General features: G+C 38.7%; 1 protein-coding gene and 1 long non-coding RNA gene across 2 annotated transcripts; one reads left to right on the top strand and one right to left on the bottom strand.

Moving 5' to 3' along the window:
* Positions 1-1,034: 1,034 nt before the first annotated feature.
* AK5 (adenylate kinase 5) lies at positions 1,035-62,114 on the top strand. The gene is made up of 7 exons (XM_055587106.1): positions 1,035-1,337; positions 6,464-6,650; positions 12,545-12,712; positions 16,806-16,975; positions 17,072-17,185; positions 54,971-55,162; positions 62,028-62,114. The coding sequence occupies exons 1-7, from the start codon at positions 1,278-1,280 to the stop codon at positions 62,112-62,114; spliced, it is 978 nt and encodes a 325-aa protein (XP_055443081.1). The 5' UTR covers positions 1,035-1,277.
* A 12,967-nt stretch (positions 62,115-75,081) lies between these two features.
* On the bottom strand, positions 75,082-79,953 carry LOC129655241 (uncharacterized). Its single transcript, XR_008715848.1, has 3 exons — positions 79,693-79,953; positions 78,545-78,607; positions 75,082-75,288 (listed from the first exon to the last, which is right to left on the bottom strand). It is a non-coding gene; the product is annotated as an uncharacterized LOC129655241 (long non-coding RNA).
* Positions 79,954-121,896: the final 41,943 nt, after the last annotated feature.

Raw genomic sequence — 121,896 nt, 5'->3', positions numbered from 1 at the left:
GGTGCACCTTGATAATGGTTTGTAACAGAAGATGCTTGACCAGTAAACGCTGTTTTATCACATCCACCCATACCCACCCCAGGGTGCTCCAATGGCCTGTGGTTCACCAACCCGCACATTCCTCCCATCAAATTAATGGTGGCGCCCATCCACCTACTAAGCATGTTTCCAACTGAAGCAATCTCCGACTCTCCACCACCACCCACTTCTCCACCTTCCTATTTCTCTCTACAGACGTAATTACTAGTTGATTACTTACTAATCCTTCCGTTATGAGAAGGCAATGGCACCCCACTCCAGTACTCTTGCCTGGAGAATCCCAGGGACGGGGGAGCCTGGTGGGCTGCCTTCTATGGGGTCGCACAGAGTCGGACACGACTGAAGTGACTTAGCAGTAGCAGTAAGGATTCGTAACACTAACAGGGAAAAACTGGAGACTAGCTGGTAAAACTTTCCTGAAAGGTAGGACTATCGTAAGGAGGATGGCGTCCACACCATCAGTTCCCTTGAACTCTTCACTCCCAACTAACTCCCTGTGAAAGATCGGTAACTTTAGAAATAAACCATAAATGCTGTGGTAATTAGGTTTCTTCCTGGGAGTTTCTTGGGCATTCAGGAGTAACTCGTGTGTGTGTGTGTGTGTGTGTGTGTGTGTGTGTGTGTGTGTAGAAGGGAAAGGGTGGCAGGTTCCTACAGACACGGACTCTGCTCCTTTGGCCACCTGATCCCAGGTGGCCGCGTGCCGGGGGCGGCGCGCAGGGAAGCACGGTGCCGGGGTGGCAGTGTGACACAGAGGGGTGTGACTGCGAGCCCCCCGCGCGCACCCGTACCCACCCTACCCCGCACCCCCCGCCCCGCAGCGTAACTGGCCGCTGCCGCCGCCGCAGACGGGGCTCGGGAGGTGCAGAGCACCGCGTGTGGAGCCGGAGAGGCGGGCGGGCTGCTGCCTGGCGTCCGCTGAACCGTCCTCCCTCCTCCGCTCTCTCCGCCTCTCCCCTGGCGGCCGCGCAGCCCGGAACCTGGGAAGCCGCGGCGCCGAGCCCGCAGCTCGGGCGCGGGGACAATCACAGAGGCGCGGGCGGCGGGAGCGCTGAGACCACAGTCCCCGCGGAGAGGCGGAGGGGAGCCCGGCCTGGGCTGGCAGGGCCGAGCGTGTGAGTGTTTGCGCGTGAAAGCCAGGGCTGCACGGTGCTCGGCACTGAAACCGCTGGCCCCGGCCCAGGTCGCCGCAGCCCCGGAGCCTCCCGTCTGCTCCCCAAGGCACGCGCGAAGCAGCCATGAACACCAACGAAGCCAAGGAGTATCTGGCCCGGAGAGAAATCCCTCAGCTTTTCGAGGTAGGTGGCTAGGTTTGGCAGAGACGGACGGGGAGATCGGGGCAGGGCATCCCCGAGGTTCTGGGTGAGGAAGCCGCGCCCCGTCCCACCTTGAAGACGAGGGGCACGCAAGTGAGGGCGCTTGCAGAAGCTTGCTAGCCTGCTTGCCCGGGGGTAGCTGCCTTTCTGGTGGATTGCCGGGTCCTTGGATGGCTCGGCTCTTGTCGGGTGGCTGGGCTCAGAAGCCCCCATCTCGAAAATCAAGTTTCAGTCTTCAAACTGGTTCTGAAAGCAGGCTGCCCCCCGCGCATCCCTCCGATGTGGACTCCCAGGGTGGGCTGCTGGCAGCGGCCGGCCGCGCACTCCGGGGGCGAGGATCAGGCCAGGTGGGTACCCTGGCGCCTAGCAACGAGCAAGGACTCTGAACCGAGGGGTCTAGAGTCTCAGGCCCTCCGCGCGCCGAGGGTCGGGACCCCCGCGTTGACTGGGAAGTGAGGATGAAAGGGGCCAGGACAAGGGATAGCTTGGAGGAGAGGGATGAAGATGCAAAAAAACAAATCCATACCCATTAAAGGCAGCGCTACCTCCCGGGTGGCAGTCACCCAACGCTGCTCTGCGCTTTCGGTGAATGAACTGCAGAGCACGTTTTCCCGTCGTCTTGAAGAGATGGTTCTTCTTCCTCACCTCCCCAGCCCATAGCTTTCGCCCGCCTTAACCAGCCCACCTAGAGAAAGCCAGTCCGAGAGGGAGTGGCGAGGCGTGCGTGACTCCTGTTGCTCTGTCTTCTTCCCACCGCAGAACAGCATCATCTGCACCAGGGCCCCCGGGGGATGGGGGACACTTTGAGAATGTGGGAGAGGAGGCTGGAGGATGAACTAGAACCTTGGTTAGTTCTAAATGACAGCCAACCTCCCGAGTTGTTTTGCTTCCTTTCCTTCTCTCTGTATTTGAATTTTAAAACATTCCTTAATCCTGTGTTTTTACTTAGGGTAAGAAAAAAAAAAAATGGAAGCAAGCCAGGTTTCATAGAGCGAGTCCTGAAACCAGGTCCCCCATTTCTGAAAGATGATAGACTATGGACTAATGTAGTAAACTAGAAGTGCATTGCTCTTTCTCCTATTTGAGCGGGGTTGTTCTGCTAAAAGGAATTTTATAACACTACTTGGAAAAATAATTTTGTCTCTGTTTTCCCAAATTGTCTTTAAATGGACCTCCATAATTACAGATCTTCCTTTTTGACTCACTTCTTAAGCCACCGATTTCAGGTCTATCTGAAAACAAGATGTCCAGGTAAATCACCCACTAAGCACAAGCCTAGTATGTGAAACTCAAGTCTAGCAAATGTGTCACTAATATTTGAAAATAATCAGGAGATGTTGCATAAGGATAGGTCTTGAGGGTTTGTAGGATTCTTGTTAAGAATTTTTCTTTGTTTCTATTTTCAAAAAGTAAACATGGAGATGAAGAGCTGTTTTGTCCATAAATACTACTACTGAAATCAGTGTCATTCCTAAAAGAGTAATTAGAATCATCTGCAGGAGGGTCACCTGATTGCAAAGTGCCACTTAAATAGTACTCCTATTTTCTTTATAAATGCGGGTACTGTTTTTCCCCTTGGTAACCGCAGAGAATTTTGATCGTTTGTGCATGAAAATCTACACTGTTTATGCAAATAAGCGATGGCAGGTGCTTTTGTTCAGGTGCTATGCTTTTCCTTGGCTTTTCTGCATATGAATGGGAGGTTACAAAATAGTACACACCCAGAACAGGAAGTCAATTTGCTTAGGTGAAATACAGAATTATAGAGTACTTAAATGCAATCCCAGGCAATGCAAAGATGGAAGGAGACTGCTGGTGACCTCCAAAAGCTCCATCCTTCCTGTAAGAAGAATCTGTGCTGTTCATAGCACAAGAGAAAAGTAAAACTTGGCAGTTCTCCATGTGATGAATGTAGATAGCAAAACCAAATGCTTTAAGTTTCCAAACTGGATTTTATCCTTCAAAATTGCAATACGGGTACCTATATAAAGTTTCTAGGTATGCAAAGTTTCAATTAAATATCTATCAAACCCAAAACATTGGACACAGTTGTAGATACTAGACACTGCTGTAGACCAAGTGAATGATTATTGAATCTGCATATTGTCAAGCAACAATCTGTATCTTACTGACATTTCAGATTTCTCTCTGACATGAGACGTCACATGAGCTAAAAGGATAAGTTCAAGTTTGGGATGTGTTTCCATTCCTAGATTAAATGTTTAAGGCAAAAATCACTTTTCCCTAATTTTGTCATGAAATCTTAACTCTAGTTAACTTTATGGTATGTATACTGATCTTGTGTCGTTGTACCTTACAGCAGAGATTTGGCAATCCATTTGAATACTGGGGAAAGTATCAAAATAGATTACTCAAGTTCTCAGAGGGTTAACTCAAATAGACTGAGTAAAACAATATCTGCTGGTTGTTTTGGATCCCTGATGGTGACTATTAGAAGAAAAGATTTAAATTATCTATGAAGGAGTGGACCTCATTCTCGCTTCTGATATCTGTACCCCTTTTGGAGTTAGATTCGGTTAGAGAGGGTGGAAACATATATTTTCCAGCAAACAATTCTTCATTGAGTATGTTCACTCATTTTAGGGCAATAAAAGGGATAAAAACTCAATGTCGGCTTAAAACTCAACATTCAAAAAATTAGGATCATGGCATCTGGTCCCAGCACTTCATGGCTGATAGATGAGGAAACAATGGAAACAGTGATTGACTTTATCTTTTTGGGCTCCAGAATCACTGCAGATAGTGACTGCAGCCATGAAATTAAAAGACACTTGCTCCTTGGAAGAAAAGCTATGACCAACCTAGATAGCATATTAAAAAGCAGAGACATTACTTTGCTGACAAAGGTCCATCTAGTCAAAGCCATGGTTTTTCCAGTAGTCATGTATGGATGTGAGAGTTAGACTGTAAAGAAAGCTGAGCGCCAAAGAATTGATGCTTTTGAACTGTGGTTTTGGAGGCGACTCTTGAGAGTTCCTTGGACTACAAGGAGATCAAACCAGTCAATCCTAAAGGAAATCATTCCTGAATATTCAATGGAAGGACTGATGCTGAAGCTGAAACTCCAACTTGGCCACCTGATGCGAAGAACTGACTCATTGGGAAAGACCCTGATACTGGGAAAGATTGAGGGCAGGAGGAGAAGGGGATAACAGAGGATAAGATGGTTGGATGGCATCACTGACTCAATGGCCATGAGTTTGAGCAAGCTCCAGGAGTTGGTGATGGACAGTGGGACCTGGCGTGTTGCAGTTCATGGGGTTGCAAAGAGTCAGACATGACTGAGCGACTGAACTAAGGGATAAAACAAAATTAAAGATCTAATCTCAGTTGGTAAAGAATCTGCCTGCAATGCAGGAGACCTGGGTTTGATCCCTGGGTTGTGAAGATCCCCTGGAGAAGGGATAGGCTACCCACTCCAGTATTCTGGCCTGGAGAATTCCATGGACTCTATAGTCCATGGGGTCGCAAAGAGTCGGATATGACTGAGTCACTTTCACTTTCACTTTCAATATTGAATGACTCAAATTGCAGTTGGATTACCTATGGGGCACAGATTTTCTAGCACTTTCTTTTTATCCCATATATGTTTTTGCAAGCTGTAGAGAGAGGAATATAGGAAATCAAAACCATTGAGTTGGAATCCTAGGCCTACAAGTTTCTAGCTGAGTAACCTAGGTCAATTCACTAACATCTCTGAACCCTGATTTCCTAGTCTATGAATGGGGATAATAATGCCACATAGGACTGAAAGTGCATTAAGTAAGCTAAAGCACGCAGATATACAGTAAGATGTAGAGTAAGTCCTGTCATGGAGTTAGCTACGTTAATGTAGGAGGAATGTGAGGAGTTAAACGCAATGTATGTGTGTGTGTGTGTGTGTGTGTGGATGTGAATGCCCAGGTTAGTTTTATCCACTCCCTCTGCAGTTGAACCCCTCAGATTGAACATTCTAACCTATATTATTTAGGGTTTCGGAGGACTAATGTACCTGGTAGAAACTGCCTACTATTTTGAGTAATTTGCACAAGAATAATTTGAAAATAAAGTGCTGTATTTAGAAAAGCTGTTAGCCTTTCAAAGAGTGTACGTTTTGTTTATTAATAACAATGATAATAATCCTCAATGCTTTCCATAAAACACTCCAAAAGAAAACATTTTTCACATCAGTTCAGCTCCCAGGAATGAGCATTTCCAAATTTGTAGCACTTATAGAAATTAATACTTGTGACATATCAGACACCAGGCTTTCTTCTGTTATTTCAATTACATATTGAAATATATACATTGTAGTGTATTATATAGTGAAATATACACATTGTAGTGATTTATTATATATCAAATAGATTTTTTGGAGTCAGTCTTTATGTTTTGAGTGAATTTTTTTTCTGATAAGAGAACAGTCCAGGATGTACCTGTCATGTACAAGGAAAAGTGTCAGAGGTTGGATATTGAGAAATAAATAAGACCCACACTGTATTGTTGAAGATTTTATAGGTTAGAAGAGAAGACCAAAACATAAACTGATGGTTTTAGTATGAATGACAGATAAGAGTTTTTTCTGGGTACAATGAACACCAAAGAAGGGGTCTGCAAGCCAACCCGAGGGCTCAGTGGGGACTTACTGATGATTATGATGGTGATTAAAACCATCAACATTTATTATTTACTATGTTCCAGGTGTTTCAATCCATAAATCACCCTCTGCAACTGAGGCTTGGAGACTTTAAGGATGGGTAGGAATGAAATCAATCATGACTGGCGCATTTTTACACACTGTACTTAATCTCATATTGATAGAGTTCTTCCATTTTAAACAATGCAGTTGGCCTTAATTGTTTTTGTTTTTGTTTTTTGGCCTTAGTTGTTTAAAGAACAGAGAATGCTGAGCTGAAAACTAACTGGTCAAGAATTTAAGGGGTTGTTTTAATTACTCAATAAAAGCATAATTTCAACTCGAATTGTTTATTTAAAAAAAATGCAAAGAATCTAAACAACCCAGAATTTAAAGATGGGATATACACTATTTTGACAGAGGTGGTTTAAAAACATATTTTATGTGGACGTATTTTGTTGTTATATTTCAGAGCCTTTTGAATGGACTGATGTGTTCAAAGCCTGAAGACCCAGTAGAGTACTTGGAAAGTTGTTTACAGAAAGTAAAGGAATTAGGAGGATGTGACAAGGTGAAATGGGATACATTTGTAAGCCAGGAGAAGAAGACTTTACCTCCACTCAATGGAGGACAGTCACGGAGATCCTTCCTAAGAAATGGTAATGTATATGTAGAATAATAGTTTATATTTATAGCAATATTCTTTAAAACATAACATATAAACTGTAGGCAGTGATTTAATTTAATAGGTTTTCAAATGCCTGAAAGGATATTTGGTCCTGAAACGTGACTAATCTCTCTCTGCTACTAATTCTAATCTCCTCTATGATAAGACAAACACAATTACATACTGTTGTCCAGTACTTCACTAAAAGCTTAATGAAATTTTTTACTGACTTCATTATTTTGTAAAATGAATTACATTAGCAAACTGAATTTTTCTTAAAAATGCAAAAAGACTTTTCTAAATAAATGAGTAGATGACAGACAAAATTGATAGTTATTAATAACTATAACATTTTTATTAGCTAAGAAGAGATTTAACTTGTTGCTGTGTTTCCAAATTCATTTTAATGTATCTGCATAAATGCATATAAAGTTTATACTAGTTAACTCAAGAAGGATTTATTTAGCAGCTGCTGAATGCAAAGCATGAGATTAGGCATTTGGGTGCTATGAAAGAAATGGGATGCATAAACTTGTTTAACAATTTTAGGAATAATTTGGTTCTAAGAACTGGAGTTCACGAGAGGAGATTCATGGTATTCTAGCTTTCCAAAATTTGTGTTTATCAAAATTAGTTCAACATCAGCCAAGCAGCCTTTTAGGCTCCAGATAAAATTGAGAAATACAATAGTATTTGCAAAGTGGAATCAGTTCCAATCAGAAGAAGCCAATTAATTCTTTTTCAGTGTCCAAAATCATTCTATTTTCAAAATTTAAACCATTCTTAAAAATTGTACCTAGAAAAGTTTTAATTATGCAGACAGAATTTGAAACAGAGACAATTCTATTTACAATAAATACAAGAGGAAATACATTTTAGTTTGTTTTATCTTACCATTGGGGCTTCCCTGGTGGCTTAGTGGTAAAGAACCCACCTGCCAATGCAGGAGACACGGGTTCAATCCCTGAGCTGAAAAGATCCCCTGGAGAAGGAAATGGCAACCCACTCCAGTATTCTTGCCTGGAAAATTCCATGGACAGGAGAGCCTGGTGGGCTACAGTCCATAGGGCTGCAAAAAGTCAGACACAATTTAACGACTAAACAACAGCAACATCTTACCTTGACACCCTTAAATTTTATTTGAACATAGGGAGGAGTTATAGTGTATTAATTTTTAAGAAACACAAGCAAGGAGAAAAAGCAGAAATGCTATTTTCTCAGAAATATCTCCAGAGAGGAGAAGACTTCTCTGTCCATGCAGGAGCTCCTCTAGGTCATTTAGGCTTCCGTATTCAAAAGAGCACCTGTAGGCAGTTATCACGGTGGCAGACCACTTAGGAAATTACTGCTTAAAGGAACACAATGATATTTCTGTGAGTTTGAAGGGTTCATACACCTTCCCTAAAGGGCTAATTTCCTTCCCAGAATGTCATAATATATTTGTATCTGGCTCAATGTTAAATACATGCCCTCTGCCCTTGTTAAATCGAGTGACAAATATGGGGAACTTCTTTTTAAACCTTTAAGCACTACAAACCTTAAGTATTACTGGATTTAGTCTAAGATATGTTTATGCTTTCAAATATAAGTTTAAGAGGATGTGACATTCACCTATTGAAAAGCTGCTCTCAGACTGGTTGTATAAACTACTATTTTGTAACAAAATGAAATCTGAATGCTTCTATTTTATACTATTAATTGTCTTCATTATATATAGAAGCCAGACAGGCCAAGTATGTAATAGACAATGGTGGGGACTATGGTGAAACTGGAGAACAAGACTAGAGGAAACAGTCATTGTCTAAAGGCAGTCAAGCACAAATACTGGGAAAACGTCCAGATGAACAAAGCATATCTATGGGGCTGAACTGGACTCACTGATGACCATTTTGGAACTCTTGATTAGCAGAATGAGCTACAATAGGAATGGAAAATGTAGGTTTAACTTTCATTAAAATGGAAATTGCTTGTTAATTTTAGACTCTCCATACCTACTGACACTTTACCAGAATTCCCACTTAGAAATCTTTTACTTAATCATCAAATAAAAGCTTTCACATACTATGGTAACTAGAATATTGTATCACACTGTCTGATATCTGGAACATAGCCTAAAATGCAGAAAATAGTTTCTAAACTGATGAACCCTGTAATAATAAAATTTTATTTTATGAAATGCTATACAAGTTTGTGCTTTTTAGGTTTTTAACTGTGATTTATAGAATACATTGTTTAAATCAACAGTATTGCTAACTTCCCTGTAACTTAAAGCGTTGTTATTATTTCTAGAAATAAAAAGTGACTTGTGCATTTTTGCTGAAATATTAACAGAGCTATGCTAATATATAATTATCATGAAAAATTATTCTGTGAAATAAAACATTTAAATAATTTTTAAGCAACTTACTTTTCTAAGTAAAAATATAAAACAAGGATAAATTATTAGCTGACGGTTCTTTAAAATGTTGTACTATAAATGTGAGATGAGCATCCATTTTTTTGCAGTGTATGTACAACTGAACAAATGATTACTCATAAATTAAGAGTTTTAATCCCATAGCTCCAAATGTCTATATAACTTTTCTTTTGGAATATCTCATTGTCATCTTTACTGAACATGTCAAAAACTAAACAAATCATATTTGCTTCAAAACGACCCTCCTTTTTTTATTACCTTGGAGTCAGTCAATGAGTCAGTTGAGCTATAAAATAACCATGTATTGAGTACTGCTATGTGTCAGACACACTTTTAAGACTGAGGTTGTGTAGCCTCCAAGAAAGAACAAACAAGGCACATGCCCCCACGGAACTTACAGTGTAGGATGAAGCCAGGCATTAAATACGTAATTAGAAGCACAGTGAATGCTATAGGAAATACCATATGCTGATATTAACAAGGCAGATGGATCCATCCTCGGCTAGATTCAAGGTAGGCTTCCTAGAAGAACTGATATGCTAATATAAGAGACAGAAAGCTGAGTAGGTGTCAGATAGAAAAGGATGGAGGAGATTGAGAGTGTACTAGGGAATAGAGAACAGAAATACCTGACATGGGAGAGGCCAGGATAAAGACAGGAAGGAGAGAAGCCCAGTATTTCTGGAACATTCAAGAGAGGGCAGGAAGATACAGTATGAAATGCAGTGCATTCCCTATCTTTTAGGCTTTTCACCTGGCAGTTGTTTTTGACAGTCACCTTCATGATCTCCCATGTGTGCGTGCACGCTAAGTCACTTCAGTCATGTCCAAACTGTGCAACCCTTTGGACTGTAGCCCATCAGCTCCTCTGTCCGTGGGATTCTCCAGGCAAGAATATTAGAGTGAACTGCCATACCCTCCTTCAGGAGAGTATGGCAGAAGATGTCCTCCAGGAGATCTTCCCGACCCAGGGACTGAACTCATGTCTCCTGCATTGGCAGACAGGTTCTTTACCACTAGCACCATCTGGGAAGCCCATATCCTAATCCAAATCATGTCCTTCATATCCAGCCACTCATTTCCATATCCCCTATTTCCCCTCTTACCTAAGCCCTCACTTCTCTTGTGTGAATCACTTTAACAGCCTTCTAGCTGTACTCTTTCTGCTCCTAGTTTTTCCCTACTCAAATCCATTCTAACCACCACCAGATTTATCTTCCTGGAAAATATATTTCATTATGTCATTCCTCTACACCCAAAAAAGCCTCCACTGGGTTTCTACCAGATTGAAGCTGAAACCTTTACCCTGGTGATTAAAGTCCTCCACATTGTGACCACACACTACCTACCCATCTTCTGGCTTTTCTCCATGTGTGTGCTAAGTCGCTGCTATCATGGAACTTTTTCTAATGGGAGAGGACAAACAACGAATGAATTAGAAGCCTCTCAAATGGTGAAGTGGTATGTGCTGTGCAGAGCATTATTATAAGGGGTGATGTCCTTGAAACTAACCGAGTGGCTGCCCCAGATTAAAATGTCAGTAAAGTCCTCTTATAAGAGGTGACATTTAAACTGAAATGTGAGTGACAAGAAGCAGTTAGCCATGGGCTCAGTAAGGAAAGAGTATTTCAAGCAATGGACTTTGGGCCAAGTGTGAAAGCAAGCAACCAGTAGAGGTCTATTGCAGTAGTCTGGGTAAATGATGGTAGTTTGGGGAAGAGTTGTGGTAATGGAGACACAGAAAAAAAAAAACTGTGCATTTCAGATATGTTTTAGAGGTAAGTCTATGGGAACAGATGTGAAGAGTGAGGGAAGAAAATAGTCAAGGATAATGCTTAAAGTGGTGCCCTGTGTTGGATGAAGCAATTCAGTTTCAAGGCAGAACAGGATAATATTGTTAGTGCCTTTACTAACATAGCCCTTCCCAGAATTTTCTAAAGAATACCCACTGCCATCTGTAGACAGTCTCACTCTTCTTGTAAATAAAGTGAGTCCCATGAGTTAGTAGTCAATGACCTCATTTATTGTATGAACAGAAAATGAAAAGTTCTGCCTTATCAGCATCCCCTGGAGGGATGTGAGCATTATGCCATGCTAAAATTCAGTAATACCCTTAACCAGATTTCTCATGGAAGGCCAGGTGACCTTCCGTCTCCTTTGTGCTGTTGCCTTTGGGGTAGTTACAGCTTCTCTTTGTCTCCTTGAATACCAAACCATGATGAAGAAGGAAGGATCTATGAATCAAATATCAATAGCTGGTTGAGGCCATCTGCCTGATTTGGGCTTGCCACCTCTGTCCTCTGGTCTATTTGAATATGTCATTTGTATTTCCGACTCTTGAGTCTTGTATTTTATTTCTCCCAAATGAGAAATCCTTACTACATTTCATCACCTGTTCTAGTCTTTCGAGGTTCAAGTCCTGCCTCCTTTGCAAGTTCTTTTATACCACTCCAGCCCAGATGGATCTACTCATTGAACTCCTATGGTGTTTACCATAGAGATATTCATTTTAGCACTTAACAAACCTGGTATACATACTGCTACCAAATATAAGCATATAAGCTCTATATTGTAAGCTCTGTGAAGACAGGATTACATCTTATTTTATTCTTCTACTGAACCATCCTCAACACACTAACATGTCTAACAATAAAGAGCAAATATTTGTCGCTATTGTAGATGTAAATTTAAATCTTCATAGTCACATTTTTAAATCAAAGAGATTAAAGATAATAAATATTGGGAAAGTAAAGTTAATTGACAATGAAAGATGTTCCAAATGTAGAAAACGTTTGCTGCTCTCTGCCTTGTAACAATACTTTAAGTTTTTGTGCATTATGCCACCAAGCTATTCTGCGGAATGGTATCATAGTACCTGAATCATAGTGACTGCATATCTATATTTATGGATAAATGAAACTTACTATATGTTAGCATTACCTCCATGGGCAGCTGCATATGGTTGTGAAAGTTGTGAAGGTATGCAGTACACTGCTCTAGGGAGCATCATTTTATTTTTTTATTTTTTATTTTTTTTAGGGAGCACCATTTTAGGAGAACAGGATATACATGAACTACCAAGCAAGACTAGGTGAACTTAAGTTTCCTCTAGGGCCAAAGTTGGCAGCCTATGAACCCAGGGCCAAGTCTGGCTTACTGCTTGTTTTTTATAAACAAAATTTAATTGGAACACAAGCACATCCATTTGTTTACTTATTATCTAAGACTGTTTTCCTAACTGTTAATAATTGTAATATGAAACTCTATGTCCCTCAAAGCCCCAAGTGGAGACTATCTGACCCTTTAAGGAAAAGTTTGCTGACCACTTAAGGGGACAGGAATCTACTCTCAGTTGAAAACAATCAGAATCATTTAATTTTAAAATTTCTTCAAGTAATTGGTGAAGTGCATAAAATGTTTTATTGTGCTTTTTTTTTTTTCCGTTTCAAAGTTATCTTACTCTTTTGCAGTAATGCCTGAAAATTCAAACTTTCCTTATCGGCGGTATGATCGGCTCCCTCCAATCCATCAATTCTCCATAGAAAGTGACACGGACCTTTCTGAGACTGCAGAGCTGATTGAGGAGTATGAGGTCTTTGATCCTACTAGACCTCGACCAAAAATCATTCTTGTCATAGGTATGAGGCAGAAAGCAAAATTCTCATTCTATTGCTCTTTGTTCATATGTTTATGTTTCAAAAATTATGTCAACAATGCACCATATTTGCAAATACTTAGTTGGATAATCGGAGAAGGCAATGGCACCCCAATCCAGTACTCTTGCCTGGAGAATCCCATGGATGGAGGAGCCTGGTAGGCTGCAGTCCATGGGGCTGCTAAGAGTCGGACACGACTGAGTGACTTCACTTTCACTTTTCACTTTCATGCATTGGAGAAGGAAATGGCAACCCACTCCAGTGTTCTTGCCTGGAGAATCCCAGGGAAACAAAAACAGTAGACATATTTTTAGCATCATTTTCAATAAAATATATTGTTATATTTAATGCCTATTGCACTTTTATAGAATCTCATTACAATGTTGTAGAAATTCTTGGTCATTGAAAATAAGTGACCTCTTCAAGATTTATTGTCTTGTGGTTTTTATCTGCTTAATTTTTAACGTAGGTAACTGCATCCATTAGAAGTGTTCTAAACATGATGTGGTTTTTTTCCCTTTAACTCAACAAACTGAATTTTTACTGACCATTAACTTTTAAGCAAAAAATAAATAATAATAATATGTAGGTAAAGATTCATATAAATGAATCTTCCTTATGACATACTGGCACCTACAATAAAATCTAAGTTTGATATTATTAGACAAGCAAATCTAATAGAATAATGTTTTACACAGCAAGTAACATCTGAGTATTAATGAATATAACAAGGATAATAGTTAATTTTTTAAATTGCCACTGTGAATTTTATGTTGAATATGAAAATATCAGTCTGATGCCATTTCACAAGGAATAGATATTGAAAATATCATAAGTAATTTTACAACATGCATTTTTGGCCACCCTTGCAATTCTAGCTTCCTCAAAAGCTGTAGAATTATGAGAGACCTGTGAACATGAAACATTTGTAATCATTGTCTCACTTTCCAATTTGACTCAGCTTTTGCAAAGATGATCAAAAGCAAAAATCTAGTGTGCAATATTCAAAGCTATTCTAGCCAGTAATTGTTAGCCAAAAGCCACATGTATACAGCCCCCAAGCAAAGAAATACTGTTCCCAGAAGATGTAATGATGATGGCAACTGGGAAAAAACATGCCAATAAACGTAAGAAAAATAATTCAAGTTACCAGACTGGCAGGAGGGACATTTGTACATTTATAAGTGTACTGAAAATAAAGTTGTAAATATATTTAGCCCTGGATTGTTATAATAATTGTAGAATGAGAGCACAGAAATCAATTTTCTAAAATGTCAAAATATTCTCATGGTTTATGGCAGCCACTAACTATTATGCCATAAATCTCTATCTATTCTTGAAACTGGAATTTTTGTGTATGTGCTTAAAATTTTGGAGTTCTTACCTAGAAGACAAGGAAATGCTTTATTAAAAAATAAAGCCAGAGGTAAAGAATTGTTGGAAATTATTTCATCATTTTATAATGAGATACTCTCTCAGTTTTGTTTTTCTTATTGTTAGTATAGTATTGGCGATTATTATCAAGATAAACAAATGAAAGCTTGATTGTTCATGAAAAGGGTGTAATACGAGCTGCTGTTGTAAAAATAGCACATGTATATGAATTTTTTGTACACTGTGAGTTTTATATGAAAATGATTAAAATATTTCCGTAAACTAAGATCTGTGGAGAAGATACAAATGCTCAAATCCCATCCACTTCACAGTTCTTTTTTACTAAATAAAATCAACTAGTTTCCCAAGGGTGCAATTTTGGTTTTGGACTTACACAATGTGTTGTAACATTTTATGTGTTATAAGAATGAAACAGAACCAGTGAGTGGAAATAACTCTTAGAGGACTGAGATAGGAGAAGAAAAGAATTGAACCTTAGGTTGTCTGAGAAAATTGGGACAATTTTATGACTTTTGAGGAATTATAAAATAATTGTACCTGAACCTTACAAATTTTTATTAGTTCCATCCTGACAAAGAGTGGGGGACAGATACCCACATCTAAATAAGCAAAATTTCCCTTCTGGCAATACAAAAAAAATTTTTTAAAGCTAGCCTTCTTGGCACAGATGTTAATGAATCTCTCTTATGTTAGCATAATTGTTAAATCTAAGAATAAGATGGATCCTAATATTTATAAGTAGTGGAATTAAATAAATATAGCAAATTAAACTTACTCTGGTTTCAGGGAGAAGAAAATAAGATTAATTTGTTATGATGCTTCAGTAATCAAATTCATCCAATATATTAATGCTATTCTCTGTCAATTATGTTAATCATATTTTTTGTTGTCTACTGTTGCCTCTATTAGTTGACAAAAAGCTATTTTTTTTGAAGGTGCTGTAACTTTCTTAGCGTGTTTGAATTTTTTTTAATTCAGTGAAATTTGTGGTGTCTTAATTTGATGACTTATGAGATTAGAAGATTAAGAAAAGTGTGAAAGTGTAGTTTATGAAAGATAACTTTCATTCTTCAGGGATCAAATTAGCTTGACTTTGTTGACAGCGTTGGTCATGTATTCATTTTTCTTCAAGCCAGTCCCATGGTTTGCCCATGATTTAATAGGCCAAAAGCAGCTATTAATATTTGAGACCAAAACTTGCTTTTCATTTGGCAGTAATGAATTTAATATAGTATTAACAGTAGTTTAATGGTAAGTCTCATAGGATTGTATTTAGAGCTTCTTAGCAAGAGAATGTCAAAAATGTCAATAAATTTCTATGTTTAATGAGGCAATGAAAAGACAAAAGCCAGTTTTATGAGGCTCTCAATCCCAAAAAGGATCTCAGTATACTAGCTGATCTTAGACTTCTGGGTATCAAACATTTTTTAAAGAAAATAAGCCCTGGCCAACCAAGTTGACTCACTCAGAACTCTCCTACAAAATCCAAAACAAAGTGAAACAAACACCTTTTTTTAATGTTTTTTTTTTTGCTTATATTATTTGCAACAAGAATTTTTTTTAATGTACTAAATAATGATATGTAGAATGATTTCTACCCCCCAAAAAAATTGGTAAATGGAATTAGTAAAGAGACCATCAACTCACTTTTCTATTGAATTTTTATTTTCAATATGGTTTAACAAATTGTAATCATATTTCAGTGAATATTACCAAAAATATTTCATTGCATATTTTAAAAATATTCTGTGTACACTCAATAATTTATGATTAAGTATTTGAAAATATTTTATTTGTATAATTGCCAACAAATAACAAATCAGAGTGGGATGATTGTTATGTGCATTATTTTGAAATTTACCCAGACTTTAGATTCCAATTAATCTAGGTTGTCTAAAAATATAAATCAACTAAGATAATATAATATTTGGAAATAAAATTTGAGGCGTATATTTTATAATTATTTAGGTGCTTATGTTTTAAAAAAATAAATGGCAGTTCCTGATTATTGGTATTGATCTGTGTTGCAAAATATTATTTCATGCTAATGTGTCACAAAATCAAAATTATCATGAGTTCTATGAAATTGTTCTACCTTAAAGATCTCTTCCATTCACTCTTCATATTTATTGCATCAAATTTCTTTTGAATTTAAAGGTGACAAGGCAAAGAGATGCTTGGACAGTTCAAAGAAAAATTTAAAGAAGCCATGTCAATATTGCTGTGCTTTTGGTTAAAACTAATTTTTACATTTCACAAAACTGCACTTGAACTCTATTGTTGTGTAATACATTTCTGTCATTTTGATCATTGTCTTTTGTATCTCACAGAATTTTTTTTTATTACAGAGGATAAAAGTATTAGAGCTTACACAGAAAACAATAGAAGTGGTTTCAGCTGCATTATTCAACTTTTAAAATTACTTGTTTACTAAAATTGGTGAAGGAAAAAAGGTCTCTTTTACTTAATAAGTTGATCATGACAATTCTACCCTTTCCTTAACAAAATCCACGCTTTCTCTGCATTCAGAGGTGGCTCTGAGAATGTCACAAACAAGTAGAATAGTTTCCACACTGGTTGCTGGTCTAGATTCTTCATCTCAAGATGAAGACAATAGCTATATAAAAGGGGATTTCTTATTGTATCGGAAGGTCACAGTTTTGCTTATTTTAAATGACAGGTGGTCCAGGAAGTGGAAAGGGTACTCAGAGTTTGAAAATCGCAGAACGTTATGGATTTCAGTACATTTCAGTAGGAGAATTATTAAGGAAGAAGATCCACAGTACCAGCAGCAATAGGAAATGGAGTCTTATTGCCAAAATAATTACAACTGGAGAACTGGCCCCACAGGTACTCTTATAATTTGCTTCTGTCCTGCCAAGATTCTTCTACTTGTTGTCAGTGTAAGTTTAACTGTGGTTTTTCATCTTTTTTCTTAAAAAAAAGGAAACAACAATTACAGAGATAAAACAAAAATTGATGCAAATGCCTGATGAAGTGGGCATTGTTATCGATGGATTTCCAAGAGACGTCGCTCAGGCTCTATCTTTTGAGGACCAAGTAAGACTGTCTCCTTATATTTTAAATGACATTTTTTTTTTTGCTTAAATCTTTGATATTAAAAATATATACATTTCTTGAAAGACTTGCTGTTATTTGGAATGAATTTGGCCTGCAAATGAACAAGTACATACATTTGGGTTGGCAAAAGGTCATTTCTTTGGCACAAGTGCTTAAAAACTGAAGACAGGCTCTGCCAAAAAGAAAAGATAACTAATAATAGAATTCATGATTTTTTATTTAAACATGAAAATCTCTCTAGCCTTATTTCAAAATACTTTCCATAAGATTGTATTTTTAATCTTTAATTGTTTAAAACAAGCCTTGTTCAGGGATTTCTCTGGTGGTCCAGTGGCTAAGACTCCACATTCCCAATGCAGGCGGACTGGTTTCCATCTCTGGTCAGGGAACTGGATCCCATATGCTGTAACTAAGTAGATCCTGCATGCAGCAACCAAGATCAAGGATCCCACGTGCTGCAACTAAGACCTGGTGTGGCCAAATAAGTTAATTAATTTATTTTTTTTAAAGCAAGCCAATTTTAGTATATGTGCTGCCGAAGCGAGCCATGATCAGTACTGCCCAGGGATGTAAAATATCACCCTACCTATAACAAGGTATGGTTTATAGTTCAGTTTTCCAAAACTTACTTAAATTTGAGCAGACTATGCCTGCTCAATATTCAACAACCTATTTTAAAGGGAAATAAATCAATTAAAATATTTTGTTTCCTTATATATTTAACTATTTAATTTTGAAAAGCTAGTGTGACTAATTTTTCATTCAAAAATTTTAATTACAAAGATAACAAATATTAGGGCTTCCCTCGTGGCTTAGATGGTAAAGAATGCATTGCAGGAGACCTGGGTTTGATCCCTGGGTCAAGAAGACCCCCTGGAGAAGGGAATGACTACCCAGTCCAGTATTTTTGCCTGGAGAATTCCATGGACAGTAGTTCCTGGTGGGCTACAATCCATGGGGGTCTCAAAGAGTCAGACACAACTGACTAACACTCACACACAGCAAATTTTAAGTCTTGGTGTAAAAAGCGAATTTCCATTAATACTCTTCTTCTATTCCACTGTCTGTCCTCTCCTGAGAAATAGAAGTAGCATTAAGCTTATTATGTATCCTTCCAAGCCATTTTCTATACATTGCACTTTTACACACCCAGGCATTGATATGTGTCCATGCTCATACACAAATGCAGTTTTAATTTTCATAGCTATTTCCCAACTGTCCTCCAAAAAGACTTTTCCAAGTTATAGTCCCATTGATGTTGAATAACAGTATATTTCCCCAGACCCTTTCCAACCAGATATAATTTATATTTAAAAATTTTGCCACCCTGATAAGTAAAAACAGTATTTTATTTTTATATTTATATTTCTTTAGTTATTACTGAGGTTAAGTATATTTTCAGATACTTATTGACCATGTGTATTTCTTCCTTATGTGAATACCTGCTTTCCTTTGCCTATTTTTCTACAAAGTTGTTTATCTTTTGCTTATTTGGAGAAGCTTTTAATATATGACAGATATTATATCAAAGAGGACTGAGTGAAATAAGTTGTCAATTTGTGTCTCATATAAAAGAAGTCTGGAGTTAGTTTCAAGGGCAGAAGATTGCTTCGTGAAAGCAATCTTCTGAATATTGAATACGTGTGTGTGTGTGTGTGTGTGTGCTCAGTCAATCAGTCTGACTCTTTGTGACTCCATGGACTGTAGCCCACCATGCCCCTCTGTCCATGGGATTTTCCAGGCAAGAATACTGGAGTGGGTTGCCATTCCTTTCTCCAGGGCATCTTCCCAACCTGTGTCTCCTGCATCTCCTGCATTGGCAGGTGGAATCTTTACCACTGAGCTCCCTGGGAAGCCCACCTTTGAATACTCACATTAACTGTTTTGGGGATGTGTATTGTGCTGGAATATTTTTCTCTCCTGATCATATTTCTCCCTCCAGAATCTCTGATGCTTAGTGAGCTTAAGGGTTTAGTTCTAATTGCTCTGGCTTTGAAGAGAGAAAAGCTTAAAGAAAAAATCAAACTTTTGCTGTTGCTATTGCTACCAAATGATATTGCTGTTGAAAACAGGGACCTCATCAGCCATTCCATTGATTCATGGTTATGGTGGAAGCATGATAGCCAAGTAGGCAGGAGTTCACACCCAAACCTGGTCCACTTTACATGTTGAATAAAATGCACTTGGCAAGTACAAGCAGAAAACTACATGATTTGCTTTGTCTATTGCCTTTCAAATATGCTATGTGTCTCTCACTTCTTCCCTGGATCCTATACAGGATCCTAAACAGGCAGATCCTATAGTTTTCCTGCTCACTTTAAAATACTAACAGATAGTTTCATTTTCAGGTATTAAAAAACCCTGTCCACAATTATATCTCAATAAAGCCAGAAAAAAATTTTAATTAAAAAAAAAAGCTCAGCCCAATGTAAATCAAATCTTCAGCTTCTCATTCAGTTTGACATATGTCTACTATCCCCAGCTTGGGCCTAGTTCAGGCACAGAAACCTAAAGTGATGTGGCAGAATCCTGAAATTCTTCCTAGTGTTGCTTGCAGCAGGGCAGGTGGTGGGGAAGGGGCAGAAATGCGTGACTCTCCAGCTGCTATGTCTTCTATAGCCTGGGCATGAGCGATGACCATTCACAACAGTGGGTGAAAAGTCACAGTATCGGTTTGGGGCACGTGTTGCCAAGTTCCATAATATGGTCTGATATCTGTAGAATAAGCAGTGCATTTACTGTTCTCAACCACATTTCTGAAGCTAGAAAAGTCCAATGTAACACTTTCTTAGGTTGGCACTGTACCAGGTTCTTGCCCCTTGCTGGCAGTCCAGTGGTGCCTGAGGTTGCTGCTGCTGTTGCCGACCTGCAGTTCAGAGAGACGGAGGCAAAACTGCAGTGTTTAGGTAGAGCAAATGTTAGAGTCAGCCCTTATCACTCCACACTCTATGTAGGCTTAATCTCCTGGGGTGTTTTTTTTCTGGTACCATTTCTGACACCAAATGTGTGGCGAGTTTGCACACCAATTCTCCAATCCTCTGACACCAACTAGATGTCCAAGAATTGAATTCAACTCTGACATTAAATACCCAGAGTCAATGCAGACCCTACAGTTAAGGCTCAGTCCCACATGACTGCCCCTCACTTCAGACATCATTCAAAAGTCTGAGGGGCACCTATATTCTGTCCACCCAGCTGTAAATTTGGAGATTTCTACAACATCCTCTTCAAGTTTGGTAATTCACTGGACTGACACAGAAATAAAGGAGAATGCTTTACTTACATTGACCAGTTTATTACAAAGAATACAACTCAGGAAGAGCCGATGCATAAGGCGATGCATGGGGTTGGCGGTGGAGACCTAGCTGTGGGTGCACGACCCTTCCAGCACATGCATGTGTTCCCCAAACATCATTGCTGGAGAGTTTTTATAAGCCAGTCTCAAATCCCTTCCTGTTCCTAGAGACTGGGGAGTGGGGCTGAAAGTTCCACCTTCTCGTCTCATGTTAGGTCTTTCTGCCAACCAGCCAGCATCCTAATGCTATCTAGGGCCCCGCCCTGAGTCACCTCATTAGCCTAGTCTCAAGTGTAGTCAGAAGGTGCTAATTATGAACAACAAAAGACACTGCTGTTACTCAGGAAATTCCAAGTGTTTTAGAAACTCTGGGCTGGGAGTCAGAGACAAACACTAAATATATATTTTAATTTTATCATACTCCTCAAAGTTTATTTTTAACTAGCTTTTTTTTTTATTTTACTGCACATGTGAGCATGAATAAACACACATGCAAGTAGTTTCCCCCAAGACTTCCTCACAAGTCCAGAGCATAAGAAGAGATGGATTTCTGACATCACCTATATATACTAGTGATGGTAAGACCATTGTAACAAAAAGACCTAACACTGAAGTGATCAAAGAACTGTATTTTTTTTTTCTTATAGAGAATAATGTCAATGAAAACAGTCCAGACTGGCAGAATAGCTTTTCTCCCTGGGATCATTTAGTTTTGCTCCAAGTTGTTATTCTGCCACCTCCTAGGACATGTCATCATTGGTATGGTCAAAGCAGGGTTGCCATCACATATGGGTTCTAGCTGGCATGTAAGGAGAAGGGAACGTGAAGGTCTGAAGAGCCAGATTTGGGAAGCGATATCCATCACTTCTGTTCACATGATGTTGTTGAGAACTTAGGTGTATTGTAATTGCAAGGTCAGTACTTTCTTCAGTCAGTTCAGTCACTCAGTCATGTCCAACTCTTTGTGACTCCATGGACTGCAACACACCAGGCTTCCCTGTCCATCACCAACTCCTGGAGCTTGCTTAAACTCATGTCCATCGAGTCGGTGATGCCATCCAACCATCTCATCTTCTATCATCCCCTTCTTCTACTGCCTTCAATATTTCCCAGCATCAGACTCTTTTCCAATCAGTCAATTCTTTACATTAGGTGGTCAAAGTACTGGAGCTTCAGCATCAGTCTTTCCAATGAATATTCAGATTGATTTCCTTTATGATTGACTGGTTTGATCTCCTTGTTGTCCAAGGGAATCTCAGACAACTCTCTGTTGCCTTCTCCAATACCACGGTTCAAAAGCATCAATTCTTTGGCACTCAATTTTTTTATGGTCCAACTCTCACATCCATACATGACTACTGGAAAAACCATAGCTTTGACTAGACAGACCTTTGTTGGCAAAGTATTGTCTCTGCTTTTTAATATGCTTTCTCACAGCTTTTCTTCCAAGGAGTAAGTGTCTTTTAATTTCATGGCTGCAGTCACCATATGCAGTGATTCTGGAACCCAAGAAAATAAAGTCTCTCACTGTTTACATTGTTTCCCCATCTATTTGCCATGTAAAGATGGGACCAGATGCCATGATCTTTGTTTTTTGAATGGCGAGTTTTAAACCAGCTTTTAAACTCTCCTCTTTCAAGAGGCTCTTTAGTTCTTCACTTTCTGCCATAGGGTGGTGTTATCTGCATATCTGAGGTTATTGATATTTCTCCCTGCAATCTTGATTCCAGCTTGTGGTTCATCCAGCCCAACATTTCATACGATGTATTCTGCATATAAGTTAAATAAGCCAGGTGACAGTATACAGCCAAACATACTCCTTTCCCAATTTGGAACCAGTCTGATGTTCCACGTCCAGTTCTAAGTGTTGCTTCTTGACCTGCATATAGATTTCTCAGGAGGCAGATAAAGCGATCTGATATTTCAGTCTCTTGAAGGATTTTCCACAGTTTGTCGTGACCCACACAGTCACAGGCTTTAACGTAGTCAGCGAAGCAGAAGTTGATGTTTTTCTGGAATTCTCTTGCTTTTTCTCTGATCCAACGGATGTTGTCGATTTCATCTCTGGTTCCTCTGCCTTTTTAAATCCAGCTTGAACTTCTGGAAGTTCTCAATTTAAGTACTGTTGAAGCCTAACTTGAAGAATTTTCAGCATTATTTAGCTAGCATGTGAAATGAGTTCTATGGTGCAATAGTTTTAACATTCTTTGGCATTGCCTTTCTTTGGGATTGGAATGAAAACTGATCTTTTCTAGTCCTGTAGCCACTGCTGAGTTTTCCAAATTTGCTGGCATATTGAACTCAGCACTTTCACAGCATCATCTTTTAGGATTTGAAATAGCTCAACTGGCATTCCATCACCTCCACTAGCTTTGTTCGTAGTGATGCTTTCTAAGGCCCACTTGACTTCGCATTCCAGGATGTCTGGCTGTAAGTGGGTGATCAAACCATCATGGTTATCTGGGTCATTAAGATCTTTTTTGTAGCTCTTCTGTGTATTCTTGCCACCTCTTCTTAATATCTTCTACTTCTGTTAGGTCCATATCATTTCTGCCCTTTACTGTGCCCGTCTTTGCATGAAATGTCCCCTTGGTATCTTCTATTTCTTTTTCTTTTATTGGTTTCCTCTATTTCTTTACACTGATCACTTGGGAAGGCTTTCTTATCTCTCTTTGCTGTTCTTTGGAACTCTGCATTCAGATGGATATCTCTTTCATTTTCTCCTTTACCTTTCATGTCTTTTCTTTTCTTAGCTATTTGTAAGGCCTTTACAACCATTTTGCCTTTTTGCATTCTTCTTGGGGATGATTTTGATCACTGCCTCCTGTACAATGTTATAAACCTCCATCCATAGTTCTTCAGGCACTCTATCTATCAGATCTCATCCCTTGAATCTATTTGTCATTTCCACTGTATAATCATAAGGCATTTGATTTAGGTCATACCTGAATGGTCTTGGAGAAGGAAATGGCAACCCACTGCAGTATTCTTGCCTGGAGAATCCCATGAACAGAGGAGCCTGGTGGGCTACAGTCCACGGGGTCGCAAAGAGTCAGACATGACTGAGCGACTTCACTTTCGCTTTCACTTTTTTTTTTTTTTCTATTGATCTTCTTTTTTTTTTTTTAATAATTTTATTTTATTTTTAAACTTTACATAACTGTATTAGTTTTGCCAAATATCAAAATGAATGGTCTAGTGGTTTTCCCTACTTTCTTCAATTTAAGTCTGAATTTTGCAATAAGGAGCTCATGATTTGAGCCACAGTCAGCTCCTGGTCTTGTTTTTGCTGACTGGTCATAGCAAACACCCTCTTCCAACAACACAAGAGACAGTTCTACACATGGATATAACCAGATGGTCAATACCAAAATCAGATTGATTATATTCTTTGCAGCCGAAGATGGAGAAGCTCTGTACAGTCAGTACTTTCTTAGGCTTATCTATTTCTATTTATATGTTGTGAAACACAACCGAAAACAGTGAACACACACTAACATTCTAGCTCTTTTTAGCATTTTCTTCTCTAGCTGTGGGCTCCATAAGAACATGGTCTGCCTTCGAAGTTATCACAGTAGTGACTCCAATTATTTTGCAATGGCATCACAAGGGTCATCAACTTCCAGTCTAAAATATCTGCGCCTTTACTGACCAAGAAAACCAATTATATATGTTTTAGTTTTTGATATAGTAGTGTCCTACTCATGTTACTATTTCCATATTTGCTATAATTAAAAGACACAATGGCATAATAGAACCATATTTCTCTTGTATGTGACAGCCTTTCCATGAAAGAGGGTCATCATTCATTCACAGCTTTATTCTTCACATTCATTCACAGATGCAGGTTTTTTCCAAGTTATTACTCCTCCAGCCCCTAAAGCAGTGGTTCTAGTTTTTTTGTTTGTTTGTTTTGGTTTGGTTTGGGTTGGTTAAGACCCTTTAACACTTTTAAAAATTATTAATGAATTCAAAAAGCTTTCATTTACATGGACTATATCTGTTGATATTTAGCATATGAGAAATTAAAACTGAAATCTTTAAATATTAAGTCATTTAAAAATAACAATAAATCCTCGCAGGTTAACAGAGATAACACATTTTTGTGAAAAATAATCGTATTTTCCAAAACTAAAAAAATAATAGTGATATGAGAAGCATTGCTTTCCATTTTTTAAAATCTCTTAAAATTGTAGCTTGATAAAAGAGAGCTGGGTTCTTATGTCTGCTTTTGCAGTCCCACTGCTATGATAACACACTTCCTGTAGCCACTGGGAAACTCCTGTACATTTGTTGGAGAATGAAAGTAAAAAGGCACACAGTTTCTCAGCATTAGTATGAGAATAGTTTTCACCTGTATTCTCCCCTAAAGGGGCCTCAGCAATCCCCATGGGTCTCGAGAACATGCTTTTTTAACAACTGCACTGGGACATGGTTGACAACTGTGTGGTGAAAGCTAGGTCACTAGATCACTGTCATGGTTACTTCCAGATGATTGAAAGACAGAATAGAGTGGAGAAGGTCCGTATTCAACTGCTTATGTCCCAGACCCCAAGGCAGCACACCACCACTTCTCACAGCCCATTGATGAGAACTTAGATCACATGGCTACATCCTAACTGTAAGGAAGGTTGGGACATGGAGTCACATGGTCAGTCATGGGCCTGGCTTCAGAGCTGTTATTACGGAAGCAGGGAAAACAGGTTTGAGAGACAACCAGCACTTTCCATCACAAACGACATATATTGCCCCATCTTTCCTTCCTGCTCTTCCTCCTCAGCGCACATTGCCCTCTCCCAGCTCTCAGACCTGCGGTTTGAAGCAGGAAATGGAGACTCTCCTTGTCGCCATAGTGTAGCCCAGGTTCTCCTTGCATTTTATGGTATTTCCTTCTGATTTGAGACAATTCTGCTCACCTTTGGCCTGATTGTTGGAAAGAGATAACAGACTGGAGAAGGGAAACGAATCAAGATAGGCAGGAACGGGAAATCTCAGATCTTTTCATCACCAACCAAACTCACTGCATAGCCAAGATTTCAATAGACAGTTTAGAGTCCACAGTCAGCACCAAAGCAAGGTGGTTTTTAAAGGTTATAGAATTTCATATTCCATGAGCTAGGAGTGGGGAGAAAAAAAGCTTGATTTCTATACTGAGGATTCATTAACACACAGTAAAGCTGAAACCAAGAATTCTGTGGTGCTATTATTGAAAATGAAGGTGGACCATTCACACTAAATCTATTTTTTTTTAATGACAATAATTAACAATATATTCAACTCTCTGGCTCCAGCTAATTCTCCAATTTCATGTATGTACATGCACTTGCCACACCACTCTGGACTGCTTTATGTTCTTGCGGTGACCTGCTCCTGCAATTTCCCCAGGGCTATTTCTATCATCCTATAACTTGCTGTTTTTCCTCATGCATTCTGGTTTTGAGATCTGTTTTGGTACATATAGATCAAGCTCATTCTTAGTTATAACTGTTTCATGATGTTATATTCTATAAATATTTCATATTTTAGTAGCAGAATTTCGGGTTGCTTTTATAATTACTACTGTTACCAAGAGCATTGATCAACATTCTTACAAACATTTTCCTTTACATATCTCAAAAAGATCTCTCAGGAATAGTTCTAGAAATGGGCTTTCTAGGGCAGAGGGAAGTTTGTGTGTGTGTGTGTGTGTGTGTGTGTGTGTGTGTGTGTCTTTAAATCTATATTTTAATTTTTGTTAATATATTATTAAAATTTGATTATATAAATTTTTGATTACTTCTTTCCTATTTCTTTGATCTCACCAATACTTAGTTTCAAATTTTATTTTAGGTTAGTTGATACATTAGAAATGTTTCTATATTGCTGTTTTAATTTGTATTCTCCCAACCACTAGTGAACTGGAAAATCTGAAAAACTGTATTTATTGGCCATATGCATCTCCTCTTTTTAGAATTGTCTAAACATGACTGACCTTGGTCCTTTGGATTACTTGAGCTTTTAACTAGTGATTTGGACTTTCATGACACTAATTCTTTGTTATATATCTTGATCATATTTTCCTCCACTTTTTCTGAATCATAATTTAAAAATATAGAGAATCATGTCCTATCTTTTGTCCTGTGGAAGTTTTACATTTTAATATGGTAAATTTGTTATTATTTTCCTTTTGGCTTTTGCATTTAGATCTTAAGAAAGCATTTCCCTATAGTCTCAAAAATATTCTATATTTTTCTAGCTATTTTTAGTTTTGTTTAGAAGGTCCAAGTATTTATTCTATCTGCATTAATTGTTGTATATAGTGTGAGTAGAGATAAAATTTTATTTTATGTTTTAAATGAAAATGAAAAATGTATCCAGTGTTCCAAAAATCATGTGTTGACTAGTGCATCTTTTTCTTACTGAAATGATTTCTTCCTGTATAGACTTGGGTCTGCTACATGGCTTCTCTCCTCATTTGTTTTGTCTGTTAAAGTATTGCTACATCGATATCATGATTTCAGTTGGAGCTTCCCCTGTGGCTCATATGGTAAAGAATCTGCCTGCAGCACAGGAGACCTCGGTTCAATTATAGGAACTCTAAATTATACCCTCATGCTTGAAGGACAGATCCCTCTTCTGTTCTAAGTTGGCTACACTTATCCATTTATTCTTCTTTATGGATTTTAGAATCAACTGGTCAGCCTCGTTAAAAACTGTAGAGATTTTTATTTGAATTTCAACATAGATTATATTATATAGAGACTAATGTTTGGAGAACTATTTTCTCATCTATGAACACTGCCTTATCACTCCATTCATTCAAGTCTTGTTTTACGTTCTTCAAAAAGTAAAGTTTTATAGTTTTCCATAGAAAAGTCTTATACATTTTTTTACTAGCTTTGTTCCTAATTTTGCTACTATTATGAACGTGCTACTTCTTTCCTAACCAATTCTTCTTAGTGTGCAATTGATCTTTATGGAATTAGTGTTTGCTTTTGTATGTATATCTGTCTGTCTGTCTCTCCCCACAGACAGGAGCCTACTCCGTTCTTTGTCTCATGTATGCTGTAAACTTCCTTCCATTCTTCTTCCTTTCTCACCACTGTCATCCCATGACCCCCATCTCTGCCCTGCTAAGTTAGCACATGCCTTTAGTATATCAAGTTCCATTAGATGTTTGTTGGTTGGAAAATAAATATTAGTGTTATGGAAGGTAAGGAACCTGAAGTTCAGACAAGTTAAGTAATTTGCCCAAAGCCACCAGCAAGTGAAGTCAGAGTTAAGATTCCTAGGGAGGGGATACAGATATTCAAAACCATTGGCTTTCTGTCAACTTGAGATCACAAACCGGAAGCCCTCAAGCTGAATCAAGGGCTTCAGACAATTTTTTTTAAGTGGATCAAATTCTAAAATTGGAAGATTGCATATTGAAAAGCATGCTTCTGGCTTGTCTGAAAACTTGGAGGTTTGTAGCTCCCGGTCCATATTCCTATGTCTAGGTAGCTCTGCTGGCACGAGACAATGTGGGCACTTCTCAGTTCACGGCAGTCCCCAACTCCCACTCCAGCAGGTAGCTTCCTCTGCATCACCATCCTGGCCCTTAGAAGGCACTGGTGTCTGTACCTCATAGTGCCATGATCCTCCTCATGGTCCTTCCCTCGTTTCAGTTGTGGCTGATTTTAATTGTTGTTTTGTCTCACACACACACAAGCAGACCTCACAAAGACATATAATCCCTCCATAGGCAACATATGGCTATCTGACATAGTGGGAGCCGCACTGTCAGTCTATATATTAAATATTTATGAAGCTTAATTTCTCCCACTTGTCAAATTTAAACAATCAATTTAAACTGATTATCTAATCTTTCTTTCCGCACTCCAGTTCATCATCTCGAGCCATCTTCTGGGACGCTTACATCCTGCTTGAGGAATCAGAGACTAGGGGATGAAGTATGTCTGCTTCATCAGAGATCATTAGCAGAATAACTGAAGTAATAGCTTCTTTAATGCAAATTCAAACTCTTGTTTAAAGTAGCAGTACACCATGGTTTGTTTTTAAGTGTGATGTTCATAGTTAAAGTACTGCATGCTAAGTCACTTCAGTCATGTCCAACTGTTTGTGAGACCATGAACTGCAGCCCGCCAGGCTCCTCTGTCCATGGAATTCTCCAAGCAGGTATACTGAAGTGGGTTGTCATGCCCTCCTCCAGGGGATCTTCCTGACCCAGGGATTGAACTTGCATCTCTTATGTCTCATGCATTGGCAGGTGGGTTCTTTACAACTAGCACCATCTGGGAAGCCCAGTTAAAGTGCTGATACTTAGTAAAAACAGACACTGAAGCGTTTTCACTTGGGTTGTAGTAGAGTGAGTGGTCAAGTAATGTGGAGGGGACTTTAAATCACCCTCAAGACACCCTACCTTTCACCATTGCTTGGGAATAATTATTTTAAATAAAGTGATGACACAATGTGACTGTAATTCACTGCAGACGGTGATTGCAGCCATGAAAATAAAAGATGCTTACTCCTTGGAAGGAAAGTTATGACCAACCTAGATAGCATATTAAAAAGCAGAGACAGTACTTTGCCAACAAAAGTCCATCTAGTCAAGACTATGGTTTTTCCAGTGGTCATGTATGGATGTGAGAGTTGGACTGTGAAGAAAGCTGAGCACCGAAGAATTGATGCTTTTGAACTGTGGTGTTGGAGAAGACTCTTGAGAGTCCCTTGGACTGCAAGAAGATCCAACCAGTCCATTCTAAAGGAGATCAGTCCTGGGTGTTCATTGGAAGGACTGATGCTGAAGCTAAAACTCCAATACTTTGGCCTCCTCATGTGAAGAGTTGACTCATTGGAAAAGATCCTGATGCTGGGAGGGATTGGGGACAGGAGGAGAAGAGTACAACAGAGGATGAGATGGCTGGATGGCATCACCGACTCAATGGACATGTGTTTGAGTAAACTCCGGGAGTTGGTGATGGATAGGGAGGCCTGGCATGCTGCAGTTCATGGGGTCGCAAAGAGTCGGACACGACTGAGCGACTGAACTGAACTGAACTGAACTGAACGACCCAAGATTATCTTTATAATAATGTCAGTCTTACTCATTTGCATTCCTTCAGGCTTCTTGAGTGAGAGAAAAAGAACTGCAGGAATTGTGCTTCCGGGGGTCAGTCATGGCCCGGGAGGAGACACCACTCTTGTGAATTCCATTTATCATGCACTGTGGGATAAAAGAGGGTGAGACCTGCTGGAGCAAGTACATGCGACAGTTTAAAATTTTATTCTTTTTCTAGTTGTGATTTCCTCTAGGATCTGTAATTTAGCTTCACCTTTGCCATTTAAAAGGAGTCTAAAAATAGACTTAGTTTGAGTGAGTTTGGATATATGAGAAATTCTCAACTAGATAAATATATTTTTTAAAATGCTTAGAGATAAAAGAGAATCAATCCTCAGAAGGCTGTCATCCTACTTGCATAGTGAATTGATCTGACAGACTCATAATTTGATTTGCTGTTCCTAAGGGAGACAAATCTGATTTGCTTCTAAAGGGGAGTGATTTAATTTTAATTACACAATTTTTTTCTTCCTAAGCATTAGCACTCTTATGCAAAATATTAAAGGAAATGTGGATGTTTTCCCCCTGGAACTAATGACTTGAAGCTTGCTTATAATTATTTAATAATTAGGTTTTGAAATTGAGAATATATAACTAGGTGATTATTCATTTATTTTTATTGCAATGCGCTGTGACTACAAAAGACCATGAAAGTTAAAAGGCTGGTGAGATTTTTATAATTTCCTTAAAGCCAAAAGACAATTTCCAAATTTCATACGAAGAGAAAATCTATATCATTGTTGACTTTGCTGTGTAAATTAGGTACTGTTCTGCATAACAAATCACCCAATACTTAGCGGCTTAAACCAACAACATTTATAATTTTGCATGCTTTTTATGGGTCAGGAAATCAAAAACTGCTCAGCTGGTTGCTTTTGACTCAAAATCTCTTGGGTCATTGCATTTAAATGGTGGTTGGAATTCTTTACTAATGTGTCTGATACTTGGTTTGGGAAGAGGACTCAGACAACTGGGGTCTGGAACAGATGGAGTTCCTCAAGCACCTTTTTGTATTCCATCACATGGAGGTCTCAGGGTGACTGGACTTCACAGCAGCTTGGGGTTCCAAAGGCATGTCACCCAGGAGAGCCAGAGGAAACCCTGTCACTTTTTCTAACCTGGCTTCAAAAGTCATGCCTCACATCTATCACTTATTTTTTAGAAATGAATCATTAAGTCTGGCCCATATTCAAGAAGCAGGAAATTAGAACCCACTATTTTTTTTTTTAAATGGGCTTCCCAGATGGCACAATGGTAAAGAATCCGACTGCCAATGCTGGAGACGTTGGTTCAATCCCTGGGTTGGGAAGATCCCCTAGAGAAGGAAATGGCAACCCACTCCAGTATTCTTCCCTGGTGACTCAGACGGTAAAGTGTCTGCCTACAATGCAGAAGGCTGGGGTTCAATCCCTGGGTCCGGAAGATCCTCTGGAGAAGGAAATGACAACCCACTCCAGTTCTCTTGCCTGGAAAATCCCATGGACGGAGGAGCATGGTGGGGTACAGTCCATGGGGTCACAAAGAGTTGGACAGGACTGAGCAATGTCACTCACTCACTCCAGTATTCTTGCCTGGGAAATCCCATGAACAGAAGAGCCTGGCAGGCTTCAGTCCACAGGGTCACAAAAGAATTGGATACGACTTAGCAACTAAACAACATTTTTTTTAAAAAAGAGAATGTCAAAAAATATGTGTTGGCATGTGTTGAACCACTATACCATGACAGTAAATAAATTCCTGATCATTCTTCACTTTGCTCATTCTGTCCCTTCCCTTCATTTCCTTTCTTTCTGGTCTTCTCATGCTTCGTGCTCACTTCCATCTATTGTCTTCTCTTTCCCACCTTTCTTGTCCTTATTCTCTCTGCATCTAGTCTGTCCTGTGTCCTGTGGCCAGATTGATATTTCTAAATGACCACTGTCATCATTTTCACTCTTCTGGATGAAACTCTTTAATGGCAGTTATTGTCCACAAACTTGTTTCTCCCTGTATGGTTTGTATCAGAATCAGGTATGTGCCTTGTCAAAAAAAAAAGTACATTGTTCAAGTCACTTCACAGAATTGCTGAATTAGAATTTCTCGTGGGTGGAACCCAAGAATCTGCAAATTAACAAGTTAAAAATCTTTAGCAAAGCTGATTGTTAAGCACACTAAAATGCAAATTGATTTAGTGTTTAACAGCGCACAGCAAAGGTTCTCAGCCATAGCATGTTGCCATAGTTATGGAGCAAGCTGGCTGTTGCTAATAATACTGAGGTTCTGAAATTAGAGCATACCCACAGTTATCCCAATAATGTCATCTTCACTAATCCTCACACTTGCTTTCTTGAGGGAAGAGAATTTCCTTACAATGAGAGGAATTTCACATAAGCTGTGTTCTCAATATTAGTGTCCTAAGGTTCTTGTGTCTCTATGAAATCCCTGCCCAAGGCCACGTGATCTGAGCTGAACCTGCATTGTCTTACCATCTCTGGAACACATTTTGCCCTTGTTCCCTCATTATCTGTCTTTCCCTGATAGTCATTTTTTACTGTTTGTCAAATTCCACCCTCCCTTGGACCCCTTCCCTTAGGATCCCAAGTCTTAAAGTTTCTCTCTTCTCTCATCTTATTGAGCAAAATATTCTACTGTCATATTTGTATAGAACTTATAGTACTTTAAATTAATAACTGTTAGTTCATTAGATTTCTGTGTCAGATTCCAACAGGAAAGATATAGAACATTCAAACGGGCTAAACAGAGTAGTTTTTTAATAAAGAAATATTGAAAAGGTGTGCATAGAACACAAAGAAACTACAAAGGATAGTTCAGTGTTCCATGGTTGGTCAAAGTGCATCAGTTACCATCTTGAGGCTTACAGTGTGGTATGAGGAATAAGTTCATTGAACCGCACCCCGACCCCCAAAAAAAACAGATACATGAAGCAGGCTTTGTTACAGAAATCTTGGCCTTTAGTAGAAAGGGATAGCCAGCCTTTGATGACCTCAGAGGACTAGAAATAAGGGTGTAGATATCTAGAATTTCCTCCTCTCCCTTCCTCCGGTCTCCTGCTTTTGTTGACCACAGCTCAAAACCAACCGGAAGCCACACAACAACAGAACCCATTGATTCACTCCAGAAAGTCAACCAGCCAGGGCCAGAGTTGGGGAGAGAATGGCAGAAAGTGGAGCAAGAGAGGGAGAAGGAAAAAATACTGCACAACTTCAAATTTATGGAGAGTCTTACATCTACTTTTTGTCATCCTTACAGCCCTGCAATGAACTATTGCATATAGTCATTGTTTTGTAACTATATCTTCATTTTTTTATGTCAGCACACAGTGGTTTTAGTTCCCCAGAATGCTTGATAAGGATAAGTGATAAAAGACTTTCCCAGTGTTAACATTTTGTATTTTTTGCACAGTGATTCATTCAAGCATAAACTCCTGTATTTCCTTAATTTCCAGGCCCAATTCCCTTAATCTCTTTAATAGAAAAGACCAGTTCCTTGAGAAAATGCAGATGCAGTTATAATTTGAGTCTCCTCAGTAATTACCAAAAATATAAATTCAAATTAAGCTAGCCATGATATATTTTGGAAGCCCACAATACTACTCTCAGATCCTCCCAGTTTAGCCTCACTTACTCTAAGCACATTACATTCTATGTAGAGTAAATATGTGCACATATGTGCCCCATGTTATAAGAAAATAATGTCAGAGAAGCTGAGATTCTAGGATGAACAAACAGGGTCGTTGTTTACACTACAGAAGGACTCCTACCTTTTACAGGAAGATTCAACTGGGATTTTCATTATTTGGGTAGAAACAAACATTTGGGCTTCCCTGGGGGCTCAGATGGTAAAAATCTGCCTGCAATGTGGGAGACCGGGTTTCAATCCCTGGATCAGGAAGGTCTGCTGGAGAAGGGCATGGCAACCCACTCCAGTATTCTTGCCTAGAGAATTCCATGGACAGAGGAGCCTGGCAGGCTACAGTTCATGGAGTTGCAAAGAACCAGACATGACTGAGTGACTAACACAAATATACTTTTGTTTTAAAAATGGTGGCTTTTTAAAAATAAGGCACAGATGGGTTGAACATAAAAGACAGAAAAAGGTATGCCCTGAAAATACTAAATATAAGAAAACCAGAATGACTTTACTGGTATTAGGTAAAGTAGACTCTAAGACAGAAACTATTAACAGAAATAGAGAGGAACTTCATGGTGACAGAAGGGCAATTCATAAAAAAGACAAGAAAATTATAACATGTATATATCTAATAAAAATTGTTTCAAAATATGTGAATCAAACAATTGACAGAAATAAGGAGAGAAACAGACAAATCCACATTCATAGTAATTTTAACAATCTTTTCTCCTTATTTCACATAAAAACAAGATGAAACATCAGTAGAGTCCTAGAAGATCTGAGGAACAGTAAACATAACTGGTATACAATATCCAGCAACTGCACAGTAGACTGTCTTCAAATGTAGAAAGGACCTTCATGAAGATAAACCAAACACAGGGCCATACACAGCCTTAAATTTTAAAAGCCTGAAATCTTATACGTGCATGCTCGGTCACTTGAGTCATGTCTGACTCTTTGTGACCCTGTAGGCTGCACCCACCAGGCTTCTTTGTCCATGGGATTCTCCAGGCAAGAATACTGGAGTGGGTTGCCATACCCTTCTCCAGTGAAATCGTATAGAGTATGTTCTTTGGCCACAATGGCAAGCAAATCCTTTGACAATATTCCACATTGGTTCATGGAAAAAAAAAAAACACAGCAAATTGGGAATAGAAGGGAGGAACTCTTTTAATATGGTAAGAGGCATCTATGAAAAAACCAATAGCTAATATCATACTTAATGATGAAATATTGAATACTTTCTCCCTAAAATTGGGAACTGCAGAGAAATCTACTCTTACCACTTCTATTAAACTTTGTACTGGAGGCTGTAATAATAACTAATACAAGATAAATAAAGCATAAATATAAGAAAAGAATAAGTAAATTTGTCTTTGTGTATGACATGATTATTTACAGAGAAAATCCTAAGGATTCTGCACAATGACTACTAAAACTAATAAATTTAGCAAGGTCACAGAATACAAGATCAATGTACAGATCATCTGTAGTTCTGTGCATTAGCAGCAAATTTTTATGTATTATAAAAATGGGGTGAGCCACCTTTGGCTTCTTGTTTAACTTCCCATGATGATTCCTTATTAAAAATTGACTTGGAAGAATATCTCTATACAAATACATAGTCATTGATACTAATGTGTAAAAGTGGATAAGAGAGAGAATAATACACATGTGTTTACATCAAAAAAATGGCAGTGACTAATTTTCTAATGTGGTCAGTAACACTGGATTCAGTTTTTTCTTGTGTGTGTGTGTGTATGTGTGTATCAATCATAGCCAAAAAGAAAAATCTCCCCATTCCTGCTTTAGATAATATGCTCCATGGGTACATAGGTTCATAGGAGTGCAATTTCAGAGGCTACTTTATCCTGCATATCATAAATGGTGGTCCCCACCTCTAGAGGTTGCTGAGTCATTCCATAGACAAACAAAAGTAGGCAAAATAAGCACTTTCTCAATCAACTGGCAGCGAAGGTACAGCTTTTCCTAAATGGAAATTCCTAGCATTTTTTTTAAAGCCTTTTAAAAAATCTTTGAACCATAGAACTTGGTAGCTACTGATCCCAATTAGTAAATGAGAAAATTGAGGCTCAGGGAGGTTAAGTGACTGACTGTATTTCACAGATCTAGTTAATGTGAAAACCAGAGCAACTCCTAAGCTAGAATAATCAACCCACACTCCTGTGTCCAGTGTTCTTCCCACCCAGCTCTTCTGTCTCCCTGAGCAATTAAAAAGGTCAAGCCTAGTCTCAAAGGACTGGGTTTTACTCCCCAAAAGAACCTTTTGGACTTAGATCCAAAAGGCAGTCCCAAAGATGTTTTGGTCAGTGGACAGCATATTAAAATGACTTTTTAATTTTCCAAAGGATCTATTTTGAAGGAGAAAGCACATTTAGTTTCTGTCATGTTTATTTCAAAATCATTGTTCGTCTACATAGTCGTTTCCTTATAACTGTTTTTAAAGCATATCTAAGAGTTTTATAAATAGCATATTTTCTGGTTCCTCTCTGCCGAGTAAATGTGTTTGTATTTAAGAGAATAATTTTGAATTACATATGAGGAAAGCCTCTTTTTTTTCATATCAGAAAAAACTCTGTAAAAGTACTAACCATTAAGCATTAAAGCAAGTTGTTAGAGCCAACCATTGATTCTCCTTGTCTAGAAATTTTTAGAAATTCTTTAATATTATTTTTGTATACACTGAACACTCAATAGTTACTGAATGGGTAAATGAGTAAGTGATAATAAAATGGATAATAGTTTAAAGTCTCTGGTGGACCTTTTCATATCCATGGCTTTTTGCTTCTATTAAAATTCAATAATAAGCCTTCTGAAAATTCACCCAACTATGAATTCTAATATATACTCTTCTACTATATATTATTCTAATATATAGTATTTTTTTGCATTGTGTATGTACACATATGTATAGCTCCCCTGGTGGCTCAGATGGTAAAGAATCCACCTGCAGTGCAGGAGACCTGGGTTCAATCCCTGGGTCAGGAAGATCCTCTGAAGAAGGGAATGGCTATCCACTCCAGTATTCTTGCCTGGAGAATTCCATGAACAGAGGAGCCTGGTGGGTTGCAGTCCATGAGGTTGCAAAGAGTCGGACATGACTGAGTGACTAAAAGAAAAGATGTACCCACGTGTATGTATGGGTATACATACACAGGGATGGATAGATGATAGATAAATACATAGATGGATACAAAGGAAGGAGAGAAATATTTTGAAAGAGTTTCCAGCTCAGCTTTGCTTCTTCCCAAATCGCTCATACATTTCAAAGCACTAAATGAATAATCTAAAAATATCCTGTTAAGAGTTACTATATTTCAGTGCTCTGGCTCCCTGTTAGAGCAGAAAGGCCAGGGTGAAGGCAGCTGCCGCTGTGGCCAAAAAAGACTCAAAAGTCTGGTTTCAACTCAGTGGCAGCAGAACAATTTGAAAAGACCCACTGTTACAAAGCTGCTGTCTTGAGAGCCTTGGAAAATTGCTCATTTACTAATGAAAAAGTAAGATAATGATTAGCCTGTTGAAACCATGGAGAAAAACATTAAAAATGGAAATCAACAATTTGGGGGGGAAAAAACCTGCCTTGATTTTAATTTTTAAAAAACCTTCTCTCTGCCACTATTAGCATTGAAAATCCAGTTAATTGTATGCTTGTGTGTGTGTTACACGTTATGACTGTTGAATGAGATTGAAACTAGTTTTTATGTGTAGCTTATGGAACAACCTCACTAATGTATATAAATCAATAGTGACAAAAATATTTCATCTGGTATACTATATTCAAATGGTAATGACTCCCTGGCCTATAACACTGAGAAAGAAGTTGAAGCTGAAGGCAGAGTTTGTGAACATTAGCAATGATGACCCTCTGCCCATTCCAGATAGAGAGCCTCCTGATGGCCCATATCTGTAGTGTGCAGACTAGAGATTATAACACTTTGAATTCCCATTCCCGATGTTCTAGAACACTGAATCTACCAAGCCATGTGTTAGATCTTTATAGGAAAAAACCAAAACCTTTACCCACCTCAGGGAAGTGGAATTGTTTTTAAAGGAGCAAGGTATGGACTGGGGAACCCACAGAGCCTGCTCCTGATTGTCAGAAAGACTCCTGATTTCACATGTAGTGCCGGTCATTTCCCTGGGTAATCTCTCCATGTGACCATGGCTACCAGGCCATCAACTTCTAAAATAAACCTTGAGTTCATCACATTCTGTTACATCAGAAGAATATAGAGCTGGAGGCCAGATTATGAGCAACACTATTAACACAAAATGCAACTATTATACTTCTAGTGCTTGGTAGCGTTAAACAACATCTGACTAAGTGAATGAGTGAGTGATAGAAAAAAATTTTTTTTTTTTTTTTCAAAAAAAATCAAAAAAGAATTTGATTTTATCAGCAGGGTTTCTCATGGATCCATTTTTGCTTACCAAACATAGATGCGAATATAGTAATTTTCATTGTTTCCTCCCCCCACACAATTTCTCCAAGTAAAGCAGAGCCCAGGAAATTTTCTGGGGAAAGAAGACAGCCCTTTCAGTCCTGTAGTGGTTACAACTCCAGGCCCTGTTCTTTGCCTCTGCTGTACCCTGCCCTGGCTTCCATTTTGGAACTGTATTCCAAATAGCAGAATTTTCATTGTATTGAAATAATACTTTATGTGGTTGCTCCCACATTTCATTGGGAGATCCTTGTGGGCAGGGACCATGTCTTGCCCGCTTCGCATCTCCTTCACCCAGTATGGTAGTTGGCTCATAGTAGATGCTCAGTAAATGTTGAAGTGAACATCCATAAATGTGTTTCCAAGTTGTGCTAGAACTCTGCTTATAAGATTTTTTTAAAAAAGAAATGAATGAAAGAAGAGCGATCTAGTTTAACCACTTGTAGGCACATATTTAAATAGTTAATAAACACAGGTTGAATGACTGGAAAAATGAAGACATCTTCCTTGGTGGTTCTCATACTTAGGATGTTCAAGAAAATCTTAAAAACAAGATCTTCTAAAGATACATTCTCAAATTCTGACTAGAGTCAGAGTCTTACTTAACGCCTCAGATGTTGTCTGAGGATTTGAGCTTAAGTATTTTTCATCATTATCAATATGAATGAGAAGAGTTACTCTAAGATAAGCTAAGCAGAGAGATAATCTAATATCTAAGGAATAAAGAGCAAACCCATCACAGCCCGCCCCCCACCCAATAGTCTTTTCTGAATTTCCTAGGAGGCAGCCTTTGTATTTAAGTCAATGCTGAGCAATCAACATAGATAAGTATGAAAGAATTATAATCAGCATGCATCTTCTTTTGAAGTGTTAGATTCTTTCAAGTCACACAAATCAAGATAACTTACACCTGAGAAGAAGACACCAATTTTTTTCTTTGTACTGACACCAAAGTTTAAGGGGAAAAAAAATTATTTCCACTTAAACTCCAAATGGAAATCTTCAATAAAGGCATTCTGTGGTGAATTTTTAGCCTATTCTCCACTCTGTAAGTCTGGACATGGAGTATTAATGGAAGTATCACATAATTTCTTATCTACTTTATATTCCCATATCAGTTAGCATTTAATATACTCTTGAATTTCATTTTCCCCCAGGAAATGCTTTTAAAAGATTTGAAAATGTGCTTTTTGCCTTAATTTCTAAATCACTTTTCTAATACTTCTTTTGAATGGATGCATCCATGTTTGCTCACTCATGTCCAATTCTTTGCAACCCCATGGACTGTAGCCCACCAGGATCCTCTGTCCATGGGATTGTCCAGGCAAGAATACTGGAGTGGGTTGCCATTTCCTTCTCCACAGAATCTTCCTGACCCAGGAATCAAACCTGCATCTCCTGAAATGGCCTGTGAATTGTTTACCGCTGAGCCACCTGGGAAGCCCAATGGATGCAGCATTTCTCAGAGGATAAAATCCAGTTGTTTAAAATAAGTAGGTCAGGGAGAAACTGCACTGTCGTTACTTTATAAAATAAACATATTTTCTCTCATTTGCTGCAACCAAAAATATATCCTATATTTAGCTCCAGCTATTTTTTTTTAACTGATTGCTTTGCAGTAAACCAAATAGTGATTTGGACCACATGATCTTTTAAGAGTCCTTCCCTACCTTCTTCCCATCCATTAATTTAGAATGTAGTGGACAATACAAATTGGATTTGTGCCCACATACCAATGACAGGATCTCAGAGGTAGTTATTCAAGTTGTCAGTATCATGGGTTTAAATGTTAAATGTTTGTAAAGAGGCGAGGCATAGAAAGGCACTGGTTTGTTGTTTTTTTAGTCCTAAGCCATGTCTGAACCCCATGGACTCCCCCACCAGACTCCTCTGTACATGGGATTTTCCAGGCAAGAATACTGGAGTAGGTTGCTCTTTCCTTCTCCAGGGGATCTTTCTGACTCAGGGATCAAACCCACATCTCTTATGTCTCCTGCATTGGCAGGCAGATTCTTTACCACTGAGCCACCAGGGAAGCCCAGGGATTGGTTTAGAAGTTGGCTAAGTGAGCATTAGTCAAATACTGAGATCCTCCACTTCTTCATGGTCATCTCCACGGTGACTTGCTTGGCTAGGCCTGGCAACATCATCCAATATCATCTTACAAGTGTTTGACTGCTTCTTAATAGATACTGTTTCCTGTGGTCTTATCAGTCCTGCGTCACAGGCCCTAGTGATGAAGAATGCATCAACTGACCAGTATGAACCAGGCAGGCGTAGCTCACCCCACAGGTGCAGAAACAGCTGATACACTTCTGCCTTCTCTCCACTCTCTACCATTTGCCTTCACTCCACTCTCCCCTCCAATGTCAGAAAGTTTTTATTCACGGCTGTTTGCCTAATACTGGCACTCTTATTTCCTAAATGATCATTAAAATCAAGCAGATCTATAAAGACAATATTAAGAATAACCATCATGTTTTACATTATATCTTACTTGACTGCTGTTCATAAGGGGCACCTCATGGTAGACAGTCCAGGTCCATTAGTTCTTGCAGATGATCTGCTTTCCTCCAGTCTCTCGCTATCCAACCTGCCCCCTGCACTACCTACCATTGGCATTCATTCTAAGACACAGAACAAAATGTATTACTCCCATGTTTATAAGATAAAACACCAACTGCTTAGCGTGGGAGGCAATGCCAGCCCATATAGTCTTGGTCTAACTTTCCAGAACTTCAATTTCTGGCTACTGATAGTATCTTAATAAATATTAAATGAATGAATAAACAAATGAATGAAGTAGATGCTTACATAATCAAATTAATCCTGGGAAAAAGACATCTTGGAAAACACAGCATTATAAGTTTACATTCATTTGCATATTGTCAGCCTGTTATATATTAAATAAAATCTTAAATTTTTCCTCTTCATTAAATTCACACATCTTGGCAGCTTAATGTACCCCAATTTCTTTTATAGAAATGAAGATTTGCACTGTAAAAATCAAACCACAGAAGTGTACGTTTCTTAAACTAATGACATCTTTTTGAAACCATTAATGGTATACGCTGTTCAGTAGGTATGATTTGGCCTATGCCAAATTACGAAAGAACCGAGTAACCTAGGTAGCTATTTAACTAAAGTAGTGGAAGTAATACGCATTTGGACTATAAGGAACAACCACAGGGCCATGGAAATGGATAGAATACAGATCTTCAGTGAGAAATGCCCAAACTATAAAAATAAGGTTTCACATACGACCTTTCCCCCAAAGTGAAACAAAACAATTAGTTTCTTTTGTTCTTGGACTAATCATATTGATCCATTTTGGATTTTTATTGTTGTTGCTATTTTCTTTTAAAGACCCTGCAACTTCATTGAGTTACTGTTTCTATCACTCATGTCTATAGTACACGGTCTCTTTTAATAGAAGGCAGAAGTTAAAACGTAGTTTCATTGGTCTGTCTCCAGAGTTTCTGATTCAGTACAATGGAGTGAAATTCATAAATCTGCATTTCTAACAAGTTTCCAGGGATGCCCATGAGAGAGCGGCTAATGTAACACGGCTATAGCGTTTTCTTCACATTGTTATCAGAGTTTGCTTCAGTGAAACAGATTTCATTTAATTCCTGTAATTTTGTGTAATTGTAACAGTAATGGAAGTCTGGAACAGCATTTATCTTAGGGAAAAAAAGGTTTAGGGAGAATATGTTAGCCAACATTCAGTATTATAAAAATAGCCATATGAAAGTGGCCCTCTTCTTTATTTCCATATTTTTTGAAACATTGTGCTAGTCACATTGTATTATAGTTATTGTTTCATCTCAACTACTAAACTATGAGCTCCTTAAGATCAGAGAAACTATCTTATTCCTCTTCCAAATCAAAGCCTGTACAATACTCTGTGCTGATCATTGGAAATATGAGAGATTAAAATGATATTTGGGGAACAAGAAAGCCTATCCTTAGTTTACTAGTCCTTCACTATGATCCCTAGATCAAACATGTGCAGGACAGCAACTGACAGCCAAAATTAAAAAATAAATAATTTTACTGTCAATTTAATAATTTTACTTTGTCTTTAAACCCAGTGGAGCCCAAGAGCACCATCTGAACCACAGGGAGAATTCCTTTCACCTAGGCTATCAGCAGCTCAGAGCCTAGGACCAAAGCAGGTCAGAACACCTTCTCCAACCCTGACCCCACCCACTGAGTCTCAAATTGCCACACTTTAGTCACAGAAATGTTGATCCAGAGAATGCCGTTGGAGAAGAAGAAAGGAAGTAGAACCAGGAAGCTGTAAATTGTGCCAGTGCTTAGAGCTGCCCAATGCAAGTCTCCTGGAAACTAAAGCCAGCCAATCTCACTAGCTGCACTAGAAAGAAGCAAGTTCAAAAAGAAAGATGAGCATCAGAGAGAAAGAGAAATGAATATTACTTCTCAACCTCTTGGAAATAAAAGAGAGGATTCTATGTGAGAGAAACCATGTTCCTACCTGAATGAAAAGTCTTGCTCTGGTCAACCTTAGCCACACCTTTCTCCTCAAAAGTGAAGAAATGTGGATGAGGAAGAACAGAAGAATTTTGAACTTTCTTTCCTTAGAGATTCACATTATTCTACTCTTGGTCCTTTTCTACAGTATAAACCCAATGGTCTTAATAGCCCAAGTCATGGAGTTCATAACCAAGCTGATGCAGAGCCCATGAATGTTAATTAGGAAAAGAGACTAGACTAAGAAAACAGATGACTGAACTTCATACTTGCCAGGGTCCCAGTTCATTGTTCCTATGTCTGGAATCTTCCACTTGTATACATCAAACTTAATATGGAGAGATTTCCCATCAAGAAATTAGTTGCTTCCCCTATCCTGGAAAAAAAAAATAAAAATTCTTACCTGTTTAAATTGTACCCTCTCTAAGAGGATGATGCCTGAAAGCTTCTCATCTCGTGAGCTGCAAGATTCATGCAGAATTTGGATTTTGCATTCCTCTTAGGTCTATATGCCAGCTATTCTTCATGAATTTTCTGAAAGACTACCCTTTCCTCCCCTTCTTTCTCTAGTTAATCCTTTCTTATCTTCAGATTTCAGCTCACTGTCAGTTCCTTATAGGAACCTTCCATAATCTCCATGGATCTCCCTCTCATGTCTTCTTATAGTAAGAGCTACTTACTACAGTTCCAGATTTATACTTATCTGTGCAATCCTTGATTAAAATTTGTCTCCTCCAACTGGCCATAAGCTCAGCTAGGGAAAGAACATATAATATTTTGTGCTCATTGTTAGGCCCTGCTGTGTAGAATAGAATCTAGCACATAGTAGGCACATAGGTTATGAGTATGCTGTTAGGTGAATTATCCAAATTTGCTCCAGCTGTTACATATTCTTGCAAACATTTGATATCATTGATCTTGTTAATTTTAACTGTTCTGATAGATACGTACTTCGGTTGGCATTCCCTGGATTATTAATGATATTGATACCTTTTCAATTCATTGGTCATTTGGATATCCTCTTTTGTAAAAATGCCTGATCATGTCTCTTGACCATTTTTCTATTGTTTTTGTTTTCTCTTATTGATTTGTAAGATTTTTTTCATATTTTCAAAACAAGCCCTTTGTTGATTATATGTGTTGCAAATATCTTCTTCCACTATGTAACTGACATTTCCATTCTCTAATTTCATTCTCTTTAATTTTATAAAAATAAAACTTTTAAATTTTAAAGCCATCCAATTTTAGGCCCATTTTAAGAAATCCTTATATTCCCTAAGATCTAGAAGCTATTTTCTTATATGTTACCTTCTAAAATATTTATCATTTTACTTTTCACATTTAGATCTGAAAATCCATTTGGCATTGGTCTTTGCATATTCAGTAATGTTGGGAGTCAAGAGTCATTGTTTTCCATAAGGACATCTAATTGACCAAGTACCATTTATTTAAAAGTCTGTGCTTTCCTCACTGCACATCAGAACCACCTTTGTTATAAATCATATGCCCATATATTTGGGCAACAGATCTGATTCTGAGTTCTCTCTGTTCCAGTGGTTTACTGGTCTTCCTTAAAACCAACACCACACTATCTTAATTACTGTAGATTTGTAATAAGTCACACTATCTGACAACAAGTTCTATCACTTTTTATTCTTTTTTTCAAGATTGTCTTGAAGATTGCCTTGGCTATTCTGGCTCTCTGAATTTCCAAATAAATTTCAGGGTTAATTTTTCAATTCACACAAACATACACATCCTGCTGGAATTTAGAGATTACATTAAACCTATAGATCAATTTGGGAAGAATTGACATATTTTATAATACTCTGCTTAATTTATGAATATGGCATATAGCTCAATATATTTAAATCTTTAATTTCGGGTAAGGTCTCTTTGGTATTCTTCGTTATATTCTTTTCCCCTAGATAATTAAGTGATTTTTAAAAATTATTTAACTAGTACTTTATTATTGGAAGGACTGATGCTGAGGCTGAAACTCTAATACTTTGGCCACCTCATGAGAAGAGATGACTCATTGGAAAAGACCCTGATGCTTGGAGGGATTGAGGGCAGAAGGAGAAGGGGACAACAGAGGACGAGATGGCTGGATGGCATCACTGACTCGATGCACATGAGTTTGGGTGAACTCCGGGAGCTGGTGATGGACAGGGAGGCCTGGAGTACTGCAGTTCATGGGGTCACAAAGAGTCGGACACGACTGAGTGACTGAACTGAACTGAACTGAGTTCTTTATTTTATTTTAAAATTATTTGTTCCTAGTATATAGGAATAAAATTGATTTTTGTATACTCTTCTAGGTAGAAACCATGCTGATTTGCATATTTATTCTTATGACTTTTAAATTCTTTTGGATTTTTTACAAATCCAATCATATTATTCAAATAACTATTATATTTCTTTCTTTCCAATCTTGTTGGGGGTGTTTTTCATGTCTTAATTTACTGTCTAAAATCTCCATTATAATGTTGACTAGAAATAATGATAATGGGCATCTTTGTTTCATCTCAGAGGGAAAGTGTCAGCATTTCCCAGTTAAGTATGATGCCTGCTATAAATATTATGTATTTATTCTTTTTCATACTAAGGAGGTTTTTGTAAATTCCTAGTTTAATAAAAGTATTTCTCATGAAGGAATATTAAGTTTTACCATGTGCTTTTTCATATTTATTTAAGGTAATCATATGATTCTTTTCTTATTTATTCTGTTGGTTTGGTAGATGACAGTGCTTGATTTTTTAAAAATAACCACATTTTGCATTCAGGGAATAAACTCAGGTAGGTTATGGTGTATATAATCCTTCTTGTAAATAAATAGATTCATTTGCTAATATTTCACTTAGAATTTTTACATGTGATCATGAGTGAGATTGACCAATAAATTCTGTTTCTTTCAATGTCCTTGTAAGGCTTTGGATTCAAAGACTATGCAGAACTAATAAAATGAATTGTGAAGTATTCCCTTCTTTAGTACAAGAGTTTCTGTTAGATTGATATCTGGTACAATTCACGGTGAAGCCATCTGAATTCAGAGTTTTCTTTGGTAGCATTTTGAATTATAGATTTAATATCTTCCATAAGTAAAGAGCCATTCTGATTTTCTGATTCTTGTTTGGTGTGTTTTTCTGTTTTGTTTTGTTTTGTTTTTGGTTTGGGAGAGTTGTGTTTTTCTAGAAATCAGTCCATTTCATAAATATTTTCTAATTTGCTTTCATGAAGTTTTTCTTAATATCCTCTTTTATCATCTTAATCTCTGTAGAATATTTAGGGATGCTTACTTTTTATTCTCAATATTTATTTATGCCTTTTCTTTACCTAGATTAGTTTCATCAAGTCCTAACCACTGAACCACCAGGGAATTACCTCATCATGATTTTGATTTCCAATTCCCAGATGGTTAGTGACTTTGAACACCTTTACTTATACCTGGTGGCAATTTGTATGTCCTCTAAAGAGAAATATCTGCTCAAGTTTTTTCACTTTATTTTGTAGAAAATGGATTGTTAGGCATTTTATCAATTTAAATTTTTTTAATAAATTAACTTTTATTAATTAAAAATTAAATTTTATAATTTAAATTTTTATTGAGGAATAATTGTATTAAATTACAATTATATTTGTTTCAGGTATGCACTGGATGATTCCACATTTGTATATGTTGCAAAATGATCACCACAATAAGTCTAGTTAATGTCCATCACCATTCATAGTTACAAAAATTTTTTCTCATGATGAGAACTTTCAAGATCCACTTTCCTAGTGGATATTTTCAATTTTTTTCTTTTGCTCATTTTTAAATTGGATTTGATATATTTGTATGATTTCACCACCTTTCTACAGGTTGTTTCCATGGTATTTGTTTCCATCCCTTTACTTTTAGCATTTCTGTATCTTTGTATTTAAAGTGTACTGCTGTGTTGAGCACCTCTGATGCTCTATCTTATATTCTCTCAGCCCACTTTTCACTTGGCCTTTGCTACTGTGTACCCCTGCGATGCTGCCCAGGCCAGCGATTCACCGACTTCCTGCCCTGAGACATACGCAGTGTAAAGTATGCAGGAGACAACATGGCCAGGGGATACTTTTGACCAATAGGAGACAGGACCTGATAAATAAAGTCTCCTCTCTTGTGTGCCCCTAGAAGGGCCACAAGCAGCACAGAGTCCTAGTCTCCGGTCGCAGTGACTAGCCCAACCCTGCACCTTTGCACTGCCTTGTCTCCTCTGAATTCTCCCCAGCCATCCTGCTGCTTTCCTGTCTATGGCTGCTTTGATGCTGCAAGACCACATGACCGGACTTATCTGGTGGTCCAGTGGCTAACACTCCATGCTGCCAATGGAGGGAGCCTGGGTTAGATCCCTGGTCAGGGAATTAGATCCCACACACCAAGAGTTTACACGCGGCAACTAAAATTCCTGCATGCTGCAACTAAGACCCTGCATAGCCAAATAAGTAAATAAATATTTATTAAAAAAGTCACATGACCTAAAAACCTAAAATATTTACTCTCTGGCACTTTACAAAAAAAGTTCACTGATTCCTGTTCTATCGATTTATGACATTATTAACATATTCATATTTTCATAGAAATCGGTACTTTTACCACTTTCTGAACCAAGACCTTAGAACACTTGAACTTCATTTACCTGCCTCATGACTAATCTCTATTTTTAAGTACCACAAAATACTTTTAGTATACTTTATATGGTCAATGTTCATTTAAATTCACCCCTAGGTTTACCATTTCACTACTCTTCATTTGTTCCCCTGGGCCAGCTTTCTGTCTTGGATCATTTTATTCTACCTGAAGAATTTTCTTTAATATTTCCATTAGAGTAGAATTTCTGATGCAAATTCTCTCAGTTTTTGTTTGTTTGAAAACATCTATATTTACTCTTAGTTTTTGAAAGATATTTTGACTGAATATTGAAACTTAGATGGCAGATTTTTTATTGGCCCTTTAAAGATGTCATGTCATTGCTTTCTGCCTTTTGTTGTTTCTTTGGCAAATTTAGCTCTCTCGTTGTGCCTCTGAAGGTAATCTGTCATTTCTCCTTTCTGGATGCTTTAAAGATTTATTTTTTTCTGCCTAGCCTTTCAGCAGTTTTACTATGATGTGCTTAAATCTGAGTTTTCTGTTTAGTTTTCTTCTTGGTTTTTATATTCCTTCTTGAGTCTGGGAAAATTCCATTGCTATTTTATTTTCAAACACTGCTTCTTCATTTTCTCTCTTCTTCCAAAACTTTCTAACCTTTGTCTCATATGTCTCTTTTGCTCTTTCCTGTACTTTCCTACCTCTCTCCCCGCCTTACTTCACTCTCAATATTTTCTCATGACTTTTTGGTTCACTAATTCTCTTTTCAGTGCCTAATTGGCTATTAAACGCATTTAGTATAATGAGAATTTGGGATGATTCTAAGTGCAATTGAGTCCTGTGAGGGCTGGTTCATACATACTCTGATGGTGCAGCCCTACAGGATTCCAACCAGAAGCCTAAACTGGGGGCAGCAGTAGTAGTTTCTATGGCTCCTCCATGGAAGAGCCCCATATTCCTGTTTTTGTCCCCCCAGCCCAGAAATTATCTCCATGTTCAGTCTAGTCAAGCCTCTGTGGTAGTGGTGTATAATCAATAAATGCTTAATGATTGAAAGAAATTATTTCCTTTACATTTTACTATTAGACAGAATTAAGAAAGTAATTTTAGCCCCATATTAGAAAAAACTTCCCAGTTATTAGCATCTTCCTGTAATGAAGGGGGTTGACCTCATAAGTAGTGAGGCATCATAAGAAATGCTCACAAAGAACATTCAAGTTTAAATGTTCAAGTTTAAAAATCACTTGTCAAGAAATTGTAGAGATGATTGTAGGTTTGGCATTAATTTGGGCCAGATAACCTCCAAAATTTTCCCATCTCTTAGTTTCTGTGATTCCAGTTTTTGTTCCAGCTGTGATCTTCTCTCTTGTGAGGAATTGGTTTTTTTTTTTTTTCATATTTTTCTTCTTGGTTTCTCAGTGTGATCTGAACTGTAGGGTCTCTAGGCCTTCTCACAGGTCTTCATAAAGAATAGAGCTTTTCTGTAAAGCAATTATCCTTCAATAAAAAATTAATAAAAAAAAAACCAGTCAAAGCACTGACAGTTAAAAACAAGGCTTACTAAAGTAAGGTCATTTTGCAATCTGACACAGTGAATAATACATCTTTGCTAATCAAAGGTGGCCGTAGGTTCTTTTTAACAGAGTAATTATTCAGATAAGGAACTTTGAGATAATGAATAGAGGAAGTCCAGCTGGTTTTAGAAAAGGCAGAGGAACCAGAGATCAAATTGCCAACATCCGTTGGATCATGGAAAAAGCAAAAGAGTTCCAGAAAAACATCTATTTCTGCTTCATTGACTATGCCAAAGCCTTGGACTGTGTGGATCACAATAAACTGTGGAAAATTCTGAAAGAGATGGGAATACCAGGCCACCTGATCTGCTTCTTGAGAAATTTGTATGCAGGTCAGGAAGCAACAGTTAGAACTGGACATGGAACAACAGACTGGTTCCAAATAGGAAAAGGAGTACACCAAGGCTGTATATTGTCACCCTGTTTATTTAACTTATATGCAGAGTACATCATGAGAAATGCTGGACTGGAAGAAACACAAGCTGGAATCAAGATTGCTGGGAGAAATATCAATAAACTCAGATATGCAGATGGCACTGCCCTTATGGCAGAAAGTGAAGAGGAACTCAAAAGCCTCTTGATGAAAGTGAAAGTGGAGAGTGAAAAAGTTGGCTTCAAGCTCAACATTCAGAAAACGAAGATCATGGCATCTGGTCGCATCATTTCATGGGAAATAGATGGGGAAACAGTGGAAACAGTGTCAGACTTTATTTTTCTGGGCTCCAAAATCACCGCAGATGGTGACTGCAGCCATGAAATTAAAAGACGCTTATTCCTTGGAAGGAAAGTTATGACCAACCTAGATAGCATATTGAAAAGCAGAGACATTACTTTGCCAACAAAGGTCCGTCTAGTCAAGGCTATGGTTTTTCCTGTGGTCATGTATGGATGTGAGAGTTGGACTGTGAAGAAGGCTGAGTGCCAAAGAATTGATGCTTTTGAACTGTGGTGTTGGAGAAGACTCTTGAGAGTCCCTTGGACTTCAAGGAGATCCAACCAGTCCATTCTGAAGGAGATGAGCCCTGGGATTTCTTTGGAAGGAATGATGCAGAAGCTGAAACTCCAGTACTTTGGCCACCTCATGCGAAGAGCTGACTCATTGGAAAAGACTCTGATGCTGGGAGGGATTGGGGGCAGGAGGAGAAGGGGACAACAGAGGATGAGATGGCTGGATGGCATCACTGACTCGATGGACGTGAGTCTGAGTGAACTCCGGGAGTTGGTGATGGACCGGGAGGCCTGGCGTGCTGCGATTCATGGGGTCGCAAAGAGTTGGACACGACTGAGCGACTGATCTGATCTGATCTGACATGTCTACATAATGAAAAAGAAAAAAAGCAAAGACTGATTTAGTTAATCCAATGGAAGAAATAGTATCAACAATTGGAAAGTTTTCTTCCATGTAGATAAAAGCAATATCTTGGTCTTTGTTCTCATTTATTTATTCACTCATTCATTCAATCAGTAAATACTTTTTGAGAACATATGCTAGGAAAAGGTATGGTTATGTTTTTCAACATTTCATGAGTGAATTTCGTGAAAACTTTCTAGGGCCTTCACCTCTTCTAGAAAAGAATGATGTCTGCTTCTGTTTTACATTTGGGGGAAAAAAGTAAAATACTAAATTTTTTCTTTTAAAATGGGCACCACTGAAGAAGGAGGGCCCTAATGAGTGGACATATGTAAGAATGACTAAGAATCAGATGAGCATGCTTGTGGCTGAGGGCAATGTTGAGTAGTCAGCTGGTTATCCCAGCTTCCTTGGTGGTCTTGCCTCTCCCATGTTTTCATTTTTGTGTCACTAGTTATATGTTATTGGTTTTTTTTTTTTTATGTTGTTGTTTCATACTGAGGAAAGACAGCAAGTTAATCACAGGTATAAAATTAAACAACTTTGAAGATTCATTTCAAATTTATCTATATCAGACTTGAAGTTGCATTCATTGATCAAAAATCTTAGATATAAAAAATATAAAATTCACAGGAATAATTTTTTAAATGGGCAAGATCATTATATAGAAAGCTACAAAATTCTACATTAAAAAGTACTGGGGGAAATTAAAGAAACAACACGAAGATATTCTACTCGTTTTCTGTAAACTTATGACTATTTTTTAAACTCTATTAATGTAAGTAAAGAGTCTGCCTGCAATGCAGGAGACCTGGGTTCTATTTCTGGGTTGGAAAGATTCCCTGGAGAAGGAAATGGCAAGCCACTCCAGTATTCTTGCCTGGAAAATCCCATGGATGGAGGAACCTGGCGGGCTATAGTTTGGACACAACTAAGCAACTCACACTCCACTCCAATATAAATAAATAAAATGCAGTTTTACTCAAAGTGTAAAAAAGTCTTTATAAATTTCAAAAGCCAATACTAAAAGACAAAATATAGTGATGATTACATATTTAAGTCTCTCCATAACCTCATTATGATCTGAGCAAACTCCTGGAGATAGTGAAGGACACGGAAGCCTGGCCTGCTGCAGTCCATGAGGTCTCAGAGAATCAGACAAGGCTCAATGAGTGAACAGCAGCAACAGCAATAACTTCTTTGTGTTATGTAGGGAAAAGCACATACTTTTCAGTCTGAAACAAAACATAAAGGTATTAAAATAAAGCATTTAATTTGTTATGAAAGAAGTATTATTTGCACTCAACACTGAGCTAGCAGTTGAAGCTTATTCCATATTTTAATATACACAATGACCAAACCAAGAACAATATAATATCATTTTAAGTTATTTGTCAAAAATTATCTTCTCCCTTATGTAAGTTATTCAAAGTAAATTTAAAGGATATCATATGATATGTTGGGCAAGACTGAATGTTACCAAAGATTTTATTAAATTTGTATTTTGCATTTAATATTTGATAAGATAAAAGTTTTAATTTAATATAATCTCTTTACCACATACCATAAAAAAATTACAAAGTGATTTTCTATATTGTTAACACTTCTCAAAAGCAACTTAAATGTGTTTTTGAAAACAAAATTCTGTAAAGCAATTATCCTTCAATAAAATATAAATTAATTTTTTTTAAATGGGACATACTAAACTACTGAGATAAGATAGATTTCCCCTTTATTTACAGTTGAGAAAACTGAAATTTAGAGACATTGAACCATTTGTCCAAGGACAAACAACTAATAGCAGATTCTTATGAAAACTACCACACAATTGCACTCATCTCACACTCTAGCAAAGTAATGCTTAAAATTCTCCAGGCCAAGCTTCAACTGTACGTGAAACATGAGCTTCCAGATGTTCAAGCTGGATTTAGAAAAGGCAGAGGAACCAGAGATCAAATTGCCAATATCCGTTGGATCATCAAAAAAGCAAGAGAGTTCCAGAAAAACATCTACTTCTGCTTTAATGAATACACCAAAGCCTTTGACTATGTGGATCATCACAAACTCTGGAAAATTCTGAAAGAGATGGGAATACCACACCACCTGACTTGCCTCCTGAGAAATCTGTATGCAGGTCAAGAAGCAACAGTTAGAACTGGACGTGGAACAACAGACTGGCTCCAAATAGGAAAAGGAGTATGTCAAGGCTGTATATTGTTCAAAAAACTAAGATTGTGGCATCTGGTCCCACTACTTAATGGCAAATAGATGGAGAAACAATGGAAACAGTGAGAGACTTTATTTAGGGGGCTCCAAAATCACTGCAGATAATGACTGAAGCCATGAAATTAAGACACTTGCTGCTTGGAAGAGAAGCTATGACCAACCTAGATAGCATATTAAAAATTAGAGACATTACTTTGCCAACAAAGGTCCATCTAGTCAAAGCTATAGTTTTTCCAGTAGTCATGTATGGATGTGAGAGCTGGACTATAAAGAAAGCTGAGCACCAAAGATTTGATGCTTTTAAACTTTGGTGTTGGAGGAGACTCTTGAGAGTCCCTTGGACGGCAAGGAAATCAATCCAGTGCTTCCTAAAGGAAGTCAGTCCTGAATATTCACTGGAAGGACTAATGCTGAAGCTGAAACTCCAATACTTTGGCCACCTGATGCAAAGAACCAACTCATTGGGAAAGACCCTGATGCTGGGAAAGATTAAAGGCAGAAGTAGAAGGGGACAATAGAGAACGAAATGGTTGGATGCCATCACCAACTCAATGGACATGAGTTTGAGTAAGCTCCGGGAGTTGGTGATGGACAGGGAAGTCTGGCATGCTGCAGTCCATGGGGTCGCAAAGACTCAGACACAACTGAGCGACTGAACTGAACTGATGAAATCAGGACAATCTGATTCTAAAATTCATGCTCTTAATCACTTACGCCACTGTGTGCCTGTGCTTACACAGTGGCAGTGGGAATTGGAGGAAGAGATAACATGAATCATGAAACATGAATCATGTTTCAAGACAAAAATCCACCACCCGTGGTGAGGGCTTCCTGAGACTGAAGTTTTGATAAGGGTTAGAAATTATATTCGGAGAAGGCAATGGCACCCCACTCCGGTACTCTTGCCTGGAAAATCCCCTGGACAGAGGAACCTGGTAGGCTGCAGTCCATGAGATCGCTAAGAGTCGGACACGACTGAGCAACTTCACTTTGACTTTTCACTTTCATGCATTGGAGAAGGAAATGACAACCCACTCCAGTATTCTTGCCTGGAGAATCCCAGGGACGGGGGAGCCTGGTGGGCTGCTGTCTGTGGGGTCTCACAGAGTCAGACACGACTGAAGCGACTTAGCAGGAGCAGCAGCGGAAATTATATTAAGATTTCTAGCCGAGGATTCAAAAAGATATAAGCGCCTCATTGTTTATAGCAGCATTATTTACAATTATCAAAGTATGGGAGCAACCTAAGTGTCCATCAACAGGTGAATGGATGAAGATGTGAAGATGTGGTGTGTGTGTGTGTGTGTGTGTGTGTGTGCGCGCCAAGGCGGGGGGAGGTGTATACATTTCATTGTATATACACATACACATGGAATGCTGCTTAGCCATGAAAAAGAATGAAATTTTGTCACTTGTAGCAACATGGATGGATTTGGAGCACACTGTGTTAAATAAAATAAGTCAGACAGAGAAAGCCAAGTACTGTATGATATTACTTTAAGGTGGAATCTAAAAAGTAGAACAAACTAGGGCATAAAACAAAAAGAAGCAGACTCACAGATACAGAGAACAAACTAGTGGTGACTAGAGGGTGGGGGCAATATAAGAGAAGTTATTTTAAAAAGGAGCTATCATGGAACTATATGAAATCATGTTTGTGAAATTTTGAAAACTGTATAGCACTATAGAATTTAAAGAATCTTTCATTCAAATTTTTAAAAATTTAAAAGACAAGACTTATAATTGAAAGATTCAGGAAAGTAGTGTTACTACCATAAAAATAAAAGAATAAGCACATATATAAGCAAGAAGGGAATTTCATTTAGGTAAAAAGTTGCCAGAACTGATTTGGCCTTGCTGAGTCATAAGTAGCATTAAAACTTTCAGATAGAGCCATCATATAAACATTTGATAATATAAGACATAAGTGATGTTGAAAGTCAATGCTGAAAATGTAGATTTGGAATCCATCAACAAAGGATAAGGGGTTGAAATGAGAACAGCAGAAAGGAGCTGAGAGAATGAAAACCTGGAGAGGGAAAGCAAAACAAAACATAATCTAAGCCTCAGAAACATCATTATTTGTGAGTATTGTATTTTTAAGGGAAAAAATTTGAGCAGGGGGGAAAAAACAACAAAGTAAAAAGTTAAAGGAAAGAAAAGTTAAAGGAGCACCAGAGCAACATAGAATCCTGAAAACCAAGAGATAGTAAATATGGCTAAAATTTGCTGTACACCTACCATGGATCAAGTTTGTGCTGTTTTTTTCACACAATATCTTATTTAATCTTTATAATAACTAAGGGAGGAAGTTCATATATCTCTTTTGACAGATGAAGACACAGAGGCTTAGCTAAGATAAGCCATATGCCCAGAGCTCAGCTGGTAAATCCTAGGGCAAAAACTAATTCAAGTTTCCCAGACTCCAGGATTCCTTATGTAACCAGTGGTCTCCGGAGTACACAAGGGAAACCACTGTAATGTAGGAAGAAAATGCTAATATTACCATTATCATATCTTATTCTTTAAAAATTACATTTTTGTGTGTATTTTACAACATGCATACTATATTAGGGCAGCATGAGGCTCCCCTGATAGCTCAACAGTAAAGAATCTGCCCTCAGTGCAAGAGATGCAGGAGACATGGGTTCGATCCCTGGGTAAGGAAGATCCCCTAGAGGAGGAAATGGCAACCCACTCCAGTACTCTAGCTGAGAAAATCCCATAGACAGAGCAGCCTGGCAGGCTAAAGTCTGTCAGGTCGCCAAGAGTCAGACACCACTGAATGCCTGAGCACAAGCACATGAGCACATGTGTATCATATACTCATGCATAATTAATAAATTAATAAGTATATATTTATTGGGATACATGATCAAATAATTTATTAACATGAGGATACAGTAAAAAAAAATTGGAGATCATTTCTTTAAAGCACTGTGCAAAACTGCCTCTGCCCACACTCACACTGGTTGGTATGTTGAATGCCTATCTGCTTGTTTGACCCTCTCCACAGATCTGTACTCCTGACTTGGTGGTCTTCCTGGCTTGCGCCAATCAGAGACTCAAAGAAAGATTACTGAAGCGTGCAGAGCAACAGGGGCGACCTGATGACAATCTGAAAGCTACCCAAAGGAGACTAATGAACTTCAAGCAGAACGCTGCTCCATTGGTTAAATACTTCCAGGAAAAGGGGCTCATCATGACAGTAAGTTAAATATACTTTACTTGTCCATTTCAAGAACAGTCTTTCAGATTTCTAATTATCCTATGTCCTCATTTAGAAATCCTTTTATCTTAAAAAAAATACTCTTCTTAGGTGGAGATTCAGTGGAAAAAAAATTGGTAATCTTGACCTGACTTGCCTTTATTAAGGCATAACAATAAAAATGCTTTCACTTTAATTGATTTTACAAAAAGAAAAAAAAAGATCAATTTCAACCTTGGCTAGAATTCTATGGCCTCCAAATTTTAAAGTATTTTAAAATAATCTTTTATCATTTTAAGCAATATTTGCCCAGTTTCTCAACTCTTCAGTCTTTGAAAACCTAATAAAACTGATCAACTTAAAAATAGAATTTATATGTTAAACTTAAACTGTAAGTTAAACTTTATCATTGTGCACCACATAAATAAGATTCTGATGGCCCCCTAAAAAAGCGTTTGACTTGTCATAGAGAAGTGATATTGTCTGAAAATGGAAGGCATTGGTCTTTCTGCTCCATTGATACAATGCAAATATTAATTTTTTCATAGTTTGTTTTGTGATTAATGATAATGAATGTGCCAAAGAAGGATGAAGCTGAACCACTAGTTTGTACAGTTATTAGAATACAGGGAAGTGGAGGTAAAGGCTCAGCTAAATGTATGATCCCCGCAACATCAGAGATTCAAGTATGGAATAGAGGAGACAGAGGAGCATTGGCCCGCTGAGGCGCTTTTCAAAAGACACTAAAACCAGTGCAGCTCCAGGGTTCTCCATGGAGGAAGCAGATCTGGCAGCACCCTCTCCTCAGCTCTTAGTTCTTTCTCATGGGACCAAAGATTCTTGACTGCTGGAGTTACAAGCCCCTGTGAAGAATCTGATGAAAGTGACATACTCTCAATACAATAAAATGCACATAAGGTGTTTTTCATAAACTTTAGGTAAATCTACTGAAGCTCATCCACAGAGTTTCTATGACCTAACAATTACTGTGCAAAAAAAAATCTCTTCATTAGCCTAAAATGCCCCCAGGTTGAAAGAGACAGTCATGACATTTGAATAATAATCCCTTTGCAGTCTTTTTAGCACTATAAAGAAATATTTTTTAGAATTTGCCCTTTGAGTCAAAGTTGTCATGTCAGAGAATTATAAATCTGATCTGAAAATTGTTCACAATGCCAGAGTTCATTTTATGATTTAAAAGAGATTTTGAGTGATATGAAAGAATCAAGAAAATCAGAGTGGATGTTTCTCTGGCTCTTTTGTATTGAGGTTGTTGCTTGCTTCTCCTGCAAATTACCAATGCTGATTTCTGCGCTATGTCATAAAAATAGAAATTTACCCTGTAGACCAAACCCCAACAGCAAGCTGCAGAGCCAGAGTTTTAATTGATATTTGCAAGGCTTAAAGGTATTACCGGAATGTCTCTGATTACTCCCTGCTTGTCACGTTCGTCATCACAATCAGAGGAGATTTCCCAAATGAATGCAGAGTGGGGATTGTTAATTTACTAATATTTTGCATGGAGGTGAAATGCCATTGCCTCTAATTGAGGGAGTCAATAACAATGTGTATGACAGCCTGTAACCTCCCTGCTAAACCCGGATTAGCTTTAAGATAAACGCCTCTAATTACTGGGAGAAGACTTGCATTGGAAAGTCTCCTTTTGAAAATCGGTGAACACAAACACAGGCTAAGCTCTGGGAAACATAACAGAAAATTTTACTTCGACAGAGGAGCGAGTGCTGCATCCTGATGCATGTGTCCCCCTTCAGAACCCAGATACAGTTTGCTTTTGGAATTAAAATGTACATTTCTGCTTTTAAAGATAAGTTAAATAATTTAAATGGTCATCCTGATTAATCAAATGCATATTAAGACTTTAATAAAAATCTGGGAGGTAATAGATTAAATCCAAATATTTCCTTTTCTCTATAGTTTTTCTTTCCTTTACTTCTACCTTCCCCTCCTAATTGATTCATTTATTTATTCAGTAAATATTTATTGAGAATCAGTAGGTGCCAGACTCTCTGTTAGGTGCGAGTGGTGCAAAGCTAAATAGGCAAAAGTTAAGGAACTTTATTTTATTTTCTGACATATTTCAAACTCCTAGTACTATGCCTCTCTGGTACATAGTATGTTGTCAGCAGATGAACAGAGCTTGCAAGTCTATGGGGAATCAGATATTAAACAATGAGGTTTTTAAATTATTTATCTATTTATTAATTTTTATTATTTTTGGCTGCACTGGGTCTTCATTTCTGAGCAGGCTTTTCTCTAGTTGTGGCAAGCAGGGGTTACTCTCTAGTCGTGGTGCACGCCTTTCTCATTGCGATGGCTTCTTTTGTTGTAGAGCACGGCTCCAGGTGCAAGGTCTCTATAGATGTGGCTTAGTTGTTCCGAGTTATGTGGGATCTTCCCAGACCAGGGACTGAATCTATGTTCAATCTCTGATTTTAACCACTGGACCACCAGGGTTTATTAAGTGTGATGACTGTTGCATGGGAGAATGTACAGAATGCCCTACAGAAATTCCCTGTAGTAAGTAGAGCAAACTCTCCCCATCCATGAGTAGGATTCATCAGTGATCTTGTGTGAGCTTTGTAAAAACCACAGAGGCCATGTACCTCTCAGTACAGGTGAGAAACTTTATCTTGGTGCCTCTGTTCCTTAGGGTTTTAGAGTCTGAAACCCTTCACTTGAAATCTCAGCTCCACTGCCATCTAATAAATTCATGGTGCTTCAGGACTCGGTCTCTATGTCTAACTTAGAGATGCTGTTATCTGGCACATAATATTGTAGGGGTGAAACGAGAGAATGCATGTAGCAGTGGTTCGGATGTACCATGTAACCGCATTGCCTGGTCCAGACTCCTGCTGTGTCACGGGCCGCCTGTGTGACCTCATGACCTCATGAAGGTTATTTACCTTCTCTGTGACTCAGTTGCCTGATGCATAGAATGGTTATAATCATCATTATACCCACCTCTGTAATTTTGAGAGGTAAATGGGTATCAAGTACTTAGAACAGTACCAGAAATGTTGCAAGTGAAATAGAAGTGATTGAAATTACTTTGTAATTTTCACATTTCCTCTTTTTTCTTCCTTTCACCTCTAATGCCCAATTTTCAAAACTCCAGTTACTTACTACTAACAAATCTGTGCTCTTGGAGGGTACTCCGTTACCTATTCTCCCATAGATAGATTACTGAATAGTGAAAGTGAATGTCACTCAGTCATGTCCAACTCTTTTCGACCCCATGGACAATACAGTCCATGGAACTCTCCAGGAATACTGGAATGGGTAGCCTTTCCCTTCTCCAGGGATCTTCCCAACCCTGGGATCAAATCCAGGTCTCCTGCACTGCAGGCAGATTCTTTACCAGCTGAGCCACAAGGGAAGCTCAGATAGATTACTGAAGAAATCCAAAGTGAAAAATTTAGATTTAAAACTTTTCACCGAATTCTTTTTTCTTTAAAACTGTTGTGTGCATGCTAAGTCACTTCAGTCATATCCAACTCTTTGTGACCCTATGGATTGTAGCCCGCCGGGTTCCTTTGTCCATGGGATTTTCCAGGCAAGAATACTGGAGTGGGTTGCCATGCCCTCCTCCAGGGGAGCTTCCCGACCCAAGGATCAAGCCTGTGTCTCCCGTAGCTCCTGCACTGCAGGCAGATTCTTTACCACTGAGCCACCAGGGAAGCCCAAAACTGTCTGTTAACCAGCTACAAAGTTGTCCTAGTGTTTTCTTTGACTTCTTTATCATCTGTGTAATCAAGCTGTATGATGGCTGTGTCTGAATATGGTAGTTAAATTATAACAGGTGTCAACCCATTCTTTTTTCTTTTTCACTAAAACATTAACTGTGTTGGTTGGCAGATTTGACTAAAGGACAAATCCAGCCTGACTGAGGAGAAAACCTAATCGAAATAGCCGGGAAAACAAGCTATTGCCTGAATGATATATCTTACTGACAGTTCCCATCACATGGACTGCTTCATTTTTATTCTTTTATAATACTTTTCTTATACAGTTATCTGTGCAAGTATGAATTAAACGATAGCAAATCACAGGGCTAATATGTTAGGGACTTCATAGAACCTTTTCAGACAAACGTGTGTTGTTTTTTAACTTACAATAGGTTGTATGTAGTAGCTCACCATGTCTTTTACAGGTTTTTGCTCCTAATTAAAGATTAGGGTGCTGCAAGACCCCAAAGTTTGTCAGAAGTTCTTCTTCAAAGCTGTCTCATGACATTTTGGAGCACTTAGATTGTAGCCCACCAGGTTCCTCTGTTCATGGGATTTTCCAGGCAAGAATACTGCAGCAGGTTGCCATTTCCTACTCCAGTGTATATTCCCTTCTCAGGGATCAAATCTGTGTCTTTTATGTTTTCTTCATTGGCAGGCGGGTTCTTTACTACTATGACATCTAGGAAGCCTTAATGCAGCTGGACAAAAGCTTCAATAATATGTCTGTTTAGTGATAATTTTTTATCTTAGTTTTATTTAAAAAGCTTAAAAAACTAGTTCTTGTTTTAGTCATCTTCATAAGTTAGAACCCATTTGAAAGAAATAATTTTAGTTTAAAAAGTTCAACTCTTTGGAAGCTTAATGAACTCTAAAAAATACCTAAGGTTTTGTGGGGGGGGGGTTGTTTTTTTTTTAGAAAAAGGTCTTTTAAAATGCTTGAAAATTAATAAGGTTAGATGTAGTGTTTATGTTATTGGTTTCCAAAATGCATGTATCACTGGATATTCCACTCAGCTGGAACATCATTCAACTTGTCAGAGAAACGGTTGCACACTCGTGTGCATTGACACTTGTGTGCACTGAACAAATGCTATCTAATATGGGTGACCATCAGTAAAAGTCCAAATTTACTGTTAGTCTGTTAAGTAAGCTGATGGCCATTTTTTCTTCTGGACTTTTTTATAGTAGGAAGCAAGAGAAACATAACTTAAAAGTGAGAGGTAAGCTATAGTCATAGGATATATGAAGAGGCCTACTAACTAACACTCTGATTAACTGACTGGATCTCTTCAGGCAGGAAAGGCATAGAGTGAAAGATGTTAGAAGAGGTTTATTTCTTGTTCGCCAACATCAGTTTTCCTAGGGAAGCAGACAGGGACTAATTATAAACTATCTTAGGATATAAAAGGTCACATAGGCCAATGATTCCATAATTTCAGTACTTAACAGATCAGAAAAAAATTTAATGGACTAAGATAAAGTTGGGTTTTTTTAAGACTTTAATATTTTAGGACACTTTTAGTTAGTCCCTCAGTCATGACCCCATGGACTGTAGCCAGCCACGCTCTTCTGTCCATGGAATTCTCTAATATTGGAGTGGGTTGCCATTCCCTTCTTCGGGGGATCTTCTTAACCCAGGAATTGAACCTGTATTTCTCACACTGCAGATTCTTTACCATCTGAACCACCAGGGAAGCACAAGAACCCTTTTTGGTCAACAGCAAAATTGAGAAGAGGATACAGGGACTTCGTGTATACCCCCTAAGACAACACTTGCACAGTCTCCCCAGTTATTAATATTCCTCACTAGAGTGTTGCGTTTGTTATAATTAATGAACCTACATTGATGCATCATAATCACTCAAAGCTCATATTTTACCTTAAAGTTCGCACTTGGTGTTATACATTCTATGGTATTGGACAAATGTATAGTGCCAGTGGTAACTCAGTTGGTAAAGAATCTGCCTGCAATGTAGGAGATCCCAGTTCGATTCCTGGGTCAGGAAGATCCATTGGAGAAGAGATAGGCTACCCGCTACAGTATTCTTGGGCTTCCCTAGTGGCTCAGCTGGTAAAGAATGCACCTGCAATGCGGGAGACCTGGATTCCATCCCTGGGTTGGGAAGATCCCCTGGAGAAGGGAAGTGTTACCCACTCCAGTATTCTGGCCTGGAGAATTTCATGGACTGTATGTATAGTCCGTGGGGTTGCAAAGAGTAAAACACGACTGAGTGACTTTCACTTTAATAGTGCCTTGTATCCATCATTACAATATCTTACAGAGTATTTTCACTGCCCTTAGCTATCTCTGTGCTCTGTTTATTCAACCCTCACCCATCTCCATCCTCCTAACCTGGCTCCTGGCAACCACTGATCTTTTTACTATTTCTCAAGTTTTACCTTTTCCAGAAGGTCATGAAGTTGAATATCATGTAGTATGTAGCCTTTTCAGATTGGTTTCTTTCACTTAGTAATATGCATTTTAGTTTCCTCCATGTCATGTCCAGGCTTGATAGCTCATTTCTGTTGAGCACATCCATTGTCTGAATATACCACAGTTTATCTGTTCATTCATCTGCACTTGGTTACTTCCAAATTTCAGCATTTATTAAAAAAAAAAAAAAAAGCTGCTATACGTATCCATGGGCCAGTATTTGTGTGGACATAAGTTTTCAGTTCATTTTGATAGCTACCAGGGAGCATGACTGCTGGTAAGAGTATGAGTAGTTTTGTAAGAAACCACCGAAGTGTCTCCCAAATTGGCTGCACCATTTTGCATTCTCACCTGAGAACGCTCTCTGAGACGGGAGTTCTTATTGCTCCACATCCTTACCAGCATTCCGTGTTGTCAGTGTTCCAGGTTTTGGCCATTTTACTAGGTCTGTAGTAGTATCTTGTTGTTTCAATTTGTATTTCCCAAATTGACTTTTAAAAAAATTTTTCTAAGTGAGGGCATTAGAAAGGGGGAAAAAATCTATTAATATCATTGTTTGAAAGGGAAATTTTTAGCACACAAAAATTTAGTAATGACAAAACTGATAAAGTCACTAAAATGGATCTATTTGGCTATAAGAAAAATTCTCAACATTTGTCTTATTTTTCTCATTTTGTTGTAGATTAGGGAACACTTCATCATAAACTGGCATCAGTGCTGGGGAACCCCTGGCTTCGAGAGCACATCCTTGTCAACATCACACTATTAGTGATTCAGCAGACATTGTCCCTGAACCCCCAGATAACCCTTTTGGCACTACATTTGCTTAATTTACACCATATGACTTCCTTCAAATTTTACCACTGAAACTATGTAATTCCAGTCTCACCAGGCACTCCTAGCCAGAGGCAAAATAAACAGGAATAGTACAAGTTAATTTAAACAGAACTGCTGAATAATTCGGAGAAAGCAATGGCACCCCACTCCAGTACTCTTGCCTGGAAAATCCCATGGATGGAGGAGCCTGGTGGGCTGCAGTCCATGGGGTCGCAAAGAGTTGGACACGACTGAGTGACTTCACTTTCACTTTTCACTTTCATGCATTGGAGAAGGAAATGGCAACCCACTCCAGTGTTCTTGCCTGGAGAATCCCAGGGATAGGGGAGCCTGGTGGGCTGCCATCTATGGGGTCGCACAGAGTCGGACATGACTGAAACGACTTAGCAGCAGCAGCAACAGCTGAATATTTATTAACTTCACTTTTCATAGGAATCAATGCTAACATTTAAAATACAAATACACTTATCTCTAGACTTAATGCACAGCCATTGGTTAATTATCACCATCTCCATTAGCATCACTGCACCGGGTAGTAAGAAAGAAATCCCAACAGCAAAAACTCTCAGCAGATTCAGCAACCCACCTATACATAAAAAAGGTAGTGGAAATACCCAGTACCCATTTATTCAAACAAATCCATTCTCCTAAAATTACTAGGAGGAAAATTCTGTGATTGCATCTTAATGCATGAGGTTGATAAATTTGTACTATGTAACATAGTGAAGCTATATTTCCTTTACATACCATCACTGATTGTATGTTGTCTAAACATTCATTATGTAACCAAAGCCCTCACTGATTCCTCTTTGGTGGATTTAGTAAGACAGAAAATAGTCAGGGAGAAGTTTTCAAAGGTTGATAAATAGGAAAGGCTACTGGGGTTTTCTGTAAGGTACTTGGGTAATGTTGGTGTATATGCGTACCCAGATATATGGCCCTCTGAATTGTTTTAAATTCAAAATATTTTTAAATCAAGTAGACAGTACCTTGTGGCATGAAACCTGATACTGATATACCTTCAATGTGAAGTACCCCTAAGAAACATGAGAAATATCCATTTTTGACTTGACTTAAGGGCAGCTTATAAGGAATCACTCTCTCTGGGCAACTGGCACTTATCAAACTGTACTGTGTGTAAAGCTGGCAAGACAGTGCTGTCCTAGAAAAAGTACCATGGCCTACTTTGGGAGGGTACCATCTCTGTGGGTTAGTTAGTGGGACCAGTTTAACTTACCTGTTTATGCAGATCTTTGTAACCCTGGCTTTAAAACATCCAGAACTAAATTCACTAAATGAATCTGATTACTTTCATAACTTTCGTTATTGTGGGCTCTAAAAACTAAAATACAATTATGATACCATTTCATTCTCAGATTTTTTGTATAGAAAGGAAGATTAAAGCACTGAGAGAGAGCTATTTCCCCACAAAGTAGCAAAGTAACATCCACACTTCTGGGGCAAATTATGCTGGTTCCTAAACAGCATCAAAACAAAAGGGAGAACAAGCAGATACCGTATTTATATCTAATTCTGTCGTTCTGTCTCAGTAACAAGCAAGCATCCTAACAAAACTTTTCCACACCCAAAGCTCACTCAGTATCAGACCTATTCACACGCCACTGGCAGAGAGCAAACCAATGACTCAGAGAATGCAGTTCCTTTCAAAGTGGGAAATTGATGCTGATTAAATGGTGAACCTATTGTCAGGGCCTGAAGAGAAGAGCTCTCACACCCACAAATGTGATACTCTCATGGTGATGTTTCATACAGATGTCTACAGGAAAAACGAGGAGGAACTTAAAGAAGGAACATGGCACCTGCGCCAAAGGGATACAAGATATTTTTCTGCTGATTTTATTATTACAAATACTCATGAAATAGAGTCCAAAAAGCTCTACATATGACTCTTTAATCACCTTAAGTATAAACTAGGGTTTTCACATAATAACCATGAAATAAGTAGTGGGGATAAAATCAAAATAATATTCAAGCAAATACATTTGGAAAATTCACATTAAGAAAATCCCTGTTCCAAGAACTGTTATTGACAAGTCTACCTAAGACTATTTTAGTTTAAGGCCTGGCGGCTGCCTTCTACAATGATTCGTCTTTATAATTTTTTAATTGAAATAAAGCAGATTGGTAGATAGTTGGTAGTTGAATGTCATGTCATACTAAGAGCTTCCTGGACACTATTGTTTCAGCCCTCCAGTTCCTGACAAGAAAATATATACATACACACACTTTGAGATGGTCACTTCTCTAGGAGACACTCTGTGATCAGAACAATAATTTTGACAATGGTGTCAGGGAACATTCCACACTTCCAGAATTAAGTCTTAATTTATTTCAATATGTTATACTGAGAGTTATAGGGAACATGAATAAGAAAATATTTTCGGTAAAGTTTTGGATTAAATATGTTTTGGACAAAACTGGAATTGATCAATGTTTTTAAATAGAGATAGTGCTATAGTTAAACTGAAAATGAAAGTGAAAATGTTAGTCTCTCAGTCATGTCCAACTCTTCGCAACACCATAGACTGTAGCCTGCCAGGCTCTTCTGTCCATGGAATTCTCCAGGCAAGAATACTGAAGTGGGTATCCATTCCCTTCTCCAGGAGATTTTCCTGACTCAGGGATCGAATGCATATCTCCTGCGTTGCAGGCTGATTCTTTACCATCTGAGCCACCAGGGAAGCCCCCATAGTTATATTAAGTGAACAAAAAAAAATAGAAGAGGCATTTAAGACTTGCCAGTGAGGAAAATACAAAAATATATTATAAGTAGATGGTAACTTAAAAAGTAGCAAACAACTTATAAGTATTTAATATGTGCTTGGTACTATTCAAAGTGCTTCACATGTGGTAAATCATTAATCCTCACCAATCTCCATGAGGCTGATATTACTATTATGTTTATTTTATAAATGAGAAAACTGAAGTACACCAAAATGTAGCTAGCCCAGGATCCAATAAGAGCATCAGAGCCTCAACCCAGACCCAGAGCACTGACCCCAGAGGCAGCACTTGTGATTGCAATATTGTCCCTTCATTAAAACATGACACTTATGCACTCTGGATCCTGAAGAGAAAGCCCATTACTGCTTTATCCAGGCATTTATCATTTGATAAGCACTCTGTTCAATAGTAATCTCTTCATTTATGTTTCTCAGAAAAGAATAAATCAGAAAATGTATTCTGTTGGTGCATTACACTTAGAGGTTTTTCAAAAAGTGATCTCACTAGATAACAGATGTAAAATGATTAAGATAATTCATAAAATTGATTAATCTGCACTCACATTACAAGAAGAACATTTTAGGGGCAATGGCCAATTATTGGGCCTTGTATTTTTGTTTATCGACACTATCCATCATCTTCTGACCTTGCTCAGTTCTGCAATCAAATGGAAAGCCATGGCTGAAGTTCTGCTTCAGGCAAAACTCTATCCTTATCTACTCTGAGTTTTACAATTCATCTTCCCTGTTATGACAGTCCTTTTATAGTCATCCATTCAAACAGTTTTATCCAGAGCCAGTTCCATGTCAAGGAGAAGGCAATGGCACCCCACTCCAGTACTTTTGCCTGGAAAATCCCATGGATGAAGGAGCCTGGTAGGCTGCAGTCCATGGGGTCGTGAAGAGTCGGACATGACTGAGCTAGTGAGGATTAGGAAGGGGGACAGAGGCACTGAGATCAATATAACAAAGGTCCGAAAGTGCTCAGTTAAGGAGGAAGGGGTGAGCTTTCAAGGCTCTGAGCGAGGGAACAACATAGTTAAAATTATAAGCCAGGAGCTGTGTGTAAATCATTAAATGGAGAAAGCATTTTGAAAGAATTTGACAAGGGCCTGAGCTGAGATGATGACTGGGGGTGCCACAAGGTTTTACTTCTCCACGGGGCAACCATCTGGACCTACAGCTGTCCAGACCTACTGAAAACCTGGGAGTAACCAAAACAGTGCTTGTGGAAGAATAGCACTCAAAAATCACCTGCAAGAGATGTAATATACATTTTACCAATTTAACCATTTTGATTTCCTATTTGGACATCATTCTTGGCAAAATTGAATAGAAAGGGGATGGGAAAAGGAGAGTAATGTAGTAAGGACAATGATTAGCCAAACCATTGTAAGATAATATTAAAATCCAAGCAAAGAGACAGCAGAGTCCATTGAATTACCAAGTATTCTTTCCACAAATAGTTGTTTCAAAATAACTCATTGAGTAAATAAATGAATGAATTTAGTAAAAAAAATATATATATAGATAGATAGATAGACTTGGAACACTTTATTTTCATGGCAGAGAGCACTATACATTTTACAGATGTGACCCCATGAGTCCATTAAACCACCACACTGTAGTCAGTTACCATCGAAAATAAAAGTTTGTACCTGTTAGGGATGCTTTTATTTCAAATAATAGAATAGTTGAATAGCTATGGCTTAAACAAGCAGATTTATTTGACTTGCGTAAAAATAAGTACAGAGATGGATGATCTAAGCCATGTATAGTGACTTAATGGTGTCATCGGAGGAACCATGCTCCATCTTTTCGTTCCACCCTCTTTGATGTGTTTCTTCATTGTAAGAAAATGGCTGCTGCTGCTCTAGTCATCAAATCTAGAATTCCAAATAGGACAAAGGGGTTAGGGCAAAAGCCCGGGATAATATCTAGTATCCTTCTCTAGGAAAGCAAGAGCTTCCCCAAAAATTCCCCCTCCCTCTCTCATTGACTCCCACTTTAGTCTCATTTGTCCTAACTCTTTTCCTTTGGGTCACATGATTTCACCTGTCTACAAGAGAAATGAATTATTTCACTTCTCAGCCTCTTATGTAGAGAAAAGAAAATGAATTATTTCACTTCTCAGCCTCTTATGTAGAGAAAAGCAAAGGAAAAGAGGACAAATGTTAGATGAACCAACAATAACCACTACAAAGTTGTTGTTGTTGTTTTTAATTCCATTTCTTGGTTTAAAAAGATATTGAGAAATATGTTTGCTAGGAATTCTTTCCAAAATGGGCAAAGTAGAAAGTGTCTGTGCTTAATAATAGCTACTTTTCAGTAAGTACTTCTACTATTCAGGACATTTATCCACTTGATATCTAAGTCTAATAACAGACTTTAAAGTTTAATGAAGGAAACAGGTTCAGAGAGGTTCAGGAACGCACTGGAGCTGAGGTTTTAAATAGACCTTGTCTCACAGAGTCCGTTCAGTTAATAACAAGGGATTGAGCTAAGAAAAGGGTTAGCCTCCCTCTCAAAACAGTCAGAAAAGATATTGATAAAGCCACAGGAATGGGAACCACAAGAGGTTGACTGAGAAATCTCATTCTAGGAGAAATGGAGAAGGACTACCATACTAGATCAAGCAAGTGCTGTGCCAGCCCTTTACCTCTTTTACCTCTCCTAATCTTTACCTGTTTTAATCACTCAACACCATGAGATAGGTATTTAAATTATTTAAAGTGCCTTAGATGTGCCAGGTGTTATCCCTAAATTTTAACCTCATTTCAGGTAAGGACAAGAGCCTGCTGTTCTTTATTAGATAAACTCTAAATTGTACAAGGTGCTCTGCTCTGCATCTGCCCTTGCTCTGAAGGAGCTCAGGTGGAGATGGCAGGAGAAGGGATAGATGAGTAGCCGCAATGCATCTGACCATTATGATGATGGAAGGTTGCACAGAGGGCTGCAAGGTAGAATAAATTACTTCTCCGTTCTCCATGATTACCCCTGTGGGACTGAATGAACTCACAACACCCTGAGATAATCTATGGAGGTTACTCCACGAATTCAAGGAAATAATCAGACCTTTGGAATTACTAAAAGTCCTTGTCATTACCAAGTTCAATATTGGAAATGGACATAGATGGACAGAAAAGACTGAATGAAGAGCTGAACAGCCAGGGAAGGAGTGGGGAAATAAAAGAAATTTTATATTAACCATTCTAATTTCTCGCTGATTGCCCCCTCCCTAATTTTGGAATTTAATTGCATAAAGTATAAAATAAACTTATAAGTAGACTTGTTCATCAGTTTCTTTTTGGGCAATTCTTTTGAGACTTCTAGTTAATAGGAGGTACTCAAATATTAATGAAGACACTGGTTTTTGGTCTTCTGATATTCTGTGAAAGTTGAAAGTGTTAGTCACTCAGTTGTGTCTGACTCTTTGTGGCCCTGTGGACTGTAGCCTCCCAGGCCCCTATGGTCATGAAATTCTCCAGGCAAGAATACTGGAGTGGGTAGCCATTCCCTTCTCCAGGGGATCTTCCTGACCCAGAGATCGAATACAGGTCTCCTGCACTGCAGGCAGATTCTTTACCATCTGAGCCACCAGGGATGTCCTTCAGATATTCTATATGAAGTCCTTTATATTCTATATGAAGTAGCAAAACAACCCTGAATTTAAAAGGATGTCTGTAGAAAAGAAGCCTGGGTATATGTAAGTTGTAGCCTGATCCTTTATTATTCTCTTCAGTGACCAAATTAGCAGGGACTGTAATGGCACCCCACTCCAGTACTCTTTCCTGGAAAATCCCATGGACGGAGGAGCCTCGTAGGCTGCAGGCCATGGGGTCGCTAAGAGTCGGACATGACTGAGCAACTTCACTTTCACTTTTCACTTTCATACTTTGGAGAAGGAAATGGCAACCCACCCCAGTTTTCTTGCCTGGAGAATCCCAGGGATGGGGGAGCCTCGTGGGCTTCCGTCTATGGGGTCACACAGAGTCGGACACGACTGGAGCGACTTAGCAGCAGCAGAAGCAATACAGCCAGAGCAGTACCAGATACACAGAGGGTGCTTTACAATATTTATTGAATTAATGCATTAATTTATGAGTTGTGTTGAATGAATTAGTTCTAATAAGTTTAGTGTGAACAAGACCTTGTTTAGACTTCTTCCATTTGGATTGGATTAGTAGTTTTTCAGTAGTGTTTTAAACTGAGGCTTTCAAAACTTCATGCTTTCCTCTGTGGTCTGGCCTCTAACCATCGCCAATTCACTGGTTATTTGAAAATGTCAGCAACCTTGAGAGATTTCTCAGAAAATACCAAGGAGTATTGCTTCAATTTCTACACTTGCTGTCAAACTCAGGATCAAGGAAGAGAAAAATAAACGCTGGATTTTTTTTTAAAGAGTCTTGTTTCTTCCCTGAAAATTTAGTTTGAACGTATCAAGACTGTTGTGAAATATAACTTTTTCTTCTATCCTGAAACTTCTGCTTAAAAATCTCAGTGCAGACACCACCTTCAGTTGATACATACTTGATAGTGTTTATTTTTAGTGTTTCTACCACAGCTTTAGAGTTCATATGTTCATGATAAATTCATTCCTACAGAAGTCCCAAAAGATGACATGATCCCTTACAACTGACATGATCCCTTACAACTGAATTCAGTAGGATTTTCCAACTAAACCCTCTCTGTCTCAGAAGATCTCAGCGCAGTCCTCCTGGCTGTGTTAGCAGTGTCAGATATCTGCAGCTTTCTTCTGATTGCCTTTCCATTTCATCAATTCCATCTGAATTCCTAAAACACTGAAATTTGTTATTAACAATATCAAGTAATTAATTCCCTAAAATTGCATGAATAGACAGTTCTGTCATGGCACTGCTCTACTCCATTTTCTGTGAAGTGATAGGTCTACTTTAAAATTGGAAGAGAAGAGAAAAATATAGGAAACTTCAGTTGGCTCAGATTATTGTCTCTCACTTGTAGTTGCTCACAGACTGCATTCTCTTGAGCTGGGGGCTGTTGCCCAAGCTCTTCCCTCTCCATGCAGTCCTGCTCAGCTCCGCCTCTCTGCCTTGACCTGGCTGGACTGTCACTCTTGAGATGGCTTCCTCGGGGAAACCACTCTGTCTGGGTCAGATGCCCCCATGACCTCCCCAACACCATGTTTGATCTCTATCATGACTTTTATTACACTATTTTATAATTCTACTTCTTTATGATTCTAGTATTTTTCAACTATAATTCTGTCTTTACAGTTTCACTGTCTCCTTTCTTCTTTATCTTTTTACTGTTGTCTTCAATATTTTATTTCTAGCACCTAAGTTGGAGTCCCTAAGTCCATGTATGGAAGGAGAGAAAGCAAAAACAAAGCCAGAAAATATCTTTCAGCTTGAAAACTTTTTTTCACATCTTGCAGTTAATCCTATGTTATATCTTTCAAGAATTCTGCAAGAATTCCCTGGAGGTCCTGTGGTTCAGACTCTGCTCTCACTGCCAGGGGCCTGGGTTCAACCCCTGGTCAGGGAACTAAAATCCCACGAGCCATGTGGCCAACAAAAAAAATGAAAAGATTTCTAGTCTTTATGATGCCTGAAGTATGCTTTGTTTTTCTTTTAAGTGTTAAGTCTCTTGATTCAAAATTTAGCTTTTAAATTGCACATCAGATTTTCATTTTTTGTTATTCCACACTCTAATAAGGTAAATTAGAATTCTTCAACTAATGCAAATTTCAGAAAGAATATGCAATGTATGAAGCGAAAGTCCCATGATAGAAAGTATTTTGAGTGATTTCTTTACCACTAATATCCCAAATTCCTAGAACACTATCTGGCATGCAGTAGATGCTCAATATTTACTGACTGAAGCATAGTTTTATTTATTTATTTATTTTTATTTCTTTGGCTTTTTAAAATCTATTTATTTTAATTAGAGGCTAATTACTTTACAATATTGTATTGGTTTTGCCATACATCAACATGAATCCTCCTGAAGCATAGTTTTAAGCCAATACCCTAATCACATCCTAGACAGGAGACATAAAGAGAAAAAATAAACATGGCTAGCCAAGTGAAAGTAGCAGCATTTATCAAAGGAGGAAAACAAGGACAGTGATTAAAAACTCAGGGGCAACCCAATGATGGTTGTGGAGCTTTAGCCAGCTCTTGGCCTTATTCAAGTTATGGAAACTCTCAGGTCCTCGGTTATGACCCTGGAAAAGTATATCTCATATTATGTACCTTCTAGGTTCATTGTGAAGATTGAATGAGAAAAGGTAATTAAAGCATTCAATACAGTGCCCAGCACAGAGAAAGCACTAATTAGGCATGACTGTTTGTGGTGCTAGTGGTAAAGAACCCACCTGCCAATGCAGGAGACATAAGAGATGTGGGTTCAATCCCTGGGTTGGGAAAATCCACTGGTGGAGAGCATAGCAACCCACTCCAGTATTCTTCCCTGGAGAATCCCATGGACAGAGGAGCCTGTTGGGCTACAGTCCATAGGGTCACAAAGAGTCAGACATTACGGAAGCCACTTAGCATGCACTCATTATTATTATTTGGAAATTATTGCCTCCTAACTGGCCAGACGTATTATTAATGCTATAGCAACCACATGTCCTGTGTTACTTTCTCATCTTGATTCTTTTATTATATCAGATTTATGAAAAAATAGAAATTCCTATAATCCAGTGACATTTTTTAAAGGTAGCTGTTGCAGTTCCTATGAACTGAAAAAATTGAATCCAGCTGAACAGTCTGAAAGAAGCATTGCCAAACCTGTTTCCAGCTTTAAAAGCCCTTCAGAAGCTATTTTATAGACACTTGATGTTGATTTTTTTCTTCTCTCTTTTCTTCTTCCAATTTTGCTTTCACTTTCTTGATTTCTTTCCCCTTTATACCTCCCTGAGGATGGTCTCAGACACCAAGAACAGTAGGTAGGGCTGCTGGTTCCATACATTTGTTCATGACTATATCATTTAAAAACCCTGCTAAGTCTCTAATGTATCCAAAGGAACCCAATACTAAGGAAATACTGAAAGAAATTCAGTGATAAATATAACATTCAGGGCTTCCCTAGTGACTCAGTGGTAAAGAATCCACCTGCCAATGCAGGAGACACAAGTTTGATCCCTGATCCAAGTGGATTCCACATGCCACAGAGCAACTAAGCCCACGAGCCACAACTATTGAGCCTGTGTTCTAGAGCCCGGGAGCCGCAACCACTAAAGCCCAAGTGCCCTAGAGCCCATGCTCTGCAACAAAGAAGTCCTCACAATGAGAAGCCTGAGCACCACAGCTGGAGAGTAATCCCTGCTCACTGAAACCGGAGAAAAGCCCATGCAGCAACAAGGACCCAGCATTGCCAAAAATAAATAAATTTTAAAAAAAATTTTAATGACATTCAGCAAAACATAGTGTAGTATCATGGGCCAAAGGCTAGCTTTGAAGTCACAAATGCCAGGGTTTGAATCCCAGCAAGTTTCTTAACTTTTCTGAACTGGGATATCATCATCTGTAAAATGGGATGAAGTTTACTGACTTGCGAGATTAATTAAGATTAGAAATGATGTGAATAAAACACTCTATCACTTGAGTGTTTAAATGAATGACATCCAAACTCTAAAATACTTAGAAACAAGTCTAATCAAAATATATCCAAAATACTCTTAATGAATGTAGTTTACATTTGTTGAGCTCTTCACTGTGCTGAATGACATCATGCAAGTATGTTGTTAGGAAGATGACTATGCCCAGTGATAAATTCATCATGTGCTCATAATGTCTAAGGTATATCCATTTCAAAGTGATGGGCTCCATGGGAAAACTGAAATCCAGTTCTGAAAACTACTCATTACTTTTCAAAATGACTAAATCAGGAGACAACATCAACAGTTACTTATTTTAATGGAGACATTTTTCAGAAGAAATGTCAACCACAAATCTGTCTTGGCAAATGCATGCTATGTTATTTTCTATCCTTTTCCTTCTCAACATTGGCAAGCAGATCTGCCTGAAGGATGAGCAGCTTTCAAGTTTCTATCAAGTAGGGGGGGATGGAGTCTGCTTACTTCAGTTTTTAATTCTTTTTATGTAAAAATCTTATGTTCCCTTTTAAAACAAGTAATATTTATGGAGAGGGGGTGTGTGTGTGTGTGTGTGTGTGTGCATGCGCCTATGTGTGAGTGGGTGTTGGGGGTAAGGAATGCAAACAAGTTTAAAAGCATTCATTATTCTGCAACCCAGAAAAAAGAAAAAACCTATTAACATTTTGAATCTTTTCCATGTAGTGTTTTTCTATGATATTTTGATAGTATGGTAGCTGAAATCATATTTTATTCTGCATTAAACATTTTTTAACTTAAAATTATATCATGAGCAATTCGCAAGATACTTATTTTCTGTTTTAAAGCCTCAGTAGTAATGAGTGACCTAGTGTATTCACTTCAGAGAATTCACATGAAATTCTGATTAGAGAAGATGTGAGGCTCCTTTGTGGACTTCCCAGGTGGCTCAGTGGTATAGAATCCACCACCAGTGCAGGAGATGCAGGAGACTCAAGTTCAATCCTTGAGTCAGGAGGATCCCCTGGAGGAGGAAATGGCAACTCACTCCAGTATTCTTGCCTGGAGAATCCATGGACAGAAGAGCGTGGCGGGCTACAGTCCATGGGGTTGCAAAGAGTTGGACATGACTGAGCACACACATGCATGCTGAGGGTCCTTTGTAAGTCGCTTGTAGAGCACATAAATGAGACTGTTATTTACTTGGAGCCATATGATTTGAGGAGTCAAAGGCCCATATTTATTGTGTATCTACAGAGCACTCTGCAAATCATGGTGTGGATCCAGAAAAGACTCAACACAGCTCCTGAGCCCAGAGAGTTACAGTCTGGTCCCAGAAATGAAGCTAAACTATGAAAACATTAGAGGAAAGCAGAGAGTTAAGCTCTTCTTTTGACTATGGGTAGAACTTAGCCTTAATTATTTAGAAAGAGTTCTCTATCCTGGGCTCTTTCCATTTTAAAATGATTCATGCTTCAGAGAATTTTTTTCTTACCTCAGACATAATTATAATTTTACTCCCAATAATGTGATTTGCCAGTCAAATAGTAAATTTCCAGTCTTCCTCCAAAAACAAAAAAGGGTGGGAGTGGAGAAAATTGTCTACTTTTGTAAACTCAGATCATTTATAATGATTGGTTTACATTAAAACTAATATTTTATAATGAAAGCCTCCCTTGACTTAAAAAAAAGGAATTGCAAAATGAGAAAGTTTCTTAAGATTCTGTTAGTTTATGCTATAGAAAAAAAATTTTTAATTTTTTTGCCAGAAGCTTATAAGGAGTATTTTTACATAATTATGTTACTATGGAAAATTCCCATGTTTGCCTATGTCTGAAAGGTGGAATTAAGAATAATCTTTATTTTTCTTCTCTTTCTCAACAAATTTTCCTACTATAACATGTATTCAACAAAAAATAAAAATTACTAAGAACTCATATGCTCTAAGATCAAAAAATAACATTGTCAACCAGTTCAAATAAATAAGAAGTGGGAGAATTCAGCTCAGATAAACAACACTCAGCAATATGATATCTACAGGAAACCAGTGAAATATTTTCCATAAGGAAAAAGTACATACAAGCTTACTTGAACTCTACAGAATGTCTCCCCAGATGATTCACTAACTTTTCTTCAAATTATTTATTTGGTTTCATGGTATGTCAAACAACTGTCAAATTCAGCGGCAGTGTTTTTTCTCTCTCTTTCTGTGAACTGTACTGGGAATTCATGCTATCAAAGTTGTCCAAAGTTAAATAACTTCGTCAGAGCCAGGAATTGAATTAACAGACCAAGAGATGGATCTTGGATTAGCTGGGGCTCAGGGATAAATTGGGAATGGGACCAAGTAGAGAGTTTAGAAGATGTAGAAGGTGCAGGAATGGCATAGGAAAAAAAGTTCCAGCAGTCAGCAGGAGAAAGAAATAGGGATTTTTTTAGGGCTCAGCCCAAGGAAGTTACTAGCTGTTGGTCCATTCATTAATTCAATAAGTATGTGTTGTTAGTGGTGGTTAGATTGCATAAGGAACATTAGAGTCTTTTTTGTTAATGAATTTATTCTCATTATTTATTTTTTGGCTGCACTGGATCTTTTTTGCTGTACATAAGCTTTCTCTAGTTGTGGTGCATGGGCTTCTCATTGCGGTGGCTTCTCTTGTGGCAGAGCACAGGTTCTAGGAACTCGGGCTTCAGTACTTGCAGCATGTGGGCTCCAGAGAGCAGGCTCAATAGTTGTGGTGTGTGGGTTTAGTTGCTACACAACATGCAGAATCTTCCCGGATCAAGGATCAAACCTGTGTCCCCTGCGTGACAAGGAGGATTCTTAACCACTGGACAATCAGGAAAGCCCTAGAGTCTTAATTAAAAGCAACATCTTAAAGCAAGTGGAGGAAGATGAGGCAAGGAGAGGAGAAAATATAGTCAAAGATGTGAGAGAAAAGGAGAACCGGGTACTATACCATACCTAAATTAAAAGTGCTCCGGGGAGAGAAGTGTCAACCGTAGCTTCTGTGGAAAGTCAAGCAAGATATGGGCTAGATAAGGCCCATTCCTGATATAAATTGGAAAGTAGTCAGAGAATTTTATAGTCCACTGCTTGTTTGGAGTAGACACCAGATTGAAGTCGGCAGAGGAGTTGAGTGGGAGGTGAGAAGAGAGCTGGGTGGGCAGGTGTTGGAACTCAAGACATTTGACTGTGAGAGAAAGGAGAAAAATAAAGCAGTGGTTTAGATGGGAAAGTGGAGCTGAGGAAACAGTTGTTCTCTTTTAGTTTTGCATCTCATTGTTTTTGTCTTAGGGTAGACTTAAGTGAGTTTCAAAGCTGGCATAAGGGACACAGTTGAAGAGACTGACACAACTTCATGAATGTAAGCAATATTATCTAAAAGTCTAGACTAGGTCAAAAAGAGCAATTCAACTGATTTCAACAAATATGTAAGTCATTATAGGCTGAGAGTCAAAAATGAACAAGATAAATGTCTTGCCTTTTAGAAGCTACAGTTTGTTAGCAATTCACCGGAAGATAATTTATTCAGGGGAAGAGACAGAAGGCCACATAATTAATATGTCAAAATAAAATCCAGCAGAAAATTACTAGAACAGGACAGACAGTACAAGCCCAGGAGCCATTCAGAAGTCTGCTGAATGTTCCCCACACAGGCTGTCTCAGTTCATGCCCCAGCTTTCACCCCTCTTGCCTAAGTTGCCCTCTCTCTTCTGCCCTTCCCTTCAGATCCTGTTTATTTCACCTTTTTTCCCTGACTATTCCAGCCTCTGTCCATCTCCTCTGTTTCTGAATTGCTTTACCACTTAATGTTGTATCACATTGATGGCTCTTAACCATCTCCTAAGAGGAGGTGCCATATTAGGGGAAAGAACTCCAGCTTCACAGTATCAAAGAGACCTGGGTCAAATTCCACCTCCATCATTTCCTACCTGCAGGACCAGAGCAAGTCCTGTTTCTAGTTTCTCTATCTTTAGAATGGGGGGGTAAACCTACTTCTAAAGGTCACTATCAAGAGTACAGGGGCTTCCCTGGTGGCTCAGTGGTAAAGAATCCACCTGCAATGTAGAAGACACAGGTTCGATTCCTGGGTTGGGAAGATCCCCTGGAGGAGGGCATGGCAAAAGGCTTCCCTGGTGGCTCAGTCGGCAAAGAATCCACCTGCAGTGCTGAAGACCTGGGTTTGATCCCTGGGTTGGGAAGATGCCCTGAAAGAGGGCATGGCAACCCATTCCAGTATCCTTGCCTGGAGAATCCCCATGGACAGAGAAGCATGGTGGGCTGTAGTTCATGGGATGGCAAAGAGTCAGACACGACTGAGCAACTAAACACACATCAAGAGTAGATGAAATAATAGCTGTTAGGCAGAACTGAAACAGTCTGCGCTCTTGACCAGACTGTGTGCCTTAGAATCCCAGTTCTGCCAGGGCATCTTGGGCAGGTTACTTAACCTATCTGGGGTTCAAATTCTTCCTGTATAAAAGCAGTTCCTAGGGCCTTCCTCGTGGCTCAGTGGTAAAGAACCTTACTTCTAATGCCGGAAACATGGGTTCGATCCCTGATCCAGGAAGATTCCACATGCTGAGGAGCAATTAAGCCCATGCACCACAACTATTGAGCCTGCACTCTAGAGCCCAGGAACCACTGCTGAAGCTATTGTACTCTAGAGCCTGTGCTCCGTAGCAAGAGAAGCCACCACAGTGAGAAGTTCATGAGCCGCAGCTGGAGGGTAGCCCCCATTCACTGCAACTAGAGAAAAGCCCAAGCAGCAACGAAGACCCAGAGGGCCAAAAATAAATAAATGAATAAAGGTTTTTGTTTTTGTTTTTTTTAAAAGGAGTTTCTAACTGATGCTTACCTCATGGAATTGTTGAAAAAATGAGGCAGTATCAACAAAGCCCTTAAAACATCTCTGGGCATATAAGTATATGTAAATATATGCTGTTGTTGTTTTCTTCTCTGCCATGTATTACTGCACACAAAAAATCGTTTACCTAAAATGTTTGCTAGTCATTTTAGCAATGAGGTAAACGTTTGCTACCCCTTAGCAATATTAACAATAGCTCTAGTTTTCAGATACTTTTACTTCAGTGTTTTAATATTTTTAAACTTTTGTGCTGTTTTGATTTTTCTTTTTACTATGTGTTTTTAATAATAGGCTCTATTATATATGCTTCCCCAACTGTAGTTCAGTACTTTAATACTTTAAAGCTGCTAAAAGTTCTAGATCCAATTCCAACATGTATATGTGTGCTTGGGGGCAAGCAGGGGTCCCCACAGCAACAAGCAACGCTCCAATACTAGCTGGGTGTCCTACAAGTCAACTCAATTCTGGTATTGTTTGTTGGGAAATTAGATCAGAGTCCACCACTTAAGGGCTCTATGCCACAAGACTGTCCTCTCCTCCACTTCAGACACCAGGCTGTCACCTGTGCTTCTGACCCACTAACTGTAGATTGGAGATTCCAGTGACCCCAACCTGAGTTCAGTTTAGTTTCCTAGAGCGACTCATAAACCTCAGAGAAACATTTTATTTACTAGATTACTGGTTTATTAAAAAAGGATAGAAGTCAGAAACAACAAAACAGAAGAAATGCTCATGGAGAAAAGGTATGAGGCATGGCTAGGAGCACACTGCTTGCCCCAAATCTCCATGTATTCACCAACCCAGAAGTTCCCAAACCCTCTCTCTTCTTTTGGGTTTTTACAGAGACTTCATTACAGAGGCATGATGGATTAAATTGGCTGTTGGTGGCTGAACTCAGTATCCAGTTCCACTCCTTTCCCTTCCCTAATAGAAATGGGGGTGGGGCTGGAAGCTCCAAGCCTCTAATTCCTCGGCAGTTCCTTTAGAGCAACCTACTTTTGGGTGGGGTGCAAAAGTCATCTCATTAACATAACAAAAGACATCTTAATTGTTGTCACCACTTAGGAAATTCTAAGGGCTTTAGGAACTCTGTTCTGAAAACTGGGACCAAGATCACATAACTATTTCTTATTATAAATCTCAATATCACAGACACCAAGCAAATAAAATGTTGCAACTTGTGAATTACCTGAAATGGCACTCTGGTGCCAGTGGGATCCCTCTTCTTAGCTTGTATTTCTTTATCCTGTATCTAAAAAGCAAAAGATTATAAATAATTAATTAAAATAATAAAGCTATAAATTATGCAAATTACAATTTTTTAAAAGGTACTCTAACAGAAATCTTACTCTAAGCAAGCTATTAGCCAATGCACAGAAGAAATGATCAACAAACACATCGTAAAAGTTTTTACTTCACTAGTCATCAGAAAAATAAAAAATAAGACTATTTTTAATTTGTTTTGTTGAAGTATAGTTGACTTAGAGTGTTGTATTACTTTCTAGTGTACAACAAAATGATTCAGTCATATATAAATATAGATATATATATACATATATTCTTCTTTATATAATTTACTGCAAGATATTGAGTATAGTTCCCTGTGCTGTACAGTAGAACCTTGTTATTTGTCTATTTTATATATAGCAATGTGTATCTGCTAGCATCAAACTCTTAATTTACCCCTCCAACTCCACCTTTCCCCTTTGGTAACCATAAATTTGTTTTCTGTAAGACTCTATTTTTGTATGTGTCAAATTAAAAAAGATTATTTAAAGTATAATATTCAGTGTTGGCTGGTAATTTAAATTGTTGCCACTTTGAAAAATAATTTGGCAAATATATCAAGAGCCTTGGCAATGACATGCCTTTTGACTTAATAATTTCACTCCTAGAAATCTGTTCTGATAAAATAACTATAGATAAAGATAAGTGTTTATGAACAAGAATATTTATCAAAGATATATTCACTTGCTTAGTGATTTCATCCACCCTCATGTCTATAAATTCTGACTTCCAAATTATATTTCCAAGTTCAACTTCTTCCTTGAACTCTGGACTCTCATATCCAACCATCTACTTGATGTCTTTTCCATTTGGGTGTCTAATACGCATCTCAGACTTTAATGTACCGACTGACCTGTCTCCTGATCTCCCACCATAAATATCCGCCAACCCTACTCTATTTCAGTCTTCTTTTCATTTGGATAGCACCTCTGTCCAATAGTAACTTAAGCTAAAAAATCTAATAATCTTTGACTCCTCTCCATCTCACACCCTACATCCAGTCTGTCCCAAATCCTATTGGCTCTTCATTCAAAATATATCAAAACTTACTGTTTCTCAAGACCTCCATCACTACCACCCTAGTCCCGGCTACACAAACTCTCTCCTGGATTATTGTTCAGTTCAGTTCAATTCAGTCGCTCAGTCGTGTCAGACTTTTTGCGACCCCATGAATCGCAGCACGCCAGGTCTCCCTGTCCATCACCAACTCCCGGAGTTCACTCAAACTCATGTCCATCGAGTCAGTGATGCCATCCAGCCATCTCGGATTATTGTAATAACCTCCTAACTGATCTCCTTGCTTCAACTGTGTCCCCTGAAAACTAGTCACATAACAGCCCAAGGAAATATTTTTGAAAGCTAATTAGATTATGTCACTCCCCTGTTTGAATGTTTTAACAGCATAGGGTCTTTAACAGTGGCCCTGTGTCTACTGTGGTGTCCTGTTACTGCTCTGACCTCGTATCTCCTTTCCTCTTTGCTTGTTCACTTCACTCACTGTGCTCCCTCCTGTTCTCAGCATGGTGCAGACCCAGTTCCCCACAGGGCCTTGCTTTTGCCGTCCTCTATTCCTAGGATGCTCTTGTTTGATAGCCACTTGGCTTACTTCTTACTCCCTTCAAGTCTCTGTTTAGATGTTACCTTTTCTTTAAGATTTACTTGACCCATTATTAAAAATTGAAACATACTTTCACCTATGCTCTCTATCCCCTTTTCCTCCTTTATTTATTTCTCCAGGGCATTTATTACCTTCTAATATACTATTTATTTTACTCATTGTCTGCCCCTCCCTATTAGATAGTTAAGTGCCGTGAAGACAGGAATTTTTTGTATATTTTATTCATTCCTATATCATAATGCCTAGAATAATGGTCATGTATGGATGTGAGAGTTGGACTATAAAGAAAGCTGAGTGCTGAAGAATTGATGCTTTTGAACTGTGGTGTTGGAGAAGACTCTTGAGAGTCCCTTGGACTGCAAGGAGATCCAACCAGTCCATCCTAAAGGAGATCAGTCCTGAATATTCATTGAAAGGACTGATGCTGAAGCTGAAAGTCCAATACTTTGGCCACCTGATTCGAAGAACTGACTCATTTGAAAAGACCCTGATGCTAGGAAAGATTGAAGGTGGGAGGAGAAGCGGACAACAGAAGGTGAGATGGTTGGATGGCATCACCGACTCAAGGGTTTTAAGTTTGAGTAAACTCCGGGAGTTGATGATGGACAGGGAGGCCTGGTGTGCTGCAGTCCATGGGGTCGCAAACAGTCGGACACAACTGAGTGACTGAACTGAACCGAGAAAAGTGGTACATGGGAGGTGTTCCATAAACATTTGTTGAATGAATTAATAAATTTACAAGAACCAAAAAGGAAATAAAGTCTAACAATAAAAGAACTATTCAGTAGTGGTACATTCAAACAATGAAATGTTTATAAACATTGAGTGATATTGTCAAAGACTTTTAGTGCCATACAAATGTGCCAATTTTATCTTGTAACATTATACTTTTTTAATCTTGGAGGAAATATAGCAAAATCTTAACTTTGCTTGCCACTAGGTGATGATTTTACAAGATGTTTCTTTCATCCTTTTCGTAGTACATTTTTATTGCATCAATTCAGTTCAGTTACTTAGTTGTGTCCAACTCTTTGCGACCCCATGGACTGTAGCATGCCAAGCTTCCCTGTTCATCACCAACTCCCAGAGCTTGCTCAACTGGAGTGGGTAGCATATCCCTTCTCCAGGGAATCTTTCTGACCCAAAAATCAAATCAGGGTCTCCAGCATCGCAGGCAGATTCTTTATCAGCTGAGCTACCAGGGAAGCCCCCATTATCATCATAGCTACCATTTATCAAGGATGTCAGAGACTTTCTGTACCAGTGCTAAGTCTTTTTAAAATACCTTTGGAAGGAGACATAATAACCAAGTTTGGGAGTCAGATAGGTTCAGATCCTACGTAGCCTCCTTAAGCCTCCATATGTTCATCTGTGAACAAGGTTCAGTACCTCCAGAGAACTTCTGTACAGTTTAAAGATATGTAAAATATTTGGTCCAGTACCCAGCATGTTGTAAGCCCCCCACAACTTGAAGATACTTTTGCTATTTTTGTTTTATTTAATAGTTGTCATCACAATCTCTCATCTGTTTAACAATCTTTAACTGTAATGTGGATAAGACTATAATATTGTAGATTAAGGAATTTGCCCGAGTCCATATAGCAAGTGAGTGGCAGAGCCAGATATCCTTCTGCGTTGGCCTAGATGCAAGCCAATGCTCTTTCTATCACTCCCTTCTACCTCTACCCCAGGAATAATCGTTGCAAAGTTTTATTTCCACTGTGAGTACCAAAAAGGATGGTATCAAATTATCTGTGGTCAGCTGCTTTCTTTTGGATAAATTGTGAACATAAACCATATGGTTTAGAGTTAAGTTATCAGGAACATGTGGTTTTAACTTGCGGATAATTTTCAGTTTAAAATCTCTCTCTTCAGTAAGGTCAAGCCATAATGACAAGGGATTGTCACTGGGCTAAAATGCTGGTAAATCATTCAGTGATTTAAAATTAATCTTTGGCTTATATATTTTCTGAGTGGAGAATTTAGTGCTTTTTTTAATTTCTTGAATAATTACAATGAGTGCATATTAGCCTGCATCCATTATTGTTAAATGTCATAGATCTGTCTGTGAGTAGAAGCATCAACTTCAGAAAGACTGAGACTCTGCAGTTTCTCTTTTGGCCTTTGGTTCCAAATTTTATTATTTTCAAGAGAACTTGCAAGGGTTTTTGTTCCTTTGGATTGAGTAATGTGATAATAATTTAATAGTTAAATATACATCTCTAAGGATATATATAATCTTAATTTAATAATCCAGCTCCATTTAACTATCAAAGTGGTTATGTATCACTCTTTAATCAATCTACACTATTTGCAGTTTGTACCAGACTACCAAATTCTTGGTTCATTGAAATGGTGCTCATTTTCATCCTTATTTAAAGAAAGTTTTGTTATCTTTCCTACAGATGAGAAAACTGAGCCTCAGAGGGGTTAAATAATTTTTCTTAAATAAATCAGCACATGATACAGATACAGATTTTAAACCAAGGTCTATCTAATTCCAAAGCTATTCTCTCTCCAGTACACAACCTCAAATTTACTCAAAAGAATATTCGGTTAGCAAGAGCTTTTAAAACACAAATAGAGGTCTAAATTTCTAAGGAAGCATTATGTTAGCAAATTGCCTTTTCAATGAAAGCAGACACCACTATTATTTTCTCTAATTTTCTTCTTCAAAAAGGTAATACATAGATGTCTTCCGTAGTGTTGTAGCCTCTCCCAAATTATTCAAGTTAATATAGTCTTCTGTTGTCATCTTAGCCTGTTATCACACATAAAATCTATCTCCTGTGTCAAATATTGTATTAATTTTGGCCTTCTCCATGTATATATTTGACAACAAAGTGGGACCATACCACCTTTTGTATTGAGTATAATATACAATATATGAAAATGGTAAATGTATTAGAATTACTTGCATTACAAGGAAATAGTGTTTATTAGAAAGCAGAGACATTACTTTGCTGCCAAAGATCTGTCTAGTCAAAGCCATGGTTTTTCCAGTAGTCATGGATGAATGTGAGAGTTGGACTATAAAGAAAGCTGAGTGCCGAAGAATTGATGCTTTTGAACTGTGGTGTTGGAGAAGACTCTTGAGAGTCTCTTAGACTGCAAGGAGATCCAACCAATCAATCTTAAAGGAAATCAATCCTGAATATTCAATAGAAGGCCTGATGCTGAAGCTGAAACTCCAATACTTGGGCCACCTGATGCGAAGAACTGACTCACTGGAAAAGACCCCCATGCTGAGAAAGATTGCAGGTGGGAGAAGGGGACAACAGAGGATGAGATGGTTGGATGGCATCACCAACTCAATGGACATGAGTTTGAGCAAATTCTGGGAGTTGGTGATGAACAGGGAGGCCTGGCGTGCTGCAGTCCATGGGGTCACAAACAGTTGGACACGACTGAACTGAACACAAGTGATTATTACTTTTAAAAGGTAGTAAACAATTAGTAGTTTCAAGAGACATTTTGACAGAAGCATTCAAGATAAATGCATTATAAATTATTCAAGGAATATAGACAAGTTTTGGAGTTGAGAGTACAGCCATGCTCTTCCAAAAAACAAGTTTAAAGCCAGTGAGTGCCATTTCCAATATGGCACTAACTATTGCTGTGACATAGCAAACACATCAGCTTTGAAAAAAACACATCATTTCCCAATATTACTTCCCTTCCCAAAACAACATCCAGTGCTACTGGGGGAAACTTCTCAGAAGCATGTTTCTGCCTCTGTAGACTGAGGCTGAAGCAACAGGAGTCTGGGACCAGAAACGAGGCAGATAACTTCTGCGGGGCTCTAGCCCTGCCCTGCTGCTTCTCACCAGCTCATACTCATCCCAGGCAACATGTGCACAGCTTTTGTTTTCATATTTCACCTCCAGGACTGAGAATTCCAGCAGTGGGCTTGGCTGCCTGACACTTTTTTCCCAAAAGTCACTAAAAAGTGGTTAAGCCCCAAATCTCAAAGCCAAAAAGAAGCAACTTCTCCCTTTCAGCCTCTAACAAACCATTTCCCACATTGTATCTCTCAGGAGCGTGCAGGCAGCCTCATACCCTACAGGCTTTCTCAAAAGTAAAGCTTTACACCGAGTAAAAGAAATTACAAACAGACTGGGGGTAATTCGGGTTACAATTTACTTTTCTTTTTTTTTTTTTTAATTTTATTTTATTTTTAAACTTTACATAATTGTATTAGTTTTGCCAAATATCAAAATGAATCCGCCACAGGTATACATGTGTTCCCCATCCTGAACCCTCCTCCCTCCTCCCTCCCCATACCATCCCTCTGGGTCATCCCAGTGCACCAGCCCCAAGCATCCAGTATCGTGCATCGAACCTGGACTGGCAACTCGTTTCATACATGATATTTAACATGTTTCAATACCATTCTCCCAAATCTTCCCACCCTCTCCCTCTCCCACAGAGTCCATAAGACTGTTCTATACATCAGTGTCTCTTTTGCTGTCTCGTACACAGGGTTATTGTTACCATCTTTCTAAATTCCATATATGTGCGTTAGTATACTGTATTGGTGTTTTTCTTTCTGGCTTACTTCACTCTGTATAATAGGCTCCAGTTTCAACCACCTCATTAAAACTGATTCAAATGTATTCTTTTTAATGGCTGAGTAATACTCCATTGTGTATATGTACCACAGCATTCTTTTCCATTCATCTGCTGATGGACATCTAGGTTGCTTCCATGTCCTGGCTATTATAAACAGTGCTGTGATGAACATTGGGGTACACGTGTCTCTTTCCCTTCTGGTTTCCTTAGTGTGTATGCTCAGCAGTGGGATTGCTGGATCATAAGGCAGTTCTATTTCCAGTTTTTTAAGGAATCTCCACACTGTTCTCCATAGTGGCTATACTAGTTTGCATTCCCACCAACAGTGTAAGAGGGTTCCCTTTTCTCCACACCCTCTCCAGCATTTATTGCTTGTAGACTTTTGGATCGCAGCCATTCTGACTGGTGTGAAATGGTACCTCATAGTGGTTTTGATTTGCATTTCTCTGATAATGAGTGATGTTGAGCATCTTTTCATGTGGTTGTTAGCCCTCTGTATGTCTTCTTTGGAGAAATGTCTATTTAGTTCTTTGGCCCATTTTTTGATTGGGTCATTTATTTTTCTGGAGTTGAGCTGTAGGAGTTGCTTGTATATTCTCGAGATTAGTTGTTTGTCAGTTGCTTCATTTGCTATTATCTTCTCCCATTCTGAAGGCTGTCTTTTCACCTTGCTAATAGTTTCCTTTGATGTGCAGAAGCTTTTAAGGTTAATTAGGTCCCATTTGTTTATTTTTGCTTTTATTTCCAATATTCTGGGAGGTGGGTCATAGAGGATCCTGCTGTGATGTATGTCAGAGAGTGTTTTGCCTATGTTCTCCTCTAGGAGTTTTATAGTTTCTGGTCTTATGTTGAGATCTTTAATCCATTTTGAGTTTATTTTTGTGTATGGTGTTAGAAAGTGTTCTAGTTTCATTCTTTTACAAGTGGTTGACCTACAATTTACTTTTCAACTCCATGTGTGATAACTGAATAATCCACTCTGGCTTAGTGAATGGGGTTTAGAAATTTCAAAGATGGAGCAAGGTTGTCAGATGGGACATATCGACCTAAATAGATGGGTAAAATGAGGCAAGCACAAAAATTGTTTAAAAAAGATGAGTCCATTCAGGAATAGCAGAGGAATGCAGGTGAGTCTGTTGAAGGTTTGGGTACTCAGTATTTGTGAGTAGGAAATGTTAAGAGGGGAAAGTTCAATTAGAGACTTAAAATCAAAACCAAACCGAGACCAGCTTTGATAATTTCCCAAGCAGACAAAACCAGTCCAGTCACACAAACAAAGTTCAATGCCACTTATTTTGTGAGACTAACCCAACCTGGGTCATTTCTTATTCATGCATCTGGAAACCATAAGTAAAACTTCCCAAGGGTCAGTATGAGGCAACCTCTGACCAACTCCTTACATTAAAGAAAATTCCAATATTATCAGTTTGCTATAAATCAGGCATTTATGGGAAATAGATCTTTCAGTCCTTAAGTTGTGTCTTCCAAAGAGCACATGCAGGAGATTTTCCATTTTATAACCCATTTAGACTGAAATTCTTTCACAGATCATGGAATGCGATAGAAACATCCTCCTCTTGGTTATCTTCCCATTTAGTGCTTTGGGAAAGCCACAGTGAGTGGAAGGAAAGGAGTATTTTAGCTCCCCTTGTGCAAGAAGTGAGCTGTCAACCTCCAGCCCTGGCCCATCCAGCAAGCTTACCTCACAGTGCAGGGCCAACCAATAGCCTGGGATCCAGGCTCAGGACCTTCTCTCCCAACTGGGCTCTGATCCCCAGTGCCTTCTCAATCATTCTAGTACCTGTGGGGTCCCACTGGCTGTCTGTTATTATCCTGAAGTTAACGACTCCATGCTTTGTTCTACAACTCCTTTCTAAGGTATTGCTTTATCCCACTTCCACTTTTTTATTCTTTTTTCTTGCAATCATTTGTGTATGTAATCATTCATTACCTGCTAACTCCATCCCATGCTGAACAAGAGAGGGTGTGAGCCCATGGAGACTGTGACTATCCACACTCTGTTTCCATTCGCATGTACTCACACAGTTAATCCACTGAACTGAATAATAAGGCTTCTCTCTTGCAGTCAGATGGAGTAGGAAATGGCAACCCACTCCGGTATTCTTGCCTGGAGAATTCTGTGGACAGAGGAGCCTGGTGGGCTGCTGTCCATGGGGTCGCACAGAGTCAGACACGACTGAAGCAACTTAGCAGCGGAAACAGCAGCTTGCAGTCAGATCTCTGCTTCAGCTCTGATTCACAACAATGTGCTTTTATTCCTAACTATAGCTCTCACATGACCAGGAGCCCTTCTTGGCATTACTCACAGCCTCCCAAGAACATATTTGTGTGGATTACTTAAAAGAACAATCTAGAAGCTGGCTAGCTTGTCTGTCTAGATAGGCAAGAGGGAGCAGGGGCTAAACCTTAAAATTTTCCTTGAAGACTAGACATCTCCAGATGCAAAGAATATTTTATAGCCATGGAGGTGCTGTTTGGAAAGGAGGCTTCATAGGAGGCAGCGGAAGCAACAAATTTGGAGGTCTATTCAGTGACACTTTCAAGTCTGTTAGTAAGACCTTTTCTGGCTGGAGTCCCTTGGTCTGGTTTGTTTTATTCTCACTGTTGCCTACCCTCAGGCATTTGAGGATCTACTTGAATGTTGGTTGCAAAGAATATGGGCTCTCAAGTCAGGGAGTTCTGTGCTCTGATGGAGCTCTGTCATTTACCACCCACAGGGCATTGGAGCAGCTTCCCTTCCATTGTGGTCAGCTTGCTTCTCCATAAAATAGAAATAATAACTCCTACTTCACAGTATTATTAGGGGGACTTAACATTTGGGAGCCTTTTAATGTTAGGAGCCTAACATTTAATAAACTTGTGATGTATTAAAGTCTCCATTATTTCACAACTCCATACTTAGTGTGCAACTAGAGAATAATAGAGGGAAAAGAAAGACAATTTTTAGTTATTAGATTCTGACGCCTATTAACACTCTTTGGAAAGATCCATCCTGGGAGAAGGAAGAGGGATTGAAGTGACAGAATTCCTTGATTTAACTAGTTCTGCCCAGGCTCCTTGACCTTGTGAGAAATAACCTGGGAGGGGAAACCTGCCCTCTTCCCTAGGAGCATGCGCTCATCCGAACCTTTGGAACTTTCTATCTGCTTGTGATTTTTGTTTGTTGTTCTTATTACTAATCCTTACTAATGCAGGCATTTCAGTTCAGTGACTCAGTCATGTCTGACTCTTTGAGACCCTATGGACTGCAGCACGCCAGGCCTCCCTGTCCATCACCAACTCCTGGAGTTTACTCAAACTCATGTCCATTGAGTTGGTGATGCCATCCAACTATCTCATCCTCTGGTGTCCCCTTCTCCTCCAGCCTTCAATCTTTCCCAGCATCAGGGTCTTTTCAAATGAGTGAGCTCTTTGCATCAGGTGGCCAAAGTATTGGACTTTCAGCTTCAGCATCAGCCCTCCCAATGAATATTCAGGACTGATTTCCTTTAGGATGGACTGGTTGGATCTCCTTGCAGTCCAAGGGACTCTAAAGAGTCTTCCCAACACCACAATTCAAAAGCATCAATTTTTCTGTGCTCAGCTTTCTTTTTAGTCCAACTCTCACATCCATACATGACTACTGGAAAAACGATAGCCTTGACTAGCTTATCTCTGATAAATCACAAACTGTAACCCATTCCCTTCATTCATTTTTAGTCACTGTCACTTACCAGACCTTGAATAATACTTCTGGGTTTTTAGTTTCTTGTTTTTTTTCTAATGTTTTCTGTGAAATTTTACAGTGAATTTTAGAAAAGTGTTTTTAAAAATTCTAAGAACAAAAATTACACTATGCAGAGAGAAATGCCTGCCGTTTCCTCTTTCACAGTAATAGGCATGAAAATGTGAAGACTTAACCCAATCATGATCACACTTCTTTTATGAGTACAAACACCAAAAGTTAGACATCCAAAGACCTATACACCTTTTCCCCCATCTTTTCATGGGAAAAAAAAAAAAAAGTAAATTTCATCACTCCAAGGAATTAGAAAAAGGAGAATCCTTAACAAAACCAGGCTTGTGATTAAATTTCTACATTTAATTTTCTGAAACAGATTCTGACTCAATCATTTTTAATACATTTAACTTACAAGGTCAAAATGCCAATGTTTTAGAATTAGTTTCTGAACCTTGTTCTCTTTTCTTTTGATCAAGAAAAAGTATTAATATCTACCACTTATTTACAAAACAGAAATAGACCCACAGACTTAGAGAATGAACTTATGGTTACCAGAGGAGGAGGGATAGTTAGAGAGTTTGGGATTGACATGGACACACTGCTATATTGAAAATGGATAAAAAAAAAAAAAAAAGAAAATGGATAACCATCAAGGACCTACTGTACAGCACAGGGAACTCTGTTCAATGCTGTTTAACAACCTAAACGGGAAAAGAATTTGAAAGAGAATAGATACATCTATATGTATCACTGAATCACTTTGTTGTACACCTGAAACTAAAACAACCTAAATTTGTATCAAATTCTTTTCCCATTTAGGTTGTTTTAGTTTCAGGTGTACAACAAAGTGATTCAGTGATACATATAGATGTATCTATTCTCTTTCAAATTCTTTTCCCGTTTAGGTTGTTAAACAGCATTGAACAGAGTTCCCTGTGCTGTACAGTAGGTCCTTGATGGTTATCCATTTTCTTTTTTTTGCATTGAAACATGTAAAATATCATGTATGAAACGAGTTGCCAGTCCAGGTTCGATGCACGATACTGGATGCTTGGGGCTGGTGCACTGGGATGACCCAGGGGGATGGTGTGGGGAGGGAGGAGGGAGGAGGGTTCAGGATGGGGAACACATGTATACCTGTGGCGGATTCATTTTGATATTTGGCAAAACTAATACAATTATGTAAAGTTTAAAATAAAATAAAATTAAAAAAAAAAATCAACTATACTCCAGTATAAAATAAAAAGTTAAAAAAAAAAAACTACCAGTTCCCTTTGGATATATAAGGACTTTGATTTGTTCACACAAAAGTAGCATGGAGTAAAAGGGACTTTGGGAAGTCTTCTTACCACCTGAATGCCTTAAAAAATCTTAAGCCATAATTCCCAAACATTTTGACATTCTTGTAAGTAAAATATAAATAACTAAACATAGTGTGTGTTCATATAAGATGGAAGCATCTTGTATATAATTAAATGCTTTTGTTCTTAGAATTTTATCTTGAACACTTACCAGTTAAAAATGCTACATAAACACCAGTTTGGGCTGCTTTATATTCTATTTTAGAGATCCATCTAATTTGCTTAGCTTTTTTTTGTTCTTTGATGTTTAACTTTCCAAGTTTTTTACCTTTGTTTATCCATCTCCACAGTATTAATTATTTTTTCAGGATTGTTTACAAGAAGTGAAATTTGGCGGGGGCGGGGAGGTGTTTTCTGCTTTGTTTTGTGTTTTGTGTTAATTCTTCCTGCCTTTTGCAAAATTACATTCTAGAATAAGCTAGTAATAATTTATATTTCCACCGTTGTGTACAGAGAGTTTCCACCTCAGTGCTCTTGCCAGTATTGGACACTATCATTTTTTTAAAAAAAATATAGTTGAGGCATAAGTTTAAAGAGCTTCCCAGGTGGCACAGTGGAAAAGAATCTGCTTGCCAGTGCAGGAGACACAGGAGACATCAGTTCAGCCCCTGGGTCAGGAAGGTCCCCTGGAGTAGGAAATGGCAGTAGAAATATCTACTGCAGTATTCTTGCCTGGAAAATTCCACGGACAGAAAAGCCTGATGGGCTACAGTTCATGTGGTCCCAAAGAGTCAGACACAACTGAGCATGCATGCAAATGCATACATAGGCTTAAGAATGAAAAAAAAAAATCTTAGATCTCATTTGGTATAACCTTTCATTCAATAGAGAATTTGTCTTCTCAGTTCTTTAACTGTAAATTCCTTGAGGAGAAAGATTCTCTTATCCTTTATTATAATCCCAACACCTACCATATATCACTACCATATAGTGATACAGTAATATTTGTTGAGTTAAAGATTAAATAAAATAAATATATGATTGAATAGACATTCTTAATGAATAGTTACCTAATTTCCAGATCATTATTCAAAATTTGTGTACTCCTTGAAGTAAATTATAAATACTTTTGATAATGCAAGTATATTCTTTATTTTAGAAGTAACTTCTAAATTTCACACTGTCATCAGTATATCAGAAAAGTCTGTCTTAAGATGTTATTCTATCATCAAAAATTGCCCAATAATCTGTGTGTATGTCTCTCAGTCCATGAAAATATATATATTGGTTAAGTGTGTCATTTCTGAGATTTCCATTTAGAACAATATCATTTTTCAACTGAACTAATTCTCGCTTGAGTCTGTAAATAGTTATGTGAAATTAGATTGGTATCTCAGTTTATTTACCAAAGTATGTGCTAAAAACATAGAATTCTGTTTTAGCCTCTTGTTTGCCAACCATTCTTAGTACTATCTCATAATAATTCAGAATGCGTATGCTCATATCTTTTAAAATCCAAACCACTCTAGAAAACTGGGAAACTTGTCCTTGAACAGTTTTCAGTTTTGTTTTCTTAGCCAAGCAAAATGCCCTTAGGTATTTTTATTCTTTCTCTTTTAGCTCACTTGTAAAGCTACCAACTAATTCTCCAAGTAGTTACCATGAAATCTTCCATATAAGAATTTCCTTTAGGGTTAAAGTTCTCTGTTACCTTTCAATTCAGTGTTTTGATGCCAATTGAGGTAATGCTTTTTCTAAGAACCAAATAAAGGAAACCTCAAGGTATCAGGTTTAACAATATTCTTTCAAATAGTCTTTATTTTCTATAAAAAGTTTGTTTTATACATAATAGACCTAAAAGTTGTCATTGAAAAAGCAGTTAATACATTATTTTAATGTTCACTAAGTTTATCTGGGACTTCCCAGGTGGCGCTAGTGGTAAAAAAGCTAAACCCACCTGCCAATGTAGGAGACATAGAGACTCAGGGTTCAATCCCTAGGTTGGCAAGATCCCCTGGAGGAGGGCATGGCAACCCACTCTAGTATTCATGCCTGGAGAATAACCCTTAAACAGTGGAGCCTGGCAGGCTACAGTCCATAGTGTCCCACAGAGTCAGACATGACTGACGTGACTTAATACTGCATAGCAAGTCTATCTGATTCCTCAGTTTAAAAGATATTAGTACGTGCATTCTTATTAATTCATAAAAAGAATCATTTTTCCTTTGACATGGGTCTTATGTAACATCAATAACAGGGTCACTAATTTACTCTGTGCTTATTATGTACCAAGCAGTGAGCTAAATGACCCATATTTATTATCTCATTTAGTCCTCTCAATAACAGGTACTTTAAGGTATCATTCGGAGAAGGCAATGGCACCCCACTCCAGAACTCTTGCCTGGAAAATCCCATGGACGGAGGAGCCTGGTAGGCTGCAGTCCATGGGGTCGCTAAGAGTTGGACATGACTTCACTTTCACTTTCACTTTCACTTAAGGTATCATTAATCTCAGTTTAGAGATGAAGCAGCTGAAGCTAGAGAGAGAGACTTTAAAGTGCATGGTCAAGTCCACACAGCTCTAGAGATTCAAGCTCACAGTGAAAGGTTGTTGCTGAACCACAAAAGACACCAAGATTCTTGGCCTCCAGAGGAGAAGAATTCAATCCAGGGCCAGAGACAAGGCTTGATCACTGAGCTTTTGTGTAATAAAGTTTTTATTAAAGTATAAAAGAGATAGAGAAAGCTTCTGACATACACATCAGAGGTGGGCAGAAAGAGTGCCCCCTTGCTAGTCTTTAGCGGGATGTTATATAGCTACTAGCAGTCTGCTAAATAAAGAAAGGAAATGTCTCAAAACTCAGAGAATGGCACCAGGCCCCTCACCCACAACATGCATTTTGAGATAACCTTGGCACCAGGTGAGTCATCCCCAGCTATAAATCAATTGACATGAATCTTGAAGAAAGGCAGATTTCCATACAAATATATAGTTTCATTAACATAGATTAGGAGAACAATGTATGAGTTTAACATCCTGATTTGTCAAGTTAGTTCTGAGCCTTTAGGCAGAACCAACTTGAAGACAGAGTCTAGGATAAATGCATAGTACAGTAACATAGTTTAAGACAAACATTTCCATAAGAAAAATGCATTGGTTAGCTCAAGGTTTGAGGAAAATTAAGTTCAGGTGGAAGCAGGTGTCATTATGGCAACACAGAATTTTAGGAGAAACCTCTTTTTAAATTTGTATAAAGAAGGGGAAAAAATATAACACTAGTTTGTTTCCTCCTGCCATTTAAACAAAGAGAGGGAAAAAAAAAATGCCTGACACTTGCAGCCTATTTCCTCCATTTGGAGACCCTTGGCCTTCCTGCCTGTTACCCTCTCAACAGTGCTTTGGTGTAATGCAAGGCAGTTCAGACTATTGGCCTGAAGCAGGAATGCTGGAATATTTTGTCTGGCATGCAAAAAAAACTTGATTAGTAGCCCACCGAGATGCTGCACTGAGACAGGCTGAATACTTTGAGTTCTATCAGAAAGAATGTCTTGGTCACCTAGTGACACTCATAAATGCAGAAAAAGGAAAAGACAGCTTGCTTGCTGGAGATCTGTCTAGAAAGAAATAATACTGGACCAAGTGGAAATGAGAACCAACAGTTTTAGGGCTGGATTTCTCTACAGCGTTGACGCTCTGTTGTTGTTCAGTCTCTAAGTCGTGTCCAACTCTTCGTGGCGCCATTTACTGCAGCACACCAGGCTCCTCTGACCTTCACTGTCTCCCGGAGTTTGCTCAAACGCATATCCACTGATGCTCTGCACCCTATCTAAATTCTCCTCGTGTTTTATTCAGTATGAAAAAAGGTGTTGTTGCTGTTGTTGTTTCACTATCTTTATAAGTCACAAGTATCTTGATGCACTGAATTTTCAGGTGTTCTTCCAGGTTGGTGCTGTACTTCATAGGTCCCTGTCTGGGGAATATTGTGCCATAAGTAATCTATGTAGTCTGGAAAGCTAGATCCTATTGAATCTTAATACTGCATTAGCCACTTTTTCCCTATGCCCACGTAATAGAAAGCACCAGAGAGTCCACAGTAATCAAACACATTCAAAGTGCTGGTTCCATACAAGAGATCATGTCATATAAGAAAAGATCATGCTTTGGAATCTGGAAGCCTGGGATTGATTCTCATCCCTGACACTGGCTATATGTGCATACATGCTAAGTCACTTCAGTCATGTCTGACTCTTTGCAACGCTATGGACTGTAGTCTGCCAGGTTCCTCTCTCAGTGGGATTCTCCAGGCAGGAATACTGGAGTGGGTTTCCATGCCCTTCTCCAGAGGATCTTTCCAACACAGGGATCAAACCCTCATCTCCTGCATTGTCAGGCGGGTTCTTTACCACTAGCGCAAGCTGGGAAGCCTGACACTTGCTATATGTGTGACTTAATGACTTAGTTTCTGAATCTTTGTTTTCTCATCTTTGGAAATGAACAAATCATGTTAATATCGATTTCACTAGGTTGCTGTTATGCTCAAGTGAAAGAATATGGATGCAATGTATTGTACATGACCAGTAGCTAGATACTTTAGTTATTAGAGATATGTAGAACATCTAGTGTTTAAGTTTTTAATGTTTCTCAGTTTTTTATGAAAACAAATATCAGTAAAAGTCATTCTTCAGTGCTTTAGCACATTTACTACAGCCTCTGACTTCTGGCACTGCCCGAAAACAAAGAAGGCACCACTGGTTTATGTCACTTGAGACTCCAGACAAAACAATAATTAGGGAGCATGACAATAATTTGATTTAGAGTCCACAGCCACATGGTTCAGGCTCCATGCTTCTCTCCTCACACTCAGTACAAATCAAGAGGGAGGGCAAGTGGTTTGAGGCAGGCTCTGAGGATACTCATTTCCAAGTGACTGGGGCAAAGGAGCCTGCCCTGTCTACAGCCAATGTAAAACCAAGCTAAAAAGTGAAAACTTCAGTGCTCTCAGGAAAAAAACTCATCTTACTTTTTTAAAATTATTACTGGCCTGATCAGTGGTGTGTATAGATATTCCTATGAGTCTTCTCTTTGATTTTTTTTTTTTCCCTCTTTGATTTTCCAAAAAAAGTCATTGGCCTTTTGGTATTTTGTTTACTTAGAAAGGTTGCACCATGTCAGCCAATGTACAAAGGGATTTGGATAAAGTGAGAAATAAACAGAAGTCCCATATTCATTAAGTGAAACCATTAACTAGCATTACTTGTAGTAAAGCTGAAATAAGCAATCATATCACTCTACCTGAGTTCACTGTGACAATCACTTGCCCCAGAAGTATGAAAAACGTCCTCTCCTCATGTTTTGTAGGCTTTTTCTCCTCTCAGCCTTTGTGTTGTCATTCTTGGTTTCTCTCTTAATGTTCCCCCTTCTCCTCATACTCTGTGGAGGCTCCAAGACCATATATAAGACTCCTTGATACTGGGGTCCTCTCTACTTGGATGTTCCATGGACAATTTAACACAGTCTGTGCAAGACTGAATTTACAATTTCTGCCCTTCCCCAACCCTGCTTCTACCCTACATCCTTATCTCAAAAACTATGAATACCATCTCCTAAGGAGCTTCATCACCCTAAGGTGAAAGTGAAAGTCACTCAGTCATGTCTGACTCTTTGTGACCCTATGGACTGTAGCCTGCCAGGCTCCTCTGTCCATGGAATTCTCCAGGCAAGAATACTGGAGTGGGTAGCCATTCCCTTCTACAGGGGATCTTCCCAACCCAGGTCTTTGGTATTGCAAGCGGATTCTTTACCATCTAAACCACCAGGGAGACCCTCATCACCCTAGGCCACCCTCTATCAGTGGCCAAGGTATCGCTAATTTCTAAGTATCTCTTTGGATTGGCCCCTCCTTTTTATTCCTGCTGCTATAGCTATCCTTTAACCCCTCACCCCTTTTCCTTCTTACTGGCATTTCTGTAATAACCCATTGACTTCCATTTTCCCTACCAGTCTGGAGGGCCAGACAATAAGCACATGTTTTGTGGGTGATATGTATAATCAGATCATGTCATTCAACTGCTTAAAATCCATTGTTTTCCTATCACCTTTTGAATAAAGTGAGGACCCCTTAGCATGAACTTAAAGCTACTCTACTTTGTTCCTTTCTGACTCTGCTGAAATACTGCTGCTGCTACTAAATCGTTTCAGTCGTGTCCAACTCTGTGCGACCCCACAGACAGCGGCCCACCAGGCTCCCCAATCCCTGGGATTCTCCAGGCAAGAACACTGGAGTGGGTTGCCATTTCCTTCTCCAATGCATGAAGGTGAAAAGTGAAAGTGAAGTCGCTCAGTCGTGTCCAGCTCTTCACGACCCCGTGGACTGCAGCCCACCAGGCTCCTCCATCCATGGGATTTTCCAGGCAAAAGTACTGAAGTGTGGTGCCATCACCTTCTCCTAGTGCTCCCTTAAGTAGGGAATACAGTTTTATACTTCTGTGCTTTTGTAAAAGAAGCTATTGTGCACACCTTTTACCCCTGGATAATTCCTACTCATTCTTCAAGATTTAACCTTTAAGATTAAGCTTTAACCTTCAACCTTCAAAATTTAATCTTCAAGATTTCATAATCTCTATGAAAAATTTTCCTCCTCTGTGTTTATCTAGCAACTTGTAAATACCCCCCCTTGATAATATTTATGTTTTATTGTGCTTTTTTTCTAAAAATTATGAAACAACTTTATTCAACATAGCCAAGGAAAGAATCGGAAATCTGCAAGGTAGCTCAATAGGAATTACCCAAAGTGAAACACAGAGGATAAAAACAGGGAAAAACAAACAAAAAACCCACAGAACTGAGCATAGCAAATAATCTAACAAAAAACCCACGGAACTGAGCATAGCAAATAATCTAACATACATGTGATTTGAATCCCAGAAGGGGAGGTGAAAGAGAATAGGGCAAAACAATTTAAGCTCAATTTAAATTGAAGAAAAAAATTTCCAAAAATTAATGACAGGCACCAAACCTCAGTTCCAAGAAGCTCAGAGAACACCAAGCAGGGTAAATACAAAAACAAACACAACATCTGAGCATATAATAATCAAACTGCCACGAACAAGAGACGAAGAGAAAATCTTGAAGGAAGTCAGAGAAACAAACACATGTATACAGAGGAGCAAACATAATCCCAGCACACTTCTTGTCAGAAAACTTGCAAGCAAGAAGACAATGAAGTTACATCTTCAGTGTGCTGAAATGAAAATAAAAAGGTCATATATCAACATGAATCTGCCACAGGTATACACGTGTTCCCCATGTTGATGCCATGTTGATGGCAAAACAAATACAATATTGTAAAGTTAAAAAAGAAAATAAAAAGGTCAACAAAGAATTCTGTACTCAGTGAAAATACCTTTCATTACCAGCAAACCTACAATTCAAGAAATGTTAAAGGAAACCATTTTTTTTTTAAATTACTTGAAAACTGTCCAAAGTAAAATCAGGGAATTCTCTGGTGGTCCAGTTAGAACTCAACACTCTCACTAATGAGGGCCCAGGTTCAATCCCTGGTTAGGGAACTAAGATCCCATAGACCAAGTGGCATGGCCATAAATTAATTAATTAATTAAAATCAATTGGCTGTATTTTGTGTTTATAGCACATATAAAAGTAAAATATACACTGTAAATTGTAAAATGTACAAAGTGTATGAGCATAAAAGAAGAGAGGTAGGTATATACGGTTGTAAGAGCCTTACAGTACATGTGAAACAGTATAATAATATTTGAAGGAGGTGTCTGATTAATTAAAGGTATATATTAAAACGAGGTTGCACTGATGAAGAAACTGGAGAGAAGTCATCAAGAAAGCGAATGTGGACAAATGTGCAAAACTGAGGAAGCTCTCCAGGGTGGATAATGAACCTGTAGATGCTACAAAGGCTAGGGTTGATTCCATTGAAGTGTCAGAAGTACTTCTCTAGACTGGGGGAGGTTTAGCTATCTTAGGACAGGAAACTGCCATAGGTTTGAACAGAAAAGAGTGTACAATAAACAGTGTTTGAGGCAGGTTATTATTCCACCTGCTCATCTAGATGGGGAGGGCATGCTTTCACAGTCTTGGGTGGTCTGGGCAAAAATTCACCACAGCAAGTGCTAGAGAGAACACATTGCATTCTGTAAAAACCATGCTTATTAATCTTGCTCCCCAGTCCCAGCCACAGTACAACACACGTCCCACGGTGTTGTGGTGCAAGCGTGTATCCTGTGCCTTTTGACCTTGGAGGGTCTAGGGTGATCCGGCATGTAAAGGACCAGTGATTAAGCAGGAAGGGATCAATGTATGGGAGAGATCCCTAGCTCTGGGTGAACCCTGGCAGGAGGCTTCAGACTGTCTCGCTTGTGGATAAATGCCCCTCTTGTAGTGAATGCAGTTGGCATCTTCAGCATCTCCTCTGAAGACCTGCCCACTGTGGTTGGCAGAGTGCATTAATCACCATCATTATCACAGATCCCTGAAAGGGAGAAGCTTCCAGTTTCTTGCTTCCTTTCCTCTGCTGACAGCAGGTTGACAGGAGGATTGTTTGTCCTTTGGATTTCTGAACCTAACAGATAAGCATCGGAGATTCCTGAGGCCTGTACTCCACACACTCTTAAAGGGCCCTTAGGCTCCTTTGTTTCTAGTGGTCCAAATCATTTCATGGTGGCAGCAGGAGACCTGCAAATGTAGTAAATGTGAGAATAGAGGGGTGTCCTGTCCATTATGATGTAATTAGTGGTTTCCTTAACTCTGACTAGTGCAGGTGGGCTGATGCAGACATATCTTTAAAGAATAGGCAAAAAAAATAAAATAGTCAAGATGTCCAAGTTGAAATTTGAAAACAAAATAAATGTAGGGCCAAGGGAGAGAATAGACTTTGAGGATAGTGCTGTTTGCTCCCCATACTTTTGTTCTATGGCATTTTTCAGATTATAACTTGTATATAAGAAGAAGCTAAGACTCATGAATAACTGATCTAGGTCAGTGCTTAAAGTATGCATTTCACACAGGCCTTAAAATTCAAAGGAGTCTAAAACATATTTGACTATTCCCTGTGGGAAACTTGGGTTTTCCGTTTCTATAATATGTCAACAGCTTGCAGGGTTCCCAGGAGCTAATAATTATTAATGACAGTGTCCTGAAGGTTCCCATTGAGCCCATGGAGTAAAGAGGGTTAGAAACTATTCAGAAGGTCTGCACTGGAGAGCCCAGCTGACACGTGATGGGTGCAAGGCACAGCTCCTATTTGGCGTCTTCCCCAACAGGACTGGGGTGGTAAACTGCTGTGAGAACATTATACAGTGCTGTATGTCAATTATATCTCAGTAAACCTAGAGGAAGGAAACAAAGGAACTGCTAAGGACACCACACCTCAGCCCTGTAGGCTGGAAGGAAAATGCAGTAACAGGTATAACACAAGCCTAGAGCTTTCAGGGCTTCACTTCATCATAATAGCTCTCTTCAAAACAAAACAAAAAATGTTTTTTAGTTGTAGTCGACTTACAATGTTTCAGGTGTCATCAATCAGCAAAGTGATTCCGTTTTACATATGCATATTCTTTTTCAGATTCTTTTCCATTAAAGGTTATTACAAGATACTGAATTTCCTGTGCTATACAGTAGGTCCTTATTGTTTATCTATTTTATATACAGTAGTGTGTATCTTAAACCCAAATTCCCAGTTTATCCATTCCATACCCTCTTTTCTGTTTGGTAACCATAAGTTTAACAGCTCACTTTTTTTCTTGGCAAATGGGATATACCTTTATTTATCAACAAACATTATATATATATGTACAAACACATGCACTTATATTGTGAGTCAACCCTGATCATGACAGGGCTAGAACAGAAAGTACTTGTGATCCTTAGTGCCTGCAATGCTATCTGATCAAGGAACTTGGAAAAAAAGTTGGCAGGGCCATTGCTCCTCTTGGTCTTGTTTTCTAAAAGCAGAGCGTGGTGGCTTGTGTATAAGGGTTCTGAGATGGCCCAAATGCAGTCCTCACTGGAGGAGTGTATGCTCAGTCACTCAGTCGTATCAGACTCTGCAATCCTAGGGACTGAGGGATATGGTCAAATAGCAAACAAGACAAAGTTTGGCTTCAACAATGTTTTTTTCTTCCTCCACATCCCTCTCTCATGCTTCTTCTCTTTAATCTCAGAGCCTCAGGATCCTCAGATTGTTTTCCAGATAACCACTTCCTTTTAAAAGCACTTGCCAGACATCTGATATTGTACTAAGCACTTCAGAGCCGGTATCCCAAAATCCCTTGTCATTGTGAGCAGTGTTGTTTCCCCTGGTTTTATAGACTAGAAAGAAATTGAGGCTTAGAGAAGGTACATGACTGACTAAGGTCACAGAACTAATATCTGAGAGAGCAGGTCTAGCACAAATGACTGACTTCAGAGCCTGCATCTCCAACCAGTTGCTCTCTGTTCCCTCCTGCCCCTGTACTTGAATGTTCTTTCAGTTCCTCAAATACTTGCTGTATATAACATTTTGTGTTAAGCCCCAATAGAAAATTGTGAGCATACATCCTCATCTAATCAATAAACATTTATTGAGCACCTCTGCTGTACCAGGCACTGTACTTAGCCTGGGGCCACAAACATGGTAAAGACACAGTCCTTCCCTCAAAGAACGCACTGACTGGTGGTGGTAGGTACCTCCACAGTACTGAGCACCAAGTATTGTCAAGAGAGTGGGGAGCTTTTGCCTCTCTACACGATGGGCACGAGTTTCCAGCAAATTCTGAAGCCAAGACTGCAGAGCTGTGGTAGCCCTGGGGAACGTGGAATACACCTCTAAAGACTCATGATGCCTAAGGAAAAAGTTCAGAAGAAGAGGAAGAGGAAAGAAAAGGAGTCAGGAATAGCTCTTTCTCAGGAACAGCTGAACTTCAAGGATGCGGTCATCAAATTCACTCCTGAGGAACTGGATCCTGCTCAGAGGGTTTTGTACAGGGACATGCTGATGGAGACCCTCAGGAATCTACTCTCTGTGGCTTTCTCACAGGCATTTCATGATGGTCTCTGCAAAGAAATTAAGTAAGATGAAGGGGTTGGCTTCATCAGGTGTGGTTAATTCATATCCATCTTTCCTAGGAAAACTGGGACACTGAATTATCAAATTCAGTGGTGTGTGAATAAACACCAGAAAAGGACAGAGAATAATGGAGAAATGTGACATGATTTATCATGCTTATTATGTTCTGGGGGCCATTCCATTCTCAGGCCACAGCATGTTTTAGGACAGGGTGCTGTACCATCTGACCATCAAGAGAGCAGTTATCTGAGTGGAATTTAATCAAAAGAAGTCAAATAGTATGTATATGTGTATGATTCATATCTAACTGCTGCCATTACCATTTGCTACTGTTCTATTCAGAATGTATCATGGGCCTTCTGTCTTGATTAATAAAATTTAATCACTTTTATCACAAATTAAAAAAAAAAGATAAAGGTGAGCCACAGAGACAGGGCCCCTAAGAAGGGCAGGGAAAGCCTACAGGATTCCACTTGTCAGTTTAATATTATTAATGCTTGAAGGTTCACGAACGGTAGAGCCTCAGAACATTAATAAAGGAAATTGTCTCTTTCCTTTTATCTTTCCAGGAGAAGAAAAGATTTATTACTTGCAGCAAGTAAGAACACTGGGGAGCTTTCCCAATGCAATGTCTCAGATTTTCTCTTAAGTAAGAGATTGTTTAGCCCAGCTTCCAGCCATCCATTTATTTCTTCAACAAATATTTAACCCTAGGCAATTTTGTATAAGACGATGTGCTCACTACCAGCAGCTGCAAAGAACAATTCAGAGTCCCTGTTTTCAAAAACATTGAATACAGGAGGGTGAGACAGAAATGGAAACAGGCAGTTATAAAATACAACCTGAGTCCTCAGCAGGATGGTACCCTTGACTTCAGGGATTTGCTTAACAAGAATTCTGAAATAGGAATCTTGAACCATCCTTCTTCAGCTCATAAACGAAAGCTTATAAACTTTGGGAGTTCCCAGGTAACTCTACCTTATTATCACCAGTATCCTCCTGTTGTTATCACCTAAAGCACTCAGCATTCCCTACTGCATTCAGCTAAATTCTAGAAAACACTATTATCCAAAAGTAACTATTGTCTTATTGAGGAAAATAAATTCCATGTTGAAGTGGACACAAGCCTACTAAGAACACTAGACAGTGGTAAAATAAGCAAAGTGATAGTTTAATGAGAAAAGACTTAAACCCAATTGTCAAGTTTCAGGGACTGCTCCCCAAACCTCCCTCATCATGCACACATGACCCTTCCCCTCACCCCCCAGTGCAGGGAGATGCTGTTTGGGTTGAAGGCCATTGCCAAGCTCCTGATAGCTCAGGTTCCTCCACAAACTTTTGAAACACAGATTTTCAAGCATTTATTTCACTAAAAATTCTTTTTTGTTTGCATTAAGATGATATTAAGGCCTTTCAGTGTTTCTCCCCACCATAAATTAAACAAGCCCACTTCCTCTTAAATTTTATCATAAGACCAGTTTCCTAATTCTTTAGTCATCCTTTAGCCTGTGCTTAGAAATTGTGCACAAAATATAAGACTGAGGAAAACAATGGCAATGACTCTTCAATTTTAATATTGCTGTCCCTTCTAAGAACTTACAACACGTTTTTTACATGTTTGATTCCATTTTATGCCACTAACCATCTGTGGGCTCTTGAGCAAGTCATTCACATTTTGGGGCCTCTGGTTCTTCAACTGTTAACCAAGAGTTAACATTGGATAACACTCAATATTCTGTAAGGGATTTTCCAGCCCTCAAACCCTACATGGTGCAATGTTATTGTTAACAGTAATAATAACACTTTTGCAACCAGCATCACAGGATTCTTGAGGCACCTGTCGTCTGGAGCTTAAATTTGGCTAAGTTTATTGCTAAAAGTAAATCTCTTGTGCAGACAAATCACTGATAAGGCTAAATAAAAGAAATGCAAAGAGAATGAATCTGTTTATCAGTTCAATTTGCCGTAACTAAATTAAGCTTGGGGCTTCCCTGGAGGTTCACCTGGTAAAGAATCTACCTGCAATGCAGGAGACTGTGGTTTGATTTCTGGGTCAGGAAGATCCCCTAGAGAAGGAAATGGCAACCCACTCCAGTATTCTCACCTGGAAAATCCCACAGAGAGGAGCCTGGTGGGCTACAGTCCATGGGGTCTCAAAGAGTCAGACACAACTGAGTGACTAAGCACGAATGAAATTAAGCTTACCCCTAGAATGCAATTTAGTACCATGTGAGAAAAACCATTATCATGATAAATCTCAACAGCATGATTTTTAAAAATCATGATGAATATATGAATAGATTGCTCAAGAAGACATTTAATAAAAATGTACATCTGTCTGGATTTTTTGAAAAGTAAAAATTTAAGTATAAAATTATTCTTCTGGAATAAGATTTACTTAAAATTGAGTCACTGTACCTAATAAAGACATATCTCAGACATATCCAAACAAAATAGGAGTGTACTTTCTTGTACTTGAGCTTTCTACATTAATCAGTTCCTGACTTGTAATAAGTCCAAAAGTAGGGGAACAATAGAGAAATAAAGAGAGGAACAATATCACCAGTGCAAACCATTCATAGCTAGAAAATTCAGTATACTAAACTAAAAGCTATGTATTAGTCTACTTGGATTGTCATAGCAAAATACTACAGACTGTGTGACTTAAACAACAGAAATTTATTTTCTCACAGTTCTGGAGATTAGAAGTTCAAGATCCGGCTGCTATTAGGCTTGGTTTCTATTGAGACCACTATTTCTGGCTTTTAGAGAGCTGACTTTTTGTGTTCTCACGTGTTAGAGACAGAATCTCTGATGTCTCTTCTCATAAGGAACCAGTTCTGTCAGAGTAGAGCCCCACCCTTCTGACCTCATTTAACCTTAGTTACTTCCCTAAAGGCTTCGTCTCCAAATACAATCACATTGGGGGTTAGGGCTTCATCATATATCTTTGGGATGAGGTCACAATTTAATCTGTAACAAGCTATTAGAAAATTTAGTAAAGACACTGGTCATAAACTGAGAAATAGTGAAGAAAAAAGGGATCTCACTTATGGTATCAATGAAAATAATAAATCTGCTACAGAGCGGGCAGCTTAAACAACAGAAACTTGTTTTCTCATAAGTCTGGAGGTTTACAAGTCTGAGATCATGGTATGCACAGGCTTGGTTTCTTCTAGGACCTCTCTCTCCTTGGCTTGCAGACGGGCTGTCTTCTCCCTCGGTTTTCACGTGGTCTTCCCTCTGTCATCTGCATCCTATTCTCTTCTTATGAGGACCAGCCATATTGGATTGGGCCCACCCATATGACCTTATTTTCATGTAATTACCTCTTTAAAGACCCTGTCTCTAAAGGCAGGCACATTCTGAGGTACTGAAGACGAGGACTTCAGTATGTGAAATTGGAGGGACACAATTCAGCCCAGAATGCCTAGTACAGCTCCCAAAGTGAGATATGGACTGAAAATGGATGGAGAGCCTGCCCACTAGGCCGTTAGACCACAGCCCTTTACCCTGCCCCATGTACTGCCCCAGTGGCCAAGATTACCTTCTCTGCCTGGATCAGTCACACCTCTCTAAAGAAACCAACAAGCCCCACTGAAGGATATTCTGACATTTGAGAGGTCTCTTGGGAAGATAGGCTCACTCATAAATATGACAACCATACCAGGTGGAAGAGGGAAGGGATAAATTGGGATCAACACATACATACTATTATATATAAAATAGATAACTAATAAGGACCTATTATATAACACAAGGAACTCTACTCTATATTCTCTAATGGCCTATATGGGGAAAGAATCCAAAAAAGAATGGCTATATGTGTATGTGTAACTGATTCACTTTGCTATACACCTGAAATTAACACATTGTAAACCAACTGTACTCAATAGATAATTTTTAAAAGTACATGCCAACCAAAAAGTCTTCTGAGGAAAGTTTCCAGCATGAAAGCAGGTGCAATATAAACAACAAAAAATAATGAATCTGGAAGAAATGGAGACCTCCAGGAAATGAAAGAAAATATTAATAACACCCTAGTTACATCTTCAGAGCATTAGAAGAAAATAGTATCACCACAGGATAGAAATCAGATGCAGGAGAGAGCATTAATTATTTAATGAAAAGTGGTTAATATTATCAAGAGATCACAACAATAAAGAGGTGCAAAGAGGTGTAAGAGCTAAATCCCAAAACTAATAAATCAAGAAGCAGTAAAATTATTTTACTCATAATTGTAGTAACTTCCAGAAGAAATATCTAAACCAAAAATGTGTTTTGCCTGCAAGAAAGAGTAGAGTGCTATTTTTTCTCATGAAGTTTTTCAGTAACATAATTCTCTTTTCTTTTTAACTCTGTTGATGTATTGTTTTGATTTAACTACTTTTAAGTTTAAAAAAATGACTTGGAATAGTCATAACATTGCTAAATATAGCTGTGTTTCTGGAAAAATATGTAGGTTAATTTTTATAAGTCAATCAATATTATTTATTTTTGAGCCCTCTTAGTAAGGCTTCCCTGGTGGCTCAGATGGTAAAGCATCTGCCTGAAATGCAGGAGACCCCAGTTCAATTCCTGGATTAGGAAGATCCCCTGGAGAAGGGAATGGCTACCCACTCCAGTATTCTTGCCTGGAGAATCCCATGGACAGAGGAGCCTGGCAGTCTACAGTCCGTGGGGTCGCAAAGAGTCAGACATGACTGAAGCAACTCAGCACACGTGCAATCAATTATTTTAGGCTCTGTGAAGGAATATAGGAATTTTAAGATAGTCCATTCCTTCCATGAGTCTGTGGTTTATTCAGGATGACAATATTATGAGGTGGCACATTCCAAATACTAAATAAAAGTAATAGACGGGAATGTCATGGGACTTCAGGAAGGAGATGGCCAAAAGTGGCCTTCAGTTCGTGGAGAAGAGAGGCAGAGTTGAGCAATGGGAAGAAGCAGGCAGTTAGCGGAGGGCCATGGAGACCTTTCCCACAGAAATCATAGGACACTCGGAGCAAAGACAAGCAGCTCAGATGAGATGGTGAAACAGAGAGTGTGCTAGTTTGTTAGGGCTGCTGTAAAAAAACATACCGCAGACTGGCTGGCTTTAACAGCAGATATTTAGTGTCCCACAGTTCTGAAGGCCAGAAGTCTAAGATCAAGGTGTCAGTGGGTTGGGTTTCTTCTGAGGCCTCTCTTTCTTGGCTTGAATGACGGCCACCTTCTTGCTCTTTTTTTCATGGTCTTCCCTCTATCTGTGTTGTCTGTGTCCTAATCTCCTTAGCTTATAAGGACAACAATGGTATTGGATTACAGCCCACTGTAACAACTCCATTTTTATTTACTTAACTCTTTAAAAGACTTATCTCCCCAAATAGTCACAATCTAAAGTACTGGAGGTCAGCTCTTCAACATTTGAACTTGGGAGACACAGTTAGTCCCTACCAGTAGTAAACTAGCTTGACAACAGCATAAAATTTTTATTTTAAAAGACAGAAGGGTGTAGTGGGAATAATTCTAAAAGAGCAATCTGGAGAGGCCATGCCAAGTATGGACTTTATATCATAGGAAATAAAATGTCCTTGAACATTTTTGAGCAAGATGTAGGCAAGATCAACCTGGTAGTGGTATGTGGGATGCTGTGGCCAGGAGATCAGACCAAAGGTCAGCAAGAATTAAGCAGTTATTGCAATATTCCTTTTATGGAATAAGAGTGATGTTTAACTGTAACAATAGCAGTGGCAATGGGAAGTAAAGATATTAGAATGCTACAAATGGAAAAACTTATAGAGTCACAATATTTACACCTCCAAGAAACTTTAAAAATTATTTTTATAACACAGGGAAACTATATTCAATATGCTATGAGAAACTATAATGGAAAAGAAAATGAAAGAGAAATTATATATATGTATGTTGTTTGTTATTTTGTTGTTTAGTTGCTTAGTTGTGTCCGACTCTTTTGCAACCCCATAAACTGTAGCCTGCCAGGCTTCTCTGTCCATGGGATTTCCCAGGTAAGGTACTGGAGTGGGTTGCCATTCCCTTCTCCAGGGGAATCTTCCCAACCCAGGGATCAAACCCACATCTCCTGCATTGCAGGTAGGTGCTTTACCGCCTGAGCCACCAGGGAAACCCCATACATGTGTGTGTGTATATATGTATACACACAACTGAACCACTGTGTTGTACAGCAGAAATGTATACAACACTGTAAATCAATCCTACTTCAATAAAATAAATTATAGAAATAAAATTATTTTATCCTAATTGTCACTGGAAGTTTCTAGAATGCCATTACCACCAGCTGGGCTTTCCAAGTGGCTCAGTGGTTAAGAGTCAACCTGCCAAGCAAAAGACATGGGCTTGATCCCTGGGTCGGGAAGATCCCCTGGAGTAGGAAATGGCAATCCATTCTAGTATCACTGCCAGGGAAATGACATGAACAGAGGAGCCTGGTGGGCTACAGTTCATGGGGTTGCAAAGAGTCAGACACAACTGAGCGACTAAACAGCAACAGACAGGCAGTCAGAGCCTTTGACTAGTGTGAGCTACCTGCTATGAGCTGTGCCGAGTTAACAGAGGCAAGCAAATAAGCTCAAGGTGTTAGTTGGCTCCTTGAGCATTTTTGTGGATAAAAGTGCATTATTATGTATTCTGAAGTACGAAATACCTAGAAAAGTAACTTATGGATGCTTATCACTGTTTTCTGAAACCTCAGGGAGACTCCCAAGTTGGAAACTACTGACTGAACCCAGAATGTCTCCATTTATAGGTAAAGCAATGTAACCAGACACATCAGAAATCACATTTCAAGTTATTAACATCTGCTCCATTAGCAAAACGGGGCCACAAGGAACCTCTTATATCGTTCAAAATCGGTTGCACTCTGCTGAGAATTAGCAGGACCTGGTGTCCGCCTAGTAGCACTTTTAGGGAACAATCAAGTTGCTCAAAAGGTAAATAATAATCCCCTCATTTATCTTTTGCTTAAGACTAGATTTTCCACCATTAACTGTTTGCCTGAAGCAAGATAAACCATTATTTCCAAGTTAAAATTCGCTGCTAAAACCACCACCTGGACACTTTTCTACCATTGATTTCTCAGCTACTTATTTTCTTATTATCCTACCATTTTGAACAAAAACAAGCATTACCGATTCTTGATCCATTCTGACATAATGGTACAGTAGCAATCACATTGTCATATACATAAATAAATGTATTTTTTTGTCAAATGAGCCTTGACAGTCTCAAGGTCTGAATCCCTTATTCAAAAATCCCTGATATTTTTCTTTTTCTGTAACTCTGCCCACAGAATATCACAAGGGTTGGGCATTCATTCCTTATTCAGACCAGCCTTAAAGATCTCTGTGGTGACATCTATATTTTATGGTATAAGTCAAGCTGCTAGATTAGCAGATGGTTATCACTAAGGGAAGGAAAAGTGAGTGAGAGATGCCTTGTCCCTGTTAAATGCTACATTTAGGGAGAAAATTAATATGTGTACTCTCTTCTGGATGATCACCACCCCAATCCTGTGCTCTCTTGTTCGCAGTGTGTGTGTATGTGTGTGTGTGTGTATCTCTTTCTCTTTCTCCCTCTCCCTAACAGTCAGCTGTTCTCCTCATTTAGATAGAATCTTTGGAGCCAAACCTTTAGTGTCTCAGAGTAACCCAAAATCCATGTGAAATATTCTGCATCTTACCTTTCTTTTTTCACATTAAGCATTCCTCATGTATGGGAAACTATGATAATTTAGAATGAAATGTGAGAGAAACATTTTTAAATCTTGTCATTTTGTAGAACTCTTATGCAGAACTCTTATGTAGAATATTTTATAGAACTCTTATGCAGAACATTTAATAGAACTCTTAAGAACTGAAAACAAAGTATTGAAAGGGTGAGATTTATTTTAATAAAAAGAAGATTGACCAGAGCCTTGAACTTTCTCCACTTGGCCAAAAGGAGAATTTCCCAGTAGCAAGTGGGGTGATCAGAAGAGTTGCTGTTTCAATGGACAGCCTGAGTCTCGTATCACACATTGTGCGTGCTGCTTAGTCACCCAGTCCTGTCCAACTCTTTGTGATCCCATAGGCTGTAGCCTGCCAGGCTCCTCTGTCCATGGGATTTTGGTTGCCATTTCCTTCTCCAGGGGGTCTTCCCAACCCAGGGATTGAACCCATGTCTCCCACGGCTCCTGCATTGGCAGGCAGGTTCTTTACCACTGAGCCACCTGGGAAGCCCATATCACAGATTAAGGGAGCAAATTCAGAATATTAGAAATTATGGAGGAAAGTAGAGAGGACCCAGAGGACTGGACGGAAGAAGAGCTAGCTCTGGGAATGAGAACTATCCTGTCTGGAAAATGGAAGGCTCCATGACAACCAAACAGCATAATTGAGGATATGAAAGCTATGGCATCAATTATAGTAACTGACTTCTTTGACTAAACGGAAGCCCTACTTGCAGGAGACTCTACTTGCAGGCCTGCCAAGAGGATCGCCCATGAGTAATTTTCTGATATTTCCAGGGGGACACTGTAGAACTATGTAGTGCATTATTGGTCAAAGCCAAGGCTACATCTGCCTCAGAGAAGAAAGTGGTGGAGATGGGGAAAGAATGGTAACATTCAGTTTTGAAACATGTGGGAAAGATATTTACAAATTCTAGTTCCCATTGTTAGAGAAGAAACTGGATGAATCTGTGGCTACCACAAGAAGAATTTCTGGGCCTCATTGATAGGAAAGAAGAAAGGACAGAAAATAGTATTACCTGGGGCACAGCAATTGCCTGGTGCAGCAGAAATGTTGAGTGATTTAAGTATAGTACAGAAAAGTGACAGGAGTATGCAGTGGGAGGGAGAAGACTACAGAAAAAAGAAAGGAAATGAATATAATTTTATTTTTTTAAGAAATTAGTAAAGTGATTAATGTGGAATTGAGAAGGTAAAATCATTGCAAATGATTGCTATTTTAACAAATCATCATTATTTTGAAACCACAGTTTTTCTAAATTTTTTTTAAAGCGTATGATTTACATGGCAGGTGGACCTCCAGCATGCATCTTTGTGAATTCAGGAGTGAGAACTGGGCCTCAGCTGGACACTTGAGGTCTGATGTAACACTGTGATTCTGTGGCTTGCCAAGGGCTCACCAGCTATGAAGGGTAGTTAGCTGATTGCTAGGACACATGCAGAATATTAAGACATGAATTCTGCTCTTGTCTGAGTATCATACCTGGTTCCAATCAGTTATTAGTTTCATAGAAAAGCTTCTTTGATGTAAAGTGATCTCCAGTGGGGTGAAATGCCTAGACCATGCACTCATCTATAATTATTCATAACTGCATTATCTGTTGTGGTTTATAATAAAATAGAGATGTGAAAGTTTTGACCAGACCATGTTTCTCCACACGGATCTTCTATTTTGCCAGACGGCTGTGTTTGTCTTGGATGGCTCATTACCACTGTCATTAAACAGTTGATAAAACTGTCATACTGGACATTTCAACGAGAGTGTAAAGCCCAGAGTTTATGAAGCTAACAACCAACTTCTAGAGGAAGTTGACAAACCCAAATCATTCATAATGAGTAAAAGAGAAAAAACTCAATGGGAATGACACTGAGCCAGAGAAATGATCAAAATAACCAATCCACCCAAAAAAGAAGAAGTCCTTTATTTCAGTTTTGAAAGAATGTAAGAAATAAAAACAAACTACAAAAGGTTTTTTAAAAATTCTTTAAAAAGATTTTTGTTCTATTTATTACTTTATATCCATTATACAGCATGATTTCTTAGTTGAAAGGTAAGGAAATTCTAAGAAAGCTAAGATAATAAGAGACAGAGTGAAGTCATGATAAGAATATTTTAAAAGAATGTGTTCAACCCCTTTGCCGCTGCTAAGTCGCTTCAGTCGTGTCCGACTCTGTGCGACCCCATAGACGGCAGCCCACCAGGCTCCCCCATCCCTGGGATTCTCCAGGCAATAACACTGGAGTGGGTTGCCATTTCGTTCTCCAATGTATGAAAGTTAAGTCTCTCAGTTATGTCTGACTCGTAGCGACCCCATGGACTACAGCCTTCCAGGCTCTTCCGTCCATGGGATTTTCCAGGCAAGAGTACTGGAGTGGTTTGCCATTGTCTTCTCCTGTTCAACCCCCTTAGAAAACCAATAAATTATTCTTATCTGTATATTTTAAAATTCTGATAATTTGTGGTTAATCATTATTGGTGTATTCACTTGAAAATTGCCTTATCAAAATTTGTGTCTAAGTTGTACATGGGCAGATTTTGTATTGGGTTGGATCCCACATCGGCAGAGCTTCTGAAGGGTCTATTGAGGGGTTGCTCTCAAAAGACACCTGTCACTGAGTGAGGGAAATAGGAGAGGGCAGGGAAAGAAGGCAGACACAGATTTAAAATTTCAAGAGCAGTCCAGCCTCAGCCTGATCTCACCAGCAGCTCTGTTCAGAGACTTGCACAGAGATGACCCAGAGCATGGGAGCTGCTCCCAGGCAGCACCTGTCAGCCAAGAGCAGTCCCCCAGAAAAGGATCTGGGGGTGAGCTGTTAGCAGTCAACACTCTCAACAACTGGTGAGGGGTGTACCAACCTGGTATATGTATTTGTCTGTCTCGGGACCTTCTTCAAATAAAAGCATCCTCAGGCTGTTGATGTTGCCCAGTGTCTGTCCATAGCAGCTATTCAATTAATAGCTAACGAGTGGGTGAACAAATGCATAGATGCTACAGGAAAGATGTTGAAAACTAGATTATAAAAATAGATGATAATCATAATAACTAGCATTTATAAAACATTTGCCATGTGCAGACACTATGCATGGATTATTTTTGTCAGGTAGAAACTGTTATTACCCATTTTACACCTGCAGAAACTGAGATGGATGTGTTTTTCACAGTCACATAGCTAGTGTGATATCAGAGCCCACACTTTTAACCTCTTCCTTATACAGAATGTTCAGAAATCAGGAAGGTGAAATAGAGTAAAACAAATACTGAATACTACTGACCCTGGGTCATTTATAGCTTTAGAGAATGGCTCTGTTTTACTTGTGAAAGATGGAATTTCCAGCTGCATCTCCCCACTTCTAAAAGGCCAGGCATATCTACTCTAAGATGGAGCTTGAATAAAAATAAGAAATTCTAAAATCCTTGGAACATGCAGAGTGGTTGAAATATCTAGAGGAGTCCCAGTCTTTTTGTCTCTGCTCTGTGATAGATTAACCACTGAATAAGCACATATATAATTATACCTTCTAAATTGGTTATTTAGGTTTAAGCCTGGCTATAGTTAAAAATATACCATGAATATTATTAGAAGACATGAGATTCAAATAGATGTTAATTATTTTTAAATATTCTTCCAAGGAGCAAGTTTAACTCTCATGAGTCTTATGGGAGAAATCCTCTAACATATTTGGGCCTTTCTAATGAATTGCCTTGCTCTTCTTCAGGATAATTACTGGTTTGCTCTGTGTCATTTATGAGATAAGGGACTTAAAGTGTAAGCCCCTCTCCTCTGTAACTCACCTGATATGTGAAAGAAAAACTTAAAATAACACATTTTAAGTGAATGCTAATATTAACTTAAAGTGAGATAGGTATCTGGCTGTCTGCATGCGTGCTGAGTTGCTTCAGCTGTGTCCAACTCTGCAACCCTATGGACTGTAGCGCGCCAGGCTCCTCTGCCTATGGGATTATCCAAGGCAAGAATCCTGGAGTGGGTAGCCATGCCCTCCTCCAGGGGATCCTCCTGACCCCAGAGATCAAACCTATCTCATTATGTTTCCTGCATTGGCAGGCGGGCTCTTTACCGCTAGCGCTACCTGGGAAGCCCCAAGTATCGCTGTGTGTTAGTCACTCTGTCGTGTCCAACTCTTTCTGCCCCCATGAACTGTAGCCCACCAGGCTCCTCTGTCCATGGAATTCACCAGGCAAGAATACTGAAATGGGTTGCCATTCCCTTCTCCAGGGGATCTTTCTGACCCAGGGATTGAACCCGGGTCTCCTGTATTGCAGGCAGATTCTTTACCATCTGAGCCACCAAGGAAGCTCAAGTATCTGGCTACTTATCTTTAAAAATTATGTATCTGAATTTTAAATAGAAAACCTGTATTAATTAATCTGCAGTGTGTGCCCAGGGGATTATGTGCAACCTCCATGGCTGTCATCCAGCTGTGTTCACAGCGATGGCACAAATGTAAAACCTGAATCTGCACAATCATAATCATAGTTCTGACTCTCCTAACAAGACCACTAAGTAGGTCATGATTTTATGCCAAAAGGAAATGGCCTTTTAGTGGCCAAAGAACTGTATTTTATACTCTGTGGAAACCTATTACGGTGACCCAGTACTAACATCATTGCTGTAGTTTCTCATTCCAGATTCGTCACTTTGCCCACAATCTTCCATTTTTGCCTTTCCCACCAGGAAATAGTGGTGGGATTTCTTTTTAAATATTTTAAAATTAATGAAAATGTTTTATGATACTGCAGTATTCCCAGCTTTTGGGGTAAACACAGAAATGTAACTTAGTTCTTAGGGCATGATTTTATGATACCTTAAACTTCTTTTTGAGACAGAACTGTTGAGACCACAATTCATTTATTTATTCACTTATTCACTTGCAGAACTCTTGATCCAAAAGAGTTTGTGGAAAAGTGAAAGTGAGATGCAGATTGGGGTGATTTGTTGTTATTGTGACTTTTATTTCCTTTATCAATGTTATAATTATATTTATAAAATAAATGTAAGCCAGGAAGATTTTTTAAAAGCAGAAGTAATGATTAGACCTAAGGAGTTGTCAGAAAAAGATGTTAATCATTTTGGAATTAAAAGAATTTATCTCATTTTAAATGCTTTTAGAAAATGTGATTCTACATAGACAACCATTTACTACTTCCCAATATAGCAATAGGTAAAACTTTTTAAGATTTACTACATGCCAAGCTCTACAGTAATAATGTAGAGCTTGCTTACCCCTTTTAGCAATCCACAACTGTATGACATGGGCACTATGGCTATCCCCTTTCTATGGATGAGGAAAGAGGCTTAGAGAATCACAGTCACACAGCCAGTAATGGTAGGACTAAATCTGAATGCAAGTGGTCTAGCTTAAGAGTTTCTTCCTACATCTTATCACTTCCCTTGAGGGTTACCTATGGTCAAAGCAAAACAATGAATTATTATTGTCATTATTGAGAAACCTATTTCTCCAACCAGATAAAGAATCGTGTAGATCTGGCTGTGTGTTTTCTGATTCCTAAATTGTTGTCAGGTAAAGAAGAATATCTCTATTAGATCTGGGGCAGACACAAACCTAGACAAGAATACTTAATGGTCTGAAATGTCTGGAACTCAAATGCCCTCATCTCCTGTGACACTTTCTGTAATCCTCAAATCCCATCCACTCACACATCCTTCTTAATCCCCCTTTCCTCTCTGAGACCAATTAAACCTTCTATCTCCTCTGATCTCCCATGTTCATTTCTCTATAGCTCTGCGACTTCCTTTATTAATGTTAGACTTTGAGTGAGTGTCCCCTGCAGTGGACTATAAACTCTTTAAAGGCAAGAGTATTATTTCACCAAGCACTGAACCTTCAGTGCATGGCATATAGTAGCTGCACAATAAGTGCTTTTTTAATGAATGAATTAATAAATATTTCCACACACTCATAGTATCATTTTCTCACTTACTTTTTAATGGAGAAGACATTTGTAACAAGCAAAAACACAATTCTTTTTATTCTACTATGTGATACTGGAGTAAAGCAAATTTGCATACTATTTCCACAGCAGGTGTTAGTCAATAAGTATTTGTTGAGTAAATTACAACCATCCACGAGAACCTTCCAGTGAGCTTGCAAGAGGTCTTTTGAATGTGATAAATTTCCTAAATATCCTACAAAGTCACTTCATGATTTTGTAAAAGCTAATATCTTGCCTTTGCTTTCATGTAATCAAAGCTGCATTATTCTATAAGAGTGAAGGATGCATCTGAAATTGGCATCAATTTTGGTTTTCTCAGGCTCAGCCCTTTTTCCTGAGGGTATTAACAGATTCTTGTTGGCTTTGGTCTCCATTGGCATGTCCCATGTGTACCTAGTGGAATGTGACCTCTAAACCTCTGGAGAAGTCTGTTGCTTTGCAAATACTATGCACCCTTTATACTTTTGATAAGCTTACCAGTTCCCATCCCCTTTAAGAGGAAGTTCAACATGTCCACTATGGTAAAAAGCAGACTTGGCTGGAGGCAGCATAGAGGCTAATCAGCTTTTCCGGAGCTACACTCATTTTTGTCTTTGAGGGAAGTCACACCTTTGTAGAACAGAATCTCTCATTGCTGATATCTTCGGGAAGCTAGACAGGATGTCTTCTAGGATCTCAAGCATATTTGAAAATGAAAAAGGAGAATAATTAAACAAAAATTAATCCCAAACAAAGTGATAGAGATGATGAAGCCAGGCGCACATGGACAAGTTTCCATGAGTTGAGAAAGAGGCGTATTCTGCATTGTAGCCCCCTTTTCACTCATCTTCATCCTCTCTAGCCACCCACCTCAACTACAGCCTGAAAGATCTATTGATACCATACTTACCCAACAGAATCAACCCAGGGTTATACATGATTTAGATTTGCTGAGGGCAAGGTGGGTTGTGTGATATGTGGCCAATGAAATTTCTAGATGATCCCCTTCAAAATTTAACAAATAAAATATAGATATTCCTTATAGATGGCAAGTAATCTCTTTTTCCTTCTGTTGTCTCTAATCAAAGGTCTAATGACTTTAGCAGAGGAGTATGAAGTAACTATCCTTTTAGTTGAGTCAGCTAAAACCACACATCAGAAGATTTATGGGAATTTTCTCTCCATTTGCATATTAATTTCTGTCCGTGGACTCAAACATAAGTCCTATTATTATAAATCTGATTTCCATTCTCATAATTTTCTTTTTCTCTCTTGCTTCATTTATATTTCTCCTAAAACTTGGAACAAAATAGCTAAATTATCCAAAGGGTCCAATGGCTATTAAGTTGTTAAACAATCCTCCATTCTGTTTGGGTTTTTTTAATTAATTTTTTACCATCAAGCCTGTCACAACCATCTTATTAATAAGTTAACTATTCAAAAACAAAGACCAGTTTAGTTTTTTGGGAACTTGGTACTAACAACATTATCACAGAGTATTAGACCCAGGGTTAGTGCGTAAAGGAAGAAATGAGGATGGTTGTTTAAATGGGCCTGAAATTGGAAATGACCTTAAAACTAAAAATAGAGAGGAAAAAGAATGTGAGATAACTAAGGACATAGGATTTGTTCCTCACAAATAAAATAGCTTAGTTCTCAAGAGCATAAGTATAGCAGTAAGACAGACTTGAGTTCATACTCAGGCCCTGTTCTTCACCAGTTTTGACCTTAAATAAGTATTACATTTCTGAGCCAACTACTTGCTTGAGAGAGTGACACCTCAGGTTGTTCTGCAGTTTATTGGGATGTTAACAAAATGCTTTGCCTATTGCCTGGCAGACAGTTAAGTCCTACTTAAAATGCTATGTAAGTAGCATTGTTATAACAGTGTTATAACAATAGTTAAAGAGTAACTACAGTTATCTGTCATCTTCCTGGGGTCACAGCCCAGCACACAGTTAATACATGCACATGCCCAGGGATTTCTGGTAGAGGAAAGTTAGAAAGAAAGTTAGGTCCCTCAGTTGTGTCCAACTATTTGTGACCCCATGGACTGTAGCCTACCAGGTTCCTCCATTCATGGGATTCTCCAGGCAAGAATACTGGAGTGGGTTGCCATTTCCTTCATCTTCCCAACCCAGGAATCGAACCCAGGTCTCCCACATTGGAGGCAGACGCTTTAACTTCTGAGCCATCGTGAGACTTAACTGCTAGAGGAAGAAGCTACCAAATCAAAAACTCCAAGAAAGCCTTCAAAGAACTTCAGGAAGCGAGAAAGTGCATCACCAATCCCTTCTCAGAAGGTGAATTCTAGAATTTTAAGGCAAAGGCACCCTTATTTCTTCAAAGAAACTGTGGCTTTTGTACATTTTCTCTTTGTCACTGAAAGAAGTGCTGTTCCTTTCCTTTCTTCATTTCACTTTGTCTCACTTGTTCAGAACTTGGCTCATAGATCAACTTCTCCAGAAAACCTTCTCTGACCCTCTGACCACCTGTGAGGCCCCAGCTCCTGGCACACCCCATGTGCACCCCATCGAGGCCCTTCCCACATGAACTGTTCTTAACAATTTACCAGTTTCTCAACATAGAACTTAAACTCCGTGGGGGCAGCTGTGCTACACTGTGTGCTGTTCTCAGTCGTGTGCAACTCTTCGCCATCCCATGAACTGTAGCCCACCAGGCAGTCCATGGGATTCCCCAGGCAAGAATACTGGGGAGGATTGCTATCCCCTTCTCCAAGGGATCTTCCTGACCCAGGGATCAGGCTCAAGTCTCTTGTGTCTCCTGAATTGCAGGCAGATTCTTTACTGCTGAGCCACTGGGGATGCCTGCCCCCCACCTCCATGAAGGCAGAAGCGCTGCCATGTTTGACTGAATGAAATCTAATTATTTCTCCAGTCATACTTACTTCCTGCCCATGTCTTCAACAATGAGAAACATGACTCTTCTAAGAGTTATTTTATTATTCAGAATTATTTCTGACTATTCCAGTAAACCATGTTTTCATCAATGTTAAATGACATCCTAAAGAAGTCTATAAAAAGAAACAATCTCTCAGTACTGGTAACAGAAAATGTGTATTAACTAAGAAGGAATTTGATTTAAACTCCAATTTTTCTACTCGTAAGTGACATCTTTCATCCTAAGGTCCTGTGTTCACATTGCAAAATACATTTCCCTTCATTTTTCTTTTTCTGAACTGATCTCTGATTCCACTTGGTCTTCACTGAATTGCCCATATAATTATAAAATGACCCTATTTGGCTATGACTGTAAAAGTCAACACTGCTAGTGAGAAATTTTTAAGAGTAAAAGAATGCAGCATCTCAACTAAGAAAACAAAATAAATAAAAGGAAGGAAAAAAATAAGTAAAAGAAAACAGAATGAGCCTGATTTTCCCGGGGCCTAAATTAGCCCCTAGTCACACATCTGGCACTTTCAGACTTTTTTTCAGGCTGCCAGGATACCACTTAGGGCTTGTAGAGGAGACATTGAGCACTGGAGAGAATGGAGCCTGTAATTAGCAAAGTTACCAAATGTCACACGAGGCTGAAAGTCGACTTCTGAGACTGTTAACTAGTTTCTTTAGTTTTAGACACTTTATTGGCAAAGGTTTAAATCTTTATGTCACCACCTTAAAGCTTTTATAAAGTCTCAAACTGCTGGAATGCTGGGAGGAAAGGAAAAAAAATGGAAAATAGGAAGGAAAAGGGGTATTTTAATTAATTGAATTTCCTGGTTAATTCAGTCTGATGAGTATTTGTTGTCTAACTACTGGGCTCAGCACCATATTAAGTATGGTAGAGAAAAGATAGGAACCACGTGAGGCTATTTACACCCACAGCAAGTTTATCTTGCCTGTGCTCCTCTATTTTCTTCTTTTAACCTTTCTTTATCAAATCTTTGCAAAATATTTTAGTCCTCACTGGTGCCTTAATAATTACAAAAAACCAGACATGATTTAATCTTCCTCTCGTGTATTTTCGATATCCAGCACACCCTGGAACAAAGTAGGTGCTCAGTAAGTCTTTACTGAATTGAATTGTATGATGTAGATCCTTGATGATCCCAAGACATATTCGAAACTTTTCTTATGTGACAAAAATCCGCTGTGTCCACAGGGTGCCCAGGACACCCTGTCGCTCTGTGCTGACCTAAAGGGTTGAGATCAGGGGAGGGAGGCACATGAGAGAAGGGATATATATATAATTATGACTGATTCACGTTGTTGTATGGCAGAAACCAACACAACATGTAAACATTGTAAAGCAATTTTCCTCCAGTTAAAAAAAAATCCACTGTATCAATCTATTTGATGAGCTGCAGATCTATTAAATATTTCTTAATTAACTTCTGAGTGAGAAGCAACATATCGTTTAGTTGTTGTTCAGTCACTCAGTCGTGTCTGACTCTTTGCGACCCCATAGACTGCAGCACACCAGGCCTCCCTGTCATTTACCATCTCCCAGAGCCTGCTCAAGCTCATGTCCAGAGTCAGTGATGCCATCCAAACCATCTCGTCCTCTGTCATCCCCTTCTCCTTGTGCCTTCCACCTTTCCTAGCATCAGGGTCTTTTCCAATGAGTCAGCTCCTTGCATCAGGTGGCCAAAGTATTGGAGCTTCACCTTCAGCATCAGTCCTTCTAATGAATATTCAGGGTTGATTTCCTTTAGGATGGACTGGTTGGATCTCCTTGCTGTCCAAAGGACTCTCAAGAGTCTTCTCCAACACCACAGTTCAAAAGCATCAATTTTTCGGCATTCAGCCTTCTTTGTGGTCCAACTCTCACATCCATACATGACTACTGGAAAATCCATAGCTTTGACCAAACAGACCTTTGTTGACAAAGTGTCTCTGCTTCTTAATATGCTGTTTAGGTTGGTCATTTAGTAGTATCTTAAAAATATATTGCAATGCATGAGACAGGGTGATCAGGGCTGGTGCACTTGGATGACCCTGAGGGGTGGGATGGGGAAGGAGGTAGGAGGGGGTTTCAGGATGGGGAACACATGTACACCCATGGCTGATTCATGTCAAAATATGGCAAAAACCACTACAATTTTGTAAAGTAATTAGCCTCCAATTAAAATAAATAAATTAATTTAAAAATATATTGAATACTTTCTCATGTACTAAAATACTGGGGTTTTTTCAGCTTCCTCCATTAGAACATCTCCAGGTTCAATCCCTGGTCAGGGAATTAAGATCCTGTAAGCTGTGCAGTGTGAGCAAAAAAAAAAAAAAATGTTTATACCATTTATATATATGCTTTCTTTGGCAAAGTAATTTTACTTTTCTTTTCTCCCAGCTTGAGATATAATCGACATATTACATTGTGTAAGTTTCGTATAGAGAATGTGATGATTTGATACACATATATGTTGTGAAATGATTCCCACAATAAGGTTAACAGATCCGTCGCCTCATGATTACAATGTGTGTGTGTGTGTGTGTGTGTGTGGTGAAAGCATCTAAGATCTACTCTCTTAGCAACTTTCCAATATATGATACACTATTGTTAACTATAGTCACCATGCTGAATATTAGATCCACAGAATTTGTTCATCTTATAAAGGAAATTTGTACCATTTGACTGACATCTCCCCATTCCTGCCCCCTCTTAGCCCCTGGCAACCACAATTCTCTGAAGTTTGGCTTTTTTTAGATGCCAGACTTAATTTGAAAAGTGTCTTATCATAGTACCAACAGATCCATGAGCAAAATACTGAGCTCTTGATATCGGTTCATGATCTGAACATTGCTTAGCCTGAGGACGTCTGCTCTAGGGTTCTACTTGAGTCTGCAAAGAATTAAAAACCAGCTATTGTAGCCACATACTCTCCGGCTCAAAAATTGTTCAAGACCCAGTTTCCACCACCGACTTGAATCTTTGTTCTGGCTCTTCTCTCCCATCAACAACCTTCTGCACATCCTAAGACCTAGCCTTTCCCCTTTTATCGCAGGTGGTCTGGCTTTGGATCCACTATCCCTTAATGAAACAACCAGAGCTCTGGGAAAGGAGTGTGGAATGCTGCCTGCCAGTCAGGGGCAGAGCTGGCCTGGCTGGGATGTGGGGAGGAACCGTTGAGCCAAGGCTGTGCCTCGGGCACTCGTGGATGGGAAACCCTCTGAGGCAGAACCAGAAGAGCTTCTGCAGGAAGTGCTAGACCAAAAATGGACCTTTATCAGAAATCTACTCTCCAACTCCTGAGAGGCTTTTAGAAGGAGGGTAGGCTTACTCTTTCTCTGATAACTGAGGAAGGATTGAGTGGTAATGAGAGGAGAAAAATAGAATCTTTGCTGGATGACTTTAGTTCTCTTAACAAACTGAAAGACAGGGTTGTTTAAGTTTTAGAAGGCTAGTGGAGAAGGTACAACTAGAGTCAACAGTGGACCAAGAGGGATAGCCAACTTTCCTGTGTAAGTGATAGCCTTAAGCTAAAGACCCTGAGAAAGAGCCCTGCTTGGAGTTGGGAAGTCATCTGCCTCTTGCTGTCAATTTTGCTTTTCCTTGCTCCTTCCAAGGCTCCAGGTCAGCCTACAGGGAGGTTCCTCTGCCAACAGCCACATCCATTTGGCAGAGTACACATATCATACAGAGAAATAAAATTACCCACTATGGCCTCAAAATGGAAAGTCAGATCAAGGATATTTGGGTATATTGCACCTAGATCTAGTTTGGCTTGGCTTCAGGGGATTCTTAGAGATCTATTCTGAGAGTACTCCTTTAGGACTTTAGCCCTGATTTGCTCTACAAGAGCCCAGCTAAAATCTAAGGCTTCTGGGACTGCCCAGTGGTTCAGTGGTTTAAGACTTCACCTTCGACCCCTGGTTGGGGAGCTAAAATCCCACATGCCTACTGGTCAAAAAAGAAACCAAAACTTAAAATCAGAAGCAATATTGTAGCAAATTCAATAAAGACTTTAAAAATGGTCCAGATTTTTTTTTAAAAAATCTGAAAAAAAAAAAAAAATATCTATGGCTGGCCCATGATTCTGATCCTGACAGCCTTGACAGTTCAATATAAGCAGATATGCATTCAGATCCTGGCTTGACCACCTACATGATCTTGGTCAAGTTATTTAATCTCTGAGTTTTTAAATCTGAGGATGATGACACCTCTTCTAAATAATATTGTAGGGATTTAATGATAAAGTGTATAAAGAAAAGCTTAACAATATATGGCACATAATAGATGCTCAAAAAAAAAAATGGCAACAGTATCTAGTTCTTCAGTT

The sequence above is a fragment of the Bubalus kerabau genome, chromosome 6 (genome assembly GCF_029407905.1).
Source record: "Bubalus kerabau isolate K-KA32 ecotype Philippines breed swamp buffalo chromosome 6, PCC_UOA_SB_1v2, whole genome shotgun sequence".
Taxonomy (NCBI): domain Eukaryota; kingdom Metazoa; phylum Chordata; class Mammalia; order Artiodactyla; family Bovidae; genus Bubalus; species Bubalus kerabau.
The sequence above is the reverse complement of the archived record's forward strand: the minus strand, read 5'-3'. Positions and strand labels throughout refer to the sequence as shown.

What these genes read in the sequence shown, in the direction of transcription:
- AK5 (XM_055587106.1), top strand. Translation starts at nt 1,278, where the DNA reads ATGAACACCAACGAAGCCAAGGAGTATCTGGCCCGGAGAGAAATCCCT. An exon ending in GAGATCCTTCCTAAGAAATG is followed by an intron (nt 6,651 to 12,544) that starts GTAATGTATATG and finishes ACTCTTTTGCAG; the next exon opens with TAATGCCTGAAAATTCAAAC. An exon ending in CTGGAGAACTGGCCCCACAG is followed by an intron (nt 16,976 to 17,071) that starts GTACTCTTATAA and finishes CTTAAAAAAAAG; the next exon opens with GAAACAACAATTACAGAGAT.